This window comes from Chiloscyllium plagiosum, unplaced genomic scaffold (genome assembly GCF_037043375.1).
Source record: "Chiloscyllium plagiosum isolate Xiang-an unplaced genomic scaffold, Cpla_swu_hap1 HiC_scaffold_1, whole genome shotgun sequence".
Classification (NCBI taxonomy): Eukaryota; Metazoa; Chordata; class Chondrichthyes; order Orectolobiformes; family Hemiscylliidae; genus Chiloscyllium; species Chiloscyllium plagiosum.
The window spans coordinates 136047002-136191180 of NW_028270139.1; the positions used below are offsets into that span (position 1 = coordinate 136047002).

The window sequence follows — 144179 nt, forward strand, 5'->3', positions numbered from 1 at the left end:
TTTACGTCACTGAGCCAACTCTTCAGAAAAGAGACGTGACAAAGCTCAGCCTATATCCATCCTTAATTGATTAGTAACTTGTTGGACAAGACCAAATATTCTAGGCCAAGGCGCTCACTACATTTACAAGCCCCAATAGTGACCAAAGAATGCACTAAAAACCCACATTAATGCAAAATACTGCAGGAAAATGTTTTTCAATCGTCAGAATCCAGAAAACAATTTACCAATCTATGTCAGAAAAATCTGGCGTTTGACAAAATCAGATTATTTTTCATATAAATAGGAGCTGGCAAAAGCCAGAATGACCACACACACACACACACACACACAGAAGTGAAACACAGACACTCTGATTCTCACACACGCTCACTCACTTACACACACACTTGCACACATCCATACTGACACACATGTGCACACACACTCCCATACTAACACCCATACACACTGACACATATACACACACTGATACACATACTTAGACATGCATGCATGTGCACGCACACACACATACATACACAAAAACATATTGTGAGTGACTTTCCATGCCTTGTATCGTACTTCATAAAGTTATAACTTGTTTTCTGTAATCCAGAGTTTGTCGGCTTAACCCGTGAGGCAAAGTCCTTTGGTAAACATGTGCTAATATTGGTTCTGGCTGCTGCCTAAGAAGGTTTTGTGAAGAATAGTAGCTCGATTCATAACTGTGCCCAGTAGGAACCTGGAAAGGTAAAATACTGATCTCCTTATATCAGGTTTTATGAACTCTGATGGCTGTAATTTGTATCAGCCATAAATTACTGTAAGTGAATGTGTGTGTGTGTGCGTCTGTGTGTGGGTGTGTGTGTGAGAGAGAGTGTGAGAGTGTGTGTGTCTGTGTGAATGGTTGTCAGTATGTCTGAGTGTGTGTGTGTGTGTATTTTGGCAGTTCAGTTTGACTTTGTGGGGATGGGATGGGGGGTGAAGAGTGAGGGACACAGTGGAGGGGTTGAGCGGGGAATTGAGAAAGAGGAAGATGCTGTATGGAAACTGGCTGAGCTCATTTTTCACAGCCCACTTCCTGTATTTCTGATTTATGTGTAGCTGGAGCATTTACTAAGTTGAACGGCACTGTTTGCACCAAGGCATGCAGGTTTGGCCACTTGGATTTCAAAACTCAGTTACTTTGTAGACCATAATCTTTTTGAAGATTTGTCAGTCCTTGTCTTTCAGACAGTAATTTCATAATCTGATCCATAAGGTCTACAAACCGCTCATAGTTTGTTTTTATTTTCCTCATCATTTCTCTTTCCCCTCCTCCCTCCACTGCCTTTAATTGTAAAGCCAGTGAATAATCACTTGGACATGATTCCCACGGCTGCACCCTGTTATGTCTTGCTCAAGTGTTTAATGCATGCTTTGCGAGGCTATGTATTTTTAATCAATCTGTTCAGATGTGTTCTGTCACACCCCTGGAGCAGGTGGGAGTTGTACCTGGGCCTCCTGGCTAAGCAATAGAGACACTACCCCTGTGCATAAGATCCCTTCTATTTTGCAAGGCTATTTGACTGCAGTGAGTGTGAATAAACTGAATAGAGTTCTGTTCTCACCTATTATTTGTAAAACAGGTCATAAAAGGAAAAAAATGCATTTATATAGCTTTTTCAAAATGATCTCAGGATGTCGCAAAGTGCTTTAGAGCCAATGATGTGTGTAGTTATTATAACAAGATCAGCTAGGAGGATGTTATAGAATATGAGTTCTCTGATTGGACCAATGTAACAGCTCCAATCAGGTATCCCTGGCTCATAGAGATAAACAGGAGTGTCAACATGATGTTCTGGCTTAGTTGGTTAAAGTACTAGCTTGGTAAACAGTGAAATTTGGGGTTCAAATCCTAGCTGTGCCTACACATCACATGAATTATTTTTGATCACACAGCATTACCTTTTTGTGAAGGGCAGTGCTTGTCACTGGCCAGTTGGGTGTTTTCCCCTTTGAGAGTTGGATCAGTGTGAGTGAGAGTGTGAGCATGTGCAAGGACTCTCCTCCTTGAAGGGGACTGTCCCTGCCCTACATCCAGAGAGCTGAAGGAAAGAAGAAAGAAAGAAGAAGAAGAAGAGGAGGCAGAAGCCGAAGGTGGTGAGAGCTTTTGAGTCTGGGGCCTACTTTTGGAGCTGCAGCCTGGGCCTCACCCAGGTCAAGGGAGTATTGCTGCTGACCTGGGGCCCACTTCCACTGCTGGTCTCTGGGACCCCGCTCGGACCTGCATCAGCTGTTGCTGCTTGGGGCCTGCCTCACTGCTGCTGCCTGGGACTTGCCTTGGGGCCCCTCCCAGGACTTCCACCACTGCTGCTGTTAGAGGCCCACCTCCACTGCTGCTGCCTGGGACTTGCCTTGGGGACCCTCCCCAACAGGTCTGCCCCCACCACTGCAACCGAGGGAACTTCCCAGGACTCGCCAGAGGCCTGCCTCCACCGCTGCTGCCTGGGACTCGCCTTGGGCCCATCTCCACCACTACTGCCTGGGACTCGACTTTGGGGCTGCCTGGGACTTGCCTCGGGGACTCTCCCCAACAGGTCTGCCCCCACCACTGCGACCGAGGGCTTACCTTGGACTCGCCCGAGGTCCGCTTCTGCCACCGCTGTTGCCTGAGACAGGTCTCCGCTGTCGCTGCCTGGGACTTGCCTTTGGCGACTCGCCTCGGGGCCCCTCCACCACTGCTGCTACCAGGGGCCCACCTCCACCGCTGCCTGGGGCAGAAGTACAAAGCGGCAGAATATGGCGAGCCCCAAAGTCGCCGGGCCCAGCCGCACCTACGCCGGGGTAGCCGCTGCCTTGGGCTCGGCTCCCACAACCCCGGTCTCTAACATGAGCCCCTTCAGGCACCTCACCAAACGCCTGGGGGTCAAGGCCTATCCCCACCCCAACATGACCATCGAGGCCTGCAGCAAGGCCATGGCTAGTGTGGTCGGCCCACTGGCCATCGTCGCTGCGGCCCGCATGTACGGGAAGGCCGTATTTTTCTTAAAGACAGAGCAGGCGGTCCACCTGGCCGTGGAGAGGGGGCTCGCTGTGGGCGGGACACATTTGCCCGTCGACCCTCTGGAGGTTACGGCCCAGAGGGTCGTGATCTCTAACGTCCCGCCCTTCATTGTCAGCGAGCTCCTTCTCCCCCACCTCGCCACCCTGGGGGAAATCCGGTCGGGTGTCCAGCCGCTCCTGCTCGGTCTGAAGGACCCTGCCCTCCGACACGTTTACTCCTTCCGACGCCAGGTGTTTATTTGCCTGGCCCGGGAGGAAGTCACCGAGGGCAATTTCACTGTCCTCCATGAGGGCGCGGCCTATCGCGCCTTCTGGACGGCGGACGGCGTGCGGTGCCACCTGTGCCGCGAGGTGGGGCACATTAGAAAAAACTGCCCCACCCAGAAAGCCGCCCAGCCCACACCGACGGCTGATGGTGGTGCCGCCGCACCCACTCCCCCTCCCCCGAAGTCAACACCACAGGCCCCGGCACCGGAGGCTAAGCCAGAGGCTCCCAATGCTCCAGCCTCTGGCAGGGAGGGGGGTGAGCGTCCGGCAGGCCAGAAGGCGCTGAAGAAGACGCGGCGCGTCAGGCCCGCCCACGGGGAGACCACCCTATCCCCTTCCCCGACACCTAGCCCACGACCTACCCCGCCCCGGCACGACAATGCCCCTGCGGCCGTGCCAGCGTCGCCCCGGCGCGGGAACCCTGACCCCCACACTCCCGAACCCTTACCTGATCCTAACCCAGCTGACCCCACATCCACCCCCCACCCCGATGGAGAAACCCCTCGGGTTTTGACGCCCGACCTTGGCGCCGTGACACCAGGCCCGGGGGCCCCTGAGCCCGAGCCCTGCCCAACCCAGCCACGCCCTGGCACTAACCTGGGGGAGGACACCGCTGGTCCGCCTCCTACAGCGACCGTGTCTCCGGGCCCCGGAAAGGGAACCGGGCCCCTGCCCCACCCGCCCTCACCTGATAAACCCAGGGCGGGGCAGGAAGTGACACGGCTGGCCCTCCCCACCTTGGCCACGCCCCCTGTCTTCCCCCAGCCGTTCGTATTCCTGGAAAGGCTGGGGGGAGGGACCCCGGGCCCCGTGACCACCGAGGCGGACGGGGAGGGGAAGGCCCATAAATCCCCCCCGGTCTCTCTGGGGAAGAGGCACCGGCCCTTGGAGGGGAGGGACTCTCCTGCAGCGCGCCGGCGGGAGTGAGTAACTGTCTGTGTGCTGGGACTCTCCTCTGCTATCGCCGAAGGAAGGAAGGAAGGAAGGAAGGAAGGGAGAAAAAAAAGAAAAAAAAGAAAAGAAGAAGAAGAAGAAGAAGAGAGGCAGGAGGTGGGAGCCTTTTTGGTCTGGCTCCTGGTCTTGGAGCTGCGGCCTAGGCCTCGCCACTGCAGGTCTCTGGGGCTCTGCCCGGACCTGTCTCGGCTGTTGCTGCTTGGGGCCTGCCTCCAATACAGCCTGGGACTTGCCTTGGGGCCCCTCGCGGGACCTCCACCGCTGCTGCTGTGGTCTGAGGCCTGCCTCCGCAACTGCTGCCTGGGACTCGGCTTGGGGCTGCCTGGGACTTGCCTTGGGGACCCTCCCCAACAGGTCTGCCCCCACCACTGCAACCGAGGGGACTTCCCAGGACTCGCCAGAGGCCTGCCCCCACCGCTGCTGCCTGGGACTCGCCTTGGGCCCATCTCCACCACTACTGCCTGGGACTCGACTTTGGGGCTGCCTGGGACTTGCCTCGGGGACTCTCCCCAACAGGTCTGCCCCCACCACTGCGACCGAGGGCTTACCTTGGACTCGCCCGAGGTCCGCTTCTGCCACCGCTGTCGCTGCCTGGGACTTGCCTCTGGCGACTCGCCTCGGGCCCCTCCACCACTGCTGCTACCAGGGGCCCACCTCCACCGCTGCCTGGGGCCGAAGTACAAAGCGGCAGAATATGGCGAGCCCCAAAGTCGCCGGGCCCAGCCGCACCTACGCCGGGGTAGCCGCTGCCTTGGGCCCGGCTCCCACAACCCCGGCCGCGACGTCGACCCCCTTCAGGCACCTGACCAAACGCCTGGGGGTCAAGGCCTATCCCCACCCCAACATGACCATCGAGGCCTGCAGCAAGGCCATGGCTAGTGTGGTCGGCCCACTGGCCATCGTCGCTGCGGCCCGCATGTACGGGAAGGCCGTATTTTTCCTGAGGACCGAGCAGGCGGTCCACCTGGCCGTGGAGAGGGGGCTCGCTGTGGGCGGGACACATTTGCCCGTCGACCCTCTGGAGGTTACGGCCCAGAGGGTCGTGATCTCCAACGTCCCGCCCTTCATTGCCAGCGAGCTCCTCCTCCCCCACCTCAACACCCTGGGGGAGATCCGGTCGGGTGTCCAGCCGCTCCTGCTCGGTCTGAAGGACCCTGCCCTCCGACACGTTTACTCCTTCCGGCGCCAGGTGTTCATTTGCCTGGCCCGGGAGGAGGTCACCGAGGGCTCATTTACTGTCCTCCATGAGGGCGCGGCCTATCGCGCCTTCTGGACGGCGGACGGCGTGCGGTGCCACCTGTGCCGCGAGGTAGGGCACATACGAAAAAACTGCCCCGCCCAGAAAGCCGCCCAGCCCACACCAATGGCTGACGGTGGTGCCGCCGCACCCACTCCCCCTCCCCCGAAGTCAACACCACAGGCCCCGGCACCGGAGGCTAAGCCAGAGGCTCCCAATGCTCCAGCCTCTGGCAGGGAGGGGGGTGAGCGTCCGGCAGGCCAGAAGGCGCAGAGAAAGACGCGACGCGTCAAGCCCGCCCATGGGGAGACCACCCTATCCCCTTCCCCGGAACCTAGCCCACGACCTACCCCGCCCCGGCACGACAATGCCCCTGCGGCCGTGCCAGCGTCGCCCCGGCGCGGGACCCCTGACCCTCAAACCCCCGAACCTGTACCTGACCCTGACCCCAATGACACTACACCCACTCCCCACCCCGATGGAGAAACCCCTCGGGCTTTAACACCTGGCCCGGGGGCCCCCGAGCCCGAGCCCTGCCCAACCCAGCCACGCCCTGGCACTAACCTGGGGGAGGCCACCGCTGTTCCGCCTCCTGCAACGGCCGTGTCTCCGGGCCCCGGAGAGGGAACTAGGCCCCTGCCCCGCCCACCCTCACCTGATAAACCGGGGGTGGGGAAGGAAGTGACACGGCTGGCCCTCCCCACCCTGGCCACGCCCCCTGTCTTCCCCCAGCCATTCGTATTCCGGGAAAGGCTGGGGGGAGGGACCCCGGGCCCCATGACCACCGAGGCGGGCGGGGAGGGGAAGGCCCAGAAATCCCCCCCGGTCTCTCTGGGGAAGAGGCACCGGCCCTTGGAGGGGAGGGACTCTCCTGCAGCGCGCCGGCGGCGCTGCCCCTCTCCGGGGGACGAGCCAACGGTGCCCCTCGACTGTCCCGCACCGCGGCCCGACTCGCCCAAACCCCTGGGGGCTACAGCAGGGCCTCCTGCTGCCTTGACTCCTCCGGCCCCTGGGGAGGACCTCGATGACCACGAGGGCCGTGGTGCGGGCGACGACGGAGGACCCTCTGCTGGGTCGTCGAGCGGTGGAGGGGAGGAGGGTGTTATCCTCGCTCCTCCCTCCCAGACTGTTTTTCCGGGGGCCTTGGCCCTGGGGGATGACCTTTTCCTGGGGGATGACCTTTTCCCCGAGGAGCCAGGCGTCCCGGTGTCGGGAGAGGAGCGGGGCCCCGAGCCTCTGCCGCCCGACGACCCGAACTCGGGGCGTTCCGGGAAGGGGTGCGTCGAGGAAGGTACCGCCGGTGACCCTGGGGGTGGGGTCGCCGGGGGTTTGAGGCCGGTTGGCGGCGCCGGACCAGCCCCCATTCTCTCGGTGGGGGAGGGGTCGGTGACCGAGGGCGACCTCCCGGAGGAGGGTTCGGGATCGGTGGCGGACACCGGGGACGACGCGGACTCCGTCTGCAGTGACTTTTTTGAGTCCCGGGTGCCCCCCACCGATCTCTCCCTCATCCCCCTCGAGGAACTCCGGGAATTTGTCGAGGAAACTCGGAGTCGCCGGGATAGAGCCCAACTGGCGCTCGACCGCTGGAGCTCTTTTGAGAAAGTTTACTGGTCGGCCCTCGCTGCCCGCCAGGCGCCTGGGCTCGATGTCAATGAGCGAAAGCGAGTCAGGAACTTCCTGGGAGCACTCCTGGTGAGGGCGAGGGACTTCAGTGCCCCTCCCTCGTCCTCCCTGTAAATATATACACGGGTTTGTTAATTGTACTGGTGGTGGTTGCACAACGCTTCCGACATGGAGACAACTATAGCCAGCCTCAACATCAACGGCAGCAGGGAGTCGCAGCGCAGATTCCAGACCCTCTCGGTCCTTCGGGACGGGAGGTATGCGGTGTGCTTCCTGCAAGAAACCCACACTACCCCGGGAGACGAAGCCACCTGGCTCCTGGAGTGGCGAGGGGGGGTCTACATGAGTCACCTCACCCGCAGATCTGGCGGGGTGGCTATCCTGTTGGCCCCGCATTTTCAGCCGGAGATCTTGGGGGTCAGGGAGCCAGTGCCAGGCCGTTTGCTTCACCTGACGGTTCGGCTGGGGGGCGCGGTGCTTCACTTGGTGAACGTCTACGCTCCCCCGGCCGGGCCGAGGCAAGCGAGCTTCTTCCAAGAAGTGTCCGCTCATCTCGCTTCCATCGACGAGGGCCAGTGCGTCGTCCTCGGGGGAGATTTTAATTGCGTCCTCGAGGGCAGGGACCACGGCGGTGCCCGCACTGACCGCGCGTCAGGGAAGAGGTTGGGGGACTTGGTCAAGTCCTTCGACCTGGTGGACGTCTGGCGGAATCTCCATCCCGACTCCATCGCCTTCACCTTCGTGAGGCCTGGGGTCGGAGTGTCCAGAATCGACCGCCTGTACGTTTCGCGGGCGTACGCCTCCTGTTTCCCGAAGGCCTCCATGCGGCAGGTGTCGTGCACGGACCACCACCTGGTGTGGGCGGAACTCCTTCCGTTCGGCGCCAGGCTCGGCTCCGCGTACTGGCACTTTAACAACCTGCTGCTGGAGGACGAGCGGTTCCGGGACTCGTTTCGTCGCTTCTGGGCCGGCTGGAGAAGGAAGCGGGGAAGCTTCCCCTCCCTGAGGCTATGGTGGGACGTGGGCAAGGCTCACGTCCGCGTCTTCTGTCAGGAGTACGCGAGGGGGTCGACGAAGAGGCGGAAATCCAGGATCGGGGAGTTGGAGAGGGAGTTGCTCGACCTGGAGTCACGCCTCGGTCAGCCCAACGCGGACCCGGCCCTGCGCGGGGTGTACGAAGAGAAGAAGGCCGCGCTCCGGGACCTGCAGCTCGTCGGGGCTCGGGGCGCGTACGTGAGGTCGCGGATCCAGCTCCTCCAGGACCTGGACCGCGGCTCCCCCTTCTTCTACTCGCTGGAAAAAAGGCGTGGCACCCGTCAGCAGCTCCTTGTGCTGCTGGCCGACGACGGGTCCCTCGTCTCGGATCCGGAGGGCGTCAGGGCCCACGTCCGAAACTATTACACAGCCCTGTTCTCTCCGGATCCGTCCAGCGAGGATGCTCGCAGAGTTCTGTGGGAGGACCTGCCGCAGCTCGGCCCGGAGGACGCCGGAAGGCTCGACGCTCCCGTCACTTTGGAGGAGCTGACCGGCGCCCTCGACCGGCTCTCGAGGGGCAAAACCCCGGGGCTGGACGGGCTGACTGTGGAGTTCTTCAGGGCGTTCTGGGACGTCCTGGGGAGCGACTACGCACAGGTCCTGGGGGAGTGTTTAAATGCCGGACAGCTGCCCCTTTCTTGGCGCAGGGCGGTCATCGTCCTGCTGCCAAAGAAGGGGGACCTTCGTTCCTTAAAGAACTGGCGTCCGGTCTCCCTCCTCGGCACGGATTACAAAATCTTCGCCAGGGTGTTGTCTTCTCGCCTGGCCTCCGTGCTGGCCCACATGATCCACCCGGACCAGTCCTACACGGTCCCGGGCCGGAGGATACACGATAACGTCCACCTGGTCCGGGACCTGATCCATTTCTGTCGACGGGCTGGTCTGCCGAGCGCCTTCCTGTCTCTCGACCAGGAGAAGGCGTTCGACAGGGTCGATCACGAGTACCTGCTCGGGACTCTGCGGGCATTCGGGTTCGGGGCGCAGTTCGTCGCCCGGATCCGACTTTTGTACGCCGCCGCAGAGTGTCTGGTTAAAGTTAACGGGTCCCTGACGGCGCCCCTTCGCTTCGGGAGAGGAGTGCGTCAAGGCTGCCCCCTGTCCGGCCAGCTGTATTCCCTGTGCGTGGAGCCTTTCCTGCGCCTCTTGCGGAGGAGGTTGTCGGGGCTGGTTCTGCGCGGCGCGGGCACGGGGGTGGTCCTCTCGGCCTACGCCGACGACGTGCTCCTCACTTTCACCGACCCGGCTGACCTGGGGAGGATGCGCGAGTGCCAGGCCGTGTACTCGGCGGCGTCTTCCGCCAGGATCAACTGGGCCAAATGTTCCGGACTACTGGTCGGCCCGTGGCGGGTGGACTCTCTGCCGGAGGAGTTACGGGGGTTCAGCTGGAGTACCACCCATCTCCTCTACCTGGGGGTCTACCTCAGCCCGGCTGAGGAATCCTGGCCGGCCAACTGGCAGGAGCTGGAGGCCAAAGTCTCGGCTCGCCTAGGCCGCTGGACAGGACTGCTCCGAGTGCTATCTTACAGGAGTCGAGTGCTGGTCATAAACCAGCTGGTGGCCGCCATGCTGTGGTACCGGCTGGTCACTTTGGTCCCTCCTCTTGGCTTTGTCGCTGGCATCCAGAGAACGTTGGTCGATTTCTTCTGGGACAAAAAGATGCACTGGGTCGCCGCGCAGGCTCTGAGTCTCCCTATTGAGGAGGGCGGTCAGTCGCTGGTGTGCGCCCGCACCCAGGTCGCGACGTTCCGCCTTCAGACCTTGCGGCGATACCTTTACGTCGAGCCTCCTCCTAGATGGTGCGCCCTGGCGACGTATTTTTTCCGCCAGGTGCGTAACCTCAACTACGACACGCAGCTCCTGTTCGTCGACCGTGACGGTTTGCAGGTCGCCCTCAAGACGCTGCCTGTCTTTTACCAGGACCTGATCACTGTCTGGAACATGGTCGAATCGCGTCGCGCCTACCCTCCGGCTGGAGTAGCGGCTGTCGTCAGGGAGCCGTTGCTCAGGAATCCGCACCTCCGTACTCGCGGGTTCGAGTGGCTGTCGGAGGAGAGGGCCGCGGCGGCGAGGGTGACCAGGGTCGGGGACGTGCTGGGTGCCGGGGGCCTGGGCTGGACGCTGCCGCAGGACATAGCAGGCAGGGCGGCGGTAGACGTCCAGTACGTGGCCACCGCCATCCGACGCCTCAAAACGGCGGTGCTCGGACCCGACGTAGTACACCAGTTGGAGGACGCTCAGGTGTGCGGTGGGATCCCGTCCGAGCTCACCCCAGCCCGGACGGAATTTCACATTGGCCCCAAGGTCCCGTACTTCCCGCGGGAGCCTGTGCCCCACAACCTGAGCCGCCTCCGAAATTTTAACTTTGTTTCGTTTAGGGAGGTGAACAGGAGAGCCCTGTACAGACTGCTGCTGCACACCGTCCACCTCTTCTCCCTCATCCACCGTCCGGACACGCCTTGGCGTGCCCATTTGCCACCGGGCGGTGGGGACCCCCAGTGGAGGGCTCTCTACGCGGGAGTCCTCCCCCTTTCTCTCGGGGATCTGGGGTGGAGGGTGCTGCACGCAGCAGTCCCCTGCAACCGCAGATTGCGGTGGTTCACGGACTCCCAGCCCAACTGCTTGTTCTGTGGCGCTGTGGAGTCCGTGGACCACGTGTATATTGGGTGTGGGCGTTTGCACTCCCTTTTTGATTTTCTGAAAAACCTTCTCCTCTGTTTTTGGCTGCACTTCAGTCCCACGCTCCTGATCTTTGGGCACCCGGTACGGAGGAAGGAGGGCAGGTCTGAAGACCTCCTCGTGGGTCTGCTCCTGGGCCTGGCCAAACTGGCCATCAACAGGTCCAGGCAGCGGGCCGTGGAGGGGGTCGTTAGGGCCGACTGCCTGCCCCTCTTCCGCGGTTACGTTAGAGCCCGGGTGTCCTTGGAGAAGGAGCACGCGGCGTCGACCAACACCCTGGAGTTGTTCAGGGAGAGGTGGGCGCCGCAGGGAGTGGAGTGCATCATTTCTCCCTCCAATTCTATTTTGATTTAGTCCCTACCCTCCCCTTCACTGTTTTGATCACACAGCACTGTCCTTTGATGTGAAGGGCAGTGTTTGTCACTGGCCACCCGGGTGTTTTCCTGTCTTCCTGGTGGTGGAAACTGAATAAAGATTCGTGCACTTTGTGTCTTTCACAGTGTCTTACACCTGCACACACACACCATGGGTGCTGGGGATAAAATAAGCACTACCGCACTTAGGCGGTAGTGTGGGGGTTAAATTTTTTAAAGAAAAGAAAAAAAGAAAAAAAAAAAGAAGAAGAAAAAAAAAAAAAAGAGAAAAAAAAGAAAAAGAAGAAAAAAAAATAAATCCCCCCCGGTCTCTCTGGGGAAGAGGCACCGGCCCTCGGAGGGGAGGGACGCTCCTGCAGCGCGCCGGCGGTGCTGCCCCTCTCCGGGGGACGAACCAACGGTGCCCCTCGACTGTCCCGCACCGCGGCCCGACTCGCCCAAACCCCCGGGGGCTACAGCAGGGCCTCCTGCTGCCTCGACTCCTCCGGCCCCTGGGGAGGACCTCGATGACCACGAGGGCCGTGGTGCGGGCGACGACGGAGGACCCTCTGCTGGGTCGTCGAGCGGTGGAGGGGAGGAGGGTGTTATCCTCGCTCCTCCCTCCCAGACTGTTTTTCCGGGGGCCTTGGCCCTGGGGGACGACCTTTTCCTGGGGGATGACCTTTTCCCCGAGGAGCCAGGCGTCCCGGTGTCGGGAGAGGAGCGGGGCCCCGAGCCTCTGCCGCCCGACGACCCGAACTCGGGGCGTCCCGGGAAGGGGTGCGCCGAGGAAGGTACCGCCGGTGACCCTGGGGGTGGGGTCGCCGGGGGTTTGAGGCCGGTTGGCGGCGCCGGACCAGCCCCCATCCTCTCGGTGGGGGAGGGGTCGGTGACCGAGGGCGACCACCCGGAGGAGGGTTCGGGATCGGTGGCGGACACCGGGGACGACGCGGACTCCGTCTGCAGTGACTTTTTTGAGTCCCGGGTGCCCCCCACCGATCTCCCCCTCATCCCCCTCGAGGAACTCCGGGAATTTGTCGAGGAAACTCGGAGTCGCCGGGATAGAGCCGAACTGGCACTCGACCGCTGGAGCTCTTTCGAGAAAGTTTACTGGTCGGCCCACGCTGCCCGCCAGGCGCCTGGGCTCGACATTAACGAGCGAAAGCGAGTCAGGAACTTCCTGGGGGCACTCCTGGTGAGGGCGGGGGACTTCAGTGCCCCTCCCTCGTCCTCCCTGTAAATTTATACGGGTTTGTTAATTGTACCGGTGGTGGTTGCACAACGCTTCCGACATGGAGACGACTATAGCCAGCCTCAACATCAACGGCAGCAGGGAGTCGCAGCGCAGATTCCAGACCCTCTCGGTCCTTCGGGACGGGAGGTATGCGGTGTGCTTCCTGCAAGAAACCCACACTACCCCGGGAGACGAAGCCACCTGGCTCCTGGAGTGGCGAGGGGGGGTCTACATGAGTCACCTCACCCGCAGATCTGGCGGGGTGGCTATCTTGTTGGCCCCGCATTTTCAGCCGGAGATCTTGGGGGTCAGGGAGCCGGTGCCAGGCCGTTTGCTTCACCTGACGGTTCGGCTGGGGGGCGCGGTGCTTCACTTGGTGAACGTCTACGCTCCCCTGGCCGGGCCGAGGCAAGCGAGCTTCTTCGAAGAAGTGTCCGCTCATCTCGCTTCCATCGACGAGAACCAGTGCGTCGTCCTCGGGGGAGATTTTAACTGCGGCTTCGAGGGCAGGGACTACGGCGGTGCCCGCACTGGCTGGGCGTCGGGGAAGAGGTTGGGGGACTTGGTCAAGTCCTTCGACCTGGTGGACGTCTGGCGGAATCTCCATCCCGACTCCATCGCCTTCACCTTCGTGAGGCCTGGGGTCGGAGCGTCCAGAATCGACCGCCTGTACGTTTCGCGGGCGTACGCCTCCTGTTTTCCGAAGGCCTCCACGCGGCAGGTGTCGTGCACGGACCACCACCTGGTGTGGGCGGAACTCCTTCCGTTCGGCGCCAGGCTGGGCTCCGCGTACTGGCACTTTAACAACCTGCTGCTGGAGGACGAGCGGTTCCGGGACTCGTTTTGTCGTTTCTGGGCCGGCTGGAGAAGGAAGCGGGGAAGCTTCCCCTCCCTGAGGCTATGGTGGGACGTGGGCAAGGCTCACGTCCGCGTCTTCTGTCAGGAGTACGCGAGGGGGTCGACGAAGAGGCGGAAATCCAGGATCGGGGAGTTGGAGAGGGAGTTGCTCGACCTGGAGTCACGCCTCGGTCAGCCCGACGCGGACCCGGCCCTGCGCGGGGCGTACGAAGAGAAGAAGGCCGCGCTCCGGGACCTGCAGCTCGTCGGGGCTCGGGGCGCGTACGTGAGGTTGCGGATCCAGCTCCTCCAGGACCTGGACCGCGGCTCCCCCTTCTTCTACTCGCTGGAAAAAAGGCGTGGCACCCGTCAGCAGCTCCTTGTGCTGCTGGCCGACGACGGGTCCCTCGTCTCGGATCCGGAGGGCGTCAGGGCCCACGTCCGGAACTATTACACGGCTCTGTTCTCTCCGGATCCGTCCAGCGAGGATGCTCGCAGAGTTCTGTGGGAGGACCTGCCGCAGCTCAGCCCGGAGGACGCCGGAAGGCTCGACGCTCCCGTCACCTTAGAGGAGCTGACCGGCGCCCTCGACCGGCTCTCGAGGGGCAAAACCCCGGGGCTGGACGGGCTGACTATGGAGTTCTTCAGGGCGTTCTGGGACGTCCTGGGGAGCGACTACGCACTGGTCCTGGGGGAGTGTCTAAATGCCGGACTGCTGCCCCTTTCTTGGCGCAGGGCGGTCATCGTCCTGCTGCCAAAGAAGGGGGACCTTCGTTCTTTGAAGAACTGGCGTCCGGTCTCCCTCCTCAGCACGGATTACAAAATCTTCGCCAGGGTGTTGTCTTCTCGCCTGGCCTCCGTGCTGGCCCACATGATTCACCCGGACCAGTCCTACACGGTCCCGGGCAGGAGGATACACGATAACGTCCACCTGGTCCGGGACCTGATCCATTTCTGTCGACGGGCTGGTCTGCCGAGCGCCTTCCTGTCTCTCGACCAGGAGAAGGCGTTCGACAGGGTCGATCACGAGTACCTGCTCGGGACTCTGCGGGCATTCGGGTTCGGGATGCAGTTCGTCGCCCGGATCCGACTTTTGTACGCCGCCGCAGAGTGTCTGGTTAAAGTTAACGGGTCCCTGACGGCGCCCCTTCGCTTCGGGAGAGGAGTGCGTCAAGGCTGCCCCCTGTCCGGCCAGCTGTATTCCCTGTGCGTGGAGCCTTTCCTGCGCCTCTTGCGGAGGAGGTTGTCGGGGCTGGTTCTGCGCGGCGCGGGCTCGGGGGTGGTCCTCTCGGCCTACGCCGACGACGTGCTCCTCACTTTCACCGACCCGGCTGACCTGGGGAGGATGCGCGAGTGCCAGGCCGTGTACTCGGTGGCGTCTTCCGCCAGGATCAACTGGGCCAAATGTTCCGGACTACTGGTCGACCCGTGGCGGGTGGACTCTCTGCCGGAGGAGTTACGGGGGTTCAGCTGGAGTACCACCCATCTCCTCTACCTGGGGGTCTACCTCGGCCCGGCCGAGGAATCCTGGCCGGCCAACTGGCAGGAGCTGGAGGCCAAAGTCTCGGCTCGCCTAGGCCGCTGGACAGGACTGCTCGGAGTGCTATCTTACAGGAGTCGAGTGCTGGTCATAAACCAGCTGGTGGCCGCAATGCTGTGGTACCGGCTGGTCACTTTGGTCCCTCCTCCTGGCTTTGTCGCTGACATCCAGAGAACGTTGGTCGATTTCTTCTGGGACAAAAAGATGCACTGGGTCGCCGCGCAGGTTCTGAGTCTCCCTATTGAGGAGGGCGGTCAGTCGCTGGTGTGAGTCCGCACCCAGGTCGCGACGTTCCGCCTTCAGACCTTGCGGCGATACCTTTACGTCGAGCCTCCTCCTAGGTGGTGCGCCCTGGCGACGTATTTTTTCCGCCAGGTGCGTAACCTCAACTACGACACGCAGCTCCTGTTCGTCGACCGTGACGGTTTGGAGGTCGCCCTCAAGACGCTGCCTGTCTTTTACCAGGACCTGATCACTGTCTGGAACATGGTCGAATCGCGTCGCGCCTACCCTCCGGCTGGAGTAGCGGCTGTCGTCAGGGAGCCGTTGCTCAGGGATCCGCACCTCCGTACTCGCGGGTTGGTGGCTGTCGGAGGGGAGGGCCGCGGCGGCGAGGGTGACCAGGGTCGGGGACGTGCTGGGTGCCAGGGCCCTGGGCTGGACGCTGCCGCAGGACATAGCAGGCAGGGCAGCGGTAGACGTCCAGTACGTGGCCACCGCCATCCGACGCCTCAAAACGGCGGTGCTCGGACCCGACGTAGTGCACCAGTTGGAGGACGCTCAGGTGTGCGGTGGGATCCCGTCCGCGCTCACCCCAGCCCGGACGGAATTTCACATTGGCCCCAAGGTCCCGTACTTCCCGCGGGAGCCTGTGCCACACAACCTGAGCCACCTCCGAAATTTTAATTTTGTTTTGTTTAAAGAAATAAAAAGAAGAGCCCTGTACCGACTGCTGCTGCACACCATCCAGCTCTTCTCCCTCATCCACCGTCCGGACATACCTTGGCATGCCCATTTGCCACCGGGCGGTGGGGATCCCCAGTGGAGGGCTCTCTACGCGGGAGTCCTCCCCCTTTCTCTCGGGGATCTGGGGTGGAGGGTGCTGCACGCAGCAGTCCCCTGCAACCGCAGATTGCGGTGGTTCACGGACTCCCAGCCCAACTGCTTGTTCTGTGGCGCTGTGGAGTCCGTGGACCATGTATATATTGGGTGTGGGCGTTTGCACTCGCTTTTTGATTTCCTGAAAAACCTTCTCCTCTGTTTTTGGCTGCACTTCAGTCCCACGCTCCTGATCTTTGGGCACCCGGTACGGAGGAAGGAGGGCAGGTCTGAAGACCTCCTTGTGGGTCTGCTCCTGGGCCTGGCCAAACTGGCCATCAACAGGTCCAGGCAGCGGGCCGTGGAGGGGGTCGTTAGGGCCGACAGCCTGCCCCTCTTCCGCGGTTACGTTAGAGCCCGGGTGTCCTTGGAGAAGGAGCACGCGGTGTCCACCAACACCCTGGAGTTGTTCAGGGAGAGGTGGGCGCCGCAGGGAGTGGAGTGCATTATTTCTCCCTCCAATTCTATTTTGATTTAGTCCCTACCCTCCCCTTCACTGTTTTGATCACACAGCACTGCCCTTTGGTGTGAAGGGCAGTGCTTGTCACTGGCCACCCGGGTGTTTTTCTATCTTCCTGGTGGTGGAAATTGAATAAAGATTCGTGCAAAAAAAATAAATAAATAAATAAACAGGAGTGTCTCCCTCCAACTCCATTTTGATTTAGTCCCTACCCACCCCTTCACTGTTTTGATCACACAGCACTGTCCCTTGATGTGAAGGGCAGTGTTTGTCACTGGCCACCCGGGTGTTTTCCTATCTTCCTGGTGGTGGAATTTGAATAAAGATTGGTGCACTTTGTGTCTTTCACTGTGTCTCACACCTGCACACACACACCATGGGTGCTGGGGGAAAAAATAAGCACTACTGCACTTAGGTGGTAGTGTGGGGGTTTAATAAAAGAAAAAAAAAATAAAAGAAAAAAAAATAAACAGCATTAAGTAGATTGGGTGTGGGCGTAAAAAAAGAAAAAAAAATAAAAAAAATAAAAAAAAAATAAACAGGAGTGTCAACATGATGTTCTGGCTTAGTTGGTTAAAGTACTAGCTTGGTAAACAGTGAAATTTGGGGTTCAAATCCTAGCTGTGCCGACACATCACATGAACTATTTTTGATCACACAGCATTACCTTTTTGTGAAGGGCAGTGCTTGTCACTGGCCAGTTGGGTGTTTTCCCCTTTGAGAGTTGGATCAGTGTGAGTGAGAGTGTGAGCATGTGCAAGGACTCTCCTCCTTGAAGGGGACTGTCCCTGCCCTACATCCAGAGAGCTGAAGGAAAGAAGAAAGAAAGAAGAAGAAGAAGAGGAGGCAGAAGCCGAAGGTGGTGAGAGCTTTTGAGTCTGGGGCCTACTTTTGGAGCTGCAGCCTGGGCCTCACCCAGGTCAAGGGAGTATTGCTGCTGACCTGGGGCCCACTTCCACTGCTGGTCTCTGGGACCCCGCTCGGACCTGCATCAGCTGTTGCTGCTTGGGGCCTGCCTCACTGCTGCTGCCTGGGACTTGCCTTGGGGCCCCTCCCAGGACTTCCACCACTGCTGCTGTTATTAGAGGCCCACCTCCACTGCTGCTGCCTGGGACTTGCCTTGGGGACCCTCCCCAACAGGTCTGCCCCCCCACCGCTGCGACCAAGGAACTGCCTAGGACTTGCCAGAGGCCTGCCTCCACTGCTGCTGTTGCCTGAGGCCTGCCTCCACCACCGCTGCCTGGGACTCGCCTTGGGCCCCTCCCCACAACCTCCACCATTGCTGCTGCCAGAGGCCCACCTCCACCGCTGCTGCCTGGGACCTACTAATATTCAGCAGCAGAATATGGCGAGCCCGAAGGTCGCGGGGCCCAGCCGCACCTACGCCAGGCTAGCCGCTACCTTAGGCTCAGCTGTCCCAACCCCGGCCACAACAACGACCCCCTTCAGGCACCTGACTAAACGCCTGGGGGTAAAGGCCTATCCCCACCCCAACATGTCCATCAAGGCCTGCAGTAAGGCCATGGCAAATGTGGTCGGCCCACTGGCCATCGTGGCTGCGGCCCGGATGTACGGGAAGGCCGTGTTTTTCCTTAAGACTGAGCAGGCGGTCCACCTGGCCGTGGAGAGGGGGCTCACTGTGGACGGGACACATTTGCCCATCGACCCTTTGGAGGTTACGGCCCAGAGGGTCATTATCTCCAACATCCCGCCCTTCATTCCCAGTGAGCTCCTTCTTCCCCACCTCACCACCTTGGGGGAGATCCGGACAGGGGTCCAACCGCTCCTGCTCGGTCTTAAGGACCCCACCCTCCGAAACATATACTCCTTCCGATGCCAGATGTTCATTTGCCTGGCCCGGGAGAAGGTCACCGAGGGCTCCTTCACCCTCCTCCACGAGGGCGCAGCCTACCGCGCCTTCTGGATGGCGTGCAGTGCCACCTGTGCTGCGAGGTGGGACACATTAGAAAAAACTGCCCCACCCAGAAGGCTGCCCAGCCCATGCCAATGGCTGATGGTGGTGCCACCGCACCCACTCCCCCTCCCCCGAAGTCAACACCACAAGCCCCGACACCGGAGGCTTCCAATGCTTCAGCCTCTGGCAAGAAGGGGGGTGAGCGTCCGGCTGGCCAGAAGGCGCTGAAGAAGACGTGACGCGTCAGTCCGCCCACGGGGAGACCACCCTATCCCCTTCCCCGACACCTAGCCCATGACCTGCCCTGCCCCGGCATGACAATGCCCCTGCGGCCGTGCCAGCGCCACCCCGGCGCGGGAACCCTGACCCCCAAACCCCCCAACCTGTATCTGATCCTGGCCCCACTGACCCCACATCCACCCTCCACCCTGTTAGAGAAACCACAGGGGCTTCAACGCCTCCCCCTAGCGCTGCGACACCTGGCCCGGGGGCCCCTGAGCCTAAGCCCTACCCCACCCAGCCAAACCCTGGCACTAACCTGGGGGGAACCACCGCTGCCCTACCTCCTGCAGCGACCGTGTCTGTGGGGCCCCGGAGAGGGAACTGGGCCCCTGCCCTGCCCCGCCCCGCCCCGCCTGCCGTCACCTGATAAACCAGGGGCGGGGCAGGAAGTGACACGGCCGACCTGCCCCACCCTGGCCACGTCCTCTGTCTTCCCCCAGCCAATCGTATTCCGGGAAAGGATGGGGGGAGGGACCTCAAGCCCCATGACCACAAAGGAGTGCGGGGAGGGGAAGGCCCATAAATTCCTCCCTGTCTCATTGGGGAAGAGGCACTGGCCCTTGGAGGGGAGAGACACTCCAGCAGCGCGCCGGTGGCGCTGCCCCTCTCCAGGGGACAAGTCATCGGTGCCTCTCGACTGTCCCGCACTGCGCCCGACCTACCCAAGCCTCCAGGGGCTACAGCAGGGCCTCCTGCTGCCTCAACCCCTCCGGCCCCTGGGGAGGACTTTCATGACCACACGAGCCGTGATGCGGGCCACAACAGAGGACCCTCTGCTGGGTCGTCGAGCAGTGGAGGGGAGGAAGGTGTTATCCTTGCTCCTCCCTCCCAGACTGTTTTCCTGGGGGATGACCGTTTTCCCCGAGGAGCTAGGTGTCCCGGTGTCGGGAGAGGAGCGGGGCCCCGAGCCTCCGCCTCCCTCCTCCCTGTAAATATATATATAGATTTTTAACTGTACTGGTGGTGGTTGCACAACGCTTCCGACATGGAGACAACTATAGCCAGCCTCAACATCAACGGCAGCAGGGAGTCACAGCGCAGATTCCAGACCCTCTCGGTCCTCCGGGACGGGAGATATGCGGTGTGCTTCCTGCAAGAAACCCATACTACCCCGGGAGACGAAGCCACCTGGCTCCTGGAGTGGCAGGGGTGTCCATGTGAGTCACCTCACCCGCAGATCTGGCGGGGTGGCTATCTTGTTGGCCCCGCATTTTCAGCCGGAGATCTTGGGGGTCAGGGAGCCCGTGCCAGGCCGTTTGCTTCACCTGACGGTTCGGCTGGGGGGGTGCGGTGCTTCACTTGGTGAACGTCTACGCTCCCCTGTCCAGGCCGAGGCAAGCGAGCTTCTTCGAAGAAGTGTCCGCTCATCTCGCTTCCATCGAGAACCAGAATCTCGGGGGAGATTTTAACTGTGTCCTCGAGGGCAGGGACCACGGCGGTGCCCACACTGGCTGGGCGTCGGGGAAGAGGTTGGGGGGCTTGGTCAAGTCCTTCGACCTGGTGGACGTCTGGCGGAATCTCCATCTTGACTCCATCGCCCTCACCTTCGTGAGGCCTGGGGTCGGAGCGTCCAGAATCGACCGCCCGTATGTTTCACGGGCGTACGCCTCCTGTTTTCTGAAGGCCTCCACGCGGCAGGTGTCGTGCACGGACCACCACCTGGTGTGGGCGGAACTCCTTCCGTTCGGCGCCAGGCTGGGCTCCGCGTACTGGCACTTTAACAACCTGCTGCTGGAGGACGAGCGGTTCCGGGACTCGTTTTGTCGTTTCTGGGCCGGCTGGAGAAGGAAGCGGGGAAGCTTCCCCTCCCTGAGGCTATGGTGGGACGTGGGCAAGGCTCACGTCCGCGTCTTCTGTCAGGAGTACGCGAGGGGGTCGACGAAGAGGCGGAAATCCAGGATCGGGGAGTTGGAGAGGGAATTGCTCGACCTGGAGTCACGCCTCGGTCAGCCCGACGCGGACGCGGACCCGGCCCTGCGCGGGGCGTACGAAGAGAAGAAGGCCGCGCTCCGGGACCTGCAGCTCGTCGGGGCTCGGGGCGCGTACGTGAGGTCGCGGATCCAGCTCCGCCAGGACTTGGACCGCGGCTCCCCCTTCTTCTACTCGCTGGAAAAAAGGCGTGGCACCCGTTAGCAGCTCCTTGTGCTGCTGGCCGATGACGGGTCCCTCATCTTGGATCCGGAGGGCATCAGGGCCCACGTCCGAAACTATTACACAGCTCTGTTCTCTCCGGATCTGTCCAGCGAGGATGCTCGCAGAGTTCTGTGGGAGGCCCTGCCGCAGCTCAGCCCGGAGGACGCCGGAAGGCTCGACCCTCCCTTCACTTTAGATGAGCTGACCGGCGCCCTCGACCGGCTCTCGAGGGGCAAAACCCCGGGGCTGGACGGGCTGACTGTGGAGTACTTCAGGGCGCTCTGAGACGTCCTGGGGAGCGACTACGTACAGGTCCTGGGGGAGTGTCTAAATGCCGGACAGCTGCCCCCTTCTTGGCGCAGGGCGGTCATCGTTCTGCTGCCAAAGAAGGGGGACCATCGTTCTTTGAAGAACTGGCGTCCGGTCTCCCTCCTCAGCACGGATTACAAAATCTTCGCCAGGATGTTGTCTTCTCGCCTGGCCTCCATGCTGGCCCACATGATTCACCCGAACCAGTCCTACACGGTCCCGGGCAGGAGGATACACGACAACGTGCACCTGGTCCGGTACCTGATCCATTTCTGTCGATGGGCTGGTCTGCCGAGCGCCTTCCTGTCTCTCGACCAGGAGAAGGCGTTCGACAGGGTCGATCACGAGTACCTGCTTGGGACTCTGCGGGCATTTGGGTTCGGGACGCAGTTCGTCGCTCGGATCCGACTTTTGTACGCTGCCGCAGAGTGTCTGGTTAAAGTTAACGGGTCCCTGACGGCGCCCCTTCGCTTCGGGAGAGGAGTGCGTCAAGGCTGCCCCCTGTCCGGCCAGCTGTATTCCCTGTGCGTGGAGCTTTTCCTGCGCCTATTGCGGAGAAGGTTGTCGGGGCTGGTTCTGCGTGGCGCGGGCGCGGGCACGGGGGTGGTCCTCTCGGCCTACGCCGACGACGTGCTCCTCACTTTCACTGACCCGGCTGACCTGGGGAGGATGCGCGAGTGCCAGGCCGTGTACTCGGCAGCGTTTTCCGCCAGGATCAACTGGGCCAAATGTTCCGGACTACTGGTCGACCCGTGGCGGGTGGACTCTCTGCCGGAGGAGTTACGGGGGTTCAGCTGGAGTACCACCCATCTCCTCTACCTGGGGGTCTACCTCAGCCCGGCTGAGGAATCCTGGCCGGCCAACTGGCAGAAGCTGAAGGCCAAAGTCTCGGCTCGCCTAGGTCGCTGGACAGGACTGCTCCGAGTGCTATCTTACAGGAGTCGAGTGCTGGTCATAAACCAGCTGGTGGCCGCCATGCTGTGGTACCGGCTGGTCACTTTGGTCCCTCCTCCTGGCTTTGTCGCTGACATCCAGAGAACGTTGGTCGACTTCTTCTGGTGCAAAAAGATGCACTGGGTCGCCGCGCAGGTTCGAAGTCTCCCTATTGAGGAGGGCGGACAGTCGCTGGTGTGTGTCCGCACCCAGTCGCTACGTTCTGCCTTCAGACCTTGCGGCGATACCTTTACGTCGAGCCTCCTCCTAGGTGGTGCGCCCTGGCGACGTATTTTTTTCCGCCAGGTGCGTAACCTCAACTATGACACGCAGCTCCTGTTCGTTGACCGTGACGGTTTGGAGGTCGCCCTCAAGACGCTGCCTGTCTTTTACCAGCACCTGATCACTGTCTGGAACATGGTCGAATCGCGTCGCGCCTACCCTCCGGCTGGAGTAGCGGCTGTCGTCAGGGAGCCGTTGCTCAGGAATCCGCACCTCCGTACTCGCGGGTTCGAGTGGCTGTCGGAGGGGAGGGCCGTGGCGGCGAGGGTGACCAGGGTCGGGGACGTGCTGGGTGCCAGGGCCCTGGGCTGGACGCTGCCGCAGGACATAGCAGGCAGGGCAGCGGTAGACGTCCAGTACGTGGCCACCGCCATCCGACGCCTCAAAACGGCGGTGCTCGGACCCGACGTAGTGCACCAGTTGGAGGACGCTCAGGTGTGCGGTGGGATCCCGTCCGTGCTCACCCCAGCCCGGACGGAATTTCACATTGGCCCTAAGGTCCCGTACTTCCTGCGGGAACCTGAGCCGCCTCCGAAATTTTAATTTTATCCCTTTTTAAGGACTTAAAAGGCGGGACCTGTATCGACTGCTGCTGTACACCGTCCACCTCTTCTCCCTTATCCACCGTCCGGACACGCCTTGGCGGTGGGGATCCCCAGTGGAGGGCTCTCTACGCTGGAGTCCTCCCCCTTCCTCTCGGGGATCTGGGGTAGAGGGTGCTGCACGCAGCAGTCCCCTGCAACCGCAGATTGCGGTGGTTCACGGACTCCCAGCCCAACTGCTTGTTCTGTGGCGCTGTGGAGTCCATGGACCACGTGTATATTGGGTGTGGGTGTTTGCACTCCCTTTTTGATTTTCTTAAAAACCTCTTCCTCTGCTTTTGGTTGCACTTGATCCTGATCTTTGGGCACCCAGTACGGAGGAGGGAGGGCAAGTCTGAAGACCTCCTCGTGGGTCTGCTCCTGGGCCTGACCAAACTGGCCATCAACAGGTCGAGGCAGCGGGCTGTGGAGGGGGTTGTTAGGGCCGACAGCCTGCCCCTCTTCCGCGGTTACGTTAGAGCCCGGGTGTCCTTGGATAAGGAGCATACGGTGTCCACCAACACCCTGGAGTTGTTCAGGGAGAGGTGCGCACCGCAGGGAGTGGAGTGCATTATTTCCCCCTCCAACTCTATTTTGATTTAGTCCCTACCCTCCCCTTCACTATTTGATCACACAGCATAGCCCTTTGATGTGAAGGGCAGTGCTTGTCACTGGCCACTCGGGTGTTTCCTTTCTTCCTGGTTGGGGAACTTGAATAAAGATTCGTACACCTTGTGTCTCTGTGTCTCACACCTGCACACACACAACATGGGTGCTGGGCTAAAAATAAGCACTAGTGCAGTTAGGTGGGAGTGTGGGGGTTTAAAGAAAAATAAACAAAAGAGGAGTGTCGGACATCCTAAGAAAAAAAAATAAACAGGAGTGTCATAGGTTCTGTTCACTCTGCGAGCTGGCTCTGAGGACGCTGGATCAGTGTCAAGGACCCTCCACCTGTAAATAAAGGGAGGGGCTAGGTGATGGGATGCTGGCCTCTGTGCTGTTATTTCTATGTGGTTTTTAAAGTGTAATTGCTGTCACCATGTAGAAAATGCTGCAGCCAAGTTGGACCAATTAAACTCCCACAAACAGTGATGTGATAACTATTTCCAGTAATATGTTTAATGGCTGCCACAGGATTGTATTTATGGCAAAGATAGAGATCACATGACTGTAGCAGTTAGGTCGTCCACTTTGTACAAACGCATTTCTCTAAATATTCCCTTTTTCAATAAAAATGGATGCATTGCAATTTGCAGCAAAAAATTATGCAATTTATTCAATATCAATGGTCAACAAAAAAAAATCTTAACAAAACTGTGTATTAATTCTGGTGAGCATTATTTTTGTCAGTCTCTGCTCATCCATTGATTACATTAATGTTAAATTGTCCATGAATCTAATGGTACATATGCATGTTGTAGTTGACTCTATGTGGGGTATCCGCTTGTTCCTAGAGCAATGATCTTTCCTAATGCATGTTACTAACTAATGGAAATCTTGTCTCGCTGTTAAACACTTGGTTGGAAAGTTAGATGTTTTGCACTCAACTTCAAGAGGTTTCTCACTGGCTATCTCATATGGCTGTCCCAACTTTCTCACCAACATCTACCTCGTTCAGGGGCTGGGAAGATTCTACATAAAGTCCCAGATAGAACTGAACCTGTATTGCATAATGGTTCACCATAATGTGCTTGCTTTGACACTCTTACCTCTGTTTGTAAAATCCAGAATTCACATATTGTTTAAATCATTTTATAAACCGATTAGAGCCTGCATCCCTTTTAGATTTCAGACCTTTATTTTGTATTATCCAACCTCTTCTGTCAAGCAGAAGATACAAAAGCTTAAAACACACGTACCAATAGATTCAAGAACAGCTTCTTCCCTGCTGTTATTAGACTTCTGAATGGACCTTTCAAATTTTAAATTTAATGTTGACCTCACTCTTTATATATCTTCTCTGCAGCCATAACATTGCAGTCCCTACTATGTCCTATTACCTGAATGCACTTTGTATGATATGATCTGCCTTTACTGCACACAAAACAAACCTTTTCACTGTACCTAGGTACACATGACAATAATAAACCAAATCAAATCTTCCAACCAAAATATATCACTCACACATCTCATTTGGAGATGCCAGTATTGGACTGTGGTGTACAAAGTTAAAAATCATACTACACCAGGTTATAGTCCAACAGGTTTATTTGGAAGCACTAGCTTTCGGAGCGCCGCTCCTTCATCAGGTGGTTGTGGAGTATAAGATCGTAAGACACAGGATTTATAGCAAAAGTTTACAGTGTAATGTAACTGAAATTATATAAAGGATTGTTTGTTAAGTCTCTCATCTTTTAGAATGAACATGTTGGTTTCAATTCTTTCATATGTAAATCACAGAACTTTTTTAAAGTTACATTCTCAAGTGAACTTTAACAATTGGTGTCATGTCAGCCCAGGTAATGCATTTGAGGTGTTAAGTGCCCTGTGTAAGACTGTCTGTCTGTGTCTAAATCATTTTATTCTTTAAAGAGTCTGTGATGTTAGTACTTTTCTCTGGGGGTCTCCTCTGTTCACCCAATCTTCCAGTAAACTCTAAACTCAGAAAATCAAAATAACAAACTGGAGATCTGAAGTAGAAATAGGAAGTGTTGGCAATATTCAATGGGTTTGATAACATTTGCAGGGAGAGGAACACAGTTAATGTTTCAAGCATTAAATCTGTTTCACTCTTTACAGATATTGCCAGACCTGTGAAGCATTTCCAACACATTCTGCTTCTGTTCACCACTACTCTGTGTTTCCCATCACTTCATGCTACTGCAGCCCATGCTACTGATGTCCCTTTCACTCTTTTAGTGACAACTTTGTTAGAAAGCCCATGATGCAATACTTTATCAAATGCCTTTTGGAAGTCAATGGATACCGTAAGTGCATTACCCTCATTGACATATTGATACCTCATCAGAAAACTCAATCAAGTTAAACATGAGTTGTCTTTAATAATACATGCTAGCTTTTCTTAATTAATCCACAAGTTGACTATAGACTTCATTTTAGATTATTATTTCTAAACGCTTTCCCAACACCAAGATTAAACTGACTGACCGAGTCTGGACTTATTTTTAGATCCTTTTTTGAAGCAGGATATTTGAAATTCTCAATCCTCAGGCACTATCTCTGTATCTAAGTCAGATTTGGAAGATTACAACTTTATTATTTCCATCCTTACCATTCCTTCAATTGCATTCTATCTGGTTCTGGCAGTTTATCAACTTTATACATTGGAAGCTATGGGAATAGCTGCCTTTAATCAATTTCTAGCCCATTCACTACCTTAACAATGACTTCATTCACTCGGACATTGGTGCCATCTTTAGCAGCAACTTTAGTTCCTTAATATTTATAAATCAGGTCAGACCATTGGCATATTTGGATGTAATATTCATGTTCTTGCACTTACGAATAAAGCAACTGGCAGGAGATCAATGAGTGAAAAGCAATAACTCAACTATTTGAGATAAAGTGATACGTCATACAAGTTTAAGTCTTTTAATGGCTTTGTAAAGGAGGAGGCACAAAGAGGATTAATTTTTTTTGTCAAATACATAATTATCACTGTGTAATTCAGAAATGTGATCCAGAAGATTGAATAATGCTTCCTAATAATTCCATTGTGAGAATAGGAATTAGCCTGACTGAGGTGACTTGGTTGAAATCTCTCTGAAATTTCCCAGGAAAAGATGGCTCAGTGGTTAGCACTGCTGCCTCATAGCACCCGGGACACAGGGTAGAATTGAACCTATGTCCCTGGTGCTGTGAGGCGTTTGCATGTTCTTCTCGTGTCTGCGTGGGTTTCCTCCCACAATCCAAAGGTTGTCAGGTTAGGTGGATTGGCCACGCTAAGATGCCATAGTGTGCAGGCAAGGTGGATTTGCCCTGGGAAATGCAGTTATAGGGAAGGGTGGGATGCTCTTCAGAGGGTCAGTGTGGACTTGATGGGCCAAATGTCCTACTTCCACACTGTAGGGATTCTAAATGTTTATCAGGATGTCTACAGGGTGACCAGATGTTGTTTTTCCCTTAATATCACACTTCAATTTGCACCAAATTTTCATTTTCCTCTCTACTGACACGTCAGGATGGCTTTCAAGTAGCCTCATACTGCAAAACTGGCATTGCCAATCAGCTGCCCCACTGTAGACATCAGAACCAGATTTTTAATCCTGTTGTCAGCAACATTACTTTTAGACCAAGGTGGCAGGCTGGGTGAATGACATTTGCTGTTACTTTTCGAAGTCAAGTACTTGGTATAGATGAAAAAAGCATTATGTCTAGACATGATTCGGAGATGCCGGTGTTGGACTGGGGTGTACAAAGTTAAAAATCACACAACACCGGGTTATAGTCCAGCAGGTTTGTTTGGAAGCAGTCTGAAACTACCTCCCTGCTTCTATCTTAAATATTCCCTTCATAATTTTATATGTTCTTATAAGATCCCCCCTCATTCTTCTAAATTCCAATGAGCATAATCCCAGTCTACTCAATGTTTCTTTGTAAGCCAACCCTCTCAACTCCAGAATTAATCTCCTCTGCACCCCCTCCAGTGCCAGTACATCCTTTCTCAAGTAAGGAGACCAAAACTGAATACAGTACTGTAGGTGTGGCCTCAGCTGCAGCATAACTTCCTTGTTTTTAAACTCCATCCCTCTAGCAATGAAGGACAGTACTCCATTTGCCTTCTTAATTACCTACTGCAGTTGCCAACCAACTTTTTATGATTCATGTGCAAGGACATCCAGGTTCCTCTGATGAGGCTTTTTCCCTGAAAATGTGACTTCTGACTAGTGCATGCACTTTAAATGCCACACACACTTGTTTTATTCTTGAGGTGAGGCAGAGATTTTGGGAGGGCAGACTAATGCTATGTGTTCATGGGTTCAAATTCCACCAGTGCAACTGGTGCAACATCAGCTCAATTCATCAAACTGGAAGATAAAATGATAGCCATGGCAATTATCACTGATAGTTATGAAAATCTAGCTAATATTTTAAATGCCTTTTAGAGAAGGAAAATTGTAAGGTCTATATGCAACTCCAGACGCACTTGATTCATAACTGCTCTCTGAAATGGCTGAGCAAGCCACTCAGTTTAAGGGCTGATAGGGATAGGCAACAAATAGGCCTTGCCAGAAAGGAAACCTTTGTTTGTGCTCCCCTCCAGGATCACTGGATGGAGTTCAAAGATGGCCCCTAGGGTGGCAGAGAAATACTCTAACAGAGAGATGACAGCTCTGTGATGAATATTTTTCCTTCCACCTTATTCCAGTTTTATTGTGGCAGGTCTTTGTCTTGTTGGAGGCCCTTGCGAGATTTTCCACTCTGTTCTGAAATACCAGTGTACATACTGTCTCCTCCGTTATCACACATCCCAGGTTTTACTGGCTACATTCAGCTCAAGGCTACTAGTGAGCTTCCTACCAACAGCCTTTTATGACACTGGGTAAACTACCCTGCTTAATTTAAACCAGGAACATAGAAAAGATTTATCCCATGCAGTAATCTGTGAAAATGTGAGAGGCCAAGAACTATTTAAAGTAAAAATTAACAACTTTATTTCTTAAAGTATAACAGAGAATAATTAACTAACAACTGTTTACAGCTCCTTCCTCTGTCCTATCTTTTACTTTCCCTTCTATACTAGTCTGATAAACCCCTGAGTAAGATTTACCAAAAATTAAAATTTCAAAACCAGGCAGCTGTCGAATCTTCCCTTTGTATCTTCCTCTGTAGATTTTCTTCTTCCTTGGGATTTCTGTTTCACAGGTCATTGATAGATAAAGGTACCTTTAAGAGAGTTGTGTTTCAGACAGTCTGTACATGCTGGTCCCTTCAACTGTTCAATTTTTCCCGGTCTTATACCCCAAAGCATCGGATTATTTCGTTGGTTTTTAATATTGTCAATATACTAAGTTCAAACTGGATTGGAGGTTGGTATTTTGGTGTATAATTTAAACTGATTAGTCAAATTTGAATTTATTTTTTCTTTCATAGCAACTCAGCCAGTGCTAGCTACTGGACCAAATGTTATGTTGTAAATTCTCAAGCACTCTGCGTGCATGCTAAGTCCTTCACTCTCTTAAAGGTACAGTACACCTCTACACCTTCATAACAAACCAGTAATGAATGTCCAAGTAGCTGAGCTGGGTGATGATTGGATGTGGTTCCTTTGGACTTGGAAGATGGAAATCCAGTTTTTAATCCTTCCCAACTAAGGCTTTAATGTAATTTGACCAACCAGTTGGGACGTATTTTTTTCTTCATGCATTCATGTGTGATGATGCTGTCACTTTAAGAAGGTTATTTTGAGCTTGCTTTTTTTTTAAAGAGAGGTTGTAAAGGCAGAGCTGCTGAGGAGTCCAGGGAGGTTAACAGTTTAACAAGGGAAAGAGAGTGTCCAGTTCTCCCAGGTCAGGTTTTTCCTAGTTTTTTTAGCTAGAGCAGTCACAAGGTGTTGGAATCCAAAAGTGTTGCAAACTTCAGTAAAGGATTCCTCTGACTCTCTTTGGATGTTGTATCCTCCTGCCTGTAAATGTCTGTGTTTCAATTTACCTTTTCGTAAAGGGGTGTGTTTATGGGATGTTACTGGATTGGAACAGTTAATCAGCAATAGCTACTGAGTCAGGTTGGTTAAGTTTATCAATAGTTAAGTTATTTTAAATTTCACTTTCTTTTGTTTGTGTTTCAAATGCGGTGTTTAAATAAATTGTGCTTTCCTTAAAGTCGAGTGGTTTGACACACGTGGAATTCCCACTTCACATCTGACTTTAAAATAACCTTCTTAAAATAATTTAAGGGAGTCTGGCTTGGTCCATAACACATGGGACGTGGGCATCGTCAGCTTCGCTATTAGTTGCTGCCCCTTCCCAGTTGCCCTTGAGAAGGTGGTGTACAGCTGCCTTCTTGAACTGCTACAGTCCACGTGTTGTAGGTCAACTCACAATGCCATTATGGAAGGAGGTCCAGGATTTTGACCCCGTAACATGAAGGAATGCTGATGTATTTCCAAGTCAAGATGGTGAGTGGCTTGGAGGGAAACTTGCAGCAGGTAGTGTTTGTCCTTCCAGATGGTAGTGATTGTGGGTTTGGAAGTTGTTGTCTAGGAGCCTTGGTGAATTTCTGCAGTGCCTCTTGTCGGTAGTACACACTGCAACTACTGAGAGATGCATGTGGAGGGAGTGAATATATTTGTGCATGTGATCCCAATGGGCTGTTGGGGTGGCACGGTGGCTCAGGGGTTAGCACTGCTGCCTCACAGCGCTAGGGACCCGGGTTCAATCCCACCCTCGGGCAATTGTCTGTGTGGAGTTTGCATATTCTCCCCATGTCTGCATTGGTTTCCTCCCACAGTCCAAAAATGTGCAGGTTAGATGAATTGGCTATGTTAGATTGTGCATAGTGTTCAGGGATATGCAGGTTAGGTGGATCAGTTAGGGGAGATATAGCATAATAGAGTAGGGGAATTGGTCTGGGTGGGATACTCTCAGACGGTGTTGTTAACTTGTTGGGCCAAATGGCCTGTTTCCACGCTTCCATGATACTGCTGCATAAACTACGTTTGTATCCATAATGAATGAATATTAATGCTCTCATCCTGGAACTTTCAAGAACGCTAGTTTTTTTTGCATGACAAGTTACGTTACTGTATAGTGCTGTAAAACTATGCATTACTCTAATACTATACATTACACAATACAATCTTGGATGGTGTTGGAAAGCTGGCTGCACAATGTTCATGTCTGTCATTATTATTATTATTGTAAAAAGAATAGGAAAAACACTGACATTTATAACAAAAATAATCATAGAAGTCTCTGCAGCACAGTCCAGTCCATTCAGGATCCTGCATGTGGTTTTGATTAGTATCTACAATAGTGCCTTCACTTAATTAATTTTGTTGCCATATAAATGGGCTGAGCACAAGGAAGCACTGTGCAAGTGCTTGATTTACATTTCAGGAAAGCACTAAGTGAGTGGCTGCTATGAAAAGAAATCTAATAATGCTTAACTCAAGTATATGGAATATGAAATGCTGTCAGATTCAACACAGATCACGCATAATCTACCTTTTAATGGAATCTATGACTGTTGTACTCATGATAACCAGTTAGCAAAGGAAGAAAGCAGAGTCATTCTTTATTTGGCATAAATTGGTTCACAAAGTGAAATGTTACAGGTATATATCTCCAGTTGCCTCACAACTCCTATGTCAGTAAATGTTTCTTTATGTATGTTGCAGTAACCACTCAGTTAATGCCCCTCCCTCCCCACACCTTTTATAGACTTAGCTTCTGTTGATACAATTGATACTACACCCATTTAGTTTCTCAATAGAAAACTTGAGACAAGATGACCTGATTTCCCAAAATTTCCAACATTCTTTATTGCTGCTTTTATGACTCACCCACAGTTTAAGGCAATCCACAGTGTTCCCCAAGCTGTGCGCATGTTATTTATAATTTTGATGAACATTAATAAACAAGAAAAGTGATAAATCTAAGATCCATCTCTCAAAGAATATTTGTGCTGTTCAGGAGAATCTCCTCCCTAACAACTGTGGCAAACAGTTCCTGTCCTGCTCTGGGCGTGAAAATATCTCCTGCCTGATATTAGGTTCGGGTGAGTCAAGGGGAAGTTTCACAGACCTTTTATATATTTGGAAAATTTACTTTAAATAAATACCGTGTGCCAGTGTAAAAATAAGGAATGCACCATCTGCTGAAAGTAATACCTCTGAAGGGGTCAAGTTGCTTTTTCAATCTGTGTTTTTACTTTATTAGTTTGTATGACAGCAAAGTGATTATGATGCAGGGATGGGACCAGCAATAAAGTTAAACAGAGTACTTTGACAGAGTAGTGGTGGGAGACAGTGTGAAGGAGGAAGATGAGAGGGGAGTTATTCTGCAGAGATTTGAACCTTGATTTTGAGAATATGTTTAAGTGAAATGGGTACAAAATCCATAATTTATTTAAAAATGCTCACCAATAATTTCTGATTGCTGGTATCACCATCGCATCTTTTACTGACAAGAATTCCACCGGACTCTGTAATCCTCCATTTGTATTGCAATTTATTTTATCTCTCAGAAACGTTTCATTGCTTCATGATGAATTATGTTTGAGATTCAGTGATCATTGTTGGGTATGTGAACATGGCAGACAGCTTTGAAACAGCTCAGTCCCACAAACTACAACAAGATGAGTGATCAGTTAATGTGTTTTCAGTGATGCTGATTGAAAAGGTGTGTTTTACACAGGATTACAAAAGATGTGAGGCATGGAAATAGGCCATTTGGCCCAACCAGTCCAGGTTAGATCTTTTGATCTATTCGAACCTCCTCAAATGTTTCTAAGGTTGCTCCCTATTCGTTTCTCAGTCATAGCTTGTTTAGCTTTTGTGTACATAGATGCACATTATTCGTTTCCGCCACTCTCTGTAATAGGGAGTCCACTCTAAGACATAGATGCTGGAAAGTCAGAGTTGATAAAGTGTGGAGCTGGAAAAATCTCAGCTGGTCAAGCAGCATCAGAGAAGCAGGGGAGTCGACATTTCAGGTTGGGGCCCTTCATTAGTCCACTCTTCCAACTCCCTGGGTAAATAAATTTCTTGTGAGTTAACTACTTTGCTGGCACGGTGGCACAGTGCTTAGCGCTGCTGCCTCACAGCGCCAGAGACCTGGGTTCAATTCCCGCCTCAGGCGACTGACTGTGTGGAGTTTGCACGTTCTCCCTGTGTCTGCGTGGGTTTCCTTCGGGTGCTCTGGTTTCCTCCCACAGTCCAAAAATGTGCAGGTTAGGTGAATTGGCCATGCTAAATTGCCCGTAGTGTTAGGCGAAGGGGTAAATGTAGGAGGGTGGGTTGCACTTCGGCGTGTCGGTGTGGACTTGTTGGGCCGAAGGGCCTGTTTCCACACTGAGTAATCTAATCCAATCTACTTTATATTAAGTACTCTAGTTATGCCCTTCCCCACAAATGGAAACATTCCCATGATATCCACTATATCAAACTCATTACCATTTTAATAACAACCCTCTACTAGGTTACCCTTTAGAATTCAATTTTTTTCCAAGAGAATACATTGGTTAAGCCACCAAGTGGACTCCTTGTGTTTCTTCAAATAGCTTTATTGTGATTTCTAATGCTCCTTGGAACCACAAGAAAAGCCAGCTGATTCTGGAGGACAGCACCTCTGACTCGTACTGACCAATTGTCCAGTATGTATTGGATTGTGGAGATTCTGACACAGAACCTCCTGACTCAGAGCTAACGTTTCATGCACACGGAAAGACCTGCACTTACCTGGCATTTTCCATGGCTTCAGGACATTCCAAAGTGTTCCACAACCAGAGAATTGCTTTTCCAGTTAAATCGTGGTTGTAATGTAAGATACATGATAATCAGTTTGCACAAATGATCTCACAAATTGCAAGGTTATGTATTGTTTACGATGATGATTGATGGTATTAACCAGGATGCTGGAAGAACTAGCCTACTCTTCCTTAAGGTAGTGTCATCAGATCTTCACCTGAGAAGACAGACCAGGCCTCGATTTAATGGTTTCTTAGAAAGTTAGAATTCAAATTAGCTTCATTGTCACATGTACTCAAATGAATACAGCGAAAAGTTTGCAAGTAACCTGTTTGGGCCCCATTTTAGCTACAAATGTTCCTAGGTACAGATTCTTATGCACAAACGCTGAGGGAAAAAAAATTAGAAAAATAAAGAAATAAAATGTTTTACCTGATAGACAGCATCTCTGATCAGTGTTGCCCATGTCTTGGAACATCAGCTGAGAATTTTGTGTTCAAGTCCAAGGGTGAAACTTAAAAACTCAAAACTTTCTGAGCCAGAGGAGAGAGCGCTACCAACTGAGCCTTGCGGAGACAGAAATCAGAGATTGATCTGGAAAGTCTGCAGTTTGAAGATTGCTTGTGATGGCAGTTTTTTAAAGTTGATTTTACTTTGCTGAGGCTGTGGAATAGAAAAAAAACTGGACTTCAGGATGGGACTTGCAAGGGAAACTGTAAATAATGGAGAGTAGGTATGAAGTAGGAGAGCTTGAGTAATCTGTTTGTCAGACTTATCTTTCATTGAGCTTTCTTCTATGCTTCACTGATTTGAAAAATGATTTGAAAGAATATAATGCAAACTCACCATTGAGTATGGCAGTCAGCCAGAACAGTCACATATAATTTAATGATAATGTTTTCTTTTTAAATTTAATGAATAAAAGGCTGTTACACATGCAGCGAGAAAGGTGCAGCTTATAAAAGCAGGCAGTGTGCTGGTGGCAGTTAGAATGACTTCCACATCCAGTTCTTCCTGGCTGCCAAATAAGGAAAGTTGCTCCCCATTAAATAGAATATTTTCAATAAATGTGAAGCCTGAACTGTGTAAAAACTAAAACCAAATAGAGGGAAAATATGTGTTTAATGTAGAGTTAACACTTCATTTATGTTAACACTAAATTCACTAAGCCTCCTAAATACATGCATTGCAAAAACATATGTGTAACACATACTAAATTTATTATATGGGATAGGTGAATGAAGACAAAGTAGGATTGAACCAGATCCACTTGTAACATTACAAATTGTCCTGTTACTGACTGTCTATGGACTAAATCAGGGGGTCTTAGAAACAGCTTTAATAGATTGTAATATTAGCAGGATTGTTCTTATCGTGTATCCAAGCTGGATATAAAGTGCTTTGATCTGTTAATGTATCATTTTTTCATGTCACGCTAAGTAATTTTGGATAGCTATTCTTTAACAAGAACAAGGTTCTCATGTAATGCAATATTTATTTTGCACAGAGTGCCTTTAAATGCAAATATTTTCATAAGTAATTCTTTTTACTGCTGGCATGCACCCAGTCTAATTTCAAATCTATCTTAAAAATGTTGGAATGAACCTTTCTGCCTACACAGGCTCTCTATCAATCAGTTTTATTGATGCAAAAGAAGTTGTCTTCCCACCCAAACTATAATAAATCATTTCTGGGCTCCCCTGCAGAGTGCAATGAGCACACAGTCTCTGCCCCCAGGCCTCTGCTGATGCATTTGGAAGAACTTTACAGGAGCATGCAGGGTTTACTCCACTCGCTGTCTCCTCCATGGGGACATCCTGCCCTTCAACTCCCCCCTTCCCCTAAAGGTGTGGTCATGATCAGGAGCTTGCTGTACCACGAATGCACTCCAGAAACTGGAAGGCTACTGCTCAATGTTTTATACTTGTCAATGTCTAAAGAGGGTGTGATTGTGTCAGTATGATTTACCTGCAATAATACTGACTGACCACTCATGCGTTGGGTTTGAAAAGACACCCTGAATCAATGGAACAAAAACATTAATGTACTGTCATTCATCCCTAATCAGCCTTTGATATGTTGATAGGGCGAAATGAATTAGGATGTGATGAGGGTTGTATGGAGTGTAAACACCAAAATTTGGATCAGTTGGCTCACTTCTGTGGAAATTCTATGAAACTCTTCTATTACAGCCAGACAAAGTGCCTCAAGTCATGATTAAAAGAGTAGCAGGACAGGGCCAAAGGGCTGAATGGCCCATTCTTGTTATGTTCCTAACCTTAGCATAAATACTTCAATCTATGGTGTGATAAATTTCTCCTATCTGAGGAGAGCAGTCCCAAGTTTGCTGAACTTCCTACACAAGTGAAGCTCCCACTCACTGGAATCATTTGTGTGAATTTACTTTGTTTTTTCTCTGCTGCCTTCAAATCCCACTCTTCCACTTTACCAAATACCTTTCCAATGTCCATGTACATCACTTCAACAGCATTAACCTCAGGAACCCTTTCTACTACCTCCTCAAAAGCCCATGCTGATAAGTTAAACAGGATGTGCCACTAACAAATTGATGTTGCCTTTTCTTAATTAACCATCATTTCCTCATAATGCTATGAATTCTGTTTCAAAATCTATTTTGAATTAACTTGCAGGATGTGGGCATCACTTGCTAAGCAGTATTTATTGTCTTGGAGAAGGTGGTGGTGAGCTGCCTTCTTGAATCACCGCCGTCCACGTGGTGTTAGTGGGATGTTTTTTTTGTAACTAGTCCGAGATACATTGATGTTTTTGGAGTGTTTTCCTCACTGCAAGGCCTGAGTTTTCTGCTTTATTTTACCTGACTGATATGGTCAGAAGCCACACAACATCAGGTGATAGACATCAGGTTTATTTGAAATCACAAGCTTCATCGTCACTTCACCTGATAAAGGAGCAGCGCTCCGAAAGCTTGTGGTTTTAAATAATCCTGTTGGACTATAACCTGGTGCTGTGTGATTTTTGACATTGTTCACCCCAGTCCAACACTGGCACCTCCTCATCATGGTTACCTCTTCGATGACCCACCCTGTCCCTTTGGCATTCGTCATGTCCAGTTTGTACCCCATCCTGTTCCCGGAGCAATTCATCACTTAGTGCACACTCAGATTCACCAGTAACCTTTAGACCCGCACTGTCTTTAAGAGGCTGTTGTGCACCTAGACAAGTACAGACAGTCCGGAGCTGTCCCATCACAATTCCCAGTCTGAAAGACAGTGAGAAATCAGTGCCGTGTTTTGTGGGTGGGATCTTGGTGGTGCTGCTAGATGGGGTGATACACAGGTTGGACCTCCTCTTGCCCCAAAACCATGCCAGCTCCAAAGTTGCTACATGGGGTTAAAGCAATCTCAGCTGCCTACAGGAATGCCAGCATTGTAAGAAGGAGGTCAATGTTCTTCTCTACTCTACCAGTATAAGTGACCACCAGCTTTTCTTTGAACCACACACTCACTCCATTCCCACTGGACTCTGCTCCAACCAAAGTCCATGCTCCATCACTCCCATGATCACCTGCAATATGCTCCCCATTCGCCTTTCACCAATCCCTGTCCCTGGCACCACTTACTCACCTGCTTGGGCCACCTCGCCACCTGCGCCACCCACTTTTATTTTCCATAATATTAGTCTCAATCTCATTCCATAAGAAAATGTGTCCACAATAGGACAGAATGAATCATGGTGGGTGAAATGCTACCCATTGTTCTGCTCTTCACCTCTTAAGAGGAGAGGATCCTGCCTCTGACAGCCCTGAGCAGGGCTAGGCCTGGTATTGGAGGGTGGGGTGGGGAGCAGTAACTAGAACTAGGGGCATAGCCTCAAAACAAAGGGGAGCCGACTTAGGACTGACTTGAGGAGGAATTTCTTCATCCAAAGGGTTGTGAATGTGTGGAATTCCCTGTCCAGGGAAGCAGTTGCGGCTACCTTGTTGAATGCTTTTAAGACAAGTTTAGGTATATTTCTGAACAGTAAAGGAATTAAGGGTTCTAGTGAGCAGGTGGCTAAGTGGAGCTGGGTCCATGATCTTATTGAATAGCGGAGCAGACTCAAGGGGCCAGATGGCCTACTCCTCCTATTTCTTATGATCTTGTGTACACTTGACTTGCTGTGGCAGGACTCACAGAGCAAAGGGTATCCTGCTGACAAGCTTCCTAGCTTTGTGCCAAGCTTTGGTTTTGTGTTAAATAGTAACATAAGCCTGGCATTCTTACTGAAGGTGCAAAAGTGAAATGCAATACAGTGAGCATCCAGCTGGGCTCAGAGTCAATGAGCTCTCTCACAGTAAGTGAGGAGGCCACAGCTGGAAGCTGGTCCAGTCCATGAGCTGGGTGTGTGATCCTGAGCACACAGTGTCCTTGCTGCCGCGTTACACTGAGAGTCAAGTGATGGAAGGTATCATCAACACAGTACTCCAGCAGCACCTACTCAGCAATAATCTGCTCAGTGACGCCCAGTTTAGATTCTGCCAGGGCCACTCAGCTCCTGACCTCATGATAGTCCTGGTTCAAACATGGACAAAGAACTAAATTTCAGAGGTGAGGTGAGGATGACAGCCCTTGACATCGAGGCTCTATTTGACCAAATGTGGTATCAAGGAGCCCTGGCAAAACTGGAAGCAATGTGTATCAGGAGCAAACTCTCTACTGGTTGGAGAAGGCTCAGAAGCCTGAGGAAATTCGGCACGCCCACAATGACTCATCAACTTTTATACACGCACCATAGAAAGCATCCTTTCCAGTTACATCACAGCTTGGTATGGCAACAGCTCTGCCCTAGAAATTACAGAGAGTTGTGAACGCAGCTCAGTGCATCACGCAAACCAGCTTTCCAGCCATTGACTCCATCCACAATTTCCGCTGCCTCAGGAAAGCAACATAATCAAAGACCTCTTCCATCCCACGTATACTCTCTTCCACCCTCTTCCATCAGGCAGAAGATATAAAAGTTTGAAAACATGTACCAACAGAGTCAAGAACAACTTCTTCCCAGTTGTTATTTGACTGATGGAACAGACTTTTCATATATTACAGTTGATCTTTCTCTGCACCTTCTCTGTAGCTGTAACATCATATTGCATCCTGCTGTATTATCCTGATGTACTTATGTAAGGTATGGTTTACCTGGATGCAAAACAATACTTTTCACTCTATCTCAGTACATGTGACAATAATAAATTCAATTCAAATTATACCTGACAAACAGGGAAATGGTTGTGATTGTCGGAGATCAATCATCTCAGCTCAAGGACATCTCTGCAGGAGTTCCTCAAGATAATGTCCTGTGCTCAACCATCTTCAGATGCTTCATTAATGACATGAGATCATAAGGCCAGAAGTGGGGATTATCGCCAGTGATTGCACAATGTTCAGTACCATTCGCAGCTCCTCAGATATTGAAGCAGTCTATGTTCAAATGCAGCAAGATCTGAACAATATCAAGGCTTGGTCTAACAAATGACAAGTAACATTTGCACCATACAAATGCCAGGCAATGACCATCACCAATAAGAGACAATCTAACCATCGCCCCTTGACATTCAACGGTGTAATCATTAATGAATCCCCCATTATCAACATCCTGGGGATTATCATTGACCATAAACTGGACTCACCTTTATTGATCAGAGCATTGAGTATAGTAGTTGGGAGGTCATGTTACGGCTGTACAGGACATTGGTTAGGCCACTTTTGGAATCCTGTGTGTAATTCTGGTCTCCCTTCTATTGGAAGGATGTTGTGAAACTTGAAAGAGTTCAGAAAAGATTTACAAGGATGTTGCCAGAGTTGGAGGGTTTGAGCTGTAGGGAGAGGCTGAACAGGCTGGGGCTGTTTTCCCTGGAGTGTTGGAGGCTGAGGGGTGACCTTTATAGAGGTTTATAAAATCATGAGGGGCATGGATTGGGTAAATAGCAAAGTCTTTTCTCTGGGGTTGGGGAGTCCAGAACCAGAGGGCATAGGTTTAGGGTGAGAGGGGAAAGATATAAAAGGGGCCTAAGGGGCACCTTTTCACGCAGAGGGCGGTGCATATATGGAATGAGTTGCCAGAGGTAGTGGTGGAGGCTGGTCCAACTACAACATTTAAAAGGAATTTGGATGAATAGAAAGGGTTTAGAGGGATATGAGCTAAGTGCTAGAAAATGGGACTAGATTAATTTAGGATATCTGGTCGGCGTGGACAAGTTGGACTGAAAGGTCTGTTTCCGTGCTGTACATCTCTTTGACTCTATGACATAAACACAGTATCTACTGTAGGTCAGAAGCTAGGAATACTGCAGCAAGTAACTCATCTCCTGACTCCTCAGAGCCTGTCCATCATCTACAGGGCACAAGCCAGTAATGTGAGGGAATACTCCCCACTTGCCGGATGGATGCAACTCCAACAACACTTAAGAAGCTTGACACCATTTCCACCCCCTCCCCATTTATCTCTCCACCCTGGAGGCTTCCTGTCTCTATTCCTGATGAAGGGCTTTTGCCCGAAATGCCGATTTCCCTGCTCCTCGGATGCTGCCTGACCTGCTGTGCTTTTCCAGCACCACTCTGAACTAAATTCTGGTTCCAGCATCTGCAGTCCTCACTTTTGCCTACCATCCAGTATAAAGCAGCCCACTTGATTATCACCACACCAACAAGCATCTACTCCCTCCACCACCAATGCTCAGTAGCAGCAGTGTGTACTATCTTCAAGGTGCTCTGCAGAAATTCGCCAAAGGTCCTTAGACTGCACCTTGAAAAAGCCACGACCACTTCCATTTAAAAAGGTCAAGAGCAGCAGGTCAATGGAAACACCACCACCTTCAAGTTCTCCTCCAACCACTCACCATCCTGTCTTGGAAATATATTGCAGTTCTTTCACTGTCCCTGGGTCAATATTTTGCAATTCCCTCCCTTCCCAGCTCATGGACTACAGCGGTTTAACGTGGCAGCTCATCACCCCCTTGTCAATAAATGCTAGCCAGCCAGAAACACCCACATGTCACGAATCAATTAAAAAAAAATTAAGTAGTGCAGCCTGAGGAGCAGTATTGAAGTGCAGACGCGTCCTATAAGTGGAATAGAGACTTCTTATGGATAGAGCATTCTTAGAGGCTGACACGTCATATACTAACGTCTGAGGATGTTGGGGTGGAGGGGGCATGTGGCCTGTGGAGTATGCCATGAGTTGTTGGTGCCTGGTTTCCAACAGAGAGATCGCTCAGGGTGATGGCAGACTAATTCTGTCAGGTACCTGCTCTGGTTTTTTTTGTTGGGTTTTCCTAACGTCATGCTTGGTTGGTAGGTTTGGGAGTCCACACATTAATGATGTGAATTGTGGCATTAACAAGATGTTATTCTCCCTCAATTGGAACCTTGCATCTGCATAGTGAGAATCTCACCACGTGGCTTGTGAAAAGCAATAAAGACAGTGTAAGTTGCTCCTGATGTTGAGATGGGCCTTACTGGATTGATTGTCTGATTCTGCCACATGTTTCGCCATAGCCCATGTCACTCAGACCCCTCTCAGATTCAGCCCTTTAACTCAAGATGTGAAATTCACAATACATTGATCGCGCTCTCCTAAATGATTCCTGACTGACAATTTATTTAATCGATCCATTTAATTCCCAAGGTACAGGTTTGGGTTTGGCAATGCTTCCTTTCTTGTTGAACTGGAGTCATACTATTGTTAAAAAATTCTCCTGAACACACTCCACACTTGACCTTTACACAGTGACTATATTCTGGGAATTAAATTGCTCAATTAGAAATATTCTCTAATTCTTGCACTTGTCTGTAATTTCCTCCAAGTTTGCACCTCTACAGCTTTCCCACGATTTGGAAATCTATCGATTATTCTGAGAAATTTAATTTTGCACTTTTTGGTTCCACAGCAACAGCCAACTCAATTCTGTCCTCGACACCTTTCGGACATTCTTTCTTTCCAGCACTCCAATATTCTCCTTAAACAACACAGTCACACTTCCCCTTTCCTATCTTTCCTGAATACTTTGTGTCCAGGAATATTTAATATCCAATGCTGCCCTTCTTTCAGCCACGTCTCTCTTACCATTGCAACATCATATTGCCACATAACCATCTGTGTTTACTATTCACCAACATTATTTACCACACTCTGTATTCACATACATGCAGAGCGACCCTATTTTAAACTGCATAATTTTCACTTTTACTCTGAATCAGCCCATAATCTGACTGTTTTCTTTTCTGGTACTGTTTGACTCTCCCAATATTCTGGGTATTTCCCTCTGGTATTACCTCCTGGTACTCACCCTTCTGCTAAGTTAATTGAAAGTCTCCCTAAACCATCAGCACAACATCCCAGAAACGCTGAACAAATCCCAATATCTAAAGAATCTAAATCCTTTCTCCTGCACTATCTCTCCAGCCGTGCAGTCATATGTTCTGTTCTCCAATCTCTATACTCACTTGCATGTGGTACTGAGAGATTACACTTCTACCAGTCTACTTGCTAATTTCGTCTCGGTGCCCTCTGTTCTGACTAGTCCACTGCCAGTTGAAACCCTTATTATAATTGCTCTTCCAATCTTCTTTGCTGCCCCATGAATCCATAATATGACAGATTAAAGCAAAATACTACAGACACCGGAGATCTGAAATAAAAACAGAAAGTGCTGGAGAAGCTCAGCTATGATGTGGAAAGTGGTAGAAAGTTAATGCTTTGAGCATGATAAGAATCTTCCTCTGAAACATAGAGGGGCTAGAAAATGATGGTTTGTATGCTGTTGGTGAAGTGGGATTAAGAGTAAGTGAAACAGATGGTGAAGTGCCTGGGGCTAAATCCAAAGGGATCACTCATGGCATGGGTTCAAATCCTGCCATCATAGCTGGTGGAATGTGAATTCAATTATAAAATCTGGAATTGAAAGCCAACCTCTGTAATGGTGACTGTGAATCTATTATTGATTGGTGTAAAAACCCATCGGTTCACTAATATCCTTTGGGAAAGGAAGTCTGTCAAACTTGTCTACATGTGACTCTATCCCTATAGCAAAGTGGTTGGCACTAACTACATTCTGAACTATCCTGGGTAAACCACTCAGCTACAGGGATTAGGGAGAAGCAATATCCACATCCCATGTAAGAATAAAAACATTAAACTGCTTGATAATAGCCATTACTGAGTTCAGATTTTATTGCTACTTCTTTGAAATTAATTTAAATTAAATTGAAACTAACAGAGTATAACAAGCATTTCTCTGGGGTTTCTTTAGAAATTCACCCAAAAATTATGAATACACCTCAGAGGCTGTTAAGTCTGTCTGTTTACAGTGTCTCCACTGAGCTTTCCCTGATGCTACTCTGGGAGACTGGGAGAAACACCACAGAAAATCTATAGGCTCTGTGGACGATCTTGAAGTGTGATAGCAAGGTTCATGGGTTTCTGAATGTAGTTCCATAGGTTAGAATGTTATAACAATCATCGTACAGAAAAAGACCATTTTGTCTTTCAGGTCTGTACTGGCTCTGTGCAATTCAATACCTCACTCCTCCATCCTTTTCCAGTTTGTGGATATATTAGTTGAGAGTGTGGTGCTAGAAAAGCTTAGCAGGTCAGGCAGCATCTGAGGAGCAGGAGAAGTTTCAGGCACACCGTGTTCCTGTGGATATATTAATCTATCTTTACTTACAGGAGGAGAATGGGGGATGGTGATTGAGACACGTGTATGTGTGAAGGATACCCAGATTGGTTGGAGACATTTCAATAGGAGAACAACTATCCAGGTGATCTAGACTTTGGTGGATAGGGCAGAATTTCAAAATTTGCAGATGAAGTAAAATAGTGATAGAGTTCAGGCGAAGATACATAGGCAGATGAGGTGGGCAGACACCTGGAAAATGATATTAAAAGGAGAGAAATATGAAGTGATGCAATTTGGCAGTGAGAATGAGAAGAGTCAGTATAAAATATAGGATGTAATTCTGAAACATTGATAGAGAGACCAGGGGGTATTTGTGTGTACATTTTAATTTAGCATCTACGTAGTCACAGAACTAACCAATATCCTTGTCAGCAGCTACAATGTGAGTCACTGTTTGAAAGCACCATAGCTTTGACCTGGATAGACTTAGCAATCCCACTGCACACAGAAACAGTTTAAAAGAGTCCACTACCACTACAGATCAAAGCTGGCAGAGGTGATGGTGAGAGAATGGGTTTCTGGTAGATTCTTCTCCTGGTATAGGTCCTCACCTCCCTAGTCTGGTAGGGTCTACTCTATGATGTGGTGTGAGAGAAGGGAAGGTGTACTGCTGGTGGGTTGAGCAAGTCATTTGATAAGGTTCGAGTGGATCTTCTCCATAAGTTTGCCTGGTGCAATGACCCTCCTGTTGTGGACATGGGAAAGAGAGTGGAGGGGAATGTTGCTCAAGACTGGGAGGGGCGGTGGTGAGTGAGCCTAAAGGTACCAGTGACAATGTGCAATATTGAGTTGAATAACACATGATGTGGGTAGTCATAGAATCATAGAGTCATAGAGATGTACAGCACGGAAACAGACCCTTTGGTCCAACTCGTCCATGCTGACCAGATATCCCAACCTAATCTAGTCCCATTTGCCATCAATTGACACAAATCCTTCTAAACCCTTCCTATTCATATACCCATCCAGATGCCTTTTAAATGCAGTAATTATAGCAGCCTCCACCACTTCCTCTGGCAGCTCATTCCATACATGCACCACCCTCTGTGTGAAAAAGTTGCCCCTTGGATCCCTTTTGTATCTTTCCCCTCTCATCCTGAACCTATGCCCTCAAGTTCTGGACTCCCCACCCCAGGGAAAAGACCTTGTCTATTTATCCTATCTATGTCCCTCATGATTTTATAAACCTCTATAAGGTCACCCCTCAGCCACCCACGCTCAAGGGAAAACAGCCCCAGCCTACTCAACCTCTCTGCATAGCTTAAATCCTCTGGCCTTGGCAACATCCATGTAAATCTTTTCTTAACCTTTTCAAGTTTCACAACATCCTTCCAATAGGAAAGATACCAGAATTGCATACAATATTCCAAAAGTAGCTTGACCAATGTCCTGTACAGCCTCAACATGACCTCCCAACTCCTGTACTCAATGCTCTGACCAATAAAAGAAAGTGTACCGAACGCCTTCTTCACTATCTGAGCTACCTACTTTCCAGGAACTATGAATCTGCACTCCAAGGTCTCTATGTTCAGCAACACTCCCCAGCACTTTCCCATTAAATGTATAAGTCCTGCCCTGATTGCTTTTCCAAAATGAAGCACCTCACGTTTATCTAAATTAAACTCCATCTGCCACTCCTTGGCCCATTGGCCCATCTGACCAAGATTCTGTTGTACTCTGAGGCAATTTTCTCCACTGTCCACTACACCTCCAATTTTGGCAGCATCTGCAAACTTACTAATTATATCTCCTATGTTCATATCCAAATCATTTGCATAAATATATTATAGTGTGGTGCAGGATTGTGCAGTTGAATGTAACTATGTACAGATGACTGAAGGTAGCAGAGCAGATTGAGAATGTAGTTGAAAAGGCACAGAAGATTGTAAACTTCCTAAATAGATATTCAGTGTTCCAAATCAAATTCACAGTGAACCTTTATAAAACAGTGATTTGGCCTGAACTGGAGTACTGTATTCAACTCTGGCCACCACGTTTTAAGAAAGATACAAAGGCTTCGGTCAGGCTGTAATAAAGATTGATGAGAATTAATCTAAGATGAAGGACTTCACCAGACACAGGGTGCAGAGAAGGTAATGAGGATGAGGTCATGTATGTGCAGGTCCTGGTACTCAGCAGAATTTGTGTTTCCAAGTTTTGGAGGAACTAAAAATTAGAACAGCTGCAGGTGACAGGATTGATTAAAGTAAAATAAAAAAAAATGCCCCTTGAGGTCAGAAAGGTGTGGATAAATAATTCAGCAATGGTGCGTTTTTTCTGTTATTTATTTTTGAAATATGGCATTTCTTGTCCTTCTCCAATAGGGGTAAGGTGTTGCTGATTTACTGAGTTAGTTAAGATGGGAGTTAAGCGTCCACCAATGTCGATATGGAGCTGGAGTCAATTGAAGGCCAAGCAGGGGAAGGCTAGGAAGTTTCCTTGTCTTTGAGATGAATGACCCAATGGGGATTTTGTGACATTCAGCAGATACCTGGCACTTTTCATTAAATATGAAAGAAAGTCTCAAGTGGAGAAAGACAATACCTTGTGACCTTGATAAAGGCTTAAAGTTGTTGTATGAAATTTCTTTGTCCAGAACTTTCATGTGCAGCCATGTGCTTAGTAGTTTTAACTGGCTCTCAGCTTCAGTTAAAAGAGGAAGGAATAGAATTTGATACACGAGTTAAGTGTATGACAAAGTTTTTCTGTTTGTTTACTAGTACACGGTATTGCTAGATTAAGCTTGAAAACTATACTAATGTAAAACTCCCTCTATATGTGACGCTTCACTTTGCACAGGGAAAAGAGTGCTTGTTTAAAATCAAGGTTCTCACTTAAACTTGAGCAGATCAATTCTTCTGTAGGCTGAAACAGAAAGGAATAGGAGGTGTGGATCTGAACAGCTTTAATATGCCACAGTGCTCAAAGGTATAGTTTCCAAATCCAATCTCCTTTGGCGTAAAACCTGACAGCATCCAAAAATGGATTCAGTTTTAGCATCACTGCCAAGTGGTTTGACATGGTCTAGGAAAAGCAAAGGAATTACTTCTCATTATGAATTTTGTTTGAATATTTGAAGATCATTATTGATTATTATATGGGCTACAAAAATAAATACTCGTGGCACATGTCAACATTTTTCAACTTAATGACACAAAAATATTTTAGGAAATGTGCTTTGAGCTGCAATTCACGGTATGAGATTCTCTGTTTGAAAAATTTCCCTTGGGAGCCATTGAGAGAGATGGAGATAAGGAAAGACATGCAAGTGCCAGTTGGAGTTTGCAGTCCAACATTTGCTGAAATCATTTTGGAGCATTGACGAATGTAACAAATAGCAGGCAGGAGGTTTTCTTTTGCCCTATTGATGTTCAAACAGACTGGAGAATCAAAATACTTGTTCAAATAGAGTCCAACATCCACGAAAAGACCGTCCATGGCCACAGTCAATCAATTACAGCCCCATCAATGAAAGAATACTGCTGGCTGGGGGGAGGGGTGGAAGGGCAGCATCTCAAAGATAACCTCATACATTTGACCAGAGGAAGAGTCCAGGCTTCAAACATTTTTCCGAAAATTTGAAACCATGTTATTTAACTGAAGTAAAACATTTTCTCCTTGCGTTCATCAGAACTAGAAAACAAGAAAACCAACTGAGAGAGAAAGCAACAATTCATGCAGCTTGAGAAGAGGCTATTAATTTGTTGGATGATGGTTAGCATGGCATTAACTATTTTAGTTAGCTGATTAAATTTAAACGAGGAGAAAGTGAGGACTGCAGATGCTGAAGATCAGAGTTGAGAGTGTGGTGCTGGAAAAGCGCAGTAGGAATCTCTGATGAAGGGCTTATGCCTGAAACATCGATTCTCCTGTTCCTCGGATGCTGCCTTGCCTGCTGTGCTTTTCTAGCACTACACTCTCGACTCTAAATTTAAACAAGGCAAGTTAACTCTGATTGTTCAGTATGGGTCGAATGTCTCAATAGGTCTTTCCTTAGTGAAAAAGTTGGACATATCCTTTCTGCTTACAAAACACATTGTCCTATGTGTAAATAAATGAACTTTCTAGCATATGCCAACTCATAGAAAGGCCTACATCCCATTTTGTCCCTGACTACCCAGTTAACCTCAAGTACCCTGGTCTGGAAAATGTCTCAAACATTTGAGCAATGGGTGACGCTCACTGTCTTACATTGCTAATTTGCAAGGAACATACAAATGACATCCTCCACTCACAGGATGCTGCAGTCAAGTTAAAAAGACATTCTGTTACTTCACGAATGAGTAATGAGTAATATGGTATATGATAACTTGATTGTGCTATGACAGGGGGTAAACCCCTCTGCTAATTTAAAACAGCCACACAAAAAAGATCTGTTAATATTCAAGAGAAGAACTATCCCAGAGGTCATTATTTCAAGTAAAAATGAACAACTTTATTCTTTAAGTCCAACAGAGAATATTAGCCAACAACTATTTATAACTCCTTTCACTTAAACCTATCTTTTATCTTCCACTCTGCAATACTAGTCCAATAAAAAATTCTGATTACGATTTACAAAAAGAAAATTCAAAACCAGTTTTGAAACCAGTCAGCTTTGCCGATTTTCCTTTGTAGATTCTCCCCAGGTCCTTTCAGAGAGCTCTTCAGCTAACAGTCTACATTTATTGGTCTTTGGCAGTTCTCCCCCAACTGTTCAAAATATCCAGTTTTATACTCCAACACATCAGATCATTCCATTGGTTTTAATATTATCAAAACACTTAATACAAATTTGATTGGATTTTGGTATCTTGGGGCATAATTTAAACTGATTAGCTGAATTTGAATTTGTTTTTGTTTCATAGAAACCCAGCTGCTGCTATTTGTTTTGATCAAGTGTTACATTGTTATTTTGTTCAGGACGCTGTGTTTTGTCAGTTCTTACTAGTTTCTCAACTCTCTTAAAGGTACAGTACACCTGTACATCTTCAAAACACCTCAACCTTAAGAAAAAAATGAATCACCATAATGAAAAGATGGCTTCATTTTTTTGTGTCTGTACCTGAACCACAATACATTGACATGCATATGACTTTAATCTGAGTTCATATTAACTTCTTCCCACATATATATATATTAAACATATGGTAGTTGCTTCTTATCTATACTTTATCAGTTAAATCCGCGATAATGCATCTGCGATTACATTCATGCGACCCGCAACTTGTATGATATGTAAAGTAAAAGTCTGTGACATAAGACTCTAACAAAATAGTCGTATATTCTTGTCTTTAAAGTGTTCCAAGAATCTAAGAGGATTGTGATTTGTGTACACCACCATCTCTGACACGTTGGTTGTGATATACACATTAAAATGTCGTAAGACCAGTATCAAACTCAATAATTCCTTTTCGATCATGGAGTATTTCCTCTGGTGGATATTGAGTTTCTTCAAAAAGTAACCACCTGGCAGTTCAATCCCATCATCATCTTCCTGTAGTAGTACAATTCCAACTGCTATGTCATTAACAGCGATGGTAACTTGAAAAGGTTTTGAAAAGTTTGTTGTAGCTAAAACTGTTGTGGTGGTTAATATTGCTTTCAAATGTTCAAATGCCTTCTGGCATTGTTCTGGTCAACGAAACGTTGTGTTCTTCTTCAGCAAATCAGTTAACAGTGCCACAACACTGCTGAAGTTTGGAATAAAATTCCAATGGAATCTGCTGAGTCCCATGAATCGAAGCACCTCTTTCACCAAGGTTGTTCATAGAAATTCCTCAAGGGCCTTCGTCTTTGCGTTTCATGGGGTCAACCTTCCATGACCAAGAGAATCACCTCTGCTTTCATGAATTCAGTTTTGTTTAAGTTTATTATCAGTTTTGCTTCATGTAGTTGTTCAAAGAGCTCTGCCAATTGTACCATGTGATCTTTCCAGGACTTACGAAAGATCACTATATCGTCCAAATAAACTGCACAGTTTGCTAACCCAGGCACAACTCTGTTCATGAGTCTTTGGAATGTTCTTCATTCCAATGGGCATCACTTAAATTGATACAGCCCATTTGGGGTGACAAATGCAGAAATTTATTTTGCCTTCTCTGATAAAGGTGCCTGCTAGTAAGTCCAACTTAATGATGTAACTGGCTTGTCCAACCTTCTCGATACAGTCCTCCAATCTCAGAATTGGATAGGAGTCAGATTTTGTAACAGCATTGATAATCCACGCAGAATCGTTGAATCCCATCCTGTTTGGGAACTAAGACGATTGGCGAACTCTACTTGCTCTGACTTGGTTCGATGTCCTCATCGAGCATGGCCTCCACCTCCATCTGGATCTGTCTGGCTTTGAAAGGATTAAGCCGATAGGGGAGTTGTTTTATTGGAGCAGCATTCCCTATGTCTACTTCACGTACAATAGGATTGGTCCTCCCCATATGATTCTTAGACATGTCCTTATACAATAACAGACCTTTCAACTGCGTTCTATGCTCCTGAGACAGATAGCTTACTAACCAATCCCAATCTTCAAGGACTTCTTCATTTTTTAAACATATTTTGAGGCACATTAAAATCCACATCATATGGATTTGATTTCTTACTCTGCGGGGCAATAACTAACACCAGTTTCTCCAGCTCTTTCTCTCTAGTATAATACGGTTTCAACATGTTCACAAGAAGTACCCGATACCATTTTCTCCTACCTGGCATCTTTGCTAGATAGTTCACCTGACTCAACTTTTTCTCAATTTGATAGGGACCAATAAACCTAGCTTTGAAGTGATCTCCTATCACTGGTAACAAGACTAACACATTATCCCCTCGGGAAAACAACCGAATCTCAGAGCTTTTATCTGCCACCTGTTTCATTTTACACTGTGCCCTCTTTTCGGTGCTATCTTGCTAACTCATCTACTCAATTTAATCTCTCCCTCACCTCCAATACATAATCTAAGTGTGAGATCTCAGCCTTTGGTCCTGTCAATTTTTCTTTAATTAATTTCAAATGGCCTGTCACTTCATGCCTTAATATTAACTCGAAGGGAGTGAACTGAGTAGATTCATTTGGGGCATCTGTAAAGGCAAACAATATGAATGGGATACCTTCAGCCCAATCATTTGGGTAATCCTGACAGTATGCTCTCAACATTGTCTTCAAGGTCTGATGCCACCTCGCTAAAGCTCCCTGGGATTCAGATAATACACATTTGATTTGAAGTGCTGTATACCTAAGCTATCCATAACCTCCTTAAACAGCCTAGCAGTAAAATATGACGCTGAGTCTGACTGAATCTCTCTGGGTAGCCCATACCATGTAAAGGAAGCTACCCTTTTTGCCTTGATACTCTGTAATGGAATTGCCTCTGGAAATCTGGAAGGCACATTCATTATGGTTAACAAGTACTGATTCCCACTTTTAGTTCTCGGGAGGGGATCTACACAATCAATGATAACCCATCTGAAAGGTTCTTCAAATGTGGGAATTGGCAACAAAGGTACTGGTTTTATTACCGCCTGTGGCTTCCCTACCATTTGGTATGTATGACATGTACAGTAAAAGTTAACCACATCCTTGTGCATTCCAGGCCAATAAAACTGTTTTTGTACCTTAACCTGAGTCTTTTGTACCCCTAGGTGTCCTCCTACAGGTAGTTAATGTGCTACCTGTAACACAACCTGTCTATATGCTACCGGCAACACAATCTGGTGCACTTCTGCCCATTTCTCCTCTGCCGTGGTTTCCATTTCCATCTCAGGATTCTATATTTCAGATAATAACCCTCAGGAATATTCTTTACCTCCTTTTCGGAGTTCACATCCACATATATATCTTTTATCGTCTTGCCTTTCTGTTGCAAGTCCCTTAGCCTTTCAGGACTAAACACTTCTGTCTGACCCTCTGCCTGTTCAGGTTTTTCCTGCACCATTACGTCAAACAGGGTGTCCGCTAACTGAACCTCAACTCCTTCATCTTTCTCTTTAGTTTTTGCTTCATGCTGTGACTTATGATCATGGGATCTGATTCCTCCACAATCTGGGAAAATACCAGGATATTTCTGCTTTAACTCCTCGGTTTCTTGGTCTTTCTTAACATCCCTTCTCCACAACAAAGGGAGTCACTCCCACCTTAGACCCTGCCAAATCATTCCCAAGAACAAACTGGATTCCTGGAACTGACACTATCAATCACTTCCACTGTTACTTTCCCAGTCTTGAGTTGGCACTCCAATCTGATCTTACATAAGGATATGCTAAATTTCTGTCCATCTATCCAACAAATTGCCACATTCTTGGGTAACCGATTAGAAAGAGTACATATTCGCCCATCTCTTACTATCAGCGACTGGTTAGTTCCTGCCACTCTCAAAATTCTAACTTCTTGTCCTTCTCCCCCTGTTCTTTCTGAGTAAACTTTACCCACAGAGGCAAATTCTTTGTAGTGATCAGGTACTAACTCCATACCCAGTCCCTGTCTAGGCTGTGCACTCTCTTGCAGCTCCTTGGCTCTTCTTGGGATCTCGTTTACTACCTTCATTAATGCCACTGGCTTAGCTTCTTTTACCACATCTTTTCCCATAGTGCCTTTCTTTAATGATCAGCACTGTGACTTTACACGTCCCACTTTTCCACTGTGGGTAACACCTGAGGCCTTTCACCTCCTTCCCACCCTCTTGGGCTTCTTTTTTAACCAGTGGTAAACTCTTGCCAGTGTTCTCAACTTTTTCTTTCGTAGTGTAGGATCTCTCCTTTGCCCAAATTCTCTCCCTCACCGGATGAAATTCTGGCCAGAATCTTGTCTTATGCACTAAGATGAATTCATCTGCTAATTTTGCTGCCCTTCCCACTTTCTGAACTTTCTGTTCCTCCAGGTGAATTCTTATCATTTCTGGAAGTGAGTTTTTAAACTCCTTCAGCAGAATAATCTCTCGTGGAGTCTCACAGGTCCTATCCACCTTTAAATCATGTACCCATCTATCAAAATGACTATATTTATTTCTTTCAGCATAAGTCTGACCTGGTTCTTTCTTTATGTTTCTGAACCATTGTCTGTATGCTTCTGGTACCAATTCATAAGCACTTAAAATAGCCTGTTCAACCTCTTCATAATCTCTTGACTCCTCATCTGACAGTGTGGCAAATACCTCACTAGCTCTGCCTACCAGTTTAGTCTGAACTAGCATTGCCCATTAATCCTCGGACTACTCCAATTGCTTAACCAATTTTTCAAATGAAATAAAGAAGGCTTCAACATCTTTCTCATCAAAATGTGGCAAAGTGTTGACATATTTGTACATATCACTACCTTCTCTTTTAATCTCCATCCTGTTAACTTGACTTTGCTGACTAAGTCGCAACTTCTCAAGTTCAAATTCTCTCTTTTTACTCAGCTAAGAACCTTCTCTCTCTTTTTCTCTCTCTCTTTCTCTCTCCCTTTCTTTTTTCTCTCTTTGCTCAGCTGAGAACTTTCTCTCTCTTTTTCCCCTCTCCCCCCTCTCTCTTCTCTCTCTCCTCTCTCTCCCTTTGTTTATCTTCTAACTCCATTTTCCTCAACTGTAATTTAAGTTTTTCTACCTCTCCTGCACTTGTCTGTTTCTCTGACACACCTAAATGTTTGGGTAATTTCCTTATAATTTCAGAATTACTTTTATTCTTGGTCAAACACAAATCTAACTTCTTTCCTAATTCTAAGAGTATGGCCTATTTCTTTCCTTCTAAATTTTCTTGGAAAATTTGAGAATCATTGTTAAATCCCAGAACCTCTTTAGCAATTTTAAGAGCCATTTCTCTCACTTTTAATTTAACCAACCACAAGTGACCAAAATTAAACAAATTGTTTCACCTACATTTTATTTAAAGATCTCAGACACTAACCTGCATGTAATAAAATCCACTGGGCTTTTTCGTACCCCAAAGGTATTCAAATCTGTCTAAATCTGTTTAAAATGTGAATGAAAGCCCCCAAATTGTTATGAAGCGGAGTAAACTCCTCTGCTAATTTAAACCAGCCACACAGAAAAGATTCACCTCGTGCTGTAACCTTTTAAAATTCAAGAGGTGAAGAATTATCCCAGAGGTCACTATTTAAAGTAAAAATTAACAACTTTATGCTTGAAGTCCAACAGAGAATATTAACCAACGACTATTTATAACTCCTTTCTCTTACACCTATCTTTTACCTCCCATTCCACAATACTAGTCCAATAAAAATCCCAATTACGATTTACAAAAAGAAAATAATCATGTTTCAAACCAAGTCAGCCTCGCTAATTCTCCTTTGTAGATTCTCTCCAGGTCAGCCTCTATGTTCTGCTGTGCACTCCCTCACAGACAGATACTTTTCAGAGAACTCTTCAGCTAGCAGTCTACATTTGTTGATCTTTGATAGTTACAGAGTCATAGAGATGTACAGCATGGAAACAGACCCTTCGGTCCAACCCAATCTAGTCCCACTTGCCAGCACCCGGCCCATATCCCTCCAAACCCTTCCTATTCATATACCCATCCAGATCTCCCTCTAACTTTTAAAATGTCTGGTTTTATACCCCAAAACATCAGATCGTTTCATTGGTTTTAATATTATCAAAATACTAAATTCAAATTTGATTGGATTTTGGTATCTTGGGGCATAAATTAAACTGATTGGCTGAATTTGAATTTGTTTTTGATTCATCGGAACCCAGCTGCTGCTGTTTGTTTCGACCAAGTGTTACATTGTTACCTTGTTCAGGACTTTCTGTGCTTTGTCAGTCCTTGCTAGCTTTTCAACTTTCTTAAAGGTACAGTACACCTCTACATCTTCATGTTTCTTTAGAGAAGTAACAAAGCAGATTGATGAGGGCAGAGCAGTGGGTATGATTGTACTGTCTTCAGTAAGATGATCAACAAGGTTTTGCATCGTGGACTGCTTAACAAGATTATATCTCATGGAATACAGGGAGAACTAGCTATTTCAATACAGAACTGGCTCACAGGTTGAAGACAGAGGGTGGTAGTGGAGGGCAGTTTTTCAGACCAGAGGCCTGTGACCAGCGGTGTGTCACAAGGATCGGTGCTGGGTCCACTGCTTTTTGTCATTTATATAAATGATTTGGATGTGAACATAAGAGGTATAGCTAGTAAATTTGCAGATGACGCCAAAGTTGGAGGTGTAGTAGACAGCGAAGAAGGTTACCTCAGATTACAATGGGATCTTGATCAGATGGGCCAATGGACCGAGTGGCAGATGGAGTTTAATTTCAATAAATGTGAGGTGCTACGTTTTGGAAAAGCAAATCAGGGCAGGACTTATACACTTAATTGTAAGGTGCTGGGGAGTGTTGCCGAACAAAGAGAACTTGGAGTGCAGGCTCATAGTTCTTTGAAAGTGCAGTCACAGAGAGATAGATTAGTGAAGAAAGTGTTTGGTATGCCTTTATTGGTCAGTGCATTGAGTAGAGGAGTTTGGAGGTCATGTTGAGGCTGTGTAGGACATTGGTTAGGCCACATTTGGTATATTGTGTGTGCGAAATCGTGCGTCACAAATTTGTTAGAGTTCTTTGATGAAGCATCAGCAAGGTTGATGAGGGCAGGGTGGTAGATGTAGTCTTTACGGATTTCAGTAAGGTCTTAGATAAGGTTCCACATGGTAGGCTGCTCTGGAAGGTTAAACACTTGATAGTAGGAAGCAGAGAGTAATAGTGGAAGGATGCTTGTTGGACTGGAAGACTGTGCCTCAGGAGGAGCTGGGCCCATTACTGTTTGTTTTCTATATCAATGATTTGGATGAGAATGTACAAGGCTTGATTAGTAAGTTTGCTGATGCCACTAGAATAGGCGGTACCATGGACAGTGAGGAAGGTTATCAGAAATTGCAGCGTGACATTGCTCAGCTGGGGGAATGGGCTGAGAAATGTCAAATGGAGTTTAATATAGATAAGTGTGAGGTCTTGTATTTTTGGAAAGTTAAATCAAGGAGTTTCAAGGTGAATGGTAAGGCCTTAAAGAGTGTAGTGGAACAGAGAGACCTTGGATTTCAGGTTCACAGTCCTCTGAAAGTGGAGTCACAGGTTAGACAAGGCAGTGAAGAAGACTTTTGACACACTGGCCTTCATCAATCAGTTAGGAAGTTATGTTGCAGTTTGTGCAGGAAGTTGATGAGGCCGTACTTTGAGTATTGTGTTCAGTTTCAGTCACCTTGCTATAGGAAGGATGCTATTAAACAGGAAAGAGTGCAGAAGAAACTTACAAGGATGCTGTCAGGACTCAAGGGTCTGAGTTAATAGGGAGAGGTTGGACAAACGAGGACTTTTTCTTTAGAGCAGAGGAGACTGAGGGACCATCTTATAGAAATGTATAAGAAAATGAGAGGCATGGTTAGGGTGAATGCACTCAGTCTTTTTCCCAAGGTTGGGGAATCGAGGACTAGAGGGCATCAGTTTAAAGTTAGAGGGGAAAAAATAAAAGGGAACTTGAGGGGCAACTTTTTTACATAGAGAATGGTACGCATATGAAATGAGCTGACAGTGGAAGTGGTTGAGGTGGGTACATTAACAACATTTAAAAGGCATTGGACAAATACATGGATAGGAAAGGTTTAGAAGGATATGGGCCAAGTGCAGGGAAATGGGGGTGGCCATTTTGTTTGGCATGGACCAGGTTGGGTCAAAGGGCCTGTCTCCATGCTGTAGGACTCTATGACTCTATGTACTGTGTGCAGTTCTGGTCAACCTACTATAAGAATGATGTTGTGAAACTTGAGAGAGTTCAGAAAAGATTTACAAAGATTTTGCCTGGGTTGGAGGGCTTGATCTATAGAGAGAGGCTGAATAGGCTGGGGCTGTTTTTCTTGGAGCATCAGATGCTGAGGAGTGAACTTATACAATCATGAAGGTTTATAAAATCATGAGGGGCATGAATAGGGTAAATAAACAAGGTCTTTCCCTCTGGGTGGGGGAGTCCTAAACTAGAGGGCATAGGTTTAGGGGAGAGAGCATGGATTTACAAGGGACCTAAGGGGGAATATTTTCATGCAGAGGGTGATGCATGTACGGAATGAGCTGCCAGAGGAAATGGTGGAGGCTGGTACAATTATAACATTTAAAAGGCATCTGGATGGGTACATGAATAGGAAGGGTTTAGAGCGATATGGGCCAAGCGCTGGCAAATAGGGCTAGATTAGGTAAGGATATCTGATCAGCATGGACGAGTTGGACCGAAGGGTCTGTTTCTCTATGACTCTCTGACTCTGTGTTTCTGTACTGGTGCAATGCATGATATGTAAGCCCTATGTTACAAGCAATGTGTCCATGTTGTCAGTGAACAGCATATTAACTGTGAGTTTTATTAATTCTTTGATGAGATGTTGATATCGCTGTCTAGGCCAATATTTATTGCCCATTCCTAATTAGACAACCACATTGCTGTAGGACTGGAATCACAGGTAGACCAGACCAGGTAAGGATGGCCATTATCCTTCCCTAAACGACATTAGAGAACCAGGTGGATTCTTCTGGCAACTGACAACAGTTTCACGGTCATCATTAGGTTCTTAATGCCACATTTTGTTTGTTTATTCAATCCAGACTCCACCATTTGCCATGGTGGGATTTGAGCCCAGGGTCCCAGAATATTATCTGGGTCTCTGAGATAATAATCTAGTTATAATATCATAAGGCCATCATTTCCCCTTGAGCTCAACCAGCCGCCATTTGCCAACACTACATGTCATTCTGCTATTGAACAACATTTACAAAAAAAATCCCAACTGTGCAGAGATTTACACCAGAAACCAATTTAAGATCATCTGTCTGGCATGCATCATGGTTGATTTGCATGTGCAAGAAGTATATATATGATTGGATGCGAGCATAAGAGGTATAGTTAGTAAGTTTGCAGATGACACAAAAATTGGAGGTGTAGTGGACATAGAAGAGGGTTACCTCCGATTAAAATGGGATCTTGAACACGGCCCAATGGGCTGAGAAGTGGCAGATGGAGTTTAATTTAGATAAATGCGAGGCGCTGCATTTTGGAAAAGCAAATCAGGGCAGGACTTATATACTTAATGGTAAGGTCCTAGAGAATGTTGCTGAACAAAGAGACCTTGGAGTGCCGGTTCATAGCTCCTTGAAAGTGGAGTCGCAGGTAGATAGGATAGTGAAGAAGGCGTTTGGTATGCTTTCCTTTATTGGTCAGAGTATTGAGTACAGGAGTTGGGAGGTCATGTTGTGTCTGTACAGGACATTGGTTAGACCACTGATGGAATATTGCATGTTGTTCTGGTCTGCTTCCTATTGGAAGGATGTTGTGAAACTTGAAAGGGTCCAGAAAAGATTTACAAAGATGTTGCCATGTTTGGAGGATTTGAGCTATAGGGAGAGGTTGAATAGGCAGGGAACATTGGAGGGTGAGGGGTGACCTCATAGAGATTTATAAAATTATGAGCTGCATGGATAGAGTAAATAGACAAAGTCTTTTCCCTGGGATTGGAGAGTCCATAACTAGAGGGCATAGGTTGAGGGTGAGAGGGGAAAGATATAAACAAAGCCTAAGGGGCAATGTTTTCATGCAGAGGATGGTACATGTATGAAATGAGCTGCCGGAGAATGTGGTGGAGGCTGGTAAAATTGCAACATTCAAAAGGCATTTGGATGGATATATGAATGGGAAGGGTTTGGAGGCATATGGTCCAGATGTTGGCAGGTGGGACTAGATTGGGTTGGGATATCTGGTTGGCATGGGCATGTGGAACAAAGGGTCTTTTTCCGTGCTGTACATCTCTATGATTTGATGACCCTATAAATGATTTCGCTCCTCTAGGTTGGACCTTCCCATCGTTCCTTCTTTCTTCCATTTCTGCCTAAATTATTTTTCATGCTGAGATATGGTTTGCCAGGAACTGACTGCAGTTAGATACGATACTCCCACATCCCTGTGTGAACAGAGACGTCAGGTGTATGCAGTTAATGAGGATGGAGGCCACACAATGAGTTGGTCAGTCCGAGCAGTGAGAGCAGCAACAACAGAGTGAAAGAGAGCAAACCTGGGGGTAAACAACAGGATAAATCCCTGAGGATTGGGGTCAGTCGGAGTGAACCTGGGGGTGAACAGCAGGATAAATCCGTGAGGATCGGGGTTGGTCAGAGTGAACCTGGGCGTGAACAGTAGGATAAATCCGTGAGGATCGGGGTTGGTCAGAGTGAACCTGGGAGTGAACAGCAGGATAAATCCCTGAGGATTGGGGTCATTCGGAGTGAACCTGGGGGAGAACAGCAGGATAAATCCCTGAGGATCGGGGTCTGTCAGAGTGAACCTGGTGGAGAACAGCAGGATAAATCCTTGAGGATCGGGGTCAGTCAGAGTGAACCTGGGGGTGAACAGCAGGATAAATCCCTGAGGATCGGGGTCAGTCAGAGTGAACCTGGGAGTGAACAGCAGGATAAATCCCTGAGGATCGGGGTCAGTCGGAGCAAACATGGAGCCCGAAAGGGACATCACAGCTCAAAATGTGACCTAGGCTTGGCTGAGGGAGCAGGATTGCAGACTGAGTGAGTGAGTAGTGTCTGGAAAGAGATAAAGTACTTACTTTTTGCAGTTGTGGTCAGCTGGGAATAGAGAGCAGGGGAGATATGAGTTTGGTGATAAGTGAGTCAGGTTGTGTAACCAATCCCTGTATCATTTTCTGTAGTTGACAGGGTTGATTTTGATGATAAGGTTCATAATGGCAGGACAACCTGGCCGTATGGAATGCTTCTCCTGCAATATGTGGGAAATCAGGGACACTTCCTGTATCCATGGTGACCACATATGTAGGAAATGTGTTCAGCTAGATTTGCCGCATGGAGCACCTGGAACTGTGGACGGACTCATAATGGAGCATCCCTGAAGCTGCGAATATGGTGGATAGCACATTTAGTTTGCTGGTCACACCAGCACTAAGGACGATACAGACAGAGAAGAGTTGGCCGACCAACAGGAAGATGAATAAGCGTGGGCTGGTAGTGCAGGATTTCCCTGCCGCCAGTCCTCTCTCAAACAGGTATACTGTTTGGATATTGCTGAGGGAGTGGAATGGCCTCTCAGTGGAAAGCAGCAGCCAGATCAGTGGCACCAGAACTGGGACTGTTCTGCAGCAAGAAGGGTCGAAGTGTGAATGAGCAGTGGTGATAATGAAATTCTATATTCCAGAGCACAGATAGTGGCTGTGAGACTCTAGAATGGTGTGCTTTCTCCCAGTACCCAGGTCATGGCTGTCTCTGAGTGGGCACAGGACAATCTGAAGGGGGATGGTGAAAAGCCAGACATTGTGGTCCATATTGATACAAATGACACAGGCAGAAAGACAATGATTCCTGCAAAGAGAGCTCAGGGAGTTAGATATGAAGTTGAAAAGCAGGACCACTAGGGTTATAGGAAGATACTACAGTTAAATATGTGTCTAAAACGCTCATGTAGGAGAGAGGACTTCAAGCATGTGGATCATTGGGATGACTTCCAGAGCAGGTTGGACATATACACGTTGACCCTAAACTGGAAAGGCACCAATATCCTGGAAGGAAGATTTACTTGTGTCATTTAAGAGGGTTTAAACTAGTGTGGCAAAGAGATGGGAACCAGAGCAGCAGGTCAGCAAGTGAAATCACTGAGGAGGAATCAGAGATTAAGGCCAATAAGACTTCGAGGAACAACAGCTCTGGCTGGGTTACTGAACAGGGTGGGATGGACATTCTGAGGTGTATTTGTTTTAACGTAAGGAATATGACAGCGGGCCAGGCTCAAAGGGCCAAACGGCCCTCCTGCACTTATTTTCTACATTTCTATGTAAGGCAAATGAACTTAGAGCTTGAATTAGTACATATAAGTATGATGTTGTAGCTATTACAGAGACTTAGTTGCAAGAGGGACAAGACTGGGGAGTTGAATGCTTCAGGATTTAGATGTCTCAGGGGAGATAGAGAGGAATGTAAAAGAGTTGGGGGTTCTGCATGACTGATTAGGGGGAATATCACTGCTGTACTAAGGGAGGACACCTTGGAGGGCTCATCCAGTGAGGCAATATGGATACAGCTCATGAATAGAAGAGTGCAATCATGTTGATGGGGTTGTAATAAAAGCCTCCCAACAGCCAGCGGAAGATATAGGAACAGATATGTGGACAAATTACGGAAAAATGTGAAAACAAAAGGGTGGGTGATTTTAACTTCCCCTATATTGATTGGGACTAGCTTAGTGCCAGGGGCTTGGATTGGGGGAGGTGGCAGGTGTGGATGGATGGAGTTTGTTAGGTGTGTCCAGGATAGTTATCTTTTGAAAAAAAATATATAAACAGTTTGGAAACAAAAGCAGAAATTGCTGGAAAATCAAAATTAGTGTTTCTCTTCACAAATGCTGCCAGACCTGCTGAGCTTTTCCAGCAATTTCTGCTTTTGTTCACTGATTCAACTAAACAAGAGCCAGACTAAGGAAAAGTGAGGACTGCAGATGCTGGAGATCACTCAAAGAGTATTGTCTGGAAAAGCACAGCTGGTCAGGCAGCATCCGAGGAGCAGGAGACTGGACATTTCAGACATGCGCCTTTCATCAGGAATATTCACATTGCATTCCTGATGAAGGGCGTGACTCTCCTGCTCCTCGGATGCTGCCTGACCGGCTGTGCTTTTCTCTGCAAGAGCCATGCTAGATCTGGTATTGGAGAATGAGTCTGGCCAGGTAATGGAAGTTCATTGGAGGACCATCTCGAGAACGGTGACCATAATTTTGTGATTTTAAGTTACTTATGGATAAAGGCAAGACTAGTCCTCAGATGAAATAATTCAATTGGGGAATGGCTAACTACCACAACATTAGGCAGGAGCTGAGGAGGTGATGAAGGTGGATAAAATAGCAATAGTTAAGAGGCAACTTAATGGATTTATGAGTAGGCAGGGAATAAAGTCATATAGGTTGTGTAGAAGAAAAAGGTTATTAATTTGGAAAGGTATCATGTGTTAGCACAATCATGATGTGCTGAAGGGCCTGTTCCTGTGCTGTGCTGTTCCTTGATCTTTGACCTTCCCGAGGAATTGGAATCAAGGTTATGAACCACAGCTGGTCTGTGCCTTCCACTCTCCAGTAAGAGAATATAAGACCATAAGACATAGGAGCTCAAGTAGGCCATTCAGCTCATTGAGGCTGCTCTGCCATTTAACAAGATCATGGCTGATCTGATAATCCTCAACTCCACTTTCCTCCCTTTTCCCCACAATCCTTGATTCCCTTACTGATTAACCATTTGTCTGTGTAAGCCTTAATGATCTAACCTCGACAGCCCGCTGCAGTAAGGAGTTCCATAGCTACACTACCATCTGATCTGTGTCACAATCAGGTGACCCTTTATTCTGAGATTATTCTCCCTAGTCATAGACTCTGTGACAAGGTGAAATAACTCTTTGCATCTTCCATGTTAAGCTCCCAGAGAATCATATATGATTTAATCAGGTCGTCTCTCATTCTTCTAATCTCCAATTTTGGGCTCACTTTTGTACAAATGCAACAATGCCACCATTATCGATTGTATTTGTTGAGATAATCAATTAAACATTAACAAATGTAGAGATTAAGTTGTGGTTTAAGAACTGCTTTCTTCAATCCAGGAAGTAGAGCTAATCTTTCAGCTAGAAGAGCTGCGTGTTCTGAACTTGGATTTGCAACATGGTTTATGACTGAGAATTTTATAATGGGACATTGAAATGTCAATTCAACCTGGAAACTGACATTATCAAAAAGTTGGGGGAGACAGCACCAATCACCAAACTGTAAATGGTAAAGGTGGAACCACGCACTGAGAGGTCACTCGTCAGAATGACTGATACAGGCAACTGAGCTGCTTTTCATTGGCTGCAACAAATCACTTTCACTGCCCAATATTTCCAGATGGAGCCCACTTTCAAACTAAGCTACAAAAGAAACTGAAGCTAAAGTAAAAAAAAATCATGATGTTGAAGTTAGAAGGAGACACAGAAATGATATTTTTAAATTCAGACAAAATGGGCTGAAATGGATCTGTTGTTATAATGTGCACCTCTCTTGATTTTTCATTTTCATCAATGAGTGCACACGAGTGCCCCCTTGGATACCATAACCCATCTCTGCTCTTCCCTGATGCCAACAGACTTAGTGTATTTCCAACATGTCAGTCAATCCCACAACTTGACATCAACAAGGTGACACAGTAGCTCAGTGGTTAGCACTGGTGCCTCGCAGTGTCAAGGACCCACGTCAAATTCCACCTTTGGGCAACTGTCTGTGTGGAGCTTTCACATTCTCTCCGTGTCTGCATGGGTTTCCTCCGCATGCTCCGGTTTCCTCCCACAATCCAAAGGTGTGTAGGTTAGTTGGACTGGCCATACTAAATTGCCCATAATGTGCAGGTGAATTAGCTACAGGGAGTGCAGGGTTATAGGGTAGCAGGATGGGTCTGGGTGGGATGCTGTTCAGAGGGTCAGTATGGACTCAATAGACTGAATAGCCTGCTGCCACACTGTAGGGATTGCGTTCTACTATCTGACTGTAAGCATCTTGCGAATGAGCATTGTGTTATTTAACTGCATTCAGCAAGTGCACAGAAATAAGTCATTCTATCCTCGTCTTTAAAATTATTCTTTTCTATGGAATTCAATTCACACTTTAGACTTTTCTTTGCACAACACCCGAATAAAGGTTAAAATAAGGAATGGCCATCTTTGAGTCTTGCCTGCTCCTCTTCTCCCTCACCAGTGAATAACTATTATCCGACACACAAACTCTGAGGCAGCAGAACCTGTGCATATTGACCTACCCTGGAGACGAAGCAGGGAACCTGAATGAGGTACATTAGACATTTGCACATTACTTACATATGCACACCTTTATTACGACCCACGTGAGAAAGTGTTCTGATTGTCAACTCCCACATCTCCTGGGCTTGACACAAAAGTTAATGAGTTAATTAAAGTATTGCCAAATCTCTGAGACTTATATACTGTTCATACCCTCAAGCTGATTAGCTCCCCAGGACCCAATTGCAAACTAAAAGATGAGTACGATACTTCTAAAAATCAATTTTCTTTTTATTTCAAAAATATACTTTATTCATAAAATTATTTGGATCTCTATACAATTGGTCATGCCATTCTTGTGCACACATTACATTGCTTTACATACAGACATCAAAATTTATTTTTCCTATATACAAGTCTGTACATTTACTTTCCAGCTCTTCTGCTGAGGCGTTGGCAGAGCCCAAATGACTGGGTGGGCCTCCTGTTCTTCTTAGGCAGGCAGATGTTACACGGTGGTCTTTCCCCATCGCGCCTTGGCGGCAGCTGCCCCAAGCTTCAGCGCATCCCTCAACATGTAGTCCTGGACCTTGGAATGTGCCAGTCTGCAACACTCAGTCGGGGTCAACTCCTTCAGCTGGAAGATCAACAGGTTTTGGACCGCCCAGAGAGCGTCCTTCACCGAGTTGATGATCCTCCAGGCACAGTTAATGTTCGTCTCGGTGTGCGTCCCGGGGAACAGGCCGTAGAGCACGGAGTCCCGCGTCACGGCGCTGCTCGGGACGAACCTCGACAAACACCACACCACGAAACTTTTAAAAATCAAATTTTTTTTATTTCAAAAATATACATTATTCATAAATACTTTGGTCTATACAACTGGACGTGCCATGCATATGTAAACATTCCATTTCTTTGCGTATCGAAACAGAGTAATCATTCATATATACAGGTCTGTACAATTACATTTTTAGCTGAGGCGTCAGCAGAGCCCAAATGACTGCATGGGCCCCCTGTTCTTCGTTAGGCAGGCAGACTTTACACAGTGGTCTTTCTCCACCACGCCTTGGCGGCAGCTGCCCCAAGCTTCAGCGCGTCCCTCAACATGTAGTCCTGGACCTTGGAATGTGCCAGTCTGCAACACTCAGTCGGGGTCAACTCCTTCAGCTGGAAGATCAACAGGTTTCGGACCACCCAGAGAGCGTCCTTCACCGAGTTGATGATCCTCCAGGCACAGTTGATGTTCGTCTCGGTGTGCGTCCCGGGGAACAGGCCGTAGAGCACGGAGTCCCACGTCACGGCACTGCTCGGGACGAACCTCGACAAACACCACTGCATTCCTCTCCAGACTTCTTCTGCATAGGCACATTCCAGAAGGAGGTGTGTGACAGTCTCATCCCCCCCTCAGCCGCTTTGAGGGCAGCGTGCGGTGCAGCAGAGAGTCCGGGTGTGCATAAAGGATCTCACAGGCGGAGCTCTTCTCACCACCAGCCAAGCCATGTCTTGGTGCTTGTTGGAAAGTTCTGGCAATGAGGCATTCTGCCAAATGTCTTTGACAGTCTGCTCAGGGAACCGCTCAACAGGATCCGCCCTCTCCTTTTCCCGAACGGTCTCCAGGACACTACATGCTGACCACTTCCTGATGGACTTGTGGTCAAAGGTTAAGAACCCCAAAGTAATTGAAATGAAGGTGCTGGGTCAGGCAATGTGTTGTGCCCACCTGATGTGGGAGCTGGTGGACCCCATTGTGGTCACAGTGACTACATCTGTTACAAGTACTGGTTGCTTGTAGAACCAATCAGAGAGTTGATGGTGTGCTGATGACCTTTGGCATTCATGACTGGGCACAATTGCTCAAAGCAATCAGATAAAATCTGACTCTGTCCTCACACAGCTCCCCCCCACTGCTTGAACAAAGCAACAGTGTAAACCCCACTTACAATGAGGTTCAGTAACTTTTAAAAAGTGCAGCAATTTCTTCTACAATCGTTGATTTTAAAACAGTCCTTTTTTTTCCTTTCAGTTCACAATCAAAAACATAGAAAATAAAATGACAATGTCTCTATATCTTCTTCATGTTTGAGCAAAGGACACCTCTTGTTTCTCCTGCTCCAATATGGCTGATGGTGTTCTTCAGGTCAGCAAAGTGCCTGCACTTCCTGCGCACCATCGTTGGGGCCTTAGGAGGCCTACAGATGCCTGAAAAATAGGCACTACATGCCTGCTTTTCCTTCCCACAATATTTCTCTTGCACACGCCCAATTATTTTCAGGTAATTTGTTTTGATTTAGATCCATAGGAAGTCACCTGACAAATTCAGCAATTGTTGTAAATGCAGTCAGTCTCTCAATGCTGATAGAGGGTGGCTGTTTTAGCTGCTGCAGCAATGACCATGTTTCAGTGATACAAATTGTTCAATTGCCTGCGAGTTAAAAAGTTGGCTGTTGTAAACAAGCCTAGCTGTTGCAGACGGTAACAATTAGAAAATGGAGTCACACACAACAATCTTGGAAACCACACTTAACAGAGATTGACTTGGAATTTCTGTCTGGTGGAATTTTGAAATAACAGGAAACCTTCAGTTTTTTTTTTGGCTCCTAAACCAATACCCATGCTGTGTAAACTATGGTGGTGGTGGTGGAGGTGGTGGGGGCAGCGAAAAATATCTATAATTCTTGATTCCAAGAACCAAATGTAATTAAGCTGATGGACTATGAAAGATTAAATGAAGTGAAAACATCAAATGAGAAACAACTTTGCCTAGCAAGTGAGTGATACTGTCAGCTCAGTAACCTTTGCATGGTCAGGAAGGAGAGATCACATTCAGAGTGAGACACAGACTGAGTGAGTATGTAGTTCCTGGAATTTGGAGGCAGTGTATGGGCTTGGTACATAGGGAAAGAGATGCTTTTAGCTTGCTTTTTTTGGCTCATAGTAAGTTTTTTTTAAAATACAGGATAAATTGGTTGATAATAGCTGCTAATTTGACTATCTATTATAGATTATTTTCAGATTGAAGATAAACGGGGGAAATACTTACAGATTGCAAACTAAAAGACAAGTACAAAACTTTTAAGAATTTTTTTTATTTCAAAAATATACTTTATTCATAAAATAATTTGATGGTCTGTACGTTTGGTCACGTCATACATACGTAAACATTTACATACAGAGATCAGAATTTATCATTTTTATATACAGGTCTGTACATTTATCATTAAGAACCCCTAAGTAATTGAAATGAAGGTGCTGGGTCAGGCAATGTGTTGTGCCTGCCCGATGTGGGAGCTGGTGGACCCCATTGTGGTCACAGTGACCACATCTGTAGCAAGTGCTGGTTGCTTGTGGAACTCTGGCTCAGAGTAGATACACTAGAGTCTGAGCTTTGAACACAGACATATCAGGAAGGGGGAGAGTTACCTACTTTTTCATTCATTCACAGGAAGTGGGCATCTCTGGCTCGGCAAGTATTCATTGCCCATCCCTAATTGCCTGGAGGGTAGTGAAGAGTTAACCACTTTGTGGTGGGTCTGGAGTCACATGTAGACTGGATAAGGTAAGGAAGACAGTTCCCTTCTTCAAAAGGATATTAGTGAACCAGTTGGGTTTTTCTGACATTCAACAATGGTTTCATGGTCATCATTAAAATCTTCATTCCAGGCTATTATAGAATTCAAATTCTATCATCTGATGTGGTGAGTTCCAAATCCAAGTCCCTGGAACACTATCTGGATCTCCAGATTATTAGTCTAGCAATAATACCACTCGGCCAATGTCTCTCCTCTCCTGGATGCTGTGTTTCAGGAGGCAGTAACACCCCTTTGGCTAATTACTTCAAATTTGGTAAGTAGTCAGAGACAGAATGGTATGAATATTGGCAAGGCTGGTAGAGGGATCCAGGAGGTAGTGCTGAAGGAGCCTCCACCCTTGAGTTTGTCTAGCAGGTTTGAGATTCTTGCTCTCTGTATGGATGAGAGCGAAGGCTGTAAAGAAAATGGGCAAACTGATTATCACACTGGGGTATAGGGAGCTATTCAAGAGGGGGAGAAAAGATAAATGTAACTGTAATTGTGGATAGTATAGTCAGGGAAATAGACACTTTTCTGATCAAGGGTCCTAAAGGCTGTGTTACCTGCCAGGTGCCCAGGTTCAGGATATCTCATCCGGGCTGCACAGGAACTTGGAATGGGAAGGGAAATATCCAGTTCTTGTGCTCCATGTAGGGACCAACGATATAGTTAGAAAGAGGAAGTAGGTTCTGCTGAGGGAATATGAGCAGCCAGGGGCTAAACTGAATAGCAGAAGCAAAAAGGTAATAATCTCTGGATTACTACTTGAGCTACGAGCAAATTGGCCCAGCGCCAACAAGATTAAAGCCTTTGCTATCTCCTGATTTATTTTCCTCATAGAGTGGTGTGGGAGAAATGGGTTTGAATTTGTGGGAGATCGGGACCAGTACTAGGGAAGGAGGGACGGGCTCCATCTGAATCCTGCTGGGACCAGACTCCTGGTGTTTTGCAAAACTGGAGCTGTGGATGGGGCTTTGGACTAAATAGTGACGGATTCAGTTCAATTGCATGGAAAATTAGGGAACATAAACTAAAGGAGGGCAAGATGCAGCAGAGGTTATTAATGTTTCCAGAACAAGTAATAGGACAGAGGGTATAGAAAGGGTCAGGAGTCTAACTTCAGGCTTGCAGATATGGAGACAACAATGAGAAGGAGTGGGCAGTCAACTCAGGACTGAAGGTGTTGTACTTAAATGCACACACTATTTGAAACAGGGTAAATGAGCTTGGAGCACACATTGAAATTAGTGGGTACAATGTTGTGGCTATTACAGAAATGTAGCTGCAAGGGGATCAGGGCTGGGAATTAAATATTCAAAGATACTCGTCTTATTGAAAGGACTGGCAAATGGAGAGGAGGAGCGTGGTTTCCTTGTTCATAAGAAATGAAATTGCATCAATAGTAAGAAGTGATATAGAGTCAGAAAGTGTAGAATCTGTGTTGGTAGAGCTGACGAACCAAAAGGGACAAAAGACCCTGATGGGATTTATGTACAGGCGTCCTAGCAGTAGATTAGATTAGATTCCCTACAGTGTTGAAGCTGGCCCTTTGGCCCAACAAGTCCACACCGACCCTCCAAAGAGCAACCCACCTAGACCCATTCCCTTACACCTAACACTATGGGCAATTTAACATGGCCAACTCACCTAATCTGCATATCTTTGGACTGTGGGAGGAAACCGGAGCACCCAGAGGAAACCCACGCAGACACGGGGAGAATGTGTAAACTCCACACAGTCAGTTGACCAAGGCTGGAATTGAACCTGGGCCCCTGGCGCTGTGAGGCAGCAGTGCTAAGCACTGAGCCACCGTGCCACCCATAGTCAGAATTTGGGGAGGAAAATAAATCAGGAGATAGCAAAGGCATGTAAGAAAGGTACTATTACAATAATCATGGGGGACTTCAATATACTGATGGACTGGGAAAATCAGATTGGTAGCAGATCTCAAGAAAAGAAATTCAGGGAATATATATAAAATGTTTTTTTGGAGCAGCTTGTGGGAGAGCCAACTTGGGAACAGGCAATTCTGGACTTGGTGGTGTAATTAGGCAGATTTGGTTAGGGGGCTGAAGATGAACAAATCCATAGGGGTCAGTGACCATAATATATTAGAACTTACCCTGCAGTTTGAGAGAGAGAGAAGCTGGAATCAGATGTAATTGAATTACAACTGAGCAAAGGTAACTACAAAAGGATGAGGGAGGAGTGGCCAGAGTTGATCGGAAAGGGATCCCTAGCAGGGAAGATGGTGGAGCAGCAATGACAAGAATTTCTGGGGATAATTTAGGAGTCCCAGCAGAAATTCTGTCAGTCAGCCAATCCTCTAACATGGCTCTAACGTACCTGGTCCATTATTTAATGGCTTCCTGTGCTGCACCTTGTCAAAGCTCTTCTGGAAATTCAAATAGATCATGACCACAGGCTCCCCCTTGTCTAACTTCCTCATTACCTCTTCCTTGGAATTTCGTTGAGAAGGTAACACACCCATTGGGGGGATCAAGGCTACGGTGGCTAACAAAGGAAGTTAGGGACAGCATAAAAGTAAAACAAAAAGCACACCATGTGGTGAAGATGAGTAAGAAGCCAAAGGATTGGGAAGCCATTAAAAATACCCAGCAGAAGACAACTAAAAAAGCTGTAAGGAAGGAAAAATGAAATGCAAGAGTAAGCTAGCCAATAATATAAAATGAGATTGCAAGAGTTGTTTTAGAGATCTAAAATGTAAGAGAGAGGCAAAAGTGGACATTGGACCACTGGAAAATGAGGCTGGGGAATTAGTAATGGGGAGTAAAAAGGATTGATGAAGGCAGAGCGACAAAGCCTCTGGAATGAGCTGCCAGAGGATGTGCTGGAGGCTGGTACAATTGCAACATTTAAAAGGCATTTGGATGGGTTTATGAATAGGAAGGGTTTGGAGGGATATGGGCCAGATGCTGGCAGGTGGGACTAGATTGGGTTGGGATATCAGCCTGAGGATGAGTAGGTTAAACAAAGGAGAGCCAGGGGATATGATCTATTTGGACTTCCAGTAGGTCTTTGATGAGGTGCCACACAGGAAGCCATTAAGTAAGAGCCCATGGTGTTAGGGACCAGGTATGTTAGAAGCAGGTTAGAGGATTGGCTAATGGATAGAAGGCATAGAGTACAAATACACTTGTCTTTTTCGGGATGATAGTTAGTGACAAGTTGAGTTGGTAGCCGTCAGTGTTGGGACCATAACTGTTCACATTATACATTAACGATCTGGATGAAGGAACTGAGGGCATTGTTGCTAAGTCTGTAGTTGACAAAAGATAGGTCGAGGGACAGGTAGTGTTGAGGAGATTTGGAAGCTGTAGAAAGACTTGGACAGGCTGGGCAAGTGATCAAAGAAGTGGAGATAGAATACAATGTGGGAAAATGTGAAGTTACGCACTTTGGTAGGAAGAATAGAAGCATAGGCTATTTTCTAAGTGGGGAAAGGCTTCAGAAATCTGAAGCACTTAAGAACTTGGAAGCCCTAGATCAGGATTCTCTTAAGGTTAACAATTGGCAGTTAAGAAGGTTCACATTTATTTCAAAGGAGCTAGAATACAAGAGCAGAGATGTACTGCTGAGGATGTATAAGGCTCCGATCAGACCACATTTGGAATATTGTGAGCAGTTTTTGGTCCAATATCTAAGGAAGGATGTGCTGGCCTTGGAGGGGTCTGTGGGAGCTTTACAACAATGATGTCATGGATGAAGGAATTGTGGTACGAGGAGTGGTGGAGGACTCAGGCACCAACATCTCTGTGCCCACTTCATGGTCACCAATACATGCATCTCACATCCATGGACATTAATATCTGATATATGCCAAGGTCTAAGAACCTTCATGGTACATCTGTGACCCACTCACAGTACCTTCTGTACTTGATCGAGTTTAGAAAGATAAGGGAGGGATTTGATTAAAGTTTATAGAACACTGAGAGGCCTGGATAGAGTGGACATGGAGAAGATGCTTTGACTATTGGGAAAAACTAGGACTCAAGGACACTGCGTCAAAGTGAAGGGACGGCCCTTTAGAATTGCGATAAGGAGGAATTTCTTCAGCCAGAGGGTGGTGAATCTGTCACACTCATTACCACAGAGAGCTACAGAAGCTAAGTCATTCAGTATATTTAATATAGAGATAGATAGATAGTTTCTGATTGCTAAGGGGATCAAGGAAAACGGGGAGAAGGTAGGAGAGTGGGGCTGAGAAACATATCCTTCATGATTGAATGGTGGAGCAGACTCGATGGGCTAAATGGCTTAAATTTTTCCTCTATGTCTTTGTGGTCTTGTGATGTTATGGTTGCAAAATTCACGAATCACAATACCTTGAATGGCTGTGAAATGCATATGGCTGAACTGAGTTTTCTTAAAGATTTTGGAGATATTCATGGTCTATAACTTTATTTGAATTATCTGCAAATGAGCTTGTAGATTCTGGGATATCATTGTGTTTCTAATCATGTTTGCCATAAAGGATTAATTTTACTGTCTGATCCATGTCATATCTAAGTATATCATTAGATAAAAGTATGAAAATTGAAAGGGGTTAGAGAAGTTTTACAAGGATGTTGCCAGGGTTGGAGATATACAGAGCTAAAGGGAGAGGCTGAATAGGCTAGGGCTATTTTCCCCGGAGCGTCGGAGGCTGAGGGGGTGACCTTATAGAAGTTTATAAAATCATGAAGGGCATGGATACTTTGAATAGTTAAGTTCTTTATCCCAGGTTAGGGGAGTCCAAAATTAGAGGGAATAGGTTTAGGATGAGAGGGGAAAGATATAAAAGGGATCTAAGGAATGACTTTTTCACGCAGAGGGTGTTGCATGTATGGAATGATTTTTGGAGGAAGTGGTGGAGGCTGGTATAATTACAACATCTAAAAAAAATGGGTATATGAATGGGAAGGGTTTGGATGCACATGGGCCAAATGCTGAGACTAGATTAATTTAGGATCAAAATGTCTGTTTCAGCACCGTACATCTCTAACTCTATGTCTTGAGACTGCATTTGAACTATAAGAAAAAAAACACTAAAACATGAAAGGTTTGAATTATAAAGAAAGGCTGGGTAGGCTGCGAGTTTTTTTTCACTGACTGAGAGGTGACCTTCTAATACGGTATAGTATGGGCTAATGACAAGTGCCTTTTCCTTAGGATGGGGGAGTTTCAAGAGTAAACGGCATGTTTTTAAGGAGAGAGATTTAAAAAAGACACGTGGGGCACATTTTTTACAAAGATGCTGATTCGAGTGTGGAATGAACTTCCTGAGGAAGTGGTGGATGCAGGGACAGTTACAACATTTAATAGACACTTAGATAAGTACATGAATAGGCAAGGTTTGGAGGGATATGGGCCAGGAGCAGGCTGGTGGGACTAGTTTAGTTTGGGGTTATGTTCGGCATGGACTGGTTGGACTGAAGGGTCTGTTTCTATACTGTATGATTTGATGACTCATGGACATTGACATGACAGTGTGGTCCAAACTGGAGTTTCATGACAAGATTTGCAAAATTACCTTGAACCAACATCATTATTTCTCACTATTAGGGATTTTGCTCGGAAAAGCATATAATTGGATTATTTGGCCCATGATTATTGTGCAAACTTTAAAATAGCTATCCACATAATTCTACTACTATGCTTTTTAGCCATTTTTCCTATTTTGCCTCATGATAAGTGAAAAGTAATGTGGAGAAATGTGAGTTTATACACTTTGGCAGGGAGAATCGAACAGCTCAATATTATTTAAATGGGGAAAAACTGCAGAAAGCTACCATATAGTAAGATTTGGGAATCCAAGATCATGAATCATAAGAAGCTAAAATCAAGTTCAGCAGGTAATAGGGAAAATGAAAGAATGTTGGCTTTTATTTCAAAGGGGATTGCTAAAACTATATAAAGCATTCATTAGACAACAGTTTGGCCCTCTAATTTAATTTAAACTATCTTGGCATTAGGAGCAGTCCAGAGAAGATTAACTCAATTGATCTCAGACATGGAGGGATTTTCTATAGGAGAGGTTTAGTAGATTGGACCTGTACTCATTGAAATTTAGAACAATGAGAAATGATTTTATTGAAATATACAAGATTTTCAGGGGCTTGACTGTGTGGATGTGACAGGGTTGTTTCTCTTTGTGGGAATATCTTGGACAAAGGGCATAATCTCAGGGTAGGGATCATTCAGAGCAGAGATGAGGACTCTTTTCCCTCTGAGCATGAATTTGACCTGTGGAATTCTTTACCACAGAGGGCTGTTGAGGTTGTGTTGTAAAATATTTTCAGGGTTAAGATAGACAAATTCTCAATCAATAAGGAGAGGTTTATTGGGACAAGGCAGGAAGGTGGAGTTGAGGATTATCAGATCAGTAATGAATGACAAAGCGTACAAGCTGAATGGTCAACTTGTGCCTCTTTGTCTTATGATCTTAACCCATTCAGTTTTGAAAGTTGCGATTGAATCTCTTTCCTCCATCATTTTAGTCACTACATTCCACATTAATATGACTTACTGCAGAAATAAAGGTTTTCTTCATTTCACTTCGGCCTCCTTTGCCAATTTCTCAAATATATAATTTAAATAATGGGTTGTCTTTCGTGGTCATGATGTACAACCAGCCCTACAATTCTCTGGTGAAATAAGTTCAAATTTATTTCTAATTTCAATGTAGGTTTTTTTTTTAAATGATTCAGTAAAATACTTCGTGATGTTTTACTACTTTAAAGACATATGTAAAAGAAAGTTCTTACTGCTGTTAAGCAAATGTTTCATTACTTGTAATAGGTGCAGATTTCTCAAACCACATTCCTTAAAATTCCATGTGCATAACTGAGTTTAATTGTGGTTGTATCATAGATGACAGACAACCACACACATGCCCCTAGCGCCAGTGAGGATGGGATACAGATTTTACTGTCATTTGAGCAGACTTCAGAGGACCAACATCCCAAAATACAATACTGTAACACAAGCCACCATTGCCTTGACTTTCTAAACAAGAACTCCTGAAATAAAAGATCAACAATGTCAACTAGCAATGGTGCCCACTCCAAAGTACAGCTGCAGGACTGTATAGTCTTCACAGAGCTACACCGAGCTGCATTAGTAGGTCAGCCAGAATATCAGGTCATAGTATTGTCACAAAATACAGACACAGCATCTGTATTTTCAACCTGGAGATCTTGTTTCCTTTCTAAAATGGCATCAGCATCATTTGTCAAAGTTCTTGAGCTGACCACATCCGGATGCCATTGTAATATCGGCAGTCCTCTAGTTTCATCTTTGCCTATCTGTGCTCTCTTGATGCCTCTATTGTTAAATTATTGATTGCTTCTCTAATATTCAACACTGCCACGGAGCGCAGTGGAGGCTGGGACGTTAACTGTCTTCAAGTCAGAAATGGATCAATTCTTAATCTTGCAAGGAATTAACGGATATGGGAAGAGTGCAGGTAAGTGGCATTGAAATGCCCATCAGCCATGATGGCGGAGTGGACTCGATGGGCTGAATGGCCTTACTTCCACTCCTATGTCTTATGGTCTTATGAATGAACAAATATTTCCTTCAACTATGCATTATGGAGACAGAAACTAATGTCCAAACCACAAATTACCGTACACTGAAAGACTGAAGCGACTGGGCTTGTATACCTTTGCGTTTCGAAGATTGAGACGTTTAAGATTATGAAAGGATTGGACACTCTGGCAGTAGGAAACATATTTCCACTGCTGGGTGAGTTGCCGAACCAGAGGACACAGCTTAAAAATACGGGGTAGACCATTTAGGACAGAGCTCAGGAGAAACTTCTTCACCCAGAGAGTGGTGGCTGTGTGGAATGCTCTGCCACAGGGGGCAGTGGAGGCCCACTCTCTGGATACATTTAAGAAGGAGTTGGATAGAGCTCTCAAAGATAGTGGAATCAAGGGTTATGTAGATAAGGCAGGAACAGGATACTGATTAGGAATGATCAGCCATGATCATATTGAATGGCGGTGCAGGCTCGAAGGGCTGAATGGCCCACCTATTGTCTATTGTCTATTGTCTAAATTCTCAAGCTACAAACTCCATTCCTCTCCATGTCAAATGAATGAGCTTGAGTCAAACTGTGAGTGACCTTAGAGTCTTATTTGACCCCAAAATGAATTTCTAACTATATTTCAGTGTCATGACATAGTCAACCCATTTCCACCTTCATAACAATGCCAGATTCTCACACACTTCAATATCAGTCCTCCTCCTCCAAAACACTCGTACCAATCTCTCACTAATAAATTACGATCGAGCCCTCCACAATCGCCTGATGAAGGAGCATCACTCCGAAAGCTAGTGTGCTTCCAATTAAACCTGTTGGACTATAACCTGGTGTTGTGTGATTTTTAACTTAATAAATTAAAGTCATTCTAAACTGCTGACTATGTCCTCTTCAGCATCTCCAAGTTTGTACCACAATCTTAATTTGTGGGATGGGCTGCATGTCTGTTTGGCTTGATTGCAGCATTCTGTTAGTGGTAAGTACTGTATTGTTGCTCCTGTGTAAAAACGTGGTGTAAGTGTTTCAGTGCCAGTGTGATGCTGGGCATGTAGGCTATACTTCCCAAAGACTGATGGATTGTAGCAAACAGCTATTTTCATTAAATTAAGTACCAACTATACCAAAAACATGCACAGAACTCACAACACAATGTCTAACATTAGGTGTGATTCCTCAATTAGAATGCATTTGCAACACAATCCTGAATGTGCAAAGAATTATGCTGATTTAGGAATTTTCAATCGGGTTTGTAGTGTGATACAGATGTGTGTACTGGTAGCTACATTTATAAGTGCACGGGGTCCTGTTATTTGACATCAGAAAGAACACATGCGCACATTACATCAGGTTCAATTTAATACAATAGGTAACAGCCATACTCTGGTTCACTTCTCTAGACAATACCATGATCAATCAGAGTAATCTGCCTTGTGTAAAATACAAACAAAGCTTTGCCGTTAATTGTCAGTCATCACTGACTGGTGCATTCTCTATGTCAATGCTGCTATCAATTGAAGCAAACTTTCCAATCAATCAACAATCTTCTTTTATACAATTTGATATTTCTTGTGAATTGACCTGATGAGTGTCAGGTTCGACAAAATGTCTCTTATTTTCAGCAATACCCCTTTTCTGAATGGTGAGGTAGGTGGAAATAGCAGGATCGAGAGTGTGGTGCTGGAAAAGCACAGCAGGTCAGGCAGCATCCGAGGAGCAGGAAAATCAACATTTTGGGCAAAAGCCCTTCGACCTGAATGAGACTGGGAGCTGAGGGAGTGGTGAGATAACCACCCCCTTGGCTCAGAGTCTCATTCCTGATGAAGGGCTTTTTTTGCCCGAAATGTTGACTCTCCTGCTCCTTGGATGCTGCCAGACCTGCCGTGTTTTTCAAGCACTACACTCTCAACTCTGATTTACAGCAACTGCAGTCCTCAGTTTCTCCTAGGAAATAGCAGAATGCCCATAGATTCCCTTCAAGATTGATTGTAAGTATGAAGATTCATTGTTGGAGCTGGGAGATACAGGCTGATGGCAGAGGGAGAGGGAGATGTCACTGTCATGATATCCACCATGACAGTCAATGGCTGCAGCAGCTTGGTACTATGAGGCCATACTGGAAACCATAGACCATAGCAACACCTGATAACCACATCATGTCGGGCATTTGCAGAACCTATCTCCTACAGATTGGCTTCCCCAAACAATTTGACTTTAATTAATGACCATTATTTTATGTAGTTGGAAGGATCCTGAGCTTAGGGGTGGTATGTGGGCATTTCATGTATTGCAAACAGTTTCCAGGTCTTTCCAGAGACTACATGGACACTGCTGTCCAATCTCTCAAGACATCAGAAGTTCATTTCCATTAAATATTATGTCCATTAAGTATCTGACGGGTTGTTTTTTTTCCCTTCTGCAGCCCTTGCTTGGATTGCTAACTCTCAAATCCCTCTTTGAAATGCAACTTGCAGTTCCAAGACTCCAAACTTTGCGGAAGCAGGGCAGTCATTATATTCTCATCCACATGTCTGTACGCAAGCTGTAAGTATATTTTGATGTTTCAGTGATTAGTTTGGCAGCTTGAACTTCACTCCTTTCATAGAGTCATAGAGACATAGAGATGTACAGCATGGAAACAGACCCTTCGGTCCAACCCGTCCATGCCGACCAGATATTCCAACCCAATCTAGTCCCACCTGTCAGGACCCGGGCCATATCCCTCCAAACCCTTCCTATTCATATACCCATCCAAATGCATTTTAAATGTTGCATTTGTACTAGCTTCCACCATTTCCTCTGGCAGCTCATTCCATACACGTACCACCCTCTGCGTGAAAAAGTTGCCTCTTAGGTCTCTTGTTTATCTTTCCCCTTTCACTCTAAAGTTATGCCCTCTAGTTCTGGACTCCCCCACCCAGGGAAAGGACATTGTCTGTTTATCCTATCCATGCTCCTCAGATTTTGTTAATCTCTATAAGGTCTCAGCCTCTGACGCTCCAGGGAAAACAGCCCCAGCCTGTTCAGTCTCTCCCTATAGCTCAATTCCTCCAATCCTGGCAACATACTTGTCAATCTTTTCTGAACCCTTTAAAGTTTCACAACATCTTTCCGATAGGAAGGAGACCAGAACTGCACGCAGTATTCCATCAGTGGTTTAACCAATGTCCTGTACAGCCGCAACATGACCTCCCAACTCCTGTACTCAATACTCTGACCAATAAAGGAAAGCATACCAAGCGCCTTCTTCTCTATCCTATCTACCTACGACTCCACTTTCAAGGAGCTATGAACCTGCACTCCAAGGTCTCTTTGTTCAGCAACACTCCTCAGGACCTTACCATTAAGTGTATAAGTCCTGCTAAGATTTGCTTTCCCAAAATGCAGCACCTCGCATTTATCTGAATTTATCCATCTGCACTTCTCAGCCCATTGGCCCATCTGGTTCAGATCCTGTTGTAATCTGAGGTAACCCTCTTCGCTGTCCACTACACCTCCAATTTTGGTGTCATCTGCAAACTTACTACTGTACCTCTTATGTTCACATCCAAATCATTCATATAAATGATGAAAAGCAGAGGACCCAACACCGATCCTTGTGGCACTCCACTGGTCACAGGCCTCCAGTCTGAAAAACAACCCTCCACCACTACCCTCTGTCTTCTACCTCTGAGCCAGTTCTGTATCCAAATGGCTAGTTCTCCCTGTATTCTGTGAGATCTAACTTTGCTAACCAGTCTCCCATGGGGAACCTTGTCGAACGCCTTACTGAAGTCCATATAGATCACATCTACTGCTCTGCCCTCATCAATCCTCTTTGTTACTTCTTCAAAAAACTCAATCAAGTTTGTGAGACATGATTTCTCATGCACAAAGCCATGTTGACTATCCCTAATCAGTCCTTGCCTTTCCAAATACATGTACATCCTGTCCCTCAGGATTCCCTCCAACAACTTGCCCACCATGGAGGTCTATAGTTCCCTGGCTTGTCCTTACCACCCTTCTTAAACAGTGGCACCACGTTAGCCAACCTAAAGTCTTCTGGCACATGCTGCTCTTCTAAACAGATCAACATTCAGCTCAGACGAAGGTGACTCAAAGTGAACACTGTCTTCCAGGTTTTACTCTCAGGGCGGTTATGACTCATTCCCTGCAGTAAGCAGAATCAGATTACCAGCCTGGCACATACTCTCAACACGCAGAGATCAGCTGGCAATTTTCCGGTGCCCAATGTGAGTATTCCTGTTGGCAACTCAGGCCAACTCTGAGGTTAAGAGCTGGCAGTGCAAACTCCAACCCAGCAATATTTGCACTTGGCCAGTGGTTGTCTGCAAATCAACAGCAAACCTCAAAAAGTAGCTCACACCTGAACAGCACTTTGTCTCACCAATGGCACAGTGAATCTGAACGAGGTGATGATAACAGGATTTTTGAAGGTGAAGTTCACAGAAAGAGCAGCACTGTAATAGGGGGTGGCACAGTGGCTCAGTGGTTAGCACTGCTGCCTCTCAGCACTGGGGACCTAGGTTCGATTCCAGCCTCAGGCGACTGTCTGCGTGGAGTTTGCACATTCTCCCTGGGTTTCCTCTGGGTGCTCCGGTTTCCTCCCACAGTCCAAAGATGTGCGGGTTAGGTAAATTGGCCATGCTAAATTGCCCATAGTGATAGGTGCATTAGCAGGGAGTAGGTGAATGGGTCTGGGTGGGTTACTCTTCAGAGGGTTGGTATGGACTTGTTGGGCTGAAGAGGCTGTTTCTGCACTGTAGGTAATCTAAACAGTAATCTCTAAACAGCTAGTTGGCATGATTGTTGGCGACTGAAGAGACCGATTCTTAATCTGCAGGGTCTTGAGGAGCTGGGACACAGGAACGCTTGAGTTTGGGAATCTGCTGGAAGCAAGTTCCTTCTGTTGTCTGTACCTTTTGCAGCATTCCTGATGAACAGCCTATGCTCGAAATGTCAACTCTCCTGCTTCTTGGATGCTGCCTGACCTGCTGTGCTTTCCCAGCACCACAGTTTTTGACTCTGATCTTCAGCAGCTGCAGTCCTCATTTTCTCCTACCTCTTTGCAGCAACCTTGGGTAGAATTTTACAGGGACGTGAACAATGTGAGAAATGGACTGAAGTATGATAATGTCATATGAGAAGTCCAGTAAGGTTAGTCTCGACATTGGAAGTGACTCGCTGCATTTTTCAGCTAAGTTCTGGCCATCAAGCTGCGATTCTTGCTAGAGAGCAGTAAGTTGCCTATAGAGGGAGATTATTGCGTGTTAGTGACCTTATTAACTGGCCATCTCGGCTTCATGAATATGTAGCTTTCCCTGCTGTGAGGAAACGAGATGTCAAGAATGCTCAATGTAGGAATCAGAGCAGGAACCTGGTGACTTCAGCCTACTGCTCACTTCAAAGAGCATCCACGTTGGACGTCAGACACCCACATCTCTGGCCTGCTTTATGGGCATCCGCCACATACATCCTACATCCATGGACATTGTTATCTGAGAGATGCCTGGGTCTAAGAACCCTCATGGCATATCTCAGATCCACTTACATTACCATTCCGCACTTCAGTGCTTCATCTCAAAATGTATTGGCTGTTATGTACTCAGAAACACACAGCCAGTGTATGAACTGGACAAGGCTGTATCTTCACTATCTTAAAGCTCATTCACTCTGATCTTAACTGCATTCTCATAGCATCCCTGCCTTGTATTGGATTGCCTTACCTTTTTGTGTCTTTGTCCTTCTGACAGAGATAGCAGACTGGCAGGACTATTGTCTTGTCGTGCAGGTTAGTGTGAACATAAAGCTGGGATGCTGGTCATGGGTTATCAGCCATCTTCAGTTCAGTCTTTGCTGGGGGTCTTGGCACAGTAAGTCAAGGGCAGGCTCTGAAACTGAACTTTCACTTTGTGTCTAGAAACAAGATGTGGGATAGTTTCTGGATCCCAAATTTCCTCTAATGGGGGGAATCAATCACTATTGCAAATTTGACCAGGACACCCTCTGAGTTGGCATGGAAACATAGAAGGGTAGGCATTCAAAACTGGAGCATCAATCAATATCCTCCAAGCTTTGTAAGGTTTGAGAAGGTTTGTAGCTCAGATTGAGGTTCTGGATGTAGGTTTGCTCGCTGAGCTGGAAGATTCAATTTTAGACATTTCATCACCCTACTAGATAACATAATCAGTGAGCCTTCAGATGAAACCTCCAAGCTTCTCCATACTGAAATAAAACACCAAGTAACTGAGAGTTAGATCACAGTGGTGCAGGAAAAGCACAGCAGGTCAGGCAGCATCCGAGGAGCAGGAAAATTGACGTTTCGGGCAAAAGCCCTTCATCTTTCCTGATGAAGGGATTTTGCCCGAAACGTTGATTTTCCTGCTCCTTGGATGCTGTCTGACCTGCTTTGCTTTTCCAGCACCACTGTGATCTAAACTCTGGTTTCCAGCATCTGCAGTCCTCACTTTTGCCTACCAAGTAACTGAGACATTACTTCAAAATGAGAGTGCTCTTTCACATACTTTTTGAAAAAACATTTAATGTAAAAAATAGACAAAGCTGCTCTCAAAAGAAACAGTGGACATTGTATTATGGCATAGGTTACAGACTAGACTGGCTTCCACCTTAAAGATAGTTACATGATACCATGACATGTAACATTCATTTTAAAGGTACCTAGCTCACCTCCAGTCACACTCTCTGTCATGAACTCAGTGATTCGGCAGCCAGTCAGCTTCATGTGTGTAATGTACAGTAGCATCTGTACACAGAAATCCCAGCCAATGACTGTGATCTTAGACAAATGTAAATATTTAGGTTTGTAAATAAACTTCATACATCTTTCTCAATAAGAGCACAACTCTCTGTGATATATTGCATCCACATCAACATTTATAAAACCACAAGGCACACCAATTTCATTCTAACTTAAAAAATAAAGCCTGAAAGAACTGCGGATGTTGGAAATCAGCTGCTGGAAATTGGAAAGAGTTGTGGGTGGGAGGCACTATAGGACTGAAACAAGGAATGTTCCATGTACCCCACAATGAGACAGGCATAACTGGGGCCCATTAGGGTACTCATGGTCTCCCCTCTGACCTGAGAAAGTGAGAGGAGTTGTTGAGGATGAGAAGGAGCCTGGCCAGGCGGAGGAGGGTGGTGGTGGATGGGGAGGATTCAGGCCTTTGCTCCAGGAAGAAGCAGAGCAAACTGAGACCATCCCGGTGGGGGTGGATGTGGAAAGGGATTGCACATCCATGGTAAAGAGGAGGCAGCTGGGGCCCACAAACTGGAAAATCCTGAAATTGACGTACAGTGTGAGAGGAATCGTGGATGTAAGTTGGAAGAGACTGGACAAAGGGAGAAAAAGCAAGTCTGGGTAGGAAGAGATGAGTTCTGTGAGGCAGGAGCAGGCGGAAACAATGGCACTGCCCGTGCAGTTCAGTTTGTGGATTCTGGGAAGGATGTAAAACTGAGCTGTCCAGGGCTGGGAGACCATGCACTTGGAGGCAGCAGAGGGATGGGGAAATCACCAGATGAAATGAGCTGAGTGACCATTGTGGACACAGTAGCCTGATGTTCCATGCTGGAGATGTGGACCAGAGGAGGTATCTGAGAGCCGGTGCCCAGCCTCTGCAATGTAGAGGTCAGTCTGCCAGACAATAGCAATGATAGAGTCTCCTTTGTCCTCACCTACCATTGCACCAGCATCCATATCCAGAGGCCATTTCCGCCACCTCCAGCAGGATGCTACCACTAGACACATATTCCCCTCCCCTCGCTTGTCAACCTTCTACAAGAACCACTCCCTCCAGGACATCCTGGTCCACTCTTCCTTCACTCCCACATCCCCATGGCACCTTGCCCTGCAACTGCAGAAGATGTAACACCTGCCCATTTACCTCCTACCTCCTCAGTATCATGGGGCTCAAACACACCTTCCAGGTGAAGCAGCACTTTACCTGCACTTTACTCAATCTAGTCTACTGCATTCACTGCTCACAATGTGGTCTACCTTACACTGGGGAAACGAAGCGTAGACTGGGTGACTGCTTTGCAGACCATCTATGTTCTGCCTGCAAAAAAGATGCTGAACTTTCAGTTGCCTGCTACTTCAACACACTATCTTGATCCCTGGTCAATATCTCAGTCTTAGGCTTGCTGCAGTGCTCCGGAGAAACTCAGCATAACTTGGAAGAATAGCATCCTATTTTCCGCTTAGGATCTCCACAGTCTTTTGGACACAATATCAAGTTCAACAATTTTAGGGCTTGAGGCACCTTCTCCCATACCCTGACCCCATCCCCACACTCTCGGCCTTGTTATCACATGACCTGCTGTTATGCATGACCCATTGTTAGCCACTAATGCTTTCCATTAGCAGCTTTCATTCTCCTAGGCTGACTGTTTCCACTCCTTTGTCTGTTCAACAGTTCTTCTCTCACTTTGGGCTCTTTCTCCACCTATCATTTACTCCTTACCCCCTCCCCCCACTCTGTCTCTGCATAAACCACAAAGATTTTGTAGCTGCCATCAGTTCTGAAGAAGGGTCTCAGGACCCAAAATGTTAACTGTGCTTTCTCTCCACTGATGCTGCCAGACCTGCTGAGATTTTCCAGCAGTTTTTGTTTCTTCCTTCCTACTCTCCAGTCTAATAACTAGTTCTTAAACTATGCCAATGTATTGCCCCAAAACCCATGCATTTTAATTCTGCAGCCAGCCTTTCATCTAGACCTTTATCAAAAATGAAAATTCAATACAAAAACCCACTGTTTTCATACTTCTTTTCTACTTGTTGCATCCTGAAGACAAGTGGGTTTTCTCGAACATGATTTCCCTTTCACAAAACCCATGTCAACCCTGTTGAAATTTTCAAAGCGTCCTGTTATTGCATCTATTATAATAGACTAGCATCTTCCTTACTACTGATGTTAGATGATCTATATTGTAATTCCCTGTTTTCTCCCTAAGTAGTGTTTTAAATAGTGGGGTTGCATTTTCCACTCTGCAGTCTGTTTCAGGATCGATAGGATTTTGGAAGATGATCACCATGTATCCATTGTTTTTAAGGCCCCCTTCTTTCACCTCTGGGATGTCGCTTATCAACGCTGAGGAAGTATCAGCTTTCAGTCTGATTTGTTTCTCCTGCACTTCTTTTTAAACTGATGCCAATTTCCTTCAATTCCTCCTTCTCATTGATCTTTTGGTTTTCTAGAATTTCTAGGAAGTTATTTCTATATTTTTTCTGTGAAGACGAACTAAAGTACCTGTTCAATCGCTGTTCCATTTCTTTTCTCTCCTTTACCAATCATGCTGTTTCAGACTGGGATGGGCCTACATTTGTCTTTGCTAACCTTTCTCTTTATACCTAATTATAGAAGCTTTTACAGTTTGCTTTTGTCTTTCCTGCAAGTTTACTCATGCTTTATTTTTTAGGTTTACCCTCCTGCTTTAGTTTTGCCCTTTTAACAATTTTCTTCATCCTCCCTTGTTGAAGTATAACCTGTTCCCAAACCACAAGCTCGCTATGTTTCCCAGCAACTTTATATGACTTCTCTTTCGATCTAGCATTATCCGTAATTTCTTTGATTAGCTGTGGTTTGGGCCACTTCTCCTGTTGAGTTTTTTTGTCACCAGAAAGCATTGCATTAAAGTTTGCAACACAGAGGTTGTCTCTCAAATGTCATACCTTTTAATGAAGCTTAAAAATGTGTTGCTGGAAAAGCGCAGCAGGTCAGGCAGCATCCAAGGAGAAGGAGAATCGACGTTTCGGGATGTTTCAGGAAGAAGGGCTTATGCCCGAAACGTCGATTCGGGCATAAACGTTTCGGGACGTTTCAGGAAGAAGGGCTTATGCCCGAAACGTCGATTCTCCTTCTCCTTGGATGCTGCCTGACCTGCTGCGCTTTTCCAGCACCACATTTTTAAGCTCTGATCTCCAGCATCTGCAGTCCTCGCTTTCTTCTTTTAATGAAGCTATCCATTTCTCTTGGCTAACTCATCTCTATGTGAATTCCTTTGTTTAGAATTTGGATGCTAGTTTTGGATTGCACTATTTCATATTCCATCCCGATAAGAATTCAGTAATGTCATGATCAGTCTTTCCTCAAGTACCCCAGAAAACAAGACTATTAATAAATTCTTTCTTGTTGCACAATACCAAATCTGGAATAGCCTGCTCCTCAGTTGGTTCCTCAACATTTAGGTCCAAAATGCCATCTTATACACGCATCTGGAATTCATCTGTTACAATATGAATGTGGTTTGCTCAGTCAATATGCAGACTAAAGTTATCCATGATTTCTAGATCACTTTCATTACATGCTTCTCTCCTTTTCTATTCTGTGCCATCCCCTTCCTTTTTGTAAACCGAGGGACAACTCCAGCTAAAGTTTTCCTTGTTGCTTTTTAATGGCATGATGGCAGATGAGAAACTCAAAGTACCATGGACATTTTTAAAATTCCAACATATGTTTTAAAAAAAATGCTTAAGACAAACCTGCAAAAGTGATGGAACTATTAACATTCCACTCAAGCAACCCAGAGAGAGACTGATGTGTGTATTGTTTACCTTCTTTGGACTGAAATATTATGCCTCATGATTAAATGTATGGGTGTTGCATTCTCTTCTTTTTCACATTTAGTTAACTAATAAACTCACTTTTCTGAAAGCTCAAGAAAGCCTGGTTAAGCTGGTGCCTTGAAAAACAAAAAGTAATGTTCTTGCTATGCAAGTCACAGGTAATGCCCAACTTCAAAAGGAGAGAATCTAAACATCGCCTGTTGACTTTCAATGGCATTATTGTTACTCAGACTCTTTCTATCAACATCGTGGGGCTCACCATAGACCAGAAACTTAACTGGACTAGCCATATGAATAATTTGACAATAAGAGCAGGTCAGCAGCAAGTAACTCACCTCCTGACTAGTGTCCCTCTAATTTTCTCAATGTGCAAGCCTCTGAGATCTGTGTGTTGCAGTGACATCAAGAACCAGAAATCAATGCCACGTCAGTGTGTCAATACTGATCGCTGAACTAATACATTCTTCTGGTAATTCAGACAATAAATAGAACACTCCAAGAATATCATCTTTATGTGAGCTCCATGTCAATGTCTGCTAGAGCATACACATATCAGTTAAATGGTTATAGCAACAGCCATGAAATCAGCATGTGAATCCATATATTGGCCTGGAGCAATAAGAACATCAATCAGCTAATCAAGTTATCATTATGATTCATTCCACTAACCTCAACAACTGCGCGAACCTCTCATTCCACAGAAGGTCCTTTCTGAACTGTGCCAGAAGCTGGTGACTGACCTTTTACATGCCCTAGGACATAATTCTTGTGACTGAATATTCCTTCAAATTCCCTTTTGTCTGACAGATTAAATATTCTGGCTATGAAACCCTTTACTTACGATATTCAGCTTAACCTCAATTATGTCAGCAATGATCTGCAGTGCACCAGTGCACACTTCCAAGCTATGTACAAGAATTGGTTACCTCTTCTCAATCCCCTCAGTTGAATAGTGATTTCATACTTTAAAATCCATGATTGCCAAATGTAAAGTGACTTGCCAAGCTTTTTGGATGGCTGTGTTAAATCTATGTGCTACTCCTCTAGATAATGAGTTATCCTCACCTGCAGCTCCCATGTTTGGAAGACAGATCCACACAGTTCTTTCCACCTGTACCATTTGTTTTGGAAAAGTTGCAATCCTACTTGCCACTGACATTCCAAGAACACTTTAATGGTTGCATTAAGATTCATGCACGTGTAGCTTAGTTACTTCTACTTAGTTATAAGTGCATTTAAGGATAAGTCAAATAAGTGCCTGAAGGAAAAAACGATAAGCGAATATCGAAACAAAGTTCAATGAGGATGAGTGGGAGATCTGTGTGGAGCACATACACTGAGATAGGCCATGTGAGGCTCAATATTCTGTTTTGGTGCTGGTTTCTAACTTGGCATAATATAACTTCCAAAGATGAAAATGAAGATTAATCACTGATAGCAATTATCCAAAAAATTGATTGAATTCATCCAGAGAATCATCTCGTGCACTGACACGATAATAGAGCAGGCAGCAGAGAATCCTGCTCCATTTTCCTTTGATCCTTTTCCTTCTTAGCCAAGGGACAACTCGTGTTTTTCCAACAGCAAAATGACTTGGACTAAGAGATCCAGTTGGCGGGGGAGGGAATTGGATAACGACAGAGACAGACCTTCAGATCTCTTTAAAATAGCAAATGGTTATATGAGGAATAAAAGGATGATTAGGGTAGGAATAGGGCCAGTTAAAGATAGAAGTGGGAAGTTGACTATGGACCCTGTGGAGATCGGAGAGGTGCTAAACAAATATTTCTCATCTGTTTTCACTCAGGAAAAGGAGAATTTTGTAGAGGAGAAGAATGAGGTACAAGATATTGGAGTAGAAAGAATCGAGGTTAGTTACGAACAGGTGTTATCAATTCTAGATGGGATGGGATTTATCTAAGGATTCTCTGGGAAGCTAGGGAGGATATAGCAGAGCCTTTGGCTTTGATATTTGAGTCGTCATTGTCTACAGGTTTAGTACCAGAGGACTGGAGGATTGCAACTGTTGTGCCCTGGTTCAAGAAGGGCAGTAGAGATGACCCAGGTAATTATAGACCAGTGAGCCTTACTTCTGTTGCAGGAAATGTTTTGGAAAGGATTATAAGAGATAAGATTTATAATCATCTAGGAAGCAACAATTTGGTTTCAGATAGTCAACATGGTTTCGTCAAGGGCAGGTCATATCTCACAAACCTCATTGAGGTTTTTGAGAAGGTGACTAAGCATGTGGATGAGGGTAGGGCAGTTGACGTGGTATACATGGACTTCAGTAAAGTCTTTGATAAGGTTCCACATGGTAGGCTGTTGGAAAAAATGCAGAGACATGGAATTGAGGGTGATTTAGCAGTTTGGATTAGAAACTGGCTTTCTGAAAGAAGGTAGCGAGTGGTAGTTGATGGAAAATATTCAGCCTGGAGCCTGGTTACTAGTGGTGTGCCACAAGGATCTGTTTTGGGACCACTGCTCTTTGTCATTTTTATAAATGACTTAGACGCAGGCTTAGGTGGATGGATTAGTAAATTTGAAGATGGCACTAAAGTCGGTGGAGCAGTGGACAGTTTGGAAGAATGTTACAGTTTGCAGGGGGACTTGGATAAACTGAAGAGAAAATGAGGTCTGCAGATGCTGGAGATCAGAGATGGAAATGTGTTGCTGGAGAAGCGCAGCAGGTCAGGCAGCATCTAGGGAACAGGAGAATCGACGTTTCGGGCATTAGCCCTTCTTCAGGAATCTTTCTCCTGTTCCCTAGATGCTGCCTGACCTGCTGCGCTTCTCCAGCAACACATTTCCGACTTGGATAAACTGTAGAATTGGGCTGAAGGATGGTAAATGGAGTTCAATGCAGCTAAATGTGAGGTCATACTCTTTGGGAAGAATAACAGGAAGGCAGAGTACTGAGTCAATGGAAAGATTCTTGGTAGTGTGGATGTGCAGAGGGATCTTGGAGTCCATGTACATAGATTCCTGAAAGTTGCCACCCAGGTGCATAGTGCTGTTAAGAAGGCATACGGTGTGTTAGGTTTCATTCATAGAGGGATCGAGTTCTGGAGCCGCAATACTATGCTGCACTTATACAAAATGCTAGCGCGGCCACACTTGGAATATTGTGTACAGTTCTAGTTGCCATATTTCGGGAAGGATGTGGAAGCATTGGAAAAAGTGCAGGGGAGATTTACCAGGATGTTGCCTGGTCTGGAGGGAAGGTGTTATGTAGAAAGGCTGAGAGACTTGGGTCTATTCTCATTGGAAAGAAGAAGGGTAAGAGGGGATTTGAAAGAGACATGCAATATGATCGGAGGATTAGTTAAGGTAGACAGTGAAAGTCTTTTTTCCTGGGATGATGATGTCAGCTTGTATGAGGAGGCATAACTACAAATTGAGGCAGAGAGTGGTAAGGGCATGGAATGCCCTACCTGCTAATGTAGTCAACTCAGCCACATTAAGGAGATTTAAACAATCCTTAGATAAGCACATGGATGATGCTGGGACAGGGTAGGGGCACGAGCTGAGAATAGTTTACAGGTCGGTGCAACATTGAGGGCCGAAAGGCCTGTTCTGCGCTGTATTGTTCTATGTTCTATGTTCTTGATGCAATGTTGAATAAGAAGAAGCCAGGTAACAGTATCCTAGTGCAGTGTTCCTGGGAAAGTCATTAAAGGAAAGTTGCCCCCATGGAATAGACAAAATTGGTAAAGAGCTGTTCTTCTAACTACAGTGAGAAGTGAGAAGGTAGTGGCAGTGGTGAAACGGCTAGAGAATGCAACCAGGGATGAGTGATGTTGGGTTTGAGTGAGGCGGTGGGGAGAGCAAGGCCAGAGGAAGACAGAGAGGAGGTGGGGTTTTAGTGATGGGAGGCAAAGCCAAGTTGAAGAGAACCTAGTGAAGCAGCGAGTGAGAGGTGAGGATGATTGGTTATGGATAAGGGAGAAGAGAGGCTGAAAATGAACGGAAGTTGTTCAGAAGGCAAAAGGTGGGGAAAAGGGGTGTAAAAGTGGGTAAGATGAGCTACAAGAAGGGAGAGAGATTCTGAAAAAGGGGGTAGCGATCAGTTTTAAAACTCAGCAAGCAGTAATTTGAATTACTGAGATAATGAATTCCTTGCAAATGAATGTGGAGTCGTTACCTTAAGAGCAACTGTATAGGTAAAGTGTAGGGGATGTACGATAATTAACATTGTATTAATTGGATAATTTAATACTGAACAGTTTTATTTAATAAGAACCTGTGACTTGAGTTACAGTAACTGTGTTAGAGATAAACATGCAACTATTTTACATATACTATGATGCAAAGCAATAACGAATGACTTGCATTTTTAGAATTTTTTTGTCACCTTGGGACATTCCAAAGTGATTTACAGTTAAGGAAATACTTTGGAAATGTAGTCATTATTGTGCTGAAGGAAACATAATAAGGTAAATAACTGAATGATTTGGGCAAGTCTAGAATAGGGATAAATAATATAGACATTAAAACCAGAGAATTAGAATCAGGAGGGAAATGACAAAACACTCGCACAGACAAAGGGTCATAGAAATTTGAAACCCTCTTCAACAACCAACAATTGATGCTATTTGATGAATTGTTAAACTTAAATTTGAGATTGAGATCTGAGATGCAGTAGCCAGGGAAGTAACAGGTTAAAATATTCTATCTCTCTGTACATATGTAGTTAATCAACATTGGCTGGTGCCATGCCAGTCCACAGAAGGCGTACTGAGGGTGATGGTTTGTTGCCTATGGAAGTGTGCCAGTTAATTTAATTGTTGTTAATTCAGCATGTGTGGATTTGAATATTCTATATTCTGACTGATGAAAAACATTCAAGGAGACTCTGTATGCCATGAATCAGATTTTATTGAAAAAATATTCCAACGACCATATGAGAATACACTATATTGTTCATTTCAGATTGAGAAGATGCAAGGTGAAGCAGAAGAGAGGTTCATCAAGAATAAAGATGATTGGCATCAACATGACATGATAGATCTTGATTTATTCTTTCAGGAAATAGTTGGCTAAAAGATATGAAACAGAGAGTAGGCATAGATGGACATTTCTTAGCTTAGAGATGATTTGAAAAAGATGTTTCCCAAGTGGGGGAGGCAGGGCACGTTGTGAGAGCCTTGTTTTCTTCTGGTTAGTATAAATGATTTGGAAATGGGTGTTGAGGTAGAATCTCTAAATTTGCACATGATACAAAGCAAGAGAGAAATGTGAATTGTGAGAATGATGTGAAGTGACTTCAGAAGGACAAATGGGCAGACACCTGGCAGATGGATTTCAATGCCGAGAAATGTGAGGTAACGCATTTTGGTAGAAGAAACATGGAGAGACAATCCTGGCTCAATGGCACAACTGTGAGGGGAGGGTAGGAACAGAGGGATCTTGGGGTTCACGTACATGATTCTTTGAAGGTGGCCAGGCAAGTTGAAACAGTTGTTAAAAAGACTTATAGAATCCCTTGGCTTGATAGAGGATTAAGGTATAAAAACAAGGACGTGATGCTACATCTCTACAAATCATTGATCAGACTGCATTTAGAGTATTGTGTTCAGTTCTGGGAGCCTTATTTAAGGAAGGATGTTGGAGCCCCGGAGTGAGTTCAAAGGAGATTTACTAGAATGATACCAGGAATGAGGGATTTTAGATATGAAAAGATTAGAGTAATTGGGCTCATTGTCTTTGGGGCAGAAAGGATTAGACGGCAACCTTATTGAGGTGTTCAGAATTACAAACAACTTTAACAGGGTAAAGAAGGATATTCTGTTTCCCCTAGTTGGCATGTCAGGGGTCACAATTTCAAGCTGCTCAGCAAGAGAGCTAGGAATGAGATGACACAAAACTTCTTTACTCAGAGAGTCATTAGGATTTGGTATGTACTGCCTGGGAGAATGGTGGAGGAGTATTCCACAGGAGGTTTCAAAGCTGATGAAGTTAGAGAGCTACAAAGACAGAGCTGGAGAGTGGGACCAGCTGGGTATGTCTTTCAGGAGCCGGTACAGACACAGTGGGTCAAATGGCCTCCTTCCATACTGTAAAAATCTGTGATTCTAGAAGAGAATGAAAATACCACAAATGGTGAAGATTAATTGCAGGAAGAGATCCAGAATCTTGCTTTGCAAGCTGAGGTTATGTCCACAATAAGGCCAGAGCACTGCAGGATAAAAAAGCTTCTAAGAAAGGATATGTACAGAAACATAGCTGGTTGGCAAATGTTTGAGAAGTGGATTACATAAATAACAGAAAGCCAACAGAGCTATACACAGGTTTAATTATGGAAAATAGTGCAGGAACAGATGACTGAAACAGAATGGCAAGAATTAGAACATAGAACGTTGCAGCACAGTACAGGTCCTTCAGCCCTCAATATTGCGCTAACCTGTGGAACCAATCTGAAACCTGTTTAACCTACACCAGTCCATTCTCATGCATATGCCTATCCAATGACCATTTAAATGCCCTTAAAGTTGGCAAGTCTACTATTGTTGCAGGCAGTGCATTCCACACCTCTACTACTCTCTGAGTAAAGACTTGAGGAAGGAAGAAATAGGTAACAATATCATTTCATGTTTGGAGACTTGACAATAGCCTGTGGTCTGCAATATGTAGAATTACAACGTATCACTGCTCCTGTATGAGCTCCAGAACTCTCACTGAAAATTGAAATAGAACAGATACATCAGAAGACAGAACTTACTGCTTCCTAACTCAGCTGGACAAATCAAAGACATACTTTATCAGACATATTCTCTTGTCAGTTAGGTGCATTTTCAGGTCATCACTGAGGAGCTGTTTATGCAGCAAGCAGTTGAAAAGGAAGCAAAAGGACTTCTGGAGAGATCTGGTGCTCGACTTTGGAACTTGACTGCACAGAAGATAGCAGTCATCCAGCGACAGCACACAACCAGAGAGAGATTCACAAATTAACGCTAAATACAGAAGAGCATCAACAAGCTGCAGTAAGGGAGACTACAAATGAAAAAATATATTCAGTAAGATTAAAGTACATGAGTGAAATATGTAAATAAAAGGGCAAATATCTGAAGAAAGACCTAAACTAGACATCCTCTCTATCTTTGACGTAGCTGTAGTGGAGGAAATTCCTGATGCTAATGTTAAAGTTAGAATATGGCAAAATACAATAGAACAGTTTCCTCTAGATTCCAATGCTGATGTAGGTTCCAGGAGGGTGTAATTATCTCAAATGTTTAAGTTTATTCCAGTGTTGATAATGGTGAAATTCTTCTTTCTGCTTGGGATGTCATAATCTCAATGAGAGCAGCCTTAAGCTGATAAGACTGTGGAAGCTGTACCATGACCTACAGGAAAAGGAATCATTACCAAAAGAGGAGTCGTAGAGTCATAGAGTCATAGAGATGTACAGCACGGAAACAGACCCTTTGGTTGAATTCGTCCATGCCGACCAGATATCCCAACCCAATCTAGTCCCACCTGCCAGCTCCTGGCCGACATCCCTCCAAACCCTTCATGTTCATATACCCATCCAGTGCCTTTTAAATGTAGGGAAATCATAATTCCTCTGTCTTCAGAATAGTTTTCAAAATTGTCTTTGTTCTTCTTTTTGTCTACAACATGAATTCCTGGGTGAGGTGCAGAAGAATTATTTCATCATCACACCAGCAGGGAATGAGGCAATTCTGTACTTCTCCAGAGAAATGGACAGTGCTTTATTTTGGTCAAATTAGTGTTTTAACCTTTCCCCCTGTCGTAGAAGAGAAGGAAAAGCATAAGAATGAGAATTCCAGTTTGTCATCTTCCTCTTTACTGGAGTTTCATGATTCAGGACCTGAAAATTTGTTTTTTGAATCATTCCTTCTTTGAAGAGTCTTCACTGCTTTTGTCTTCAAGTTGTTTTCAGCAGCACAGCCCAGATACCAGCTGCTATGAGAACTTGGTAGCCCAGTCTGCGAGTGTTTTGTAGTCAAATGAAAATAATATAGAACACCTACAACACTGATACTCAAACTGAACAGCAAACAATGCTGGAGATTGATGCCTTTGGTGAAAGAGACTTTGGAGGTGGGGCAAAGAATGGATGAACATGTGAGTAGTAAAGGAATGGAAGAAGGGTTTGCTGGTGGGGGTAAAGCATTATGTGTTGATGGCTGTTATACTAACAGCTACCCTACAATATCAAAGTTAAAAATCACACAACACCAGGTCCAAAAGTTTAATTGGAAGTACGAGCTTTCAGAGCGTTGCTTCTTCATCCAAATCATGCAGTATCAAAAATATCATAGAATGTTGTGGGTCTGTTCGCCGAGCTGGAAGTTTTTGTTGCAAACGTTTCGTCCCCTGGCTAGGCGACGTCATCAGTGCTTGGGAGCCTCCTGCGAAGCGCTTCTTTGATGTTTCCTCCGGTGTTTATAGTGGTCTGTCCCTGCCGGAGGAAACATCAAAGAAGCGCTTCGCAGGAGGCTCCCAAGCACTGATGATGTCGCCTAGCCAGGGGACGAAACGTTTGCAATAAAAACTTCCAGCTCGGCGAACAGAACCACAACAACGAGCACCCGAGCTACAAATCTTCGCACAAATATCATAGAATCCCTACAGTGTGGAAGTAGGCCATTCAGTCCACACTAACCCTCCGAAGAGCATCCCACCCAATCCCTATAACCCTGCATTTCCCATGGCTAACCTAACTAGCCTGCATGCCCTGGATAATTTGACATGGTTGATCCATCTAACCTGTATATCTTTAGACTGTGGGAGGAAACCTGAGCACCAGAGGACACCAGCACAGACATAGGGAGAATTTGTAAACTCCACCCCAACAGCCATCTGTGGGTAGGATCAAACCCACCAGGTTCCTGGTGCTGAGAGATAGCGGTGCTAACCACTGAGCCACCGTGCCACCTTCATGTATTAGATCACATTAAGCTGGGATGAAAATTCTAATGGACTCTTGTTGAACCATATCTCTGTAAACAGTGCAAAAGCAAATAAATATCAATTGGTTTGCACTATATGGCTTCCAGTCCTCACCTGCCAAGAGTATCTAGAAACCATTTGTAATATGTATCCAGCTACAAGAAAAGCGAATTAATTTAGATAAGCCTGGTAATCCACCAGATCACCTGGTTTAAAGTTCCAACGAAGAGTCATTTGGACTTTGCTTAATGTTAACTTTGTTTCTCCCTCCACTTTGCTGAGTTTTTGATGCACTTTTAACTTTTATGCTAGATTGCCAGCATCTGCAGTGTTTTGCTTTTACTTTAGAAGCAACTTTATGTCCCACTCAATCCTATACAAGTTTCAGAAACAATTCATGCAAAATATCTCAGTTCTGGAGACAATCCTGTCTCTTTCTAAATGTTGGCCCTGATTCAAGAATTGGAGACAGACTTGAATGCAAGTTCAGAGATTTTCATCTTTATACAATGCAGACTCCAATATAAATCAGCTGATTCCTTGAAGCCAAATCCATAGCTGACCTGGAAATTATGCAAAACACGTAATTTATAGTGTCTTTTGCTAGGAGGTATCATCGAAAAATTGTCATGATCCCACTAACAATTTATTGAATTAAGTCTCACAATTATTTGAGGGAAATGAAAACAGATTTATTATTTGACTGAAACAAAGTTTTCGTAATTTTAAACAAACCTTGGCATCTGCCTCTCGCTCTCCTCCAATGATCATGAGATAACAATTTATTTACTTGGCCTGAGGTAAGTGCTGTTCCTTGTTTCTGTTGTGAGGATTTTAGTTGCACATGCCACCTTGGCTTGGTTTAGGCTGATGCCTCCAAGACTAAGAAAGAGCTCAGCTAAGTCCTAAGACTGAAGATAAATATGAAGAAAACCAAATGTCATTTTGCTAAGCCTCACTGGAAATGGTCTTACTCACCCTCTCATAGAGATGTATAGCACTGAAACAGACCCTTCGGTCCAACTCGTCCATGATGACCAGATATCCCAACCCAATCTAGTCCCACCTGCCAGCACCCGGCCCATATCCCTCCAAACCCTTCTTAGTCATATACCCATCCAGATGCCTTTTAAATGTTGCAATTGTACTATCCTCCACCACTTCCTCTGGCAGCTCATTCCATACATGTACCACCCTCTGTGTGAAAAAGTTGCCCCTTAGGTCTCTTTTATATCTTTCCCCTCTCACCCTAAACCTATGCCCTCTAGTTCTACTCCCCCACCCCAGGGAAAAGACTTTGTCTATTTATCCTATCCATGCCCCTCATGATTTTATAAACCTCTATAAGGTCACCCCTCAGCCTCCGACGCTCCAGGGAAAACAGCCCCAGCTTATTCAACCTCTCCCTACAGCTCAAATCTTCCAACCCTGGCAATCATTTATATAAATAATGAAAAGTAGTGGGCCCAGCACCGATCCTTGTGGCATTCCACTGGTCACAGGCCTCCAGTCTGAAAACAACCCTCCACCATCACCCTCTGTCTTCTACCTTTGAACCAGTTCCCTCTTCCCCCAGCTTCCCACCTGCACCACCAATACCACATCATCACTTGTTTGTTTCATTCATATTTTGGTTCACTGTGGATTGTTGATGAGGGTATAGTTGTTGGAGAGGCTGTCCTTGGCAGAGTTAGAAAATGAGTAAGAATTTAGTAAGGATGGGTGACTACACTGAATACTTCGTAAAGGTCTAGATATCAATGAGAGACCGAATTCACATTCAAAATAACTAGCTTACGATTTTGGCTGTTTTAATCTGCCATCAGACATACGGGAATAATCCAAGCGGAGAATTTTGAGGAAGAAAGCGTAGAGGACAGGAAAAGACATAAAGGTGGGGCAGATGGGTTGGTCTCATGTTTTATGTTGGGAGTCGATGATAGTAGCTCAGAAAGAAAGATGGGTGTGTCTCAGAAAGGAAAGAATTGATATCATTTAACAAGTGCGCTGGTGTGGAGATAAATGTCCAGAAGATGAGCTTGGACAGATGCGAAGCATGAGTAGGAGAGATGGGAATCGTAGGTTGATGTTTACAGGAGAATGGGCAAAGACTGGTGGCAGAAAACAGATGGAGAAAATTGCAAAGTTAACTGTGTGAATGGTCAAAATTATGGAGATAAGCTTTTATTATCCTTGGTTACTGTCACCATTTAAATTGTACCATTCAAAGCAGCACAGCAATGAATATTGTTTAGTGCGTGCTAAGTGTGTTACAAGATTAGGATAAAGAATATAAGGTTGTGCATCCTGTGGAAATAACGTATCAGCTCAACATAGCTTATTCTCATGAGCATCAGAGGTGGAACCATGTGTGGAGGAAGATCCCAAGTTTAGTATGTGTCATGTTGATGAGCCATTGGTTAAAATGGGATTAAAATTCAAGAGTGTGGTGGATATTCCCACCAATGCCAGCAAACCTCTTGTAAATTTGGAGGTATGGATGAAGGACCCATTTGTGGGTGATGTGGGACCATACAACTTGTTTTAAAGCAGGAGATTGTTCATCACTACATGACAACATTTCTCTCTGATGCACCTCTGGTTTCAGGAATCTTGAAATGTTCCCCAAGTGACAAGGAGTAATGATGGCCAGCACCCTGATAGTGTTCTCAAGAATGGTCATATTGTCAAATGTTAATTAAAAACCAAAAAAAAATCTGCAGATGCTGTTAAATCAGAAACAAAAACAGAAGTTGCCGGAAAAGCACAGCAGGTCTGGCAGCATTGGTGAAGAGAAATCAGAGTTGCATTTCTGGTCTGGTGACCCTTCCTCAGAACTGATGGTAGCTAAGAAAATGTCAGAAGTTCAGGTTAGGGAGAGGATAAGGAGTAAACAGTAAGTATGGCTACAGCCCAAAGAGAGAGAAGAACAGTTGGACAGACAAAAGAGTGGGTAACAATCTGGCTGGGAGGGTGAATAGCTATTATTGGAGATTGTTAGTATCTAATTGTGGTAGTGTGTAATAGCAGATATGTGATAACAAGTCCCGGTATGTCGGGTGGGGGAGGGGTCAGGATGTGGGAAAGTTCAGGACTTGAAAGTATTGAACTCAATATTGAGTCCAGACTGCTGTAGGGTCCCCAAGTAGAAAATGAGGTGCTGTTCTTCCAGTTTGTGCTGAGCTTTGCTGGAGCACTGCAGCAGACTTGAGACAGAGATGTTGGCCAAGGAACAGGGTGGTGTGTTAAGGTGGCAGGCAACTGGAAGCTCAGGGTCTTTTTGTGGGCAGAACGTAGATATTCTGTGAAGCATTCACCTAGTCTATGTTTCGTTTCCCTAATGTAGAGGAGACCACATTGTGAGCAACAAATGCAGTAGACTAGCTTGTGAGAAGTGCAGGTAAAGTACTGCTTCACCTGGAAGGTAGGTTTGAGGCCTTGGATACTGAGGAGAGAGGAGGTAAATGGGCAGGTATTACATCTTCAGCGGTTGCAGGGTAAGGTGCCGTGGGGCTGTGGAGGGGTTGGTTTTGGGAATGAAAGAAGAGTGGACCGAGGGTGTCCCGGAGGGAACGGTCTCTGCAGAAGGTGGACAAGGAGGCAGAGGGGAATGTGTGTCTGGTGGTGGCATTTCAATGGAGGTAGTGCAAATCGCAGTTGGTGATCTTCTGGATGTGGATGCTGGTGGGATGGTAGGTAAGGACAAGGAGAACCCTGTTGCTGTTGCAGAAGGGAAGAGAGTTGGTGAGGACAGAAGTGCAGGAAATGGGTCAGACCCAGCTGAGGGCCCTGTCGATGATGGTGCGGGGGATTCCCCGGTTGAGGAAGAAGGTGAATATTTCGGAGGCTCCCTTGTTGAAGTTGGCCTCATCAGAACATATGCGATGGAGATGGAGAAACTGAGAGAATGGAATCAAGTCTTTTTTAGGGAGCAGCGTGCGAGGATGGCACTAACTGATAATATTGTGTGCAAGTCTGATCTCCTTCCTATCGGAAAGATGTTGTGAAACTTGGAAGAGTTCAGAAAAGATTTACAAGGATGTTGCCAGGGTTGGAGGATTTGAGCTACAGGGAGAGGCTGAACAAGCTGGGGCTGTTTTCCCTGGAGCATCAGAGGCTGAGGGGTGACCTTATAGAGGTTTACAAAATTATGAGGAGCATGGGCGGCACGGTGGCACAGTGGTTAGCACTGCTGCCTCACAGCGCCAGAGACCCTGGTTCAATTCCCGCCTCAGGCGACTGACTGTGTGGAGTTTGCACGTTCTCCCCGTGTCTGCGTGGGTTTCCTCCGGGTGCTCCGGTTTCCTCCCACAGTCACAAAGATGTGCAGGGTCAGGTGAATTGGCCAAACTAAATTGCCCGTAGTGTTAGATAAGGGGTAAATGTAGGGGTATGGGTGGGTTTCGCTTCGGCGGGTCGGTGTGGACTTGTTGGGCCGAAGGGCCTGTTTCCACACTGTAATGTAATCTAATCTAAAATCATGGATAGGATAAATAGACAAAGTCTTTTCCCTGGGGTCGGGGAGTTCAGAACTAGAGGGCATAGGTTTAGGGTGAGAAGGGAAAGATATAAAAGAGACCTAAGAGGCAACTTTTTCACGCAGATGGTGGTACGTGTAGGGAATGAGCTGCCAGAGGAAGTGGTGGAGGCTGGTATAATTGCAACATTTAAGAGGCATTTGGATGGGTCTATGAATAGGAAGAGTTTGGAGGGATATGGGCTGGGTGCTGGCAGGTGGGACTAGATTGGTTTGGGATACCTGGTCGGCATGGACAGGTTGGATCGAAGTGCCACAAGTTGGCATAGAGTTTAGCATAGACATTATTTGGGGTTGGTGGAGGGGCATAGTAAGAATTTTCCGAAGTTTCACTCATCGAGGGTATTCTAACAGCACCTTGAAGAGGCTATAGCTATGGGTGCCTTGGAGGGTTGGCCTGAAACCATGAAAATTGCAGGTGTGAGGAAATCTCAGCCCTTTCTTGCTAGGTTGAGAATGGAGCATGCAGGGTTTAGACCCTAACTAGTCTGAAACCTGATTGCTTTCTGGTGAAAATTGGGCCAGGAATTCTAGAATTGGTGCTGCTTGAGTAAAATGCAGTCTTTACCTCGGTTTTCTGCCGTTTGTAAACTAGCTGCTCAGGTGCTGAACATTTGATAACCATCAGAGTGGGATGGTTAGATTAGTTTACTTACAGTGTGGAAACAGGCTCTTTGGCCCAACAATCCACACCGACCCGCTGAAGTGCAACCCACCCAGACCCATTCCCCTATATTTACCCCTTCACCTAACACTATGGTTTGTGGGAGGAAACATTTCTGGACTGTGGGAGGAAACCGGAGCACCCGGAAGAAACCCACGCAGACACAGGGAGAATGTGCAAACTCCACACAGTCAGTCGCCTGAGGCAGGAATTGGATCCCTAGCGCTGTGAGGCAGCAGTGCTAACCACTGTGCCACCGTGCCGCCCAAATGCCACTGTGCCACCCAAATAGCTCTCCTCATGGTCAGGGCTTGTGTAAGTCGTCCTTGGAATCTCATCTTACGTAGGTCAAAAGAATAGGTGGAAACAGGTAAAATTGGATGAACTCCCAGGCTATCATATGCCCCTGTGGCCTGTTGTTTCAGGACAAATGATTTTCACTGTTGAAGACTCTGATGTTGTCATGTTTATTGTGGGATTCCTTCCAAGGAGTAAATTTTCAACAATTTGCAGCATTAGTTACTTGGAGTCTTCTTGCTGGGGAGTCAAGGTTCTGTACTAGAGAACTAGAAAAAGAAGAACCGTAGGATATTGCAGTCTCCAGTTTTTAACGGCCTCCAAAATTGTTATTTACATTGGTTTCCCATGTCCTTTGAGTAATAACCTCTGCTTTTTGCAGCCAATTTTAGTCACAATATCAAGATGTCTGTTGTCCACCCAGAAAAATTAAAGTTAGGTTCTGATGAAGAGTCACAGGAATCCAACATGAACTCTGCTTTCTTCCCATGGATGCTGCCAGACCTGCTGAGTTTTGCCAGCAATTTCTGTTTTGCTGTTTCTGATCTCCAGCATCCACAGTTCTTTCTTTTCTTAAAGTTAGAAGCCATTGTTATGCAACAGAGAATGGGGACACTTATGATTTCTCTACAATTTATATTATTAGGTTGTGAGCTCACAGACTGTAAGCCTCGGTGCCATAGATTTTGAGTTTTGGTACGTCCACAAACAATAGAAGATATGAATTCCACTGGCAGCTTTTGTCTTATAATTCAATGCAATTACACAATATCATACAATACAGCACAGGAAGCCTGAGCTGATTCTATTTCTTATTTAGACCTGTGACTTATTGCCCATGAGCAGTATCTATCTCTCTGTTTGCCTCCCATTCATGTGTCTGTTGCTAATGTGCCTGCTTCCACCACCTCCACTGGCAGTGCGTTCCCGGCACCCACCGCATTCTCTGCGAAAATGCTCCCTGCATTTCTTTCCTAATCTTTCCACTCTCACCTTGAACCTATGCCCTCTTATAGATGATCTATCCACCCTATCTATGCCTCTTCTAATTTTATAGACCTCTGTAACATAACTTGCCATCTTTTATATTCAATATCCCAGCCAATGAAGACAAGTGTGCTATATGACTTCTTGACCACCTTATCCGTCCATGTTCAGGGATTTGTGGACCTGTATGCCCAGATCCCTCTGTTTGTCAATGCTTCTAAGGGTTCTGCCATTTATTATATAACTCACACCTGAATTTGATCTTATAAAATGCATCACCTCGCATTTGTCCAGATTAAACTCTATCTGTTATATCTCTACCCAAAACTGCAAATCTATCCATATCCAGCTGTATACTTTGATAATCCTCCTCACTATCTGCAACTCCACCAATTTTGGTGTCACCTGCAAACTTACTAATCAGACCACCTACATTTTCCTCTAGATCATTTATATGTATTACAGATAGACAACCCTTTATGTGAAATCCCAAAATCTGAAAAGCTCCAAAATCTGGAGGTTTTTTTGTGAAGTTTTTATCTCATTAATAAGGTTGTTTGGTGTGCAAATAGTTAACCCAAGTTGACACCCGCTTGATGCGTGTCACTCAGATGTGTTGTGGTGGGGGGGGGGGGGTGTTCCAGCACTGGCAGGCCTCAATTCTGTCTCAGAGTTCGTTACTCACAGTGAGGCTGCTGTTCGGTAAGATATTTAAAAATTTCATCATCAAACTGTCACTTATTCTGAAGTTCAAAAAATTCTGAATTCTGAAAATCAGCTGGTCCCGAGCATTTCGGATAGAGGATTGTGCACCTGTACAAACACCAAAGGTCCCAGTACTGACCCCTGCAGAACACCACTAGTTAATGATCTCCATTCTGAAAAGCACCCTTCCGCCGCTACTGTCTGTCTTCTGTGTCCAAATCAGTTCAGCATCCATCTAGCCAACTCACCCCAGATTCCATGAGACTCGACCTTGGGTACCAGCCTGCAGTGAGACACCTTATCAAACCCCTTACTAAAGTCCATGCCTCAGTATGAAGGCCCGCACCTAAAGTCAATCAATTTGGAACTTCTTGAAGATGTAAGATGGCTTCGATTGCAGAAATGGCAGAAGTCACCTTAGATTTGGCAAATATCGGAGCAGCCTTTTGATGTCCATTTTTAAAAGAAAAGGCTGTTCCAGAAAAATCAAAGTTTAAAGCGGTCCACATTAAAGTTATGAAGATGAATGCCTTTACTGGGAATAGCAAATGCTTTAGGAATGTCTCAATTTGATGGAAGACATTATATAAACTCAAACTCATGAAATGCCTGGTCTAGGAATGATCACATCTAGTCTCTTCATATAGATATAACATTTTTTTAACCCTGTCATTGTTTACCTCAATATGCATGGAATTAAATTTGTTTTTATTTCCACCCTACAATTCTCTGTGAAACCAATACAGAATGTCTGTGGACAGTTGTGAAGAAAATGAATGGGATTCTCACTGGCACACAAAGGAATTAGTCTGACTGAGTTGCAAAGCAGCATATTTGTGCCAAATTCATACAAAGCCCTTAAGCAAGACGACACATTCTTATGGTAAATCAGAGCTGAGTGCATTAGCCAGCTCATTTAATATCTAGTGAACTGACTGAGGCCAACATTCATCAATCTGAGAGAAAGCTCACACTCTTTTGGACTTGAACCTGGGTTAGTAACCAGAGGAAATAGCCTTAAGGTAATTGGCAAAGGAGCTGGAGCTGAGGTGAGAACTTGCTTATACTCAATCAGTTATTATGAACTGCCTGAAAGGATGGAGGAAGCAGATACAATAGTCACTTTCAAAAGGGAATTGAATGACTAGTTGAAGTGGGGGAAAATTGTAGGGCTAAGGGGAAAGAAAAGGAGAGAGGGACTAATTGGATGTCTCTTTCAAAGAGCCAGCGCACCTACTACGGGCCGAATGGCCTCCTTTAATGCTGCAAGATCGTATGAGCTAAACTAAACACTAAACCTGAGCACAAACCCTGGGACTTCTTGATAAGGAATATTCAAGCAGCAGTGATTGGGAATGCTGGAAGACTGACTAAATGTTTTCTGCATGGTTAGAAAGGTCAACATCGAAGAACCCCAGCAAAACCCCCTTCCCCCACATCCCTGCTCCCAACCCCATCATTCTTCCAATAAAAATCTCCACTCTCAAAGACGACAAAAAGAATCGTTGCACCTATAACAAACAGTAATCATTTTCAGTGAATTATTTCAGCCCTATCACCTAGCAACACTTTATGGAAATGTGCTTCGAGACAATAATAATATAGAACCCCATCGCCCAGGTCAAATGTAGAGGGGAACCTTATGTCTGGCGCTGAAAGAATTTTACTGTCAGTGATTTTAATTAACGCTTCAAGCTCCTTCCAAGTACCTCAAGTTTAATAATGGCCTCAGCCCCGTAGCCCAGATTGGCATCCTATTAAATATTGTCTGTTTGGCTGAGAACATGAAAAAAGGGCTGGTTTCTTAAGCAGTGTCACCAGAGCAATGTAGGTCTCCAGGTTCTCACATTACTTGCTGCGGATTACACCATTCTGCTTTAGCTGGGCCAATTAAATGTAAGCATGGGATTGAACAAACCAATCAGGTTAATTAGTTTAATCAGACTCAGTCACGAGTTGGAGTTTGCATTTGATGAAGCGTCGCCGTGTTTAGGTTGCGGTGAGGTAATTAAAATTTTTTTTAAAACCCTTGTGAAATGTGAAGGCCGGCAGCAACAAGAGAATGCCGTTTAATGAGCTTGACATGTGAATGTGAATGGGGACAATGAATGGATATGTGGTAAACAAATTCACCCATGCCACTCTCCCTCTCTTGAACCTCTTTAACATACATCCATCAAGTGTTGTTGGGAGTTTTAAGTCTGTCAAAAGTAATCAGTGGCTTTAACTTCCTCTTCCCAGGTGTGTACCGGATCCTACACATCCTTTATGTTTGTTCTTCATCGTCAAAATAAACCAAACAGGGAATTCCAACTGCTTTCATTGGTGTCTAAATTAAATAAGTTGATTCTTTTTATGTCCTTCCTGCTCCTTTGCTGTCTCAAACACAATGACAATGTCTAGTGCCCGCAGAATGAAAAGGGATTCAAAAGGGAAAGTACAAAGGGACAGTTCCTAATGAGCAATTAGGAAAGAGAGATTATTTTCCCATCCAATTTTTTTCCCTTTTTCTTACATCTCCTTTCCCCCATTCCAACAGTGCAACCTCTTGTTAGTGGGGCTTAACCTTGTAACATTTCCTGTCGCTGAAGGGAAAATGCTGGCTGACTACATACAGCCATCCACATTCAGTCTCATTTCCTCAAGGGAAAGTTGAGTAGAGGGCTTCCAATAGCGACTTGGCTTCGCATAGATCAATCATCATATTCGGGATTTGTTACTTCTTGAGACTTGTTAGCTGGTAACTGTAACCAAAATAGTCACCATAAACCTTATCATTGGACACTGTTATGATAAACAACAAATCTCTGACTGAGCAAAGATTTGGAGATTTCTCAATGAGCTGAATTTTGCAGGTGCCATGGACAGCTGGGTCCCTACTGCAGAGAGGGGCCCTCACATGTAGTGTACATGCATCGGAAAGTTGCAGGCTGCACATGAGGATAGAACAGAGCCTCGCAAAGGTTATGTAATATAAGCACTGCCGTCAGAAAACTGATAGGGATTGTGCAGCTAATTTGGAGATTTGGTCAGTCCTTGTGATTTCCTGCATTGTGGACTGTAAGGAAGTTACTGAATTACTTGGAACTGGCAAATTGGAAAGTGAACAAAAGACCTGCATTTACATCAAACCTTTGATGATTTTCAGGATAGCCCAATATGCATCACAGCTAATAAAGTACCTTTGAAGTTTGTTCACTGTTGCAAGGTAGGACCCTGCTTGCAGTTGTTGAACATATAATTCCAGATATTTTTGCAAGGGAGCCCTCAAAGTTGCTGCTTATACTTTTTCCTCAGATCTCTTTCTCCATACCTGAATTCAGGTCCATTGACATACGAACAGCAACAACTTCTGATCATTGCCCACCTTGTTCCAGGTCAGAACTCCAGTGCTGCAAAAAGTCTCTATAATCGATTCCTGCAGAAATGGCTGCACCACAATTTAAAACGATCGCCTTTGCACATGACAGCTGCGGGTCACAGGCTGCTGCTTTTGGTATAGAACCCCATATTATCCCTCTTTGATTCAGCCCCCAAGCTACACATTGCTGTATGTTGCTCCATGAGCAGGCAGACACGTGAAAGGGTCCTTTAACACTGTGCCCATGCTGACCAGCCCATGACGTGCGCAGGATCAATAGCTGAGGTCACCAGCAAGCATGATTCATATTGATGTAACTGCCAGAATACCATCCCTGGGCAAGTTCAGCAACACACTTGTCTTTGTTATAACCAGTGATTGCTGGTTCCACATGAAGAGTTTCCTTGGGAAATTCTGACCTTTTTCCTAATGGAGCCTTGAAAGTCCTTGCGAATGCTGAGTTACTCGAGGTTTTATCATGTCAGATTAATAGCTCTTTGTTAGTGGAGACGGATAAATGCAATGAAGATATTGATGAGCCATGATCTGACTGAACGCAAGAGCAGGATTAGATGATTCAATTCCGAGGTACAGTTAACAAAAGCGGTCTTCATCGGGGCAGTACTGCTGCTTCACAGTGCCAGCGACCCAGGTTCGATTCCACCATTGGGTGACTCCTCAGTCTGTGTGGAGCTTGCACATTCTCCCCGTACCTGTGTGGGTTTCCTCTGGGTGCTCTGGTTTCCTCCCACAGTCCAAAGGTGTGCAGTTTAAATGGATTGGCCATGCTAAATTGCCCATAGTGTCCAGAGATGTGCATGCTAGGTGGATTAGCTATGGGAAATGCAAGGTTTTAGAGATAGGCTGGATCTGGGTGGGATGCTCTTTGGAGGGTCAGTGTGGCCTTTATGGGCTGAATGGCCTGTTTCCACATGGTAAGATGCTATGATTCAAATGCTGGCAAATGGGACAAGTTGGCATGGATGAGTTGAACTGAAGGGCCTGTTGTGCAACTCTACATCTCTGTGAGTGCATGCCTCCACCACCCTTTGAGGCAGCAAGTTCCCTAAGACCATAAGACACAGGAGCAATTAGGCCATTCGGCCCATTGAGTCTGCTCCACCATTCAATTGTGGCTGATATGTTTCTCAATCCCATTCCCTACCTTCTCCCTGTAACCCTTGATCCCCTTACTAACCAAGAACCTATTTATCTCTATCTTTAATGCACTCAATGACTTGGCATTTACAGCCCTCCATGGCAATAAGTTCCACTGCTTAACCATCCTCTGGCTGAAGAAATTTCCCCTCATCTCAGTTCTAAAGGGTCATCCCTTCACTCTGATTCTGTGCCCTCAGGTCCTAGTCTCTCCTATTTGTAGCAAGATCATCTTCACGCTCACTCTACCTCGGCCTCTCAGTATTGAGTAAGTTTTAAGCCAATCCCTCCTCATCCTTCTAATATCCATCAAGTATAGACCCAGAGTCCTCAACCACTCCTCATATGACAAGCCCTTCATCCCTGGAATCATTCTCATAAACCTTACCTGGACCCCTCCAACACCAGCACATTCTTCCTTTGATACAGAGCGGAAACTATACACAATGTTCCAAATCCAGTCTGACTAGAGGATCGTACAGCCTCAGCAGTACATTTTTGTTTGTATCTTCTAGGCCTGTCTGCATTTGCTTTCCAAACTGCCAACTGAATCTGCATGTTAACCTTAAGGGAATCTTGGACCCCCAAGTCTCTTTGTGCTTCAGATGTCTGAAGCCTTTTCCCATTGAGAAAACCATCTATACCTCGATTCTTCCTACGAAGGAGCCTCACATTTTCTGACATTGACCAAATCATTCTGCAACCATCCCACTTCTCCTGCCCTACCTGTCCCTCCCCCCACCTTTGTGTCATCTGGCATCATCTGTGTCATCAGCAACAATGCCCTCAGTTACTCCATCTATAACGGTAATGTATAATGTGAATTGCTGTGGTCCCAACACAGTCCCTTGCAGAGCTCCACAGTCACTAGCTGCCATCCTGAAAAAGGCCCCCTTGTCCCTATTCTCTGCCTTCTACCAGTCAGCCAAACCTCTGTCTATGCCAGTATCTTTTTCCTAACACCATGGACTCTTAGCTTTCCTAGCAGCCTCCAGTGCGGCACCTAGAAAAAGACCTTCTGGAAATCCAAATAGATCATGTGTACTGGCTCTCCTTTGTCTCACTTGTCAGGCATGATCTCCCCTTGAAGATGTTGTGCTGACTCTCCTCCAATTTTACCATGCACTTCCAAGTATTCCACAATCTCATTCTCAATAATGGACTCTAAAAGCTTACTGATGACTGAGATCAGGCTAATCGGGCCTATAGTTTCCTGTCTTCTACCTCTCTTCCTTCTTAAACAGGAGTATTACATTCACCATTTTCCAGTCCTCTGACTCCCTCCCCAACTCGAGTGATTCCTGAAAGATTATCATTGATGCCTCTACAATCTCCTCAGTTATCTCCGTTAGAATGCTGGGATGTAGTCCATTTGATCTGGGTGATTTATCCACCTTCAGACCTTTCAGTTTCCCTAATACCTTGTCTTTTCTGAGAGCCACTGCATTTATCTGTGTTCCCTATTGAAGTTCTGGTGTGCTGCTGGTGTCTTCCACTGTGAAAGCAGATGCAAATTATCCATTGATTTCTTCCACCATTTTTTTGTTCCCCATTACTATTTCTCCAGCCTCATTTTCGAGCGGTCCAATGTCTACTCTTGCCTCTTTTTTACCTTTCATGTATCTAAAAATACTCTTGCAATCTTCTTTTATATTAGTTACTAGCTTATTCTCATATTTCATCTTTTTTCCCTGTATTGCTTTTATAGTTATCCTCTGCTGTTTTTTTTAAACCTTCCCAACCCTTTGATTTCCAACTAATTATCACTACATTATGTTCTTCTTTGTTTTTATACTGTCTCTGACTTCCCTTGTCAGCCATGGTTGCCTCATCCTCTCCTCAGGATGTTTCTTCTTCCTTGGGATAAGTTTCTGCTGTGTCTCCTAAATTATCCCCAAAAACCCCCACCATTGCTGCTCCACCATTTTCCATATCAGGCTCCCCGCAGGTAGACAGGATAGTGAAGGCAGCGTTTGGTATGCTTTCTCTTTTTGATCAGAGTATTGAGTACAGGAGTTGGGAGGTCATGTTGCAGCTGTACAGGACATTGGTTAGGCCACTGTTGGAATATTGCGTGCAATTCTGGTCTCCTTCCTATCGGAAAGATGTTGTGAAACTTGAAAGTGTTCAGAAAGGATTTACAAGGATGTTGGCAGGGTTGGAGGATTTCAGCTATAGAGAGAGGCTGAACAGGCTGGTGCTGTTCAGCTATGGAAGGTTGATAGCAGGTGCACACTTACTGCTTCCTTCTAAAATGTCCAAGCAGAATGAAATTTCTCTTACGTCCTTCATAGAGACATAGAGTCGAAGAGATGTACAGCTTGCAAAAGATCCTTTGATCCAACCCATCCATGGACAGCGAAAAGGGTTACCTCAGATTACAACAGGATCTTGACCAGATGGGCCAATGGACTGAGAAGTGGCAGATGGAGTTTAATTCAGATAAATGTGAGGTGCTGCATTTTGGGAAAGCAAATCTTAGCAAGACTTATACACTTAATGGTAAGGTCCTAGGGAGTGTTGCTGAACAAAGAGACCTTGGAGTGCAGGTTCATAGCTCCTTGAAAGTGGAGTCGCAGGTTTTACAAAATTATGAGGGGCATGGATAGGGTAAATAGGCAAAGTCTTTTCCCTGGGGTGGGGGAGTCCAGAACTAGAGGGTATAGGCTTAGGGTGAGAGGAGAAAGATATAAAAGACACCTAAGGGGCAACTTTTTAACACAGAGGGTGGTACGTGTATGGAATGAGCTGCCAGAGGAAGTGATGGAGGCTGGTACAATTGCAATATTTAAGAGGCATTTGGATGGGTATATGAATAGGAAGGGTTTGGAGGGATATGGGCCGGGTGCTGGCAGGTGGGACTAGATTGGGTGGGGATATCTGGTCAGCATGGACGGGTTGGACCGAATGGTCTGTTTCCGTGTTGTACATCTCTATGACTCTATGACTCTATAACTCTGGCCAGTTCCTCCCTCATCCCTTTGCAGTTAACTTTACTCAATTGTAATACTGTTCATCTAAATCCAGATTCTCCCTCTTAAACTGCAGGGTAAATTCTGCCCCTCGGGATTTCTTCGCCTTAAGCTCCCTAATCAAGTCTGCCTCAATACATAACACCAAATCCAGAATTGCCTGTTCCCAAGTGGGGTCAACCACAAGCTGCTCTAACACACATCTTCTTGAGATTCCATGAATTCCATTTCTTGAGATATACTACCGGCCTGATTTTCCCAGTCCACTTGCAAATTGGAGTCCCAATGATTATTGTAATAGTGTATTTCTCACATACCTTTTCTACCTCCTGATTAATTTTCTCCCTCATATCCTGACTACTACTAAGAGGCCTGTACATAACTCACATCAGGCTCTGCAATAAAACCAAAACAGAAATTGCTGGAAAATCTCAGCAGGTCAGATAGCATCCAAAGTTAACGTTCTGAGTCCAGTGACTCTTCCTCAGAATGGGGTCTTTTCTCCTTTGCATTTCCTCAACCCTACTCACACAGATTCGACACCTTCCGACTATATATCAGTTCTTGCTGTTGATTTAATTTAATTTCTTAATAATGAAGCAACCCCATCCCCTCTGCCCATGTGCTGTCACTTCAATAGAATATGTATGCTTGGGTATTTAGTTGGCAGCCCTGATCCCTCCTCTGTGAAACCCACCAAATACAAACAGCAGGAGAAGCTCAATTACCTTATTTGTATACTGTGTGCATTTATGTACAACACCCTCAGTCCTGCATTGACACCTCCCCCTCTCGCAGTTGTAGTTCCATATTTCTCCCACCCTCTGAGTAAATGTTTTTTCTTTCAGATCTCCTCTAACTCACTCGCTCCTCATTTACCTTGTGCCCTCTGATCTTTGACATGTCCACTGTGGGAAAGAGATTCTTACGACCTACTTTGTCCATACCTCTCATAACCTCAATCACAAGCCCTTCAGCTTCCTCTGCTTCAAGGTAAACAAACTCAGGCTATCTTGTCTCTCCTCATAACTGAGACTTTCCATCCCCATGCAACATTCTGGTGAATCTCCTCTGCACCATCTCCATGCAATCACAGCCTTCCGATAGTGTGGCATCCAGAACTGCACATGATGCTCCATCTATGGCATAGCTAATGTTTATAAAGTTGTAACAAAACTTCCTTGTTCATTAATTCTACACCCTGACTCATGACAGCCTTCATCACCACTCTGTCTATCTGTGATGACACCTTCAGGGATCTATTGACTTGTCAATTGAGGTCCCTTCATTCCTCAGTACTCCCTAGGGACTTGCCATTCAATCCTTCCTGGACTGGACCACCCAAAATACATCAATTCACACTTATCAGGTTTAAATTCCATCTATCATTGCTCTGCCCAATTTAGCATCAGATTAATATCAGACTGTAGCCTGAGACCATCCTTCTCAATATCAACAATACCATCAATTTTCATGTCATATGCTAATTATTACTAATTCTACTTTCTACATTCATATCCAAGTCATGAATGTAAATAACAATTGCAAGGGTCCCAGCACCGATTGGTCAAGGGCTTCCAATTATAAAAACAACTTTCCTCTATCACCCTCTGCCTCCTGTTTGTAAGCCCATTTTGGATCCAGTTTGCCAACTTGCCTCGATCCCAAGGGCTCTTGCCTTTTAAACACACTTTCCGTGTAAGACCTTGTCAAAGGCCTTACTGAAGTCCATGTAACCCACATCAACTGCATTACTCTCATCAATATATTTAGCCACCTTTTCAAGAAACTCAGTTAAATTACTCAAACTGGACTTCTCCTTAACAAATTTGTGCTGACTATCTCTGATCATTCCCTGCCTTTCCAAGTGTTGATTAACCCTATCCTTCAGAATTTCATCTTTGTAGAAAGTCAATATGCTGACATACCTTTAAATGCTCAGTCCCTTTAATTTCTTCTCAACTCTTTAAGAGTTACTGTTTTACCTAGTATCTGGCCCAATATTGCTGTGAATATACACAAAATATTGAACTAAAGCCAACTTTGAGAAGACCTGACCAGCATGAATCAGTCAACTAAATTATTTAAATTTCAGTAAATCTATATCCACTAGACCTGCTGAGGTTTTCCAGCACTTTCTGTTTGTTTATTCAGATCCCCAGTATCTGCAGTATTTTGCTTTGAAATCTATCCTTTCACCTGGCCATGAACTGTCCTTTAAAGAGATAGAATTTTTGGTTTGTAAATCAGACATCACTGAATACAAAGCAGATAGTTTTTAAACAATACTAACAGGGCTGGAAGCTCTACATGAATTCAACTTTATCAGGAAGAAATGTTCTTAGCTGTTTTCTGAAGATATGTTTTTCAAATTTTGGAGTAAATTACCTACTTGACACAAGCTGAAAAGAAAGTGATTTTAAACGACTGAATGTGGAGCTTGGTGTTTCCATCTTCTGAACTGGATACTATTTGTACACAAGGGAAGTACTTGAGGACTGTGTCTTTTTAATATCCAGGACACGTAAAGGTGCCAAAACTGGTCATTGAGTTCCCATTGAAATAATGGAAATTGTTGAAAGCACTGCACGGTGCTCACATTAGAACTATAAAAAAGGCCTGGCCAATTCACAAAGATTAATTCATACTTTTTTGGTACAGAGCCCTTTACTTCAGGACATTGATTACTTCTTTTCACTTTTTTAAAAATTGCAAAATCAGAGGATAAATCCTTGTAAATTCATAATCTGAAGTCTTAAAAGCTTAACTGAAGCCCGCCAGTGGATAAATTCAAAACCCTTTGCCTCATCATTGCTACACCAGTAAATCAGTGCTCAGTGGCCTGGGAAAACCAACCCAGACCACGTGCTCTTTTATACTGCAAAGTACATGCTGTTGTGAATACTGAATGTACTCCACTTTGCAGCACCACTTGCAACTGCAGAACTGAGCAATGAGAATAATTCCGGGCATCAGGGGTTTTACTGACATGGGAAAGTTAAGGATGCTGAGCTCACTTTGAGAAAAATAAAATCTCAGGTTTACCAAATTGTAGGTTCTGGGAAAGTAAACATTGGCTCCTTTCTTGAGTTTTCTCCCACTGCACTCCCATTGCTTTGGCAGAAGCCTACATGATATCAGCCAGATAACAATCTTTCCTTCATCATCAAATCTAATGAACTGGTCATTGATTTCAGGAGGCAAGGAGGAGGGCATGCCCCTATCGACAACCATGGAGCTGAGGTGAATATGGTTGACAACGTCAAGTTCCTAGGAGTGACAATCACCAACATTCTATCCTGGATTACCAATGTTGATGTGACAGTAACGAAGACACATGAATGCATCTTCTTCCTTAGGAGGCTAAGGATGTTAGACACTCTCACCAACTTTTATAATTGCACCATAGAAAGCATTCTATCTGGATGTATCACAGTGTGGTTTGGCAACGGCTCTGCCCAGGACTGTAAGAAACTACAGAGAGCTGTGAACACAGCCCAGTCCATCACACAAACTAGCATTCCATCCATTGACTCCATTTATACTTCTTGCTGTCTCAGAAAGGCAGCCAACACCATCAAAGAACCCTTTCCACCCCAACTATAATCTCTTCTAACCTCTTCCATCAAGCAGAAGATGCAAAAGCTTAAACAGATTCAAGAACGGAGTCTTCCCTGCTGTTATTAGACTTCTGAATGGACCTTTCAAATTTCAAGTGTAATGTTGATCTTGCTTTTTGTGCGCAGTCTTTGCAGCAGTAACTTTGAATTCCTCTCCTGTTCTATCACCCGAGGAACTTTGTACAATATGAGCTGCCTGTACTGCAGGCAAAACAAAACTTTTCACTGTGCCTAGGTGCATGTGACAATAATAAATTAAATCAAATCAAACTGATGTTTCCTGATATCATCCCATCATCAAACACGAGTTTCATCCCACCATCAAACTCACCATGGACTTCTCTCTACTATCTGTCTCATTCTTGGACACATGCATCTCCATCAAGGATGAGCACCTCTGGACCACACTCTACCGCAAACCCACGGATAACCTCACATTGCTACACTTCTCCAGCTTCCACCCAAAACATATTAAACCAGCCATCCCGTATGGGCAAGCCCTACACATACACAGGATCTGTTCAAATGAGGAGGAACATGATGGGCACCTGAAAGTACTCAAGGATGCCCTCATAAGAACGGGGTACGATGCTCAACTCATCGACTGCCAGTTCTGACGTGCCACAGCAAGGAACCACAATGACCTCCTCAGGAGACAGACACGTGCTGCAACCGACAGGGTACCCTTCGTTGTCCAGTGTTTCCCAGGAGCCGAAAAACTATGCCATGTTCTTCGCAGCCTGCAACACATTGTCAATGAGGATGAGCACCTTGCCAAGACCTTCCCCACACCTCTACTGCTCACCTTTAAACAACCGCCAAGCCTCAAACAGATCATTCTTCGTAGCAAACTGCCCGGCTTTCAGGACAATACCATGCAACCTTATCACGGTAGACGCTGCAAGACGTGTCAGAATGTTAACATGGATACCACCATTACGCATGGGGACATCTCCCACCCTGTATGTGGCAGGTACTCATGCGACTCAGCCAACATTGTTTATCTCATACGCTTCAGGCAAGGATACCCTGAGGCATGGTACATTGGGGAAACCAAGCAGAGGCTACAGCAATGGATGAATGGGCACCGCACAATCATCAACACACAGGAGTGTTCCCTCCTAGTCGGAGAACACTTCAGCGATCCGAGACATTTGACCTCGGACCTTTGGGTGACCGTCCTCCAGGGTGGACTTCGGGAAAGGCAACAACAAAAGGTGGCCGAGCAGAAGCTGATAGCTAAGTTCGGTACCCATGAGGATGGCCACAACTGGGACCTTGGGTTCATGTCACGCTACAGCTGACCCTATTGCACTATACACACACACAGACATGCACCCATAAACACTCCTACACACGCGCCCGCGCACACACACACACACACTCACACAGCCTCTAACAGACTTATAGCCCTCACAAACCCACACACGCTCTCTCACAGACACCCATAACCCACCCACCCCCACCCACACACACACATACCCACATGTACACATGCACATATAATTTTGTGGGGTGAACCTGTACTTGCAGAATTACATTTTACTTTGCTCAAAAACTGCATGAATCCATGTAAGATTCTGTAAGTCCATTTTTTAGATTAGAATCAGTCTAACCATTATGGCACAGACAGCCTCACACAGGGAAGCTCACACCTTCAATACACTATCTGGGCCAATATGACACCAACTGAAGTTCACTTGAGAATATAACTTTTAAAAAAGTTTTGTGATTTACATATGAAAGAACTGAAACCAACTTGGTCATTCTAAAAGATGAGAGACTTAACAAACAATCCAGGTTTTTTTCAACATATAATTTTGGTGACATCACACTGTAAACTTTTGCTATAAATTCTGTGTCTTACAATCTTATACTCCACAACCACCTGACGAAGGAGCAGTGCTCTGAAAGCTAGAGCTTCCAAATAAACCTGTTGGACTATAACCTGGTGTCGTGTGATTTTTAACTTTGTACACCCCAGTCCAACACCGGCATCTCCAAATCCTGATATCAGGTTTGCAAAGCCAGAAAATCTCGGTGTATGCTATGCAAGGTTTAAAGCTGATCCTGGTGAATTGTCTTTGAAGGTGAAAGCTTTAAACATCAGGGAATAAAAGTTTGAAAGTCAGGGATTTGGAGTAAGATGACAGGTCAGATGGAACTTCTCATCCAAAGGATGACCGATTTTTGAAGGACATGACAATTACAAAGTCAAAAGTCACACGACACCAGGTTATAGTCCAACAGGTTTATTTGAAATCACAAGCTTTCAGAGCGCTGCCCCTTCATCAGGTGAAGTGAGGAGAAGACACACAGGCACAGAATTTCTAATCAGGCCGCATATGACAATTGCTGATAGAATGAATGAGACCAATAGGTTCAAAGTTTATTTCTGGAAACAATGTGATCGAGAGTTTGCAGTTGAGAAAACGAGTAGATGAAGTTGTCTAATCAAAAAGGAAACCTGTCTGAGCCATTTTTTCCTCTATTAAAATGATACTAAATTAGCTAATAAGTCAAGATTGTCTATGTTATTGTGTATTTCAGATTGACACGATTGATAGCATGTTATAATAAAAAGTCCATCGCTATGGTGATAGAAAACATGTCCAAGAACCTCAACGATGTTCAAAATAACCAAGTTGACTTTCAACCACCTTAAACATTTGGTATTCCCACCATTGCTGACCAGAGGAAGAAGTGTCATCAATCTACAGCGACTCACCAATGCTCCTTTAACCACACCTTTATAAAAATTTACTTTTATTTGGAATTGCATTTGCTGGTAAGGCCAGTATTTATTTGCTTTTGAACTGAATATTTTGTGAGACTACTTCAAAGGACAGTTAAGAGTCAATGACATTACTGTGGGTCTGGAGTCACATATAGGCCAGATCTGGTAACCACAGACACCATTATTGAAAATGGCTTTATGTTCAAGATTTATCAATCAAAATTGAGTTTCACAAGCTGCAGCAGTGCGACCTGTTTCCCCAGCTCACTTGCCTGAGCCTCTTGATTACAAGTCCGGGGTGGCACGATGGCTCAGTGGTTAGCACTGCTGCCTTACAGCACCAGGGTCTATGTTCGATCTCAGCCTCGGGTGACTGTCTGTGTGGAGTTTGCACATTCTCCCTCTGTCTATGAGGGTTTCCTCTGGGTGCTCCGGTTTCCGCCCACAGTCCAAAGATGTGTAGGTTAGGTGAATTGGCCATGCTAAATTGCTCATAGTGTTAGGTGCATTAGACAGAAGGGGAATGGGTCTGGGCGGGTTACTCTTCGGAGGGTCGGTGTGGACTGGTTGAGCCAAATGGTCTGTTTCCACACTGTAGGGAGTCTGATCATTACCACCATGCCACCATCTCCTTAATGATAGGAAGTTAGACAGTCAGGCCTCAGCAAGTGGGACTGCAGGGTAAGATGCAGGCAAATGGTGGTAGGGAATTAGTCTGGGGGAAGAGGGGGGGGGGGAGCACAAGGAAATTGAACATTAGGCACACTGCATCCCTCTTCCCCATCCCCATCTTGCTCAACACTTGGTTAGCGCCTCCCCGCCACAGGTAGAATCCCAATGCTAGTGCAAAGAGGTGCTTAAATAGCTATTAAATAAAGGGCTTCAAATAGGTCCATGTGTCAATAGGCCAGCCATTTCTTTCCCACTGCAAGTAAAGCACACATGAGATTCAATTGGCAACAGAGCAATCTCCCTCCTTCTGTCGGACATGTACAATTCCAGCCAATGTCTGTAAATGTTCATTTGTCTTTTTATTTGCTAACTAGGCCAGCAATTATTGCCCCGAGAGCAGTTAAGAGTCAGCCACATTGCTGTGGATCTGGAGTCACGTGTCATTTAGATCAGGTAATTATGGCAGTTTCCTTCCCTTAGGGCATGAGTGAACCAGATTTTTTTCTGTTGACAATGTTGGCAATTGACAATGGATTCATGATCATTATTAGACTCTTAATTCCAGATTTTTATTGAATTCAAACTTCACCATCTGCCATGGTGGGATTTGAACTCAGGTCCCCAGAACAATACCTAGATCTCTGGATTAATAGTCTCATAATATTAGGCCAACAACTTCCTCCTAAAAATGAGGTCTTCACCCCAAGTGGTTTTGAACCATCAACCTTCCAGTTACCTGATAAACATGCAGAGCCAATGCACCTCAGGGATATATGCATGCTGAAAAGCCATGACATTGACTGTTAAGCTTAATGACAGCAAATAAAGTCCTTAATGTCTTATTGCATTGTATCTTACTGTAGGGTATGGCTTTCCTCTATGCAGCCCACAGCACACTGTTTAACAACTCAGCTGCAATTGCTGCAAATGGTACAGCAATTACAATGTGATCTAGAATTCATGGAGGCCACCAATGGCAGAAGAGTCAAAATCATATGCACCCTTTAATAATTCATTCCATGACGAATAATGCTGATTTGATGATTAGGTTTGTGCCAGTCATTTAAGATGGTCAGATTTCATAGCACTACTGTGAAAAGAACAATATATTTATGAACTTCATATTTATCATGCAGTGGAGTTTACTGTAAATCCATAGCAACTGTGAATGAGATGACCTGCAAAATTAGATTAGGTACAAATACATTGACCTGTAATGGTAAAGGGATGTTTAATGTGTTCAGGATTTATGACACTCCCACTCTCAGTCACACTTCTAAATATACACAATGGAGCCAGGAAAGATCCAACTGAGATTAACTAATTTGTAGCCGACATTTATTGGAATCAATAATGGGGGTGGTTGGCATTCTCCTTGAATGCTGCAGACTTTACTTATGTTAATGGTATTCTCAGAATCATGCTATTTCTTTGACATTTCTGGGTCCAAATCCTCTAAGTATCGAACTGGTGTGTGACTTGGTAGAAGGTGAGAGGGGGAGAGATACCTTGCAGTTGATGGGGATACTCTTGTTCTGCGCTTGTTCAATTCAGTTGTGGAGATTGCAGGGGAGATGTCATCAAACTATCCTTGAGGTTTGCCTGCATTTACTATAGATCTTATGCACTAAGCTATGCCACAGCCATACTATGTTGGTGATAGAGGCAGTGGCAATTGAGCCTGGTGATGGAGTACTAGACTCAACAAACGAGGCGATTCTCAAATTTCTAGACTTCTGTGGAACAATCAACTCAAATGAGTATTGAGTCTAACCTGAACTCTCTTTACATGATGAAAGATGCTTAGAGGGAGTATCTCATTGCAAGTGCCAGCTTCCATCCTGCTATTTATCTCTAGTATCCATATAGATAATCCAGTTCTGTTTGGTAATGGTGAATAGTAACAGATACATTGATCTGTGAACGTGCTGTCAATTCACCATCACTTTCAAAACCATCAGGATCCTGCATTTCTAATATCAGAGATAGCTGCCAGCAGAGGAGAATCTTTCACACCCATGTTGTTGATCTGTTCAGCTATGGAAGGTTGATAGCAGGTGCACATTACTGCTTCCTTCTAAAATGTCCAAGCAGAATGAAATTTCTCTTACGTCCTTCATAGAGGCATAGAGTCGAAGAGATGTACAGCTTGCAATAGATCCTTTGATCCAACCCATCCATGGACAGCGAAAAGGGTTACCTCAGATTACAACAGGATCTGGACCAGATGGGCCAATGGGCTGAGAAGTGGCAGATGGAGTTTAATTCAGATAAATGCGAGGTGCTGCATTTTGGGAAAGCAAATCTTAGCAAGACTTATACACTTAATGGTAAGGTCCTAGGGAGTGTTGCTGAACAAAGAGACCTTGGAGTGCAGGTTCATAGCTCCTTGAAAGTGGAGTCGCAGATGGTTAGGATAGTGAAGAAGGCGTTTGGTATACTTTCCTTTATTGGTCGAGTATTGAGTACAGGAGTTGGGAGGTCATGTTGTGGCTGTACAGGACATTGGTTAGGCCACTATTGGAATATTACGTGCAATTCTGTTCTCCTTTCTATTGGAAAGATGTTGTGAAACTTGAAAGGGTTCAGAAAAGATTTACAAGGATGTTGCCAGGGTTGGAAGGTTTCAGCTATAGGGAGAGGCTGAACAGGCTGGGGCTATTTTCCCTGGAGTGTCGGAGGCTGAGGGGTGACCTTATAGAGGTTTACAAAATTATGAGGGGCATGGATAGGGTAAATAGGCAAAGTCTTTTCCCTGGGGTGGTGGAGTCCAGAACTGGAGGGCATAGGTTTAGGGTGAGAGGGGAAAGGTATAAAAGAGACCTAAGGGCCAACTTTTTAACACAGAGGGTGGTGCATGTATGGAATGAGCTGCCAGACGAAGTGGCGGAGGCTGGTACAATTGCGACATTTAAGAGGCATTTGGATGGGTATATGAATAGGAAGGGTTTGGAGGGATATGGGCTGGGTGCTAGCAGGTGGGACTAGATTGGGTTGGGATATCTGGTCGGCATGGACGGGTTGGACTGAATGGTATGTTTCCATGCTGTACATCTCTATGACTCTATATGGCCCATATCCCTCTAAATTTATAAACCCATCCAGATGCCATTTAAATTTGTAATTGTACCAGCCTCCATCACTTCCTCTGGCAACTTATTCCACACACGCACCACCATCTGCATGAAAGAGTTGCCCCTCAGGTCCCTAATGAATCTTTCTCCTCTCACTTTACCTGTGCCCTCTAGTTTTGGACTCCCCTACGCTGTGGGAAAGACCTTGACAATTCACGCAATCCATGTCCTTCATGATTTTACAAACCTCTGTAAAGTCACCTCTCAACCTCTGATGCTCCAGGTAAAATAAGCCCAGTCTATTCAGTCTCTCCCTATAGCTCATACTCTCCAATGTAAAACAACAGCTTGGAGAAGGACAAATAATGATCTGTCATTCAATATTGCCAAAAGAACATTGGAAATTGCTCTCATAGCCACTTGTAGGATTTGCTTTTGGTTTGGCGTAGCTGCCATCTTTCCCCACTTAACTTTTAAACATCAGCAAACAACAGAGTGTGCAAAACATTCTGAGACAGTCCTTTCTTCAGATAATTTCAATCAGCCAAAAAGCCTTGGAAGAGTACGTCACAGCTGTCAGAAGGAATCACTCAAATCAGAATACACTGCTTTTAATAATCATTCAAAATTGAAAAGAGAAAGAAAATATACAAAGGCATTTCTTCTCTGATAACAGCATTATATGTGGCAGGCTGTCCCAAGACAGCCTCCAGAGTTTGAAAGGCTGGCAGTGTCAAGTTTAAGCACAGTGTCTATAATAGATCAAAAGACTTCGCAACAAGCTTTGTGCTTGGAATAGAAACTGAGGACTTCATTGAAAATGTGTAGGATTTTTTACAGGGACAGTTACTTTGAAACAATAAGTATTATATTTGATATGATATATTGTGGTTGTGTCATCTGTACAATGTTGATAACGAAACAATAATTACTGTGGCGGCTGTCTAGTTTGCTGTTTGAGCAGCTCTTAAAACCCTTTTGGTGATTTATATATTGGAAGTGTTGTCCTGTTTCTGCTAAAAATTCAATTTTTAAAATCTTTTCAGCTTCCTTCTCTCCTTTTGAAAAAAGTCTTGCTCATCCTCCTTTCAAATTCTTAGCCCACGCTGGTGAGAGGAGTGGTCACTAGCACAGGCTGAGATCACTAAAAATATCCTCGCATCCCACATGATGGCAGGAAGCTGATCTATGTTTATATTAGCTTTCTAGTTTGACTCATAGCACAGAACATTTTTATACCCTTCCAGTTCAGTGAACACGTCTGAGCTGACTCCCCAGACAGGCAGCCATCACAGCGTTTGATTACGGATTCACCTTCCTGACCTGTAAAGGTTACTGTGTTAATCCAGCATATTGATTTCAGAAAGATGCCTAAGGCACACTCTGAAGACCTGAGTTTCTAGCAAAACTTTCTTCAAGTGGAACTGGCTCACCATTGAGCAACTCAGCTCTGGCCTGGGAAATGTGGAGCTGATCACCAACACAGGTTCCATGTTAATTGAGCAGTTTCTTCAGCACGGGCCCACCAGAGGGAAACCCACCAGTTTCATCACTAAGTCCTGAATTTAAATGGGAAAAGAAAAGCTTTGATGTGTATTCTGTACGAGATGCATCAAAATTAACATTTGCACAAGTAATGTCTTTTTCCAACCATGCTCGCTTATTAATCATATCCACTGAAAATGAAGCAAGCTAAAATCCAAACTGAAGGCAGGTCAATTCCTGTCCACACCAACATCACCTCTGTATTTAATCATAGCACTGAAAATATTCAGATCATGATCGTTGTAAAAACTATGTCAGGTCTGTAAGTCCCGATAACATAAAATTCCTAATACTTTGACTTTTTACTTCAGTAAATTTTCAAATGTAAGCCTTTTGATCCGAACCAGCGATATTTATTCATACTTTATAAAGCCATGGCATTGCACCATGTGACAGTGGTATCAGCACGGCAATGGAGATGTATTCAAGCTTGTAACGTGAACAATGAGGAAGAAGACTTTGCTCAGAGCAGTCTGTCCCAGCAGAGCTGTGTATTAAAGGATTAACTAAGAAATGTCCTGGCGACGCCATTAGTTAAATAGCCAATTAAGCTGCATCAGCGAATGCCTTGTTAGCTCCGAGACCATTATTTAATGTGGAGTGATTATAGAGTAATTATTCCCTTCAGCTATTATCATTAGCTTTTCTCCAACAAAATGTTACTTTGGCAGACTCTGAGCTCGTGTCTGCCCCTCAATGTGGGAAAATGTACCAAGCAGACTTTCAATATGAATTTATTTTTCTGGATCTCCATGTGTCAAGAGTTAATCTTTTGTAAGTAATAATCTATCATAAAAATGGAAACAAAAACAAAATATAATAATGTCATTTTTTTAAATTCATAATTTCCAGATTCGAATCATTTAGGTTCATAGTTCCTTGAAAACAGCACCACATGTAGTGAGGCTGGTGAAGAAGGTGTTTGGTTTGCTTACCTTCATTGGTCAGAGCATTGAGTGTAGGAGTTGGGACACCATGTTGCAGCTGTACAAGACATTGGTGAGGCCACTTTTGGAGTACTGAGTACAATTCTGGTCACTCTGCTGTAGGAAGGATGTTAGGAGAAAGTGAGGACTGCAGATGCTGGAGATCAGAGCTTAAAAATGTGTTGCTGGAAAAGCGCAACAGGTCAGGCAGCATCAAAGGAGCAGGAGAATCGACGTTTCAGGCCTAGAAAAGGGTGCAGAAAAATTGCAAGGATGTTGCTCGGACTGGAAGGTTTGAGTTATCAGGGCAGGCCAATTACTTTTTACTTGGAACGTCAGAGGCTGAAGGGGTGAACTTATACTGGATTATATAATCATGAGGGGAATAGATATGGTAAGGGGCCAAGGTCTTTTCCCCAGGGTACAGGAGTCCAAAACTAAAGGGCATAGGTTTAAGGTGAGAGGGGAAAGATTTAAAAGGAACCTGAGGGAGGAATATTTTCACACAGAGGCTGATATGTGTATAGGATGAGCTGGCAGAGAAAGTGGTAGATGCAGATACAAATACAACATTTAAAGTTCATATAGACAGGCAAATGAATAGGAAGGGTTCAGAGGGATAGGGAGCAAACACAGGCAACTGGAATTAGTTCAGTTTGGCATACCTAGTCGGCATGGACGAGTTGGACTGAAGGATATGTTTCTGTGCTGTATGACTCTCTGATTATGATTTGCAGGGAATCCCAGAAATCTTTTCCTAACTTGGATTGATTTAACTGAGATCAATTTGGGTTCAGACACCATTGAGGTCATATTCTGGAGTGAGCATCAGAGAAGCAGAATCTCTGCTGCCAGTCCTGCAAAGAGCAAATGCAAGACAACAGATTGTACCTAGATGCTCAAAGCATTTTGGTGAGATTTAAAAAAAGAAAGAGCGTGAATTGACATAGAATCTTTTATATTCCAAACAATGAAAGAAGTAAAGAAGATGGGATAAGCATAGAATGTGCTCTGGGTCAAGGACTTTATTGTCCACAAGCAAGAGGAGCTCATGGTTAACTGAGCTGGCAGGGCCCAGTGCAAGAAGAAACCCCCTGACATGGTCCTCACAAATGTGATTGCAGTGACCCTGTCCTTGCCAAGCTCTTGTGGAGACAAAGTCCCATCTGTATCATAAGGATAACCTCTATCATGTCAAACGACACAACCACTGTTCTGAATCTGAAATAGCAATAGAAAATACACTGAAAACATGCCTAGGTTCTGGAATCATTTGTGGAAAAAGAAACATAGTTACCATTCTGTAACCTTTCATTAATTCTGCTGCCTGAGCACTTCAAACATTTTCTGTTTTGATTTAAGATTACTTAAGGAAAGATATAATTTCACTGGGGGCAGTTTAGGGAAGGTTCACTAGAATGATTCCCAGTATGGAGGGATTGTCTTATGAGCAAGGGCTAATCAAGTTGAGACTCTACTCACTGGAGATTAGAAGCATGAGAGTTGATCTTGTTTATATGTACAGAATTTTTAAGGGGCTTGACAGCGTAAAAGCTGAGGGATGTTTCCCCTCATGGCAGACTCTACAACAAAAGGGCATTGTCTCAGAATAAAGAAGCACCAATTTAACACTGAGGTGGACAGAAGTTTCTTCTATCATAGAGTTGTGAGTCTTTAGAACACCTTGCCACAGAGAGCTGTGGAGTAGAGTACTTGTGTACATTTAAGACTTTGGTAGATTCTTATTCAGTAGGGGAATCAAGGGTTACAGGAAAGTGGATGTGAGGAGTGCCAAAGTCATACAGCATGGAAACAGATCCTTTGGTTCACACCGACCAGACATGCCAGTATTTGGCCCATATTCCTTTAAACCCTTCCTATTCAGAATACCCATCCAGATGCCTTTTAAATGTTGCAAGTGTACCCGCTTCCACCACTTCCACTGGCAGCACATTCCATACACTTTGTGAAAAAGTTGTCCCTCAGGTCCTTTTTCAATTGTTCCCCTCTCACCTTAAACCTATACCCTCTAGTTGTGGACTTGCCTGCCCTAGGAAAGAGACTTTGGCTAGTCAAGCTAGTCAGGCAGCATCCGAGGAGCAGGAAAATCGACATTTCGGGCAAAAGTCCTTCATCAGGAATGAGGCCATTGCTGATGAAGGGCTTTTGCCCAAAACATCGATTTTCCTGCTCCTCAGATGCTGCCTGACCTGCTGTGCTTTTCCAGCACCACTCTAATCTTGACTCTAATCTTCAGCGTCTGCAGTCCTCACTTTCGCCACTTTGGCTAGTCACCTTATCCATACCTGACATGATTTTATAAACCTCTATAACGTCACCCCTCAGCCTCTGAAGGTCCAGGAAAAAAAATCCCATTTTACATTTTATTTAGCCTCTCCCTATCACTCAAGCCCTCCGATCCCGGCAACACCCTTGAAAATCTCTTCTGCGCCCTCTCAGGTTTAACAACATCCTTTCTATAGAAGCCATGATCCTACTGAATGGTAGAACTGGCTTGAGGATCCAACTCCTATCCCTGTTCCTATTTCCTAAATCCAGAGTATTTTGCTTTTATATTACGTCTCTAATAAATCTAACAGCTTCTTTTAGGAGCTGTGGCTATCAGTAGAAGCAAAATCATAATGCCGACCAAGATCAACCTCAAGGAATTAGGGAGTGTCGAAGATTGGGGGAAGGGTTAAAGGGCAATGAAGAGTTTAAACACGAGAATTTGAGTCATTGAGAGTTTGGAAGTCAATATAGATCAGTGAGGTAAAAGATGAACAGACATCCCAGTTTAAATTGTTGGCCTGTATTATTTTTATCAGTGCAGGAATTACAGGTTTGTAATTGAGGTTGATTGAGTTGCTTTTCATGCAATAGACTGACCAGGCAGCTGATCATGAGGCCACAGAAAGGGTCTCATCCTGAGGGTACAATGCAGACTTTTGGCCTGGTTCTCAGGGCAGGCCATCATTGAATGGATGACACTTCTGAAGTAAATAGAGTCGAAGAGTGTGGTGCTGGAAAAGCACAGCCGGTCAGGCAGCATCTGAAGAGGAGGAGAGTCGATGTTTTGAGCATGAGCCCTTCATCAGGAATGTGAACATTTCTGTTGGAGGGCTTATGCTCAAAACATCGACTCTTCTGTTCCTCAGATGCTGCCTGACCGGCCGTGCTTTTCCAGCACCACACTCTTTGACTCTGATCTCCAGCATCTGCAGTGCTCAGTCTTTGCCGAGGTAAATAAAGGCACAATCCGTGGATCATGAAAAATGAAAACAGAAGAAAAACTCAGCAGGTTTGGCAGCACCTGTGGAGAGAGAAAAACAGAGTTAATTTTGAGTTCGATATGACTCTTCCTTAGAACTCCTTGCTTTGAAGAAGGGCATTACTGGACTTTACTGTTGACACTGTTTCTCTCTCCACAGACATGGCCAGACCTGCTGAGTTTCTCCAGTTGGGACAGAGATAAGGAGGAATTTCGTCCCTTTGAGGATAATGAATCAGTAGAATTCTTTAGCACAGAGGGTTGTCAAGGCTGCATTGTTAAGTATATTCAACATTGAGGTTGACAGATTTTTAACCAATAAAGATTACAGGGAAGACAGGAAAGTGGAGTTGAGGATTATCAGATCTCCCATGATCTATTTAAATGGCATAGAGCAGACTTCTGAGGAAGGGTTACCGGACCCGAAATGATAACTCTGATTTCTCTTCACAGATGCTGCCAGAGCTGCTGAGCTTTTCCAGGAACTCCTGCTTTTGTGGCAGAGCAGACTCATAGAGTCATGGAGTCATAGAGATGTACAGCATGGAAGCAGGCCATTCGGTCAAACCCATCCATGCCAACCAGATATCCTAAATTAATCTGGTCTCATTTGTCAGCATATGACCCATATCCCTCCAAACCACTTCCTATTCATATACCCATCCAAATGCCTCTTAAATGTTGCAATTGTACCAGCCTCCACCACTTCCTCTGACAGCTCATTCCATACATGTACCACCCTCTGTGAAAAAGTTGCCCCGTAGGTCTCTTTTATATCTTTCCCTTCTCACCCTAAACCTATGCCCCCTAGTTCTGGACTCTCCCACTCCAGGGAAAAGACTTTGCCTATTTACCCTATCCATGCCCCTCATAATTTTGTAAACCTCTATAAGGTCACCCCTCAGCCTCCGACGCTCCAGGGAAAACAGCCCCAGCCTATTCAGCCTCTCCCTATAGCTGAAATCCTCCAACCTTGGCAACATCCTTGTAAATCTTTTCACAACCTCTTTCTGATAGGAAGGAGACCAGAATTGCACACAATATTCTAACAGTGGCCTAACCAATGTCCTGTACAGCCGCAACATGACCTCCCAACCTTTGTATTCAATACTCTGACCAATAAAGAAAAGCTACCAAACGCCTTCTTCACTATCCTATCTACCTGCGACTCCACTTTCAACGACCTATGAACCTGCACTCCAAGGTCTCTTTGTCCAGCAACACTCCCTAGGACCTTACCATTAAATGTATAAGTCCTGCTAAGATTTGCTTTCCCAAAATGCAGCACCTCACATTTATCTGAATTAAACTCCATCTGCCACCTCTCAGCCCATTGGCCCATCTGGTTCAGATCCTGTTGTAATCTGAGATAACCTTCTTCACTGTCCATTACACCTCCAATTTTGGTGTCATCTGCAAACTCACTAACTGTCCCTCTTATATGCTTGCTTCCAAATCATTTATGTAAATGACAAAAAATAGAGGACCCAGCAGTGGTCCTTGTGGCACTCCTCTGGTCACAGGCCTCCAGTCTGAAAAGCAACCCTCCACCACCACCCTCTATCTTCTACCTTTGAGCCAGTTCTGTATCCAAATGGCTAGTTCTCCCTGTATTCCGTGAGATCTAACCTTGCTAACCAGTCTCCCATGGGGAATCTTGTTGAATGCAAATGGGCTGAGTGGCCTACTTCTGCTCCTGTGTTATTTTTCAGACCAGGTCATATAATTATTACAATTATTCTTTGTCTATAATGTCAATGTGTTTTGTGAACAATTGTGACCCCAAAACTGACCCGTGCGCAACTCCATAAGTAACCGGCTGCAATCCGGCAAAATACCCCTTATCCCCACTCCCTGCCTTCTGCCAGTCAGCCAATTCTCTATCCATGCCAGTACTTTGCCTCGAACACCATGGGCTCTTATCTTATTTAGCAGCACCTTGTCAAAGGGCTTCTGGAAATCGAAATAGACTTCATCCACTGCCTCTTTTTTGTCTAACTTGCCCATTACCTCCTCAAATAATTCAAACTGATTTGATAGGCATGAGTTCCTCTTGATGAAGTTGTGCTGACTCCACCTTATTTTACCAAGCACTTCCAAGAACACCACCATCTCATCCTTAATAATGGACGCTAAAATCTTCCCAACAACAGAGGTCAGGCTAACTGGCCTATAGTTTCCAGTCTCCTGCCTCCCTCCCTTCTTAAACAGGGGTATTATATTAGCCATTTCCCAGTCCTCTGGGACCCTTCCTGACTCCAGCGATATCTGTAAGCTCACCACCATTGTCTCTACATTCTCCTCAGCTATCTCCTCCAGAACACTGGAGTGTAGTTCATCTGGTCCAGGTGATTTATCGCCAGTAAGATCCTTCAGTTTCCCCAGCATCTCTTTAGAGATACCTACTACACTCACATTTGCACTCAAGACTCTCTTGAAGTTCTGGTTTGCTGCTGGTGTCTTCCACTGTGAAAATGGATGCAAAACCCATTCAGTTCCTCTATTTCTTTGTTCCTCATTACTACTTCTCCAGCCTCATTTTTCAGTGGTCTGACCATCTACTCTTGCCTCTCTCTTACCTTATATATCTCAAAAAACAACTTTTGCAATCTTCTTTCTCGTTATAGCTAGCTTACTCTCGTATTTCATCTTCTGGTTCCTTATTGCTATTTTTATTCATCCTTTGCTAGTTTTTAAATGCTTCCTAATCTTCTGGTTTCCACTAAACTTAACCACATTGTATGCTTTTTCTTTTGTTTTTATGCTGTCCCTGACTTCCCTTGTTGTCTCATCCTCCCCTCAGTACAATTCTTCTTCCTTGGGATGAATTTCTGCTGCGCCTCCTGAATTACCGCAGAAACACCTGCCATTTTTGCTCCACTGTCCTTTGTACTTGGCTCCCCTTCCAATCAACTCTGGTCAGCTTCTTCCTCATGTCTGTGGTTACCTTGATGCAATTGTAACACCGTTACATCTAATCCAGCTTCGCCCTCTCAAACTGCAGAGTGAATTCTATCAAAATATAATCACCGTTCCCAGAGGTTCCTTCACCTTAAGCTCCCTAATCAAGTCTGCCTCATTACACATCATCAAATCAGAATTGTCTCTTCCCTAGTGGGCTCTACCACAAGCTGCTCTGGAAAAAAAACAACTTTTAGACATTCCACAAATTCCTTTTCTTGAGATCTGCAATCAACCTGATTTTTCCAGTCCGTCTGCATATTGAAATCCTCGTGAATATTGTCATAGTGCCTTTCTTACATGCCTTTTTTATCTCTGGATTTATTTTCTTACCCATATCCTGACTACTGTTAGAAGGCCTCTACATAACTCCCACCAGAGTTTTTTTCTTTTGGGGTTCCTTAATTCTTTCCGCACAGATGCAACACCTTCTGACTCAATAATACTTTTTGCTATTGACTTAATTTAATTTCTTGGAGAACTGCTTGGCAGGACAGGAAATAAAGAATAGGAACAGTTGGGTAATTCTTTGAGTGGCAGCCAGTGACCAGTGGGGTATTGCAGGGAGTTGTGCTCGGACACCAGCTTTTCTCAATATACATTAATGATGAGGGAACTAAATGAAATATCTGAAGTTTGCAGACAACACAGAACTGCTTGGGAGATTGAGCTGTGAGGATGCTTAACTGTGATTTGGAGGAGGTGAGTGAGTGGGCAAATGTATGGTAGATGAACTATAATGTGGATTAATGTGAGGTTATCCACTTTAGCAGCAAAAACAGGAAGGCAGATTGTTACCTGAATGGGGATGGATTGGGAAAGGGGAAGTTGCAGTGAAACCTGGGTGTCCTTGTATAGTGGCCACTGAAAGTAAGCAGACAAGTACAGCAGGGCAGTGAAGAAAGCAACTGGTTCATTGGCCCTTATAGCGAGGAGGATTTCAGTGCCGCAGCAGGGATGCCTTGCTGCAATTTTACAGGGCCTTGGTGAGACCACACCTGGAATATTGTATGCAGTTTTGGTCTCCTTCTCTGCGGAATGATGTTCTGGCAATGGAGGGAATGCGATGAAGTTTAATGAGACTGATTTCTGGAATGACAAGACTAATGGTATGAACAGAGATTGAATTGTTAGGATTATATTCACTGGAGTTAAGAAGAATGAGGGGAATTTCATAGAAGCCTACAAAATTTTAACTGTACTGGACAGAAGGATGCGGGAAGGATGTTCTTGATGACTGGGCAGTCCAGAACCAAGTGTTACAGCCGAAGGATAAGAGGTAGGTCATTTAGGACAGAGATGAAGAGATATTTGTTCACCTGGAGAACAATGAGCCTGTGGTATTCTCTGACACAGAAAGTGATTGAGGTCAAATATTCAATGTTTTCAATGAGATAGATATAGTTCTTATGGTTAAAGGGATCAAAGGGCATGGGGAGAAAGCAGGAACAGGGGACTGAGTTGGATGATTAGCCATGATTACATTGAATGGCAGACCATGCTCGAAGGGCCATATGGTTTCCATCATGAATTTGCAAGTCTGATGCTACCTCTGATGAAACAGGATTCATTAATGACCTCATATTAAAGGCATCAGCAACTAGAATATGTCTAACTACTACATCCAGTTTTTAAAAAGACCAGGGTGTGTCTAAGACTAGTATTTTAATCTTAATAAAGGGCAAATTTGTGAGCATAAACGCTGAGCTATCAGAATTTAATTATGACACTAGACATGGGGACAGATTAATGAAGATGTAGTGGCAGACATCTAAGGGATATCTCAGAAAACTGGGAATACATTCCTACTGTAAATAAAGGTTCCAAGGGGCATCATGGTTAACTAAAGAAAATTTAAGGAAGAAGTATATGTTCATGCAAAGCAAAGTGGCAAGTTAGATGATTGGGCAGAATATAAAGATGGCAGAGAATGAGTAAAATGTTAATCAGGATGAAGAAATTAAGAGTTTGAGAGAAAGCTAGCTAGAAATGTCAAAAAAAATCAAGAGTTTCTACAGAAATCTAGAAAGGAAAAGAATAAATAATGTAATTTTTGATCTTTCACTGGTTCAGTACTGCTGTTTGTTTTCTGCTCTTTCATTTACCATTACAAGTCAGTTCACAATGTACAATGGCAAAATATGCCTTAAACTAATACAATTGGATAGTATTTTGGAAGCCAATTGTTTATTCTTATCCTGGTTTGTTGTATTTATGACCTGGCATAACGTAATTCATAGAGCTGAAATCGAGTCTATCATAAAAATGAATGTTATTTTAACAGGGGTATCTAATCCACCACTTGGGGGTAGTCAGTTTTAAGTAATTGGCAGTGACTTAAAACCTGTATTGAAACATTTACACCAAGCAGTTAACACTTTTTAAAAAAAAAGTTTAAAAGCAGACTACCGGAATGTTTGCACCTGAAAAATACTCTTAAATTTAAGAGGCTCCTTGAAGGACATCAAATAGACACAATTCGTAGAAACAGTCATTCGTTCGATCTGGGGCCCTGGTTAGTTTCATGGCCCGCTTTCTGCACAATGGTCTTAATTTGAGCTAGAATCACTACAGTGTGGCAACAGGCCTTTCGACCCTACAAGTCCACACCGAACCTCTGAACAGTATCCTACCGAAATCCATTCCCCAACATTTACCCCTAACCTGTACATCCCTGAACACTATGGGCAATTTAGCATGGCCAATTCACCTAACCTGCACATCTTTGGATTGTGGGAGGAAACCCACGCGGACACAGGGAGAATATGCAAACTACACACAGCCAGTCACCCGAGGCTAGAATCGAACCAGGGTCCCTGGCACTGTGATGCAGCAGTGCTAACCGCTGAGCCATTGTGCCACCCTAATGATGCAGAAACTTGACTTGCACTGCGTACAACTTGTGTTTGAAATTCCTTGATCTTTTCTTTTGGTTTGGCTGATTTTAAGCCATTGGTAAAACTCTCAGAAGGAGACAGGAGCACTCTGTCACTTTTATCCTTTCTCTGGTTACATGAGCTGTTCAACACAGAAAGTTTCCATGACCACCAATCTCTGATCTGAGTGAAGTTGTGAACTCATCATCCTGATTCCCTTTCTTCCTTCCTTTTGTTTTACATTACGACTGTACTTCAGAGAGCAAGGAGGCCAAAGTTATATTATTACAGCCTTTCTTCATGTTGATACAGGGCTGATGGTTTAAAAAATAGACAATAGTATCCCCTTCCCAGAATTGTATTTGTCCTGTGTGTGTGTGTGTGTGTGTGGTCCTCATTCCCCAACATTAAATGGCTGACAAGGAATAGGAGACATTGTGTCCACAGATGCCAATAACAACCTTCAGAGACTGGAGAGCTGTTTTGCTCAAATATTTTGGAGAAAAGCAGAGCTATTTATAAATCTGAGACATGATGGTCAAAAAAAGAATGAGTGAGTTATTTGTCTCTGTAAAAAATTTATTGTGTAGCATGAAAGATTTCTTGCCAGTTGCAAACTTTTTATCCGCCTGTCATTCAGAGGATATAAATAGGAACATGTGAGCCCAAAAGTAACTAATGCTCCACTTGCAGAAACAACACAAGGTCCAGCTTTCCAAAGGAAGTCTGAATCAGGGTGCAGGGATACAGTGGATGCAAAGGACTTCCCATCCATTAGAATTAGCTCATAGAAAGTTGAAGACACTCCTGAATGAGGAGATACAAATCTCAGTGAGGACAAATATTCTGCGATGAATCTGAACTCCCCATCTTATCCCTTCATCTACCGCTGTACAGAGGAAGGTACAGGTCATATATTTCACATTGCACTGCTGGTCCACCCTGATGGATATATATATAACTGCATGACATGTTTTGTATAATTAGCCAATGTTCCTTCAGTATCGCAAGAGGCAAAGTTCCAAGGCGCATTTGTTTTGGAATTTAAATAAAATATTTAGGGCAACTGTGTCATTGCCGAACGGCAAGTTTAAAGCAAGGAAGCACCAAATGGAAACTCCAGCAGTATTGTGACTGCCATTAGGTCTGCATCACAAAAATCACAAAGCAATAGTAATCACACCACATTGGGCCACAAACAGATACATGAGCATTTCTGTATGTCCTCCATTTTAAATTTTTACCTTTTATACTTCATTTGAAGAAAAATCATTGAAATCTTACAGGGCAGAAAGAGGCCAATCGGCTCATCGAGTATGCACCGCCCTCCGAAGACCATTCTCCACCCCCCTGTAACCCTTCATTTCCCATAACTAACCCATCCAGCCTGCATATCCCTGGACACTACAAAACAATTTAGTACGGCCAATACACCAAACTTGCACATCTTTGGATTTTGGGAGGAAACCAGAACATCTGGAGGAAGCCCATGCAGACATGGGGAGAATGTGCAAACTCCACACAGTCACTCCAGGGTGGAATCAAACCTAGGTCCCTAGCGCCGTGAGGTAGCAGAGTTAACCACTGTGCTACCATGCCACTCATAGGAACACCATGCCTAACCAGAGGGAGGGAGGCTGCTTAACTAGATCTTTCCCTACTCAGACGGGCTGTGCCATCTACATACTCTCCATCGTCAGGGCTCTTGGCTGTCACAGCATCTGACAGTTACTAAGGTGTGGCTGTCCCCAAATTTAACTACCAAACGATACCCAATGATAAGACAGGACCGGTATACAGTCTGTTCTGGACCAGGCCCAGACCCCCTCAAAATACTTAAAGAAGGTAGCCCAGACTCTAATGTTTCTTATTTTAAAGGTGGTTGTGAAGTGGATATTCCAGGTGTGATGCAACTGGTCCAACCACTCAGCTTTAAGCAAAACAATTTATTTAAACACTACAGTTGAAACACAAACAAAAGAAAATGGAATTTATATTAACTTAACTATTGGAAAACTTAGGTAAAAACAATGACTGCAGATGCTGGAAACCAGATTCTGGATTAGTGGTGCTGGAAGAGCACAGCAATTCAGGCAGCATCAAATGAGCAGCGAAATCGACGTTTCGGGCAAAAGCCCTTCATCAGGAATAAAGGCAGAGAGCCTGAAGCGTGGAGAGATAAGTAGGGGAGGGTCGGGGTGGGGAGAGAGCAGCATAGAGTACAATGGGTGAGTGGGGGAGGAGATGAAGGTGATAGGTCAGGGAGGAGAGGGTGGAGTGGATAGGTGGAAAAGGAGCTAGGCAGGTCGGACAAGTCCGGACAAGTCATGGGAACAGTGCTGAGCTGGAAGTTTGAAACTAGGATGAGGTGGGGGAAGGGGAAATGAGGAAGCTGTTGAAGTCCACATTGATGCCCTGGGGTTGAAGTGTTCCGAGGTGGAAGATGAGGCGTTCTTCCTCCAGGCGTCAGGTGGTGAGGGTGCGGCGGTGAAGGAGGCCCAGGACCTCCATGTCCTCGGCAGAGTGGGAGGGGGAGTTGAAATGTTGGGCCACAGGGCGGTGTGGTTGATTGGTGCAGGTGTCTCGGAGATGTTCCCTAAAGTGCTCTGCTAGGAGTCGTCCAGTCTCCCCAATGTAGAGGAGACCGCATCGGGAGCAATGAATACAATAAATGATATTAGTGGATGTGCAGGTAAAACTTTGATGGATGTGGAAGGCTCCTTTAGGGCCTTGGATAGAGGTGAGGGAGGAGGTGTGAGCACAGGTTTTACAGTTCCTGCGGTGGCAGGGGAAAGTGCCAGGATGGGCGGGTGGGTCGTAGGGGAGCGTGGACCTGACCAGGTAGTCACGGAGGGAACAGTCTTTGCGGAAGGCGGAAAGGGGTGGGGAGGGAAATATATCCCTGGTGGTGGAGTCTTTTTGGAGGTGGCGGAAATGTCGGCGGATGATTTGGTTTATGCGAAGGTTTGTAGGGTGGAAGGTGAGCACCAGGGGTGTTCTGTCCTTGTTACAGTTGGAGGGGTGGGGTCTGAGGGCGGAGGTGCGGAATGTGGATGAGATGCGTTGGAGGGCATCTTAAACCACATGGGAAGGGAAATTGCGGTCTCTAAAGAAGGAGGCCATCTGGTGTGTTCTATGGTGGAACTGGTCCTCCTGGGAGCAGATACGGCGGAGGCGGAGGAATTGGGAATACGGGATGGCATTTTTGCAAGAGATGGGGTGGGAAGAGGTGTAATCCAGGTAGCTGTGGGAGTCAGTGGGTTTGTAAAAAATGTCAATGTCAGGTTGGTCGTCACTAATGGAGATGGAGAGGTCCAGGAAGGGGAGGGAGGTGTCAGAGATGGTCCAGGTAAATTTAAGGTCAGGGTGGAATGTGTTGGTGAAGTTGATGAATTGCTCAACCTCCTCGCGGGAGCACGAGGTGGCACCAATGCAGTCATCAATGTAGCGGAGGAAGAGGTGGGGAGTGGTGCCGGTGTAATTATGGAAGATCAACTGTTCTCCGTAGCCAACAAAGAGATAGGCATAGCTGGGGCCCATACGTGTGCCCATGGCTACCCCTTTGGTCTGGAGAAAGTGGGAGGATTCAACGGAGAAATTGTTAAGGGTGAGGACCAGTTCCAAACGAATGAGAGTGTCGGTGGAAGGGTACTGTTGGGGACGTCTGGAGAGGAAAAAACGGAGGGCTTGGAGGCCCTGATCATGGCGGATGGAGGTGTAGAGGGATTGGATATCCATGGTGAAGATGAGGCTTTGGGGGCTGGGGAAACGGAAGTCTTGGAGGAGGTGGAGGGCATGGGTGGTGTCTCGAACGTATATGGGGAGTTTCTGGACTAGAGGGGGATAGGACAGTAGGTAGAGATGAGTTCAGTAGGGCAGGAGCATGCTGAGACAATGGGTCGGCCAGGGTGGTCAGGCTTGTGGATCTTGGGAAGGAGGTAGAACCGGGCAGTGCGGGGTTCCCGGACTATGAGGTTGGAAGCTGTGGGTGGGAGATCTCCTGAGATAATGGGGTTCTGTATGGTCTGGGAGATGATGGTTTGGTGATGGGTGAGGTCACGGTCGAGGGGGCAGTAGGAAGAGGGGTGTCCTCGAGTTGGCGTTTGGCTTCAGCGGTGTAGAGGTCAGTGCGCCAGACTACCACTGCGCCCCCTTTATCCGCTGGCTTAATGGTGAGGTTGGGATTGGAGCAGAGGGATTGGAGGGCTGCGCATTGTGAGGGTGAGAGGTTGGAGTGGGGGAGGGGGGTAGACAGGTTGAGGCGGTTAATGTCCTGGCGGCAGTTGGAAATGAAGAGGTCGAGGGCAGGTAATAGGCCAGCGCGGGGTGTCCAGGTGGATGCAGTGTGTTGGAGATGGGCGAAGGGGTCTTCAGAAGGTGGGCGTGAATCCTGATTGTGAAAGTAAGCTCGGAGGCGGAGGCGACGGAAGAATTGTTCGACGTTACGGCGTGTATTAAATTCATTGATGCATGGACGGAAGGGGATGAAGGTGAGACCTTTGCTGAGGACTGATCATCCGTCCTCAGTGAGGGGGAGGTCTGGAGTGATGGTGTAAACTCAGCAGGGCTGGGAGATGGGATCTGGTGTGGGTGTGGAGCTGGGAGTGGGGTTGGAGCCAGTACATGGAGTGGGTGTGATGGTGGGGGGAATGGGGGTAGAGTCATGAGCAGGGGTAGTGTTCCCCTCGGGGTTCTGGGGGGTGGGGATAGTGACAGTGGGGTCTGTGGGGGGCGTGTCAGCAGAATGCAGGTGAGTGGCGCTGGTGGGGGCGGAAGTGGTGGCAGACACGGCAGTCACTGAGCGTGTGGCGTTAGCGATGATGTGAGGGCCGGAAGTGGCTGTGGGAGTGGCCATGATGGGAGTGGAAGTGACATCATCAATCAGCGTGGGGGTGGCAGCTGCATCAGCCGCATGGCTAATGGCGTCGGAGTAGTTTCCGAGGCCAGGGGAATCTTCTGGAATGTTCGAGGAGCGCTGGTTATGGAGGTGGGTGGATAAAAGTTTGTTGTACTTACAGTTTTTGATGTTTGAGATGGAGTTGAAATACTGTTTGTTGAGAGTATGAATTCTCCTGAGGATGTCGTACAGAGTGGGTCCTTTGCAATTCTGAGAGAGTGTGGCCCTCAGCTGAGGCAGGGCAGACTGTAGAGAGGTTAGGTGCTGGCGCATTGCTGCGAGCGTGGAGCGGAGGATCTTGAAGGAGAACTGTTGCTGGTGTTTTTGAATCTGTAGTCTGTATTGTTTGTCCTGTTCCGGTCCGATCTCTGCTGGTTTAAAGGTGGTCCGGAGTCTGTGAGGGATGAGTTGGTTACGGAGGCATGCAGTGAGGAAGCAAATGTGGCTGTGGTACCAAGTTTGTTTCACGACATGGTTGAAGAGCTTCAGGGCAGAGGAAATGACCTGGGAGTTGCAGTGGGAGAGGGACTCCCTGAGATTCTTGTAGAGAGAGGAGGAAAACTTCTTCAAGGCAGGCATCCTTGCAAGAGGATTCGCAGTAGGATTAAAATCAACTCGGTAAAAACAATGACTGCAGATGCTGGAAACCAGATTCTGGATCAGTGGTGCTGGAAGAGCACAGCAGTTCAGGCAGCATCCAACGAGCAGCGAAATCGACGTTTCGGGCAAAAGCCCTTCATCAGGAATAAAGGCAGTGAGCCTGAAGCGTGGAGAGATAAGCTAGAGGAGGGTCGGGGTGGGGAGAGAGTGCGTGGTTGATTGGTGCGGGTGTCCCGGAGATGTTCCCGGAGACTGGACGCCTCATAGCAGAGCGCTTTAGGGAATATCTCTGGGACACCTGCACCAATCAACCACACTGCCCTGTGGCCCAACATTTCAAATCCCCCTCCCACTCTGCCGCGGACATGGAGGTCCTGGGCTCCTTCACCGCCGCACCCTCACCACCAGACGCCTGGAGGAAGAAAGCCTCATCTTCCGCCTCGGAACACTTCAACCCCAGGGCATCAATGTGGACTTCAACAGTTTCCTCATTTCCCCTTCCCCCACCTCACCCTAGTTCCAAACTTCCAGCTCAGCACTGTCCCCATGACCTGTCCTTCCTGCCTATCTTCTTTTCCACCTATCCACTCCACCCTCCCCCTGACCTATCACCTCCATCCCCTCCCCCATTCACCTATTGCACTCTATGCTACTTTCTCCCCACCCCCACCCTCCTTTCCCTTATCTCTCCACCCTTCAGGCTCTCTGCCTGTATTCCTGATGAAGGGCTTTTGCCCGAAATGTCGATTTTACTGCTCCTCAGATACTGCCTGAACTGCTGTGCTCTTCCAGCACCACTAATCCAGAATCTGGTTTCCAGCATCTGCAGTCATTGTTTTTACCTGAGGTAGAGGTGATCAAGAGCTTCAAATTCCTAGGAGTACATATCACCAATAATCTGTCGTGGTCCATCCACGTTGATGCTACAGTCAAGAAAGCACACCAATGCCTCTACTTCTACAGAAGGCTAAGGAAATTCGGCATGTCCACAAATGACTGACCAACTTTGAAAGATGCACCATAGAAAGCATCCTGTCCTGATACATCACAGTTTGGTTTGGCAACTGCTCTGCTTAAGCCCACAAGAAATTATAGAGTTGGGAACATAGCCCAATCCATCCTGAAAACAGCCTTCCATCCATTGACTCCGTTCACACTTCTCGCTGCCTCGGGAAAGCAGCCAAAGACTCCGGTTATACTCTCTTCCACCCTCTTCCATTGAAGATATAAGAGTTTGAAAACATGTACCACTAGCATTTAATTTAGATAAATGTGAAGTGCTGCATTTTGGAAAGGCAAATCAGAGCCGGAATTATACACTTAATGGTAAGGTCCTGGGGAGTGTTGCTGAACAAAGAGACCTTGGAGTGCAGGTTCATAGCTCCTTGAAAGTGGAGGTGCAGGTAGATAGGATAGTGAAGAAGGTATTTGGTATGCTTTCCTTGATTGTGGAGGTGCCAGTGTTGAACTGGGATGACAAAGTTAAAAATCACATGACACCAGGTTAGAGTCCAACAGGTTTATTTAAAAGCACAAGCTTTCGGAGCGCTGCTCCTTCATCAGGTAGCTAACAGGGCAGGATCATAGGACACAGAATTTATAGCAAAAGATCACAGTGTCAGATACTGTGATGTATTGAACAAACCTAAATTGCTGTTAATTCTTTCATCTTTTAGTATGGGTTTTGATTCATTAATATGTAAATCCCAGAACTTCTTTCAAGTCACATTCCCGAGATAACTTAAGGTTGAATGGTGACATTTCAGCTCAGACAATGCATTAAAGGTGTGAGGTTACGCTCTGTAGGTATTCCAGTCTTGAGTCAGACTGGTTCTATTTCCAAAGTAGACGAATTTATAAAATGTCACATGAATTATAAAAATATTGACTGCCTGTAGATTATGTGCTTTTTGAACAAAATCGAATGTATCTGCAAATGCAAATTCAATCCATAGACTTATATGTGTGTGTGTGCATGCATGTGTGGGAGAGAGAGAGAGAGAAAGTCTGTGTGTGTGTGCTTGATAGGGTGTATGCACGAGTGTGATGGAGCATATGCCTGCGAGAGGGTATACGCATGGATGTGAGTATGGGGAGTGTGTGTGTGTGTGCCTGAGAGAGTGTGTGCGTGAGTGTGTGTCTATGTAAGAATGTATGTGTGTTACAGTATATAGTGTAACGGGGTCACCTGCAGTGTGGCATGAACTCAAGGTTCCGGTTGAGGTCATACTCATGGGTTCTGAACTTGCGTATCAGCCTCTGCTCGGCCACTCTGATTGTTGCTTATTCCGAAGTCTACCTTGGAGGACAGTTATCCGAAGCTGAATGTCCCAGACTGCTGGGAGGGAACATCCCTGTCTGATGATTGTTGTGATTTACATAGTAATGAATTGAAACCTGCAACCTGTACTAAAAGATGAAAGACAACAGCAATCTGGATTTGTTAAATATATTGGATTAAGGTATGACATTATGATCTTTTGCTATACATTCTATGTCCTATGATCCTACTCCACTCACTTCCTGATGAAGGAGCAGCGCTACAAAAGCTAGCTTCCAAATAAACCTGTTGGACTATAACCTGGTGTCGTGTGATTTTTAACTTCATTTATTGGTCAGAGCATTGAGTATAAAGGTCATGTTGCAGCTGTTTAGGACATTGATTAGGTCACTTTTGGAATATTGTGTGCAATTCTGGTCTTCCTGGAGGAAGGATGTGGTGAAACTTGAAAAGGTTCAGAAAAGATTTACAAGGATATTGCCAGGGTTGGAGGATTTCAGCTATCAGGAGAGGCTGAATAGGCTGGGGCTGTTTTCCCTGGAGCATTGGAGGCTGAGGGGTGACATTATAGAAGTTTATAAAACCATGAGGGGCATGGATAGGGTAAATAGGCAAGGTCTTTTCCCTGGGACCGGTGAGTCCAGAACTAGAGGGCATAAGTTTAGGGTGGGAGGGGAAGGATTTAAAAGTGACCTAAGGCGCAACTTTTTCATGCAAAGTTGGAATGAGCTGCCAGAGGAAGTGGTGGAGGCTGGTACAATTATAACATTTAAAAGACATGTGAATGGGGATATGAATAGGAAGAGCTTGGAGGGATATGACCAATTCTGGCAAGTGGATCTAGATTAATTTAGGATATGTGGTCGGCATGGACGATTTGGACCAAGGGGTCTGTTTCCTTGCTGTACACATCTATAACTCCATGACTCTAACAGATTCAAGAACAGCTTTTTCCCCGCTGTTATCAGACTTATGAACAGACCTCTCTTATGTTAAAGCTGATGTTTCTCTGAATCTTCTCTGTCACTGTAACACTACATTCTGCATTCTGTTCTACCAACCTGCTTTACTTGTGTAAGATATGATTTGCCTGGTTGGCATGCAAAACAATACTTTTCAATGTTTCTTGGTGCATATGACAATAATATACCAAACCAAACAAAAAAAATTTTAAAAACAAGCCAAAACCATGATCTCTTATTTAAGTAGTAACCATTGAAGTGGTGCCTTAGCAAATATGTTTTGGAAATCCACATGTGTTACGTCTACTGGTTCCCTTTAGCCACTCTGTTTGTTTCATCTACAAAAACTTCTCATATTTTGTCAAAACTGATGTTCCTTTCCCAAAATATGCCCATTGGTTTATACATCGGTAGAATGGAATCCCTTCCAGCTAACCAATGTTGCTTCTGGTCCCCTGATAGCTACACGGTTTGAGGCTGTTATTAGCATGGCATCAGGGAAACTGGCCATTGCAGCAAGTCCTAGAGCTCTCTCTTTCTAATTGTTGGAATCCCTTCAAGAGTACTAGTTTTTCCCTGGCAAGGAGTGTATTGGTGATCTATTTTAGACAGTGCAGACTCAGAGATGCTGCTGATGTCTCCTTTTGCAGCCTGGAAGACGCCTGTGGTGAAAAAGCTCAAGGTGGTGGAAGGCACATAGATTGATCACTGCTGGAACCCATTGGAGTCAGTGGAAAGTACATGAAGTTTTACATTGTCAGTCTTGGTGGTTTTAGCAAGCCAGTTTGGGTAATGTCCTCAACTGTGACTGTTTAAACAGAAGTGGGGCCTATGTTTGGATCAGTGGGTGTGAAAGTTCTTTTGGCAGGATCCATTTCCTTTTATCTTGATATTTTTTATAAATATAATCACAAGGGTGGCCTGTCTTGTGCCAGTAGAAAAACAGTGTCCTTATTTTTCTTTTCTTTTTTATGATATTTCAGGAAAATTGTTGTTGCACTGAAGCCTTTTTTTGCATGGTTGGATGCAAGGCTGTGGATTATGTTATCGGTGCGAGTGGCTGAAACAGATACCCCTGTCAAACATTTAAAAATGGGCGGTTAAAAGAGGCTGAAGAAATATGGGAACAGCGTGAGCCAATACTTGACTGAATGATAAACAACAATAGAAACGGGTTAGGTTAAACAGTCCAGATTGTGTTTTCCACATAATTCAACTTGGCATCAATGGAGCAATTTATTCTCAAGCAGAGTTCTTGACATTTATCTACACATATATAATTGCTAAGGCTTCTCATGTCCATAAGCATGGCATGATAATAATTTCCCAATGCCATATGACTTTTCCAGGAGAAATGTCAAGCCAAATTGGATTCTTTGCAGAGTGCAAACTACTCAGGAGCCCGCATCTGGTTCCTATTTTAATTAATGGGAAATACAACTATCGCTTCAACCTCTGCATGTGAACATAATGTTGTAGAAAATTTGTTCCTTTTCATGTAGCCTTGTTTACAGTGAAATGGAAATAGCTGATGGCTAAAGTCATGCTGTGATTCTTTGTTGACTTGCTGAGGGACATGGCAGTGCAATTAGAGTTCAGCTGCTTTGCGAGTCCAACAAAGACAAGCCGTTGAACTGATTAACAGTTGCTCAGTGTTCGCTACCTGTCTCTTTCCCCCTGCCTGCAGAACATAAGAACCAGAGTCAGTGATGAAGTTTTGGCTTCAGCTTGTTGCTTTCCTTACAGGGGCTGAGCATTGTAACTGGCAGCGAAGCAGAAACATCACTTCCATAATTACTGGGCAAGTGCAAGTCTGAGAAACATCATCGTTGTCACTGAGCCAGTTTACTCTGTCACCTCATGTCTACACATCCAGCAGGAGTCTCTGGAACTGAATGGGAATCTTGGACAGTGGGCTAACAGATCGATTGGGTCTGTCCATTGACTACATGGTTCAAGCTACGCGAACAAAAGTTTGACATTCAAATTATGCTGCGCTGTATTTCAGAACTCCGCAGTGTGCAGCTCCTACCCTCAGTCCGTGAAGAAGAAATCCAGTAGAAGCAAAACAAACAAGTTTGTTGCGATGTACATTGTATTGACAACTGGAGTCCCCTGCCTCATTGGACCTGTAGCTGAAATCCTCATTTATTACCCTCAGGCTTGTCAATTACATTATTCTCTGAACTGACCTCCCATCTTGTACCCTTCGCAACTGTCCTTATCCTAACCCATTCTGCTCACCCATCAAGCTTATGTTCACTCACCTACATTGGCTCTTGCTTCAGCAATACCTCGGTCTTAAAATTCTCATCTCTGTATTCAAATACCTCTATAGTCTTGCCAATCCTAACCACCAAGTTTACAATTCCCACAACTATGCCTAACGCAGGATTTTTTATGAATCCCCTTTTCCTTTCATCTCACGATTAATGGCTGTATCTTCAGCTATTTGGGCCCAAAGATGGAGAATTCCCCCTTCATCTCATTGTCTCCCTTTAAAACCACTCTTAAACCTTACATTTCTGAGGACCAGCTCTCACAACCTTGCTTGAAGCCATGTTTTGGTTGAATATGCTCCCGTGAAGCACCTTTATATATATTCTTATGCCATAAGTGCTGTGTAAATGCAAAATTGATGCGTGCCTCAAGATATTATATAGCACCTTCTTCTGTAGTGTTGAACTAACATTCTAAACCCAGCAAGGTTTGGCTCACTTGGAACTTGGTAATGAAAATGATCTGCTTTTTATATGAATTTCATAGAGAGGCTCCACTCCTTGAATATTTTGTTTCAGCAGGTCTGTCTCAGAGCCAATGTGCCTGTTACAGATGGGCTACCTGCTGGAGCAAAAAGCCCACAACGTGAGTTTTCAATCATTCTGCTTGCCTGCCCACAGAGTGGCGAAAAGCTTCCCATAATAATGCACAGTGGGAATAATACTTCTTTCAAGCACAAAAAAAACTTTAATTTCATGCGACACTCTGCTGACTGCAAAATTGTATTACAAGACTTTGATGTTGGACTCTTGAAAAATGTAATTTCTGCTACATTTGTTCAGCATAAGAGACTTAGTTGGGCTTTTCAAGAAAAACAGAGAAAAATGTTGTTGAGCCTTTGAATCTTGCACTCATCAGGACCAAATTTCAAACAATTGCAATTTCTTTTTTTTTTCATTTTTTTCTTTGTTAATTTAACCCCCACACTACCACCTAAGTGCGGTAGTGCTTATTTTTTCCCCAGCACCCATGGTGTGTGTGTGCAGGTGTGAGACACAGTGAAAGACACAAGGTGCATGAATGTTTATTCAATTTCCACTACCAGGAAGATAGGAAAACACCCGCGTGGCCAGTGACAAGCACTGCCCTTCACATCAAAGGGCAGTGCTGTGTGATCAAACAGTGAAGGGGAGGGTAGGGACTAAATCAAAATAGAGTTGGAGGAGGAAATAATGCACTCCACTCCCTGCGGCGCCCACCTCTCCCTGAACAACTCCAGGGTGTTGGAGGACACCGTGTGCTCCTTCTCCAAGGACACCCGGGCCCTAACGTAACCGCGGAAGAGGGGCAGGCAGTCGGCCCTAACGACCCCCTCCACGGCCCGCTGCCTCGACCTGCTGATGGCCAGTTTGGCCAGGTCCAGGAGCAGACCCACGAGGAGGTCTTCAGACCTGCCCTCCTTCCTCCGTACCGGGTGCCCAAAGATCAGGAGCATGGGACTGAAGTGCAACCAAAAGCAGAGGAGGAGGTTTTTCAGAAAATCAAAAAGGGAGTGCAAACGCCCACACCCAATATATACATGGTCCACGGACTCCACAGCGCCACAGAACAAGCAGTTGGGCTGGGAGTCCGTGAACCATCGCAATCTGCGGTTGCAGGGGACTGCTGCGCGCAGCACCCTCCACCCCAGATCCCCGAGAGAAAGGGGGGGGACTCCCGCGTAGAGAGCCCTCCACTGGGGATCCCCACTGCCCGGTGGCAAATGGGCACGCCAAGGTGTGTCCGGACGGTGGATAAGGAAGAAGAGGTGGATGGTGTGCAGCAGCAGTCTATACAGGGCCCTCCTTTTTACCGCCTGGAAGGGAACAAAATTAAAATTCTGGAGGCGGCTCAGGTTGTGGGTCACAAGCTCCCGCGGGAAGTATGGGACCTTGGACAATTGCAATTTTTTTTTTCCTTTACACTCCTGCTTATTTTTTTTTAAACCCCCACAACACCACCGCCTATCTGTGGTAGTGCTTAATGCTCTTGTTCTTTTTTTAAAATTTAACCCCCACACTACCACCTAAGTGCGTTAGTGCTTATTTTTTCCCCAGCACCCATGGTGTGTGTGTATAGGTGTGAGACACAGTGAGAGACACAAAGTGCACAAATCTTTATTCAATTTCCACCACCAGGAAGATAGGAAAACACCCGAGTGGCAAGTGACAAGCAGTGCCCTTCACATCAAAGGGCAATGCTGTGTGATCAAACGGTAAAGGGGAGGGCAGGGATTAAATCAAAATAGAGTTGGGGGAGTGAAATAAGAGTCTCGTGTTTATATATTTTTTCTTTTTTTTTATATAATTCCCTTTTTTTTTTAATTTAACCCCCACACTACCACCTAAGTGCGGTAGTGCTTATTTTATCCCCAGCACCCATGGTGTGTGTGTGTAGGTGTGAGACACAGTGAAAGACACAAAGTGCACAAATCTTTATTCAAATTCCACCACCAGGAAGATAGGAAAACACCCAGGTGGCCAGTGACAAGCACTGCCCTTCACATAAAAGGACAATTGCAATTTATACCACACAAGAAGAGGGTACTGATTGGTTGGCAAATTAACTTTGATTGGTCAAGGCTGTTGCCTTAGAGAAGGCTGTGGGGAATTATTGGCTCCCAACTCCCAACTTAATATGGACATATTAAGACCATAAGAAATAGAATGGGAATAGATTGGCCATAAACAGGTCCAGGCAGCAGGTCATGGAGGGGGTTGTTTGGGTCAATTGCCTGCCCCTCTTCCCCAGCTACATCTGAGCCCGGGTGTCCCTGGAGAAGGAGCATGCGGTGTCCACCAACTCCCTCAAGCTGTTCAGGGAAAGGTGGGCACCGCAGGGAGTGGAGTGATTTATTTCCCTCTCCAACCATATTTTGATTTAGTCCCTGTCCTCCCCTTCACTTTTTTGATCACACAGCATTGCCCTTTGTCAAGAATAGCACTGCTTGTCACTAGCCACTCTGGTGTTTTCTCTGGTAGTGGAATATAAATAAAGATTTACACACCTGTTGTTCTTCACTGTGTCTGACACCTGCATATACATGACATGGGAGCTGGGGAAAAATAAGCAATACCGCTCTTAGAACAAGAAAAAAGAATAGAAGAAGAATAGATCATTCGGCCCCTCGAGCCTATTCTGTCATTCATGGCTGATCTGATATTCCTTGCACTCATCTTCCTGTCCTTCATCTATACACCTTGATTCCTCTACTGATCAAGAATCTATCTCAGCCTTAAATATACACAAGGACTCTGCCCACATATCTTTCTGCGGTAAGGAGTTCTAAAGATCCTGAACCCTCTGAGAGAAGAAAGTCCTCTTCATCTCAGTCTTGAATTGACACCACTTTATCTGAGACTATGCCGTCAGGTCCTAGACTCTTCCATGTGGGAAACGTTCTCTCAGCATTTAACCTGTCAAGCCCCTTAAGATTTCTATATGTTTCAGTGAAGTCACCTCTCATTTTGCTAAACTCCAATGAGTAGAGTTCCATTTGTATTCCTTTTGGTTGCAGAGAACAGAATCATACATGTCAATGCGAATGAGCACAAATGAACCATATTATGATCTTGACTGATTGTCATAAGTCAGTTTGTTATTATCAT

General features: G+C 45.7%; 1 long non-coding RNA gene across 1 annotated transcript; it reads left to right on the forward strand.

Annotated features, from left to right (window-relative positions):
* Positions 1 to 683: 683 nt before the first annotated feature.
* On the forward strand, positions 684 to 114540 carry LOC148152226 (uncharacterized). Its single transcript, XR_015759523.1, has 3 exons — positions 684 to 732; positions 76131 to 76252; positions 114061 to 114540. It is a non-coding gene; the product is annotated as an uncharacterized LOC148152226 (long non-coding RNA).
* The last annotated feature ends 29639 nt before the right edge of the window (positions 114541 to 144179 follow it).